The sequence below is a fragment of the Podarcis melisellensis genome, assembly GCF_964234715.1.
Source record: "Podarcis melisellensis genome assembly, chromosome: 13".
Classification (NCBI taxonomy): domain Eukaryota; kingdom Metazoa; phylum Chordata; class Lepidosauria; order Squamata; family Lacertidae; genus Podarcis; species Podarcis melisellensis.
In genome coordinates, this window is record NC_138545.1 from 48,944,753 (window position 1) to 49,088,931 (window position 144,179).

The window sequence follows — 144,179 nt, forward strand, 5'->3', positions numbered from 1 at the left end:
TTCAGCACTATATTTGAAGTATGAACAATTAAACGCAGGATTGGAAGTGACTTGCATTTTTTTGATCCAAAAAACTCGAGGTGGTCATTTGCAGATAGATGCCAAAAATCCATTTGCCCCACATAGACGAAAGTTGTTATGTCATGATTTGATAGTTCAGCAGGTTCACCAAATAATAATTCTACCACATGTCAGCACATCTAACACAGCACATCACTTTCACATAGTAGCTTCAGTGGCCTCACTGAGATGTTATGCAGCTACTTGTCATTTGCTGTGTGAAATGTTTCAACGGGGTAAATTAACAATGCTAGAGTGCCCATACATGAGTTTCGAGTCAAAATCTGAATTGTGTGACCTGATACAGTGAAGCGTCCTATTTTCCTATGGCTCACTCATGACTAGTGTAATTTATTATGTATATAGTATCATATACAGTGCTTTACAAAGTGCAGGTCTGGCAGGTCCCTGCCCCAGGGAGTGTACATTCTGAAATAAATAGTAGTGGAAACTTAAACAACTATTTTAAGACATTAATGCTGTCAAAACTTGTTGTTGTTGTTGCTGTTGTTTTGTCGTTTAGTCGTGTCCGACTCTTCGGGACCCCATGGACCAGAGCACACCAGGCACTCCTGTCTTCCACTGCCTCCTGCAGTTTGGTCAAACTCGTACTGGTAGCTTCGAGAACACTGTCCCACCATCTCGTCCTCTGTCGTCCCCTTCTCCTTGTGCCCTCAAACTTTCCCAACATCAGGGTCTTTTCCAGGGAGTCTTCTCTTCTCATGGGGTGCCCAAAGCATTGGAGTCTCAGCTTCAATATCTGTCCTTCCAGTGAGCCCTCAGGGCTGATTTGCTGTCAAAATTAGCACCCCTTAAATAAATATTATTCTCCCCACCCCAATCCCCTACATCTTCTTATCCCACCATCATGGGGAACAAAATTCCCTCACAGGTAGGACCCAACACAGCCATATTTGATTAGGTTAATGTTCTAAGAGAAATGGCATGAAAACAACATCCCCATATTTTAATGCAGAGGTTGGTATTTGCAGAGATTCATCTCTCTAGGAAAGAAAAGAGTAGCAAAATATCGTTCATACATGCATGTTAAAGATCTGGTGTGAAAGACATTACATGATTAACTTATTTTTGTGTGAATTGAGCCACTGTAGATCAACTTCCATGTATGTTCTTGACCCAGTAGAGGCAAAACACTTTCTTTCTTCTTCTTTAAAAATTATTTTATTATATACAATGCACACACAACATTACAAATACAATCATTCAAATACCGACAATACAAAAATACAAACATAAATGTTACACCTACGTGACTTCCCTCCACCAGTGTTCGTCATTTCTTATGTTTATTGTATTCTTATTTATATTGCAATTTGTAACTCTCATCTTTAATATTGTTATTTAACTCATATTTTGTTTTCTGAATCAACTTTACAGACTTCATCTAGACATATCAGCGTGTTGTCTTTAGAACAGTGTTTGCTCATATAGTCTTCAAACCATTGAGGCAAAACTCTTTCTGAGGCAGTTAGTTTCACACATTCATTCTCTTGTCATTAGATGTAGAGAAATCGACTGATACATCGGCATGTGCCGACCTGGTTATGTTCTCCTTTTCCTGTTCTTTTCAGACATCCATAAATGCAAAGGGAAACCTGGAATTTTTTTGCATCTGACTCATTGTTACCTCAGTCAGTGTGTGGTGTAGTGGTTATGAATAATCAGGCACCACACCAATGATAACAACAATAACAACAACAATAAATTTATTATTTATACCCGCACATCTGGCTGGGCTTCCCCAGCCACTCTGGGCAGCTTCCAACAAAATATTAAAATACAGTACATGATCAAACATCAAACATTAAAAGCTGCCTTCAGATGTCTTCTAAAAGGCTGGTAGTTTTTGTTCTCTTTGACATCTGGTGGGAGGGCATTCCACAGGGCGGGTGCCACTACTGAGAAGGCCCTCTGCCTGGTTCCCTGAACCTCACTTCTCGCAGGGAGGGAACTGCCAGAAGGCCCTCGGCGCTGGACCTAAGTGTCCGGGTAGAATGATGGGGGTGGAGACATTCCTTCAGATATACTGGACTGAGGCCAATAAAACCACTAAAATTATTTGTTGCATTAAATAGAATAGAATAGCAGAAGGTTCTCAGGTAAGATCTGCCAAAGTAAATATCCGAATCCCCTTTGCAGTTGACTGCTATTTTTTTCTAGTTCTTTCCTCCTGATCTTCTTAGCTGCCAATGCATAGAGTGCTACTTTATAAGTAACCAAGTCATCAGTCGCTCGGCAGCCATTTCACCCTTTCCACCCTATTCAAATGTGTTCCATTCGTAAACAGGAGTTTTATAAATCAGTCTCTTGGGTCTATATATAACAGGCACTGCAATAAATAGCGACACGGGTTCTCTACACAGGGTTGTCCACACAGGCAAAGTCTCTCTTCATAATGTACTTTGCCGTACTGTCCACCCAACACCACTGAGGGCATCGATTGGAATCCTAGTTCTGTAAAAGCGATTCTTAGTGGGAGCTTTGTCAGGTATCTGGCTTGGGCACGCTCCGTTTTGACAAGTGGGAACCATGGTGTGGCTTCCAACAAAGTATTAAAATACAGTGGTCTGTTAAACATTACAAGCTTCCCTAAAGCTTTCCTAAATCTTTTGTGCTTCCACTATTGGTGAATATGCCTCAGGTGCCACTCCCACCATTTCATGTTTTATCTTGGCATCCCAATGGATCAACTATCTCGACAGAAGTTGTTTCCGTATTTCTGAATCACTGCCTCTGCCTTAGGAGAAACAAGCATGGCCAGATAATGCTGAATGCACAGAGACCCAAAGGTCAGACCATACTCCTATTTATTATGTAAGGTGTGTCAAGCTCCTTCTGTATCATAATTAATCAAGTAATTTAATTAAGGTGTTTTAAAATATAATTATGTCGTGCATAGTTAAGGTCATACAGTTGTGTGGAAACACCAGCACAGCTATTTGAAATACAAATGACAAATTGTGTCTCTGTTAATAGCTCTACATTTAACAATGGCTTTATTAAATATAACAACGGAAAGTAAGTTGTATTTTAAAAGTTTTGTATACCTGTGAGAGATTCCCTGATGTACCAAAGGGCTATGAAAGTATTAACAGCAAATCCTGAAAGTTACTGAATCAAATTAGTTTTTTTTAATAAAAAAAGTAGGTGAAATCTCTACCTGGAACATAGGTAGAACTGCATAGAACATAGAACATAGAACTGCAAGCAGCAGCTCATGGGATGGAATGATCCTCATTAAATAATAATAAATATTTAAATAATAGAGATATTTCTCCCCACTCTGCTCTGTAATCGGTTCCCTCCAGAGAATGTTTTGGGGCTTCAGGAGGGAGAGAAATCCCTTGCTGCCTGTTTCTGCTACACTGAATCTCACCCATATTATCAACTTCTGCAGCCATCATACTGATGTTGTAGTCACCTTACCAAAATGAAATCCAGCTTAACTTTTGATGGATAACTAGAATGACTGCTATGAATCCTCCTGCTTCTCCCATATATGCCTAATGCAAAATCTGCACCAGATGTAAATTGCATTTCTGCAGCTGTAGAATATTCAAAATGGGCACAAAATTGTCATGCAACTACAGACATTGTGGTAATGCACGTTTGAATGCTGGCGACCAAAATATAGAACGAGAAGATGAGTCAAACATTAATTTTCAGCATCATATTCCTTGCAGTCTACTTTGGCCATTTGTTTTCATGAAAACATGCCTTTAAACAAAACAAAACAAAACAAAAAAGGTTTTCAGGGTGAAAGGCTGAAATACAGCCAGACCTATAGCAGATTTCAACCTGCTGCAAACAAAATATATTTGAAATATCTGCTCAGAAGTGCCCCCAGGATGCAGTGAATGGAAGCAAAATTCACAGTTGTTGAAAACAATGGGTTCATCCAATGCAGGGAAACTGCCACTGCCCTGCCATAGATAGAAAATTTAAAGAATTTAATTTTCTGGTAGGCTGAAGCAGAAAACAGAGGAGGAGTTTAAAAAGGCACCCTGAAATCCATCTTTTCTTTCATTTGAATCCATTACTATATACAGAGATGTGCTTCATGACACTGTTTCTTGTCCAACTTGAAGACTTCCTTCCCTGGGGTGTTCTGAATTTATAAGATTGGCACATGTTAGCCAGTCCTATCTCATTTCTTCACCACTAAAACCTCTGATGCATTTACCAACCCTGGTTATTTCAGATTAAATTTAATGTATTAGATCACTAAAGATCAGAATTTTTTCTTACTGACATTGACTTCCTGTGTGCTTAATTCCACCCACACAGTTCAGTTATGGCTTGCTCATTTTACAAAGCCAGTCTCTCGTTTGAACTATCTGTGTATGTGGCAATGACACATATTAAAAATGCATCTGGAGTCTTTAAAAGATAAAGCCACACTCTCTCAAAATGACAAAAAGCTGACTTATACCACCACCTCATCACCGAAGGCCATCGCTCAGGGACATATAGCAACAAGAACACCATAAAAGAGGAGTCCTGTCTTTCTGTACCAGTGGTTCATGGCAGAGAAAAAGATGCTAGAAATCATCTATTAACAGCAGAACAGGACTGCTGCCAGAAAAGTTCCTTTGCACAGAACAACTGTATAGTTTGTTTGTTCTGGTGTGGGCTGCCTCAACTACAATCCACATCATTGGCTACTACAGTGGTACCTCGGGTTAAGAACTTAATTCGTTCCGGAGGTTCGTTTTTAACCTGAAACTGTTCTGAGGTACCACTTTAGCTAATGGGGTCTCCCGCTGCCGCTGTGCCACTGCTGCACGATTTCTGTTCTCATCCTGAAGCAAAGTTCTTAACCCGAGGTACTATTTCTGGGTTAGTGGAGTGTGTAACCTGAAGCGTATGTAACCTGAAGCATCTGTAACCCAAGGTACCACTGTACTAGAAGAGGTAGGCAAATGCATGTCGTAAAGATATCCAGACAGAAGGTGAATTAGACTTTACAAATAGCAATGAAATGAGCAGCTATTTCCATCCCATTTTGGTCTCACTGGCACCCTGTCATTGGTCTCTCTCATCCTGTTCTGTCCCACGGCATCGTTCTGTGTGCATTTTGTGCCTACCACTTCTTAGGAAAAATAGGGACTTTTACGTAAAATGAACGCTTTTCAATGCATACGTTTCAATGAAATGTGCTTTTCAATGCAAATGTTTTCAATGTAAGTATTTTAGTTGGGAGGACAATGCATTATTAAAACTCAGAGTTTTGTGCATCATCAATCTGCTATGAAAAGCAGACCAAGTGAATGCTGTTTGGCTGCTATTTTTTTTCCTCCCAGGGGCAGCCTTAAGCGAATGAAGAACATACAGTGGTACCTTGGGTTAAGTACTTGATTCGTTCCGGAGGTCCGTTTTTAACCTGAAACTGCTCTTAACCTGAAGCACAACTTTAGCTAATGGGGCCTCCCGCTGCTGCTGTGCCACCGGAGCACGATTTCTGTTCTCATCCTAAAGCAAAGTTCTTAACCCGAGGTACTATTTCTGGGTTAGCGGAGTCTGCAACCTGAAGCGTCTGTAGCCCGAGGTACCACTGTACAAGCCTTGGAAGCACATCTCCATACTTTTCTTGGCAGTTATCCATAGAATCATACTGTAGAGTTGGAAGTGACCATAGGGACCATCGAGTTCAACCTTCTGCAGTGCAGGAATCTTTTGCCCACAATGGGCAACTCTGAGATTAAGAGTCTTGAGCTCTACCAACTGAGAACTATCATTATTCTACTAATGATCTCACGAGTTGCCCTTGAAGAGGATGCAGAATCACTGCTTGAACTAATACTTGGATAGAACTGGTAAGAGTGTGTGTGTGGGTGTGATTAAATTTTCTGTTTTACAATTTAAAATATTCATTTAAAGAACCTTAAAGTATCGATGACTTACCTTCTCTCTCCACAGTTCATTTTGCATGACATAAATCCCTGCATATTTTACATAAACTAAACCATTCAGTATTTCATTATTACATCCATCAAAACTTATTTACACTGTTGAATTTATCTTAATGCTGTCAACATTTTCAAGTGTACACAATTCCCCCTCATATATTCAATAAACATTTCCCAAATTTCTTTAAACATATTGTCAGGGGCTCAGGAGCAGAGGCACAGGAGAGGGAGGAAATGGAGAGCGAGGGGGAGGAATCCGAGGGGAGCGTAAGCGATGACAGTGGTCCAAGGAATTCCCTGAGTCTCTCCAGCGAATCGGAAGATTCACAGAAGGGGGCGCCCATGGCCAGAGCAAGGGGGTGCCTAGGGGCACACCCCAGGAAGAAGGGACCAGAGGGGACTCAGAGAGCAGCAGTTGGAAATCAGGACCAGCTTCCCCACCAGAGCGCAGTGGGGGGGAGGAGTCCCAGGTATCGGGATCAGGCTGCTCACCACCAGCGAGAGGAGATGAGTCAGGATTGACCACGCCTCCATCGGAGAGCACGGAAACGGTCGAGAGGAAGGTTGGAGGCTGGGCGCGCACGCCAAGTTCAAATGTACAGGCGAGCGGCACAGCAGGTAGCCCGGATAGGGAGCCAGGTCCTAAAGCCCGCCGGAAGGAGGGACAAGAGTCAGGGGGGTCAGCGTCAGAAGAGTCCAGAAAGGAGGAGACCCCGGGGGGGCAGAAGGACCCAGAGGAGGAAAGAACAACGGAAGAGGTGGAGTAAGGCTAGAGTCTTAAACTGGTGTACAGGGGGCGGAGACTCAGACGGAGCTTCGCCGGTCTAGGTTCTAGACGTAGAGCTGCACGCTGCGGCTTGGAAATGGAAACTGAACTTCAATAAAGACTTTTGTACATTACAACCGGCTAGCGTTGGTCCTCTGTGAGCTGGGACCTGGAGGCAGCTCTGACACATATGTTCTTCTTGTTCTCTTATTCTATATGTCAGGTCCACAAGCTGTGTATATTTCACCGGTTTAAGTTGCCATTCTTCTTTAGCTGGGACTTCACTCGATTTCCATTTTGGGGCTAAAAAAACCTGGGCTACAGTAGTGGCATACATAAAGAGCCTTTTTTGACACCTGGGAATTTCCATGTGAATTATCCTCAACAAAAAGGACTCTGTGGTGTTGGTTTTTTTTTTGGGGGGGGGGAGTACTTTTAACCCCCCCCCCAATTCATTATGAATTATTTCCCAGTACAGTGGTACCTCAGGTTAAGTACTTAATTCGTTCCGGAGGTCCGTTCTTAACCTGAAACTGTTCTTAACCTGAAGCACCACTTTAGCTAATGGGGCCTCCTGCTGCCGCCACGCCGCTGGAGCACAATTTCTGTTCTCATCCTGAAGCAAAGTTCTTAACCTGAAGCACTATTTCTGGGTTATTGGAGTCTGTAACCTGAAGCGTATGTAACCTGAAGCATATGTAACCTGAGGTACCTTTTACCCTCTTACAAGTCCACCACATACAATAGAATGTACCCCCAGCCTCATTGCATCAGAACTGGTATGAATTTTCTAAATGCAGAATTTTCAGATAATGCTGTTGGCACTGCCCTGCATTTATGAAAGATGCTTGTGGCTTTCAGAGTTTTCCATTCCCCTATCCCCACCAACCCCAACTTACAATCTGTGTCGTTAGAATCACCAGTGTTTATGAAAGCCAGACTGAAGACATAGGAAATTAATTCTTTGAAAGAAGCATACGGAATAAAAGCCAGGGAGTCGTGGGAAATAATGTCTGTACATCACTGAACTTGGGAAAAATCAAAAGAGACATCAGAAGTATTGAAAGTGCCTCATCATCTTCAAGCACTCCTCCCTTTTAAGTGGGGAGGAGGCATAGGCTCCTATGGGGGGGGGGGCGAACAAAGCAACAGTAATATTGAAAATCAAAACAAGTTTTGAAGCAGCACAATATGTATAAGCATTACAAAAGGGGTATTTTTATTTAAGGAAAAGGAAAAAAGGAAAATCAGGTCCTTTCCTGACTTTGGAAGCAGAATGCATTCAACTCAAATATAGCCAACGGTTTGATGGCTGAATTGCCCTGATTTCAGTTTGCAACAGTAGCTCTGTATTTATGCAATTTCTTAAAACAAAGCTGTTTCCGGAGCACATGCGTGCATTGTTATATACCTCATCCCCTTTCCAGACTTTTTGTGTGTGTGTACACATGAAAAAAGGTAAATATATATATTTCCAATAAATCTCCACATGATTACATTAATTATTACAATTTAAAAGACACCATATATTAAAACAGGGGTTGGCAAGGCTTACTGGGCATAGGCCAGATCACGCCCGTGGAGATCGTCTGTGGGCTGGACCAGCACAGCGCAACGCTGGAAATCGCACCTGCGCAGAAGCAATTTTCGGCATCTGGGCATGAGCAGAAGGCAGCTTGGGTCGGGGGCGGCTCAAGGGCCAGTTAAGCGACCCTCATGGACCGCTTCTGGTCCATGGGCCTTAGGTTGCTGACCTCTGTATTAAAACATCAAGATAAAATTTCATTTTCCCTGTTATAAATTTCTTGCATTGCTTTCTTTTGTTTACTCAATATTTCTTCTCCCCCTATAGGACTGGACAAATGATAAATCTGCCCAGGCTCATAATGCCTTGCCTAAATGTTTTTAGGAATCCACAGAACAATCTAAGTATCCAAGATGTGTCATTCTATAATAGTTTTGTTGATATATGTTTGTTTAGTTGTATGTGTCTTCAGACAAAGCAACGTCCCTAAGACAGGTGATTCTATGACTACATTAGTTCTGTTAATAAATGCGTGTTCAATTTATTGTATGATTTTTTTTTTATAGAAATGGGCTTGCCATTTATTGGAATTTGCTCATTATTCCATTATTCCTTTTCCGTTCTTGTCTGATCTACTATGCATCATTGTGCAACCATATCATGTTCTCCAACTATTACCTGATTAAATTAGCGATGTTTGTAATTATATTCATAGTACTAATTTGCATGCGAGTTTAGATCCTGGCATTGTTACAGACAACCCCACCCCCCACCAGAAGGATACAAAGACATAGTTTGATTGTACATAGTTTCTGACTGAAAAATCTCACTAAATTATATATTTCCCCACCACCACTTTGGAAAAGAGCACGTGGTCTGGCATTCTTTAAATATATTATGTTAGTGTATGTCTCTCTGTGTGTACGTGCGCGCACACAAACGTATATATGATTACAAAATTCATGGCCCAGTAACCTTTAACTGAAACACTATAGAAGTGGTCCCTCCTTCAGATTGGCTAGATGAGGATTGGATGTTATATGATTATATCATAAAGGTAAAGGGACCCCTGACCATTAGGTCCAGTCGTGACCGACTCTGGGGCTGCAGCGCTCATCTCGCTTTATTGGCCGAGGGAGCCGGCGTACAGCTTCCAGGTCATGTGGCCAGCATGACTAAGCCGCTTCTGGCGTACCAGAGCAGCGCACGGAAACACCGTTTACCTTCCTGCCGGAGCGGTACCTATTTATCTACTTGCACTTAGATGTGCTTTCGAACTGCTAGGTTGGCAGGAGCAGGGACCGAGCAACAGGAGCTCATCCCGTCGTGGGGATTCAAACCGCCAACCTTCTGACCGGCAAGTCCTAGGCTCTGTGGTTTAACCCACAGCGCCACCCGCGTCCATGATTATATCATACTACTTCTAAATAAGCTGTAGTTTCTGGCTGGTTCCTGGGCTCAGTGCAAAATACTGCTTTTCACTTTTAGAGTAAGGGTATACACTGACCACAAGATTCCGTTTCCATCCCTGCTTTGGAAAATAGGCACAATTTGGTCACAGATTTGCATCATAAAATTCAGAGAGGCTTTAACTGAAAGGAGCAGTTTTCTTTCGTTTTGCGTATTGTTTTGCGAAAGCGTGTTCTCCTTCATGGAGAGCACGTGTTGCGGTGGGGGCCGCCAGGACACTCCGAAGTTGGGGGCGGGCTAACTGATCGTTGGCCACTGATGCGATTGGGGCTTCCCTTGTTGCTGGGATGAAATTAATGTTGCCATTTATTGATTGACAGCCAGAAATGCTAAAACTCCTTGCACGAGGCTAGGGCTTCCTCTTTTCGCCCATGCAGCGGATTGCCCGCCCCTCCCTCCCTAGAATAGGGTTGTTTGCTTTGACCTTGCTATGCCTGTCATGGGGTCATCTGCTTTGGAGCGGGGGCCTGGTAAGAATTTTATCCATCTGGCTGATTGGCTGGGGCCATTTGGTTTTTGCCTACTGCGTAGCAAATCGTTACAACTTGTAAGGTTCGCGGTTAGGCATTGGTTTATGGTTTGGTTGGTTGAGGGGCATGGATTGGCTGTGCCTGCCCCTCTAATGCTGCTGCTGCAAGGGATTCCGTTAAAGGAATTGGGGGCTAACTATTGCTTGTCCACTCTGTCAAGGGGGCTCGGGCCATAGCAATGAGCTCCTGGTTGCTTTTGGGGTGAGGGCAGGTTCCCTGCTCCGCGTAACCCCCAAGTGTATTCCCCCATTCTGACTTTCACATCGTGCGCAATGTCAGTCTGTCCCCCATGGTGGGGGCAGATAGTCGCAACCAATGCCTAAGCAACCACTCACAAATTTGTATTTTAATAAAGTTGTGGCCAAAATTATGCCAAAAACCTTAAACAAAAATGCTGTGTGATGTGTGAGTTATTGGGGTGGCCCTGGGGACCTCGACACGCAAACGCAAATCAAGTTCATTCAGCAGGTTCACTGAAAGCAGTCTTGTCCATCCCAACGTCCAGCTAAGGGAAGAAATGCCATCTTGATACACATGTAAATCCTTCTGGGTCAGATCAATGGCCCATCTAATTCAGCATGCCTTTCTCACAATGGCCAAACAAACGTTTGTGGGAATATTGTGTAGGTGTCTTAGACAACAGTTAAAGGGATGCTAAGTAAATAAAACCGTGTCTCTTTTCACCTGTGAAATACAGGAGGGTGTGGAATAGTTAAGGATTTCAGAGGCTGCACTTTTTAAAAGATTTCCCCAAAACACCAAAAACTTTGTTGTTCTGAAATACGCGTAGCAAGCTGTGGCTGTGAACCCTTCCTGAAGTCAAGACATCTCTATCAGGTTACTTTGGTTTCCTTGTCCTTTAAATGAAAAACAACAGCAGTATTTCCTTTAATCTTTCCCCACACTTTTCAAGATTCCTCATGAGACCCTCTATCATCTTGTTTGCTTGAAATTGCTGCTTTATCAAAGCTTTATTTTTCTTCCTTTTTAAAAACTAAAATAAAAATAATAGCAGAGTGCTTTTATCTTCACCTACAAGATTTCAAAGACTAGTAATAGGAATGGGAAGAGAGAGGGGAACACTTCAGGACTGTGAAGCAGAATATAATTGCGAGTCATGTTTGGCACAGAGAATGACTGCATAAAAATAAATGGAGATGAAGAGGCACTATTGATTCCCCGGCTCCCTCTCATAGCTCACACAGTTGATCTAATGTCTAAGCTAAGCCCCAAAGGGAGATCCTAATTTCCCTCCTGCCTTCCTGAGAGAAATCATACAACAGGGTCAGATAAGGGCTGGCCCAAGACATGTTGTTGCTTGAAGCAAAGGACAAGATGGCACCCTCTCTGTTATATACTAAGCCTGGATCCTAGAACAATAGGCAAGTAGGATCCTAGAATGCAACAACGGATTGGCTTGCAGGCAAAGACCAATCAGGCTCCAGGAGGAAGTTAATCAGCCTATTAGGCTGGCAGGATTGTAGAATGCAACAATGATTGGCCTGCAGGAAAAGCCCAATCAGACTCCAGGAGGGAAGCAGAATCAGCCAATCAGACGGGACTCATTGTGCAAATAATGTATATAAAAGCCTGAGGTTTGGGGGCAACTGAATCACTGTTTTACAAGCTGCAATAAAGAATATGAAATCACTACAGGGCTCCAAGTAAATTTCACTCTCCAAATCTATGTACAGTGGCTGCCCTGGTTGGCAGTTGCATCTTAATTTAATTCTGGTTACAGGTAGGTGTGTAGGAAGCACATGTAGGGACCCACTATCGGCCTGCTCATCAAGTGAAAGTTCAGTTATCCAAACAAAGAATTATGCCCAAACCTCCCTATACAGATCAAGGGACGCGGGTGGCGCTGTGGTCTAAACCACTGAGCCTCTTGGGATTGCCGATGGGAAAGTTGGTGGTTCGAATCCCCATGATGGGGTGAGCTCCCATTGCTCTGTCCCAGCTCCTGCCAACCTAGCAGTTTGAAAGCACGCCAGTGCAAGCACATAAATAGGTACCACTGTGGCGAGAAGGTAAATGGCGTTTCCGTGCAATCTGGTTTCCGTCACAGTGTTCTGTTGCACCGGAAGCGGTTTATTCATGCTGGCCACATGACCCGGAAAACTGTCTGTGGACAAATGCTGGCTTCCTCAGCCTGGCAGCGAGATGAGCGCCGCAACCCCATAGTCACCTTTGACTGGACTTAACCATCCAGGTGTCCTACACCTTTTTAAAAAAAACTTTTAAACAGACCATAGATACAGATATTCAAACAGTCAAAGTTTGCCCATTTGAGGTTTCCAGTGTCAGCATCCCCTTGGTGACCTTAAGGCATCCAACTGCAGAGCTACAAAGTTCTGCTGATGGTCTAAACTATTGGGATAATTTGATGGGCCGTGTGAGTCTATCTCTGTTCTTTCTTTGCCTAGGAGACAAAATTAAAAGCCTTTTTTGGGCAGTCCCAGACATACATTTTTAAAGAATGCTTTCCTAAACATTCTCTAAACAAATGTTATTTTGCTGCTGCTATGCTTTCATTGTTCCCGCTGTTTTAATTTACACGTTTGACATACTGATTTTATTGTTTTAATTGTTTGTTATTGCTCCGTGAGCCACCCTGGGAGTAGAAATATGGAATGGTGGCATATCCACTCCTCGGATAAAATAAACAAGGCACCTGATATTCTCACTCTCTTGAAGCTAATGAGGCCATTTAGAGATCAAAATCCCAATTATCAAACACTGAGCTCAAAGGAGGAAAGGAGTTATACAAAGAAATATTTTGCTGTAAGATCTGCATAACCTCTGCAATATACTGAGAAATTTGAGAAGGGAAATGTCTGGTTCTTGTAATGGAATTCTACTCAATATTGATCCAGAGCAGATTCCAGCATATAGTTAGCAGAAGTGCTTTTTTCCTAAAAAATTTAAAAAAATGTTTAGGTGTACTCTCATTTTTACTCAAGAAAATCACCATTTTATAGTTTATATCGAGAAGAATAAATACAGTAAATGGAGAAAAGTACAAAGATTCAGAAAATGTTTAGGTGCATGCTTACCCCTGCTTACCCCCAGAAAAAAGCACTGGTTAGCAGAGTAAAAACTTAAAAACATTGCAGGATTCCCAAAAAAATAGACCAGAGGCAAATATATTTCATCCAGCAGAGCTTTACTGCTACTGAAGGCAAATGAGAATAATGGTCACAAATCCAATATGTTCAGAATTGGCACTGTCCATAAGAAATCTAGTTGCGGACAGTAGCCGCCAGGATACTGCTAGCGCAAAACTGGAAAACCCCTAACATCCCAACCGTCAGAGAATGGCAAATTAAATTATTCGAGTATATAGAATTAGCTAAGATGACACAGAAAATCAGACATCAAAAAAGTATAAAGTTTATTAATGACTGGAACAAATTTACAACATACATTGAAGCAAATCTAGGAAATATTAAAATCACAGTAGGAGAAATATAAAACCTGTGACGTATAGATTTAGCCAAATAAAACTGCAGAGAGATATTGGGTTTGTATAGCCCAAAACGAGATGGAGTCAATTAGTGTTTTAAAGTTGATTTGTTTGTTTAATTGCTATGTGTGTTGTCTTCGGTTTTTTCTTTTTCTTTTCGTTTGTATTTTGTTATGTTTTGTTTCTCAATGTTTTTATGTTTTCTGTAGTGAAGAGCTTAATAAAAAGATATTTTTTAAAAAAAGAAATCTAATTGCGGGAGACTTAACTTAAATTTACAATAACTTATAATAAGTCTAAACCTTAAGACTATACAGTGGTACCTTGGTTTACAACCATAATCCGTTCCGGAGGTCCGTTTGTAAACCAAAACAGGTTGTAAACCAAGGCGCGTTTTCGCCAATGGAGCCTCCCAAAAAAAATGATTCATAATCCCAAAAAAGTGTTGTAATCCAAAAAAAGGTTGCAAACTGGGACACGCACTTCCAGGTTTGACGTGTTTGTAATCCAAAACGTACACAAACCAAGTTGTATGCAAAGCAAGGTACCACTGTATACAGAACACCACACCAGAAGGAAAGAGAGATAGAAAGAGAAAGTGAAATCCAGGCTCCTTCTGACCTCTTATTATACTAGTCAGCATGACCTTGAAAAAGGAGATAACAGAACCAGTTTAAGCCAGCTGTATTCAGCTGCTCTGAAGGAATAACCCAAACATCATGAATGAACCTTCTGCTTGTTTCTTTCACACAGAGAAGCTTCTAGAACCCTCTTGACTTAAGTAGAATAGGGAAGATCTCTACACATCAGATCAATACTTTCTGCTCTAAGAAATGCAAACTGGTGACAACAGCAGCGAGAATGTTAATAGCCAATAATTGGAAGGGAAATTATGTTCCAGCCAAAGAAGAATGGCTGAATAAATTATGTGAATACTTAGAAGTAGCAAAGTTGACTGATTTGATAAGACAAAAACCAAAAAATATAATCCAGAAACAATGGAAATGTTTAAATGATTATTTATGTAGACAAAGATTAAATGTAAAGTATTGGTTGTGTTTAGAATAGATTTATGAAAGATCTAAAAAACTTATTGATTAGAATATTTGTGTGAGATTGTATGGGGAAAATACGGAATAACAGATACAATCTTGCTTAAAATGTATATAGGAAGTGCAGTGTAAGAGATGGAAGTCAATCAATGAAATTTTATTAATATTTTCATATTGAGATATTTGTAGAATAAATTTGGAAGAAATTCTTCCCACTTTTCTTCTTCTTTTCTCTCTCTATTTTTTCATTTTCTTTTTTCTTTTCTTCTTTTTTCTCTTTTGTTCTTTTTTATATATGTGTGCTTATCTGAAATATGTATGTATGTATTTGCAATATTCTGCTTATATTTTGTAATAATTGTGTTAAATAAATTCATTATAAAAAAAGAAATGCAAACTGACAGTTCTCCCTCATTGTGTAACAAAAGGTTCAAATGCTATCTGAAATGATGAACAATTTCAGTCTCTGAAATGCTGATTCTCCAGGTTAAAGTGTGCCCCAGCAGTGGCAGACTTGGGTACTATAGGGCCCTGTGTGGTCTCAAAATCACCCCCCCAACCGCTGCCTCCAGCTCCCCACTTCCTTCCCAAAGGTGGGTAAGGAGTCATTTGGTTTGGGAAGGAGGTAGAAGGATTCTGACAGGGTCCTAGAGCCTTCCCACCTTCTTCCCAAAGGTAGGAAATCACTATATTATATATTATATCTATATATCTCTATCTCTATCTCTATCTCTATCTCTATCTCTATCTCTATCTCTATCTCTCTCTATCTCTATCTCTATCTCTATCTCTATCTCTATCTCTATCTCTATCTATCTCTATCTCTATCTATCTATCTATACACACACACACACACACACACACACATATATTAAACATTATATTAACAGAATTTCAATTATAAACTAACACGGAAGACAGAAAATAAAGGCATTTGGAATTTCATTTAAAAAATGAAAACTGGGATTTTCCTTCCTCTGCTCACTTATCCGAATGTGGTGAGAAAGGCAAAGGGGAAACATCAACAATGCACTATCAAATTAATCAAAAGGGTCCATTGTAGCTCAGATTGGTCAATTCAATAATATTCAGTATCTAATTTTTGTTTGTCTTGAACAAAATTTGCCAGAAGCCATTCCTTAATTTGTTTAGCTGGTTGCCGGGTTCTGAGTCTTTTGTTTTGCTTGACATATATCAGATTTCTCCCTCAGCCTATGCACACTTCCCCCCCCCCCTTGTTCCAGAACGTGGCATGCCATCCGTATTGCTTGACAGCTAGCTTCTCCCCCTGGAGAATTCAGGGCTGAAATGTAAGAAAAGACCTGACACCTCAAATTCAGTCAAAACCAGATTAAGTTGCAAGGCTATTTGTGTCCGCAGTGTGCAGGGAGGAGAAGAGCGGCAATTAAACAAAGACAGTAAATGGCTTTGGAAAGAGCCACAGCTTTTAATGGTCCAAGGCAGCTTATGTGGAGCTTGGTGGTTGTACAGGAAGGATCCTGACTGCCCAATTGCAGGCGTGGAGGCAAGGTAGCTGACATCAGTCCGACCACCGTTTCTACATCAAATTCCTGTTGCGAGAAATCCTTGGGAATTCTTTCTTTCTTTCTTTCTTTCTTTCTTTCTTTCTTTCTTTCTTTCTTTCTTTCTTTCTTTCTTCCTTCCTTCCTTCCTTCCTTCCTTCCTTCCTTCCTTCCTTCCTTCCTTCCTTCCTTCCTTCCTTCCTTCCTTCTAATCCAACCCCTTGCAATGCAGGAATCTCAACTAAAGCATCCAGATTTAGCCTCTACTTAAAAACCTCCAAGGAAGGACAGTCCACAGCCTCCCAAGGGAGACTGCTCCACTGTTGAACAGCTCTTAATATCAGAAAGTCTTCCATAGGAACCTGACATAGTGAGCCTCTGATTTTCCCAGGAAAGGTACCAGCAAGGGTAGTATCAGTTCAGCCCTGGCCTGCTCATATTTTGCACAATGCAACAAAACATGCTTTATGGAATCAATGTCTTGAGCACACGAGAAAGTCTGTCCTGGTAGGGAACTCCTCTCAACCTGCCATCCAACACTGCAGGGGAAAGTCATTTAGTCTGGTTTTGGCAAAGTTTTTATCGGTGGTTGCAAGAACAAATGAGCCCTATATTCTAAACAAAATGCTTGTTTAACCTGGAGGTAGGCTGTATGAATTGTGTATTGATTTGTAATGATTTGTTGGGTCTCTGGACCGTAATAAAGATTGACTGATTAATTGATTGATTGATTGATTGATTGACTATCAGAAAGCTTTTCTGTATGTTTAGTCAGAATCTCCTTTCTTGTAACTTGAAGCCATTGGTTTGAGTCCTATCCTCCTGAGCAGGAGAAAACAAGCTTGCTTCCTCCTCCATGTGACAGCCCTTGAGATATTTGAAGATGGCTATCATATCTCCTCTCAGTCTCCTCTTTTCCAGGCTAAACATACCCAGCTCCTTCAACAGTTCCTCATAAGGCTTGGCTTCTGGACCTTTGATCATCTTAGTTGCCCTCCTCTGCACACATTCCAGCTTGTCAAGCTAGCTTCCTAACCCAGAATTGGACACAGTACTCTAGGTGTGAGGGACGCGGGTGGCGCTGTGGGTTAAACCACAGAGCCTATGGCTTGCCATTCAGAAGGTCGGTGGTTCGAATCCCCACAACGGGGTGAGCTCCCATTGCTCGGTCCCTGCTCCTGCCAACCTAGCAGTTTGAACGCACATCAAAGTGCAAGTAGATAAATAGGTACTGCTCTGGTGGGAAGGTAAACGGCATTTCTGTGCGCTGTTCTGGTTCGCCAGAAGCGGCTTAGTCATGCTGGCCACATGACCTGGAAGCTGTATGCTAGCTCCCTCGGCCAATAAAGCGAGATGAGCACCACAACCCCAGAGTCGGCCACGACTGGACCTAATGATCAGGAGTCCCTTTACCTTTACCTTTACTCTAGGTGTGATCTGACCAAGGCAGAATAGAGTGGTACTATTCCTTCCCTTGATCTTGACACTATACTTCTTTTTGCATTTATATCCCACCTTTTCCCCAAGGGTCCCAAGGCTCTCCTCCCCATTTTATCACCACAACAACCCTGTAAAGTAGGTTAGGCTGAGAGTGAGTGAACTGGCTCAAGATCACTCATCGAGGTTAATGGCTGTGTGGAGATTTGGACCCGAGTCTCCCTCTAACCCAGGCTTCCTCAACCTTGGCTCTCCAGATGTATTTGTCCTACAACTCCCATGATCCCTAGCTAGCAGGACCAGTGGTCAGGGATGATGGGAATAGTAGTCTCAAAACATCTGGAGGGCCGAGGTTGAGAAAGCCCAACCACTGTATCACACTGGCTCCTTCCATTAGAATTGCTAATAAAACGTCCTCATACTCAGATAGTTCCTGCGTTTTGTGACTTTTCCCTTCTGCAAGCAAACTCAGAAGGAAGTCCCGCTGTGATCAAGGGAACTCAGCACTAAGAGCATAAGGAGTCTTTTACCAGCTTACATGTTACATGTCAGGCTACTGATAAGCTCACAGGAGAGCGGCTGCTAAAGAAAATTCAGCAATCCTGCTGCCACCTTGTAGCCTAGAAAGATACCTTAGGTTGTAGATTCTAGGTGATAAGTAGGATTGCCACCTCTTCTCTTAATAGGTCTCCTGTGCTTTTAAGAGCTTCAGGTGAGACAGTGGAAATCCCACAAAGTTTGAGGGAAGCTTCGCCTATTAGATTTGTTTCTTGTGCAGCCCTTAGAGCTGTAAAAAGCTTGGGAGAAACCCAAGCAACTTCCCTATGTGCACGACAGAACGCTTCTTGGATCCCTAACAGCAGAGTGGTTATAATAGCATTTCATTAAGAAGCTGTAAATAGAGACATTTGCTAGCACCACTCAGGGAGCTGTGAAGAGAGTAGATTAGTATGAGTTTCCTTCTCTGCAAGGACCTGTGCCCAAAGTAGCTCACAACATCTCAAAAACACATGCCTTCAAACAGTAAAATAATGCATATCAGAAACACAGTGCCAATGCTCAATAAGCAATAATGAAATAGGTCCATAAAGCCTGAGGTTGAGATGTTTTGAAACTGTAAGACAGTCTTCAACAACCTGGTGCCCTTCAGTTGCTTCAAACTACAACTTCCAGCAGCTCCAGCCAGCATGATTAAACTGGTGGAGCTGGAGGGCACCAGGTTGGGAGAAGATGACCACTGTAAGGACTCACTCCCCTTCATGGATCACTGCCTTGCCGTGACGAAGGGGCTTGAATAACTCAGAGAAGCTATGAACTATGCCGTGCAGGGCACCCATGATGGACAGGTCATAGTGGAGAGTTTTGACCAAACGTGATCCACCTGGAGCAGGAACTGGCAATCCACTCCAGTATCCCTACCAAGAAAACTCCATGGACAAACCTAGACAGCATCTTAAAAAGCAGAGGTATCACCTTGCTAACAAAGGTCCGTATAGTAAAAGCTATGGTTTTCCCAGTAGTGATGTATGGAAGTGAGAGCTGGACCATAAAGAAGGCTGATCGCCGAAGAATTGATGCTTTTGAATCATGGTCTGGAGGAGACTCTTGAGAGTCCCATGGACTGCAAGAAGATCCAACCTCTCCATTCTGAAGGAAATCCGCCCTGAGGGCTCACTGGAAGGACAGATCCTGATTGGCTAGTGCCATTTGGTTTTTGCCTACCGTCTAGCAAATCATCACAACTTTGTAAGGTTGGCGGTTAGGCATTGGTTCATTCTTTGGTGGAGGGGATTATGGATTGGCTGTGCCTGCCCCTCATTTTTTGTTGCTGCTGCTAGGGAATTCCGTTAAAGGAATCCAGGGGCTCGATTTGCTCTGTCTGATCCCCTCTCAGGGGTAGGGCCATGCTAGAGTTCCTGGGAGCATCTGGGGTGAACTAAGAGGCTAATCTGGAGCATCTGGGGTGAACTAATGGTGTTGGAGGAGACTCTTGAGAGTTCCATGGACTGCAAGAAGGTCAGACCTCTCCATTCTTAAGGAAATCAGCTCTGAGTGCTCACTGGAAGGAGAGATCATGAAGCTGAGGCTCCAATACTTTGGCCACCTCATGAGAAGAGAAGACTCCCTGGAAAAGACCCTGATGTTGGGAAAGATGGAGGGCACAAGGAGAAGGGGACCACAGAGGACGAGATGGTGGGACAGTGTTCTCGAAGCTACCAGCATGAGTTTGACCAAACTGCGGGAGGCAGTGGAAGACAGGAGTGCCTGGCATGCTCTGGTCCAGGGGGTCATGAAGAGTTGGACACGACTAAACCACTAAACAACAACAAGGACTCACTCTCTGGAGACAAGCCAGGAATGAGCCAGTCAATCAAGTGAGGCAGGAAGGGAGATGCCATCTGAAAGTTCGTTATTGTTGTGAGATTGTGGGAGGTAGGCTGTATTTCCTGGCTCCCTTTTAATTCCTGGAATAGCCAGGCTAGCTTGTTGGTGAGGTAATGGCCCTATAAGTAGGGACCATAAAAGTAACAAAGGAAGTGGCTCTGTGCCAGATGACAAATGGTTGGGCTCTCCTCCTTTAACTTGCTGGCAGTTAGAAAGAAAAGAGCCAGTGTTGGGAATTGAGTTGTATTTGCTAGAAGCTAGATGCAGTCTGGGCAATGTGATTCACACATCACTTGGGAAGACAGGTGAACTAATATCAGTGTACTGGAAGAAGCAATGATTCTTCAACATCAACTTCGTTGGACTGGTCATGTTGTGCAGATGCCTGATTATTGTCTTCCAAAGCAACTACAGTGGTACCTCGTGTTAAGAACTTAATTCGTTCTGGAGGTCTGTTCTTAACCTGAGGTACTACTTTAGCTAATGGGGCCTCCCGCTGCTGCTGCGCTGCCGCAGCACGATTTCTGTTCTCATCCTGAAGCAAAGTTCTTAACCCGAGGTACTATTTCTGGGTTAGCGGAGTCTGTAACCTGAAGCATCTGTAACCCGAGGTACCACTGTACTCTATTCTGAACTTAAAAATGGAAAGTGTAATGCTGGTGGTCAACAAAAGAGGTTTAAAGACTGTCTCAAGGTAAATCTAAAAAAATGTAGTATAAACACTGAAAACTGGGAAACACTGGCCTGTGAGTGCTCCAGTTGGAGAACAGCCTTTACCAAAGGTGTAAGGAGCTTTGAAGACACTCGAACTCAGGACGCAAGGCTGAGTTCTAAGACGTGCTAAGAGGAAGGCAGGCCTGGCAAATCCACACTGTGATCAGCTCCCTCCTGGAAACCAATATCCCCACTGTGGAAGGATGTGTGGATCCAGAATTGGCCTCCACAGTCACTTATGGACTCATTGTTAAAACCGTGTTTATGGAAGACAATCTTACTCGGCTATGAGTGATCACAGAAGAAGAAGAAGAAGAAGAAGAAGAAGAAGAAGAAGAAGAAGAAGAAGAAGAAGAAGAAGAAGAAGAAGAAGAAGAAGAAGAAGAAGAAGAAGAAGAAGAAGAAGAAGAAAGCAGTCTGGGCAGCTGAGAGACAGAGCCATGCCTGATTTCTGCTGGAATCCAAGGCTACGGAAGAAACAAGACCCTGTGGGGATGTTACTGCTGTGAGTCCCTCCATGGTGGGCTCCTCATTCTGAGGAAACCGAACCCTGGGCAAACCGCCTGGAACCCCTGGAGGGAAAATAAGGTTGCTGCAAATTAAGCAAATGTCTAGCTTGGCCCCGAAACATTTTGGCTGCGCTGCTAATGTCCCTCGTTTGAGGCCTCTGACACTTTGCCGAGATCAACTATTCAAACTGCGTTTCCTGTTTGATGTTTCCCTGCTCTCTGACCCTTCATGGCTGCGTCTCACCTGTTGTGAACATACCTTGAAAATGCGAGGAATTTCAAGTACACAGAAGGAGCAAGGGAAGGTGGCAGTAAGACTAACTGCCTACGGCGTCCTTGGCAATAAATTCATTGTTGTGTCTGCGATGCTTGGATGAGGCCATCAGAAAGGATCGAGGAAAACATCTTTCTTCTGTTACAAGGAACGGGAGCAATATTGTATTTCAGCTCCGGCTTTAATTTTGAGCTCTTGCCTCCAGCAAGAATAAAACAAGCACACCTTTTACAAAGGCAACTGACATCCTGCAGATTTGATGTTATTCTCCATCTGTTGGCTCTTCTCGGTGGCATAAGCTACAGGAGCCCTCCCACACGGAGTGATTTCGTTGGGCCAAAACACGACACAATGTCCGCCGTTATTACATTTCAAGGTTGTGCTTGTTTCAGATCTGGCAGCGGGTCCTGAGGAGTTTTCATGTACTCGCACTGAAGAAATCCTATCGCCCAGCAAACTAGCCTTGCGAACAATTAGCTGAGTCAAATATGTACAAAGAGCTTATGCCACAATAATGGTAATAACTTTATTACGAGCAACTAAATAGGTTCTAAAAACAATATTGCCTTGCTGTGGCTTTTAGATTTGTTCCCCTAATGGGCCAACCTAATTATCTATGACTTTAATGGGCTTATGAAGGATTAATGGAATGAATAAATTGGCATCCGCATATATAAACCACAAATTATTATTTATTAAGTTTATGCAGCCTGTCCGCATAGGCATACGCCGGACTCCATCAGACTCAACATCGTGCAAATTTGATTGCATCAAAGCAATGCAAAATGACAATCAACATAAAGAACTTATGGTGGCAACTGCCATAAAAATAGATGGGCAGCTCCTCCATCTGTTGCTTGAAGATGATGATGTCTGATCCATGCAGAAGGGATGGGAAGCGGAAGGATGAGTTAGTTGTACATGGCTCTCCATTTAAAATGCTAGCCAGTCGGATGTCGCTCATGTTCATTCCTGTTCAAAGCCCCTGCTGGCTCTAGGGCTTGGAAATAAATGCACATTAAAAGCCCCCACTTGCTAGTGCTCATCATCTTTTTCTTTTTTTTAAAATAAATTTTTATTTCTTTTTCAAATACATAATAAAACAAACAAAGCACAAAACAAAAACATACAAACATTTAAACATGTATAATTTCATAATCTTATTTTCATGCACCTTCTTTCCCCTGACTTCCCCATACCTCCCTTTCACTGCATCCTTGTTTTACATTTCTTTAGCAACTCCTCCAGTCAATTAACTATTTAAATCCCTTTCATTAAATTTTCTTTAACTTATTAGTTACAGCTGTAATTCTCTATTTCTTACTCCTTGACATCTTAACACTCCTCAACTTTACAACAATTTTTAAGATATATTTTAAATTTCTTCCAATCCTCTTCCACTGTCTCTTTCCCCTGGTCACGGATTCTGCCGGTCATCTCTGCCAGTCCCATGAAGTCAATCACCTTTGTCTGCCATTCTTCCAGAGTAGGTAGTTCTTGCGTCTTCCAATACTTTGCCAAAAGAATTCTTGCTGCTGTGGTGGCGTACATAAAAAACGTCCTATCCTTCTTTAACACCAATTGGCCAACCATGCCCAGGAGAAAAGCCTCAGGTTTCTTAGGAAAGGTCCACTTAAGGACCTTCTTAATTTCATTATAGATCATCTCCCAAAAGGCTTTAATCTTCGGGCAGGTCCACCAAAGGTGGTAAAAGGTACCTTCAGTCTCATTACATTTCCAACATTTATTATTGGGCAAATGATAAATTTTTGCAAGCTTGACTGGGGTCATGTACCACCTATAGATCATTTTCATTATGTTTTCTTTTAAGGCATTACATGCCGTAAATTTAACACCAGTGGTCCATAACTGTTCCCAGTCTGCAAACATAATGTCATGACCGATATCTTGTGCCCATTTAATCATAGCTGATTTCAGCTGATTAGTGCTCATCATCTCCCCCATTCACTTCCCTGAGCAGTTTGTCTTGACACATGGGAGCAGGGTGCCTCTCAGAAAATGGGAAATACAGGTCATTTCAACTATTTTAACAAAAAAGGCTAAAAAGCCTCACCCTCCATTTTTTTTTAAAAAAAACAACAGTACATCATGGGGTACATTGACAGTGATGGTTAATGACCATATCCTTATAAAGTCTTTCTTCTCCACTCTATCAGGTTGCACTATTCATCCATTGAATAAAACCATACCAGACAATACCCCCCAAATCATTCCCATAGTCCTGTCATTTCAATGGCCAAACTTGCTTGGTTAGCTTATTTGCTACTGCATTATTCCAGACGCAATTATACTACTCTGATTATTGGAGGGGCCTGTGCATGCTCCAGGCCAAGGGTGCCTTCCGAATGGGCCAAGCTGGTGGGGCTGATGGAAGTGGCAGTCCACAACACCTGGAGGGGGCCAAATTGGCCACCACCCTTGCTCTAGGCCCTAACAAAATGATCCGATCATTGTCATTCTGCAGATAATTCCTAATGATTTCTGATCCCACGGAGTTCGTTATGAATGTGGATTGTAATTGCGTGTGTAGGTCCCCAGGCCACCCCTCAAATAACTTCACACATAACACGTAATTTTAGTTTTGTTTTTTGGGCACTATTTTGGCCACAACTTTATTAAAATACAAAATCAGTGAGTGGTTGTTTAGACATTGGTTATGACTATCTGCCTGGGACAGAACTGACATCCCGAGGTCCGATCGGTAGCCAGTAGAAGAGAAAGTCAAACTTGGGGGTCATTTGAACTAAGCGTCAGACCCACGCCGGTCACCCCAGCAGCTCCCCAAAAGCTTGCCTGCCCGGTCCTATGACAAGGATTCCCATAACAGGGATTGGGCGGCCCTGGTCCCATAACAGGGATTGGACGAAATCATGGCAAGCCCCAGGATTCCTTTAACGGAATTCCCTTCAGTGCAATAGGAGGGGCAGGCCCAGCCTGACCCCTCCACCACCAGCAAATTATAACCAATGCCTAACTGCAACCTTACAAGTTGTGACGAATTGCTGAGTAGTAGGCAAAAACCAAATGGCACAGCCAATCACCAAATGGCAAAATTCCTACTAGGCCCCTGCTCCAAAGCAGACGACCCCATGACAGGCAAAGCAAGGTCAACCGGAAAGAGGGCGGGCGGGCGGGTGATCCGATGCACTCTGCAAAGAGAAAGAGAAACCAGAGTGCACCAATATTTAAAGACTATGGTCCCACCCACCCAATTTGCAACATGTAATTTGCCCCAGCAACCCGGTTACCCAATCATGATGCCAGGCAACAACTATTAACCTGCCTGGCAACAAGAGGCCTGGCCTGGTGGCCCACTCCGCAACACGTGCTCTCATTTATTGGAGAACACGCTTTAACATACAAAAGAATAATATGTTCACCACAAAGCAGAACCAGCAGGTTGCATATTTCTCTAGAGAGGATTTGATCCTGCACCCAATGGAGCAACAGATTTTGGCCCAGTGGTACCAATATTCTCCTTTCTCTTCCACAGCACGGATTACTTTGGCCATTCTGGAAGAGTCTGGATTCACCTCCAACTATCAGTGAAAGACTTTGCCCTCTCAAATTCCAGTGGTGCCCTGTGCGACGTTTAAATTTGGTGCCCCCGCCTCTTGCACTCTGTTCTACAGCATTGTTGTGGTGCCCCGGCAGCATGACACCCTAAAAGCGCCTCTCCCACTACTGATAGTTCAGTTGATTAAAGTGTGGTGTTGATAATGCTGTAAAAAACAAAATCTGCCCTTATTCCCTTATGGGGGACACAAGAGCCCTTATAGAGTCGTTTGTAGGTTTTCCATCGGTCGGAGAAAATAACAGATGTCAACCAGAGAATACTGAGAAGCAAAGCAGCTAGTAAGCCTGATCTTTATTGAACTGTTGCAACAGGGTGCTCCCTTCACACGCAGGAGGACGGAGGAAGACCCCGAACAAAGGTGTGCCCGCCCTTATATAGACATTTTAAATTCCCTGCCCTGGAGCTCAAGACCACCCCTCCATACATCATACATACATCACAGAAGGTGTGTAACCCAAGACCACCCCACAGAAATATCATACTTACATCACAGAAAAGGTGGTCTACAACAGAAATTTGAATGTAGTTTTTCCTGTCTGCCAGGTTATCTGATAATGCCTTATCAGATTGCTTTTCCTGGTAGTCTGGCCATTCCTTTGAGATGGTGATTACCCAGTTCCTGACACAATGGGAAGGTTCCCTCACCGCCTCCCTCCTTCTAGATAAAACTTTTGGTCAGTTTGGGAGTCAAAATGGTTTCAGGGCGGTCTTCCTGTGCTGCTCCAGACATATGGTCCACATATCTATGTACGTGCTTGATTGGTATATTTATGAACATTATATATATATATATATATATATATATATATATATATATATATATATATATGACCTTAATTTTTTTATTTCAATGCCAAGGTTGCAGATTCGATCCCTGCATGAGACAGCTACAGATTCCTGCATTGCAGGGGCGTTGGAACAGATGATCCTCAGGCTGAAAGGAAAACCCAAGCACGTTGAGGAGAAGAAAAGGATTTATTGTCTTGATTGGCCAGTAAAGTTGACTCAGAGGAACCAGTTCCAAATTCTGAGGCAGAGTTTACAGAGCGGGCGCTCTCTGATATACAATTCTTTAGGCATGAATAGGGATAAGCTTCTGTCCAATTGTAGAATTACAGTACACATTCTACTAATGAGATCCTTATATGGGCAACTCTATTTGCATATGCATTAGAGGAAGAACAAAGACTCTTTCTAAGTATCACCTTGCAGCACATGAAGAAGAGTGGACCTCTTCTTATTATGCATACTGTTATGTGGTAAATCGTGTACTCTGAATCATGGAGAGCCACATGTTGCGGTGAGATCACCAAACTGCCTTCTAGTTGCTGGGGTGGGCCCGTTTAGATGACCCCCTTGCTCATTGGTAGTCCCTTTGTTGCTGGGGCAAATTTCTGTCGGTTGGGGTTTGATTGGCAACTGAGGGGCTATTTAAGGGGCTGCATGTGGCGAAATATTTTCTCTTTCGCATTGTACAGTGAATCTCCCTCCCTCCCTCCCTCCCTCCCTCCCTCCCTCCCTCCCTCCCTATAATTTTAGGTTGAGTTTTTGACCTTGCTATGCCTGTGTAGGGGTCGTCTGTTTTGGAGCAGGGGCCCAAAAACCATTTGGTTTTTGCCTTGTTGTTGTTTAGTCATTTAGTCGTGTCCAACTCTTCGTGACCCCATGGACCAGAGCACGCCAGGCACTCCTATCTTCCGCTGCCTCCCGCAGTTTGGTCAAACTCATACTGGTAGCTTTGAGAACACTATCCAACCATCTCATCCTCTGTTGTCCCCTTCTGCTTGTGCCCTCCATCTTTCCCAACATCAGGGTCTTTTCCAGGGAGTCTTGTCTTCTCTTGAGGTGGCCAAAGTACTGGAGCCTCAGCTTCAGGATCTGTCCTTCCAGTGAGCCCTCAGGGCTGATTTCCTTCAGAATGGATAGGTTTGATCTTCTTGCAGTCCATGGGACTCTCAAGAGTCTCCTCCAGCACCATAATTCAAAAGCATCAATTCTTCGGCGATCAGCCTTCTTTATGGTCCAGCTCTCACTTTGGTTTTTGCCTACCATCTAGCAAATCACCACAACTTTGTAAGGTTGGTGGTTAGGCATTGGTTCATTCCTTGGTGGAGGGGATTATGGATTGGCTGTACCTGCCCCTCATTTTTGTTGCTGCTGCTAGGGAATTCCGTTAAAGGAATCCAGGGGCTCGATTTGCTCTGTCCGATCCCCTCTCAGAGGTAGGGCCATGCCAGACTTCCTGGGAGTATCTGGGGTGAACTAAGAGGCGGAAATGCACCTCTGTGCTCCCCCAGTATGTTCCCCCTTACTGACCTCTGGAGGTTCCAGTTGTCAGTCCTGTTCCTGCCGGTCAGGTTCAGGTAGTCTGAACCAATGCCTAAGCAACCACTCACATGCTGTAATCAATAAAGCTGTGGCCAAATTACTGTATTTTTCGCTCTATAGGACGCACCTGACCATAAGATGCACCTGGTTTTAGAGGGGGAGAAGAAGAAAAAAAATTCTCTCCCTCTCTGCGCAGCGCCCCTTCAGCTAAGCGGCAGGAGAAGCGGAGCCCCTTCCATTTCTCCTCCTGCTTCGCTGAAGGGGCGCTGCGCAGAGAGGGAAAGCAACGCGAAACCTCCGGAGCACAGCGGGAACTCCCACTGCGCTCTGGAGGCTTCGGGCGGCTATCCCTGAAGCCAGGAGAGCCTTGCTCTCCTGGTTGCACGTTGCTTTCGCTGAAGCCATGGAGCCTGCATTCACTCCATAAGACGCACACACATTTTCCCTTAATTTTTGGAGGGGGGAAAGTGCGTCTTATAGAGCGAAAAATATGGTAATGCCAAAAATCCTAAACAAATATCCTGTTTCCTGTGTGATTTATTTTGAAGGGGGTTTGGGGGTATTCACATGCAAACAAGATAAGCAGTAAGGCTGTTCCTGCTACCTTAAGGACAGAGTGTTTCCTGATAAGATCGGGCAACTTTTTGGTGCAAAGGAGATTAGCTAGCGGTCTTTGCTTCAATAATTCTATGAACCTGCATCCTATATGCCTCCACAGCGTAGGCCGAAGCGTCAGCACGCCTGGATCTTGCAGCAGCTGCTACCACTTTCAAACTGAAAACAGTGTTAACACTTGTGTAGGAAGGCCACTACTTAAACTCAATTTGAACAGCTAGCATTAAAACAATTGCTTTTAGACAGTTAAGTAACCTGCAGCAAAGTTTGGCAGAATGCAATTAGCAAGTGTTTTCATTTAAGGGACTCGTTAGAAATTAAACCCACTCTAGCAGTGTCGCTGAAAGGTAAATGCCAGGGAATTTATTTGATAAAATCCAGTGTTTTTCTAGCATCCTCTCCAATATAATTTGCAAAGTATTGATAGAGCATTGGGGGTTGTGGGGTGGAGGTTGTGTGTGCTTTGTAGCATAGCGTTGCCCCAAACATACTTAAAGCTAACAAATCTGTTTTAATGACTGCTCTGTCACACAGTGAGGAGCACTGCTATTAAAAAGGGGTGGTTAGAGGCTGAAACATAGTTGCCATCTCAGAGGGGAGTTTATTTCTTTTAATGAGACTAAAGCAATTAAATAAATATGGGGGCCAAGCTAAGGAGAGCTATGGATATTCCACTTTGCACGGGGGTGGGAGAGAAGGGGCAAGGAATCGTCAGTATCTTCACAGGCAGTCATTGTGTGATGCTTTGCAAATGACGCTATGAAGCATTTCACATGGACGTTCTTATTGAACTCACAGAATAACAGAGAGAGATTATTGTAAACCACTTTGTCATTTTTATGATATTGTGGCATTGTGATTTATTTTTTTTAAAGGAAACCAGATATGTTTGCCAGCCATTGCAACCAGGGCTGGATTTAGGTTTGATGAGCCCCTAAGCGGGTGGTGCTGTAGGTTAAACCACAGAGCCTAGGACTTGCCAATCAGAAGGTCGGTGGTTCAAATCCCCGTGATGGGGTGAGCTCCCGTTGCTCGGTCCCTGCTCCTGCCAACCTAGCAGTTCGAAAGCACGTCAAAGTGCAAGTAGGTAAATAGGTACTGCTCCGGTGGGAAGGTAAACGGTGTTTCCGTGCGCTGCTCTGGTTTGCCAGAAGTGGCTTAGTCATGCTGGCCACATGACCCGGAAGCTGTACACTGGCTCCCTCGGCCAATAAAGTGAGATGAGCGCCGCAACCCCAGAATCGGCTACAACTGGACCTAATGGTCAGGGGTCCCTTTACCTTAAGCTACTCAAGCTAACGGGGCCCTTTATAGGTCCAGCTGTCCTTTGTCAACAACAAATTGTCACTGTTTTTTCACGTTGAATACATGCTATACGGTAATTTATGGACCTAATAGGTATCTAAAGCCATTTGCACATGCAGAATGTAAGCACCCTATATATAGAAATGAGCAAACCAGTGATATTTTAGGGAGCAGGCTAGCAGGCGGGGCCAATTACATCCTAGGAGCCTACACAACACAAAACACAAAACACTGTTGCTGTATGTAGGTTTTGTTTTATTTGTTTTTTATCTTATATTTTGGAAATCTACATCCATTTTTTTTCTTTAATTTTTTTGGTGGCCCCCAAGAGAGTGGGGCCTTTAGCTATAGCTTGTTTAGCTTATACATAAATCCGGCACTGATTGCAACCAAAGTAAAATCTCAGTCTGGTTACAAATTACGAGCATGCCACAAGGACTGTACCTAAAGCCATATTTCCAGACAGATTTGGAGACTTATTTCTCAGGCAGAACATTCAAGGAATTTCAAGAAAGTTTGCCTTTTTTTCGATGACTAACAAAAGATCTCAGCAGTCATCAGATTCCATGTAAAGTTATATTTGAAGCAACTGGTATGTTTCTCCTAGGTGATTTCCAAAATGAATCCAAAGAGTTTCTGAGAGGAGCAAAATCTTTCCTTCTCCTTCCTTCCTTCCTTCCTTCCTTCCTTCCTTCCTTCCTTCCTTCCTTCCACACATCTGCAAAATCATGAAGTCAGTGCAAACCCTCAAATGTGACCTTGTCTAATGGAAGGGCACCTATTTATTCCAAAAACTCAACATTTTTTGGTTAAAAAAAAAAGAAAAAACCATCCTTCATGGCTCTCAGAGTCCAAGATGAATGATGCTGCTTATGACTGCATTTGTTCCTTTGATGAATCCTTAAGGATGGCTTGTCAAGCACTTCTGTTTCTAACAAATTAATATAATTGCTGTGTTTTTGGTACAGACCAGAATTTGATGCTGGTGGTGACAGTTGTTTCTATTTGTTTCTTAGTATTCTATGCATTTCTTAAATTAAAACTGCACACGGAGTTGTTGTTTTTTAAAAAGAGGGAGGGACTTCATTTTCCCTCCTCTTAATTTTGCCTCCCTGGCCAAACCTACTTATGTTAATATAACCAAGAAATAATAAATTTGCATTGCCCTCTTTTCACTGTCTGCTACAAAGGCACTGGTTTTCTTTTTTCTTTCTTTTTTTTAAAAGATGGAACGCTTCACGAATTTGCGTGTCATCCTTGCGCAGGAGCCGTGCTAATCTTCTCTGTATCGTTCCAATTTTAGTATATGTGCTGCCGAAGCGAGCACAGGACCACTGATTTTCATATTGGCAGAGGCTCTGCATTTCACAGTGTCAAAGGAGCATTCAGAAAACTTTGCACGTGAAATAATTTGATCCTAGGACCTAGAAGGTTTAACAGTCCAACCTGCACATTATGTACTTTTAAATATTTGTGGCATTTTCAGGTTAGTGAGATAATGGTCCAATTTCTGGACAAAGGACTCATTCATGTTCATGTTTCATTCAACTGTTTTGACAGCAGGGGTGAGAGGGGGCAGGTCTTCAGGTAGCTATGCTCTGGAGCCTTCCATGCTTGCATAATATGGATTTTAAAGTCTCACCGCACTGTACAATATAAACAGATTATTTGTCAAAAAACCAACATATTCCAAAGAGAATTTTTTAAAAAAGAAAAAACCACACACAAATTGCTCATGGAACACTAATTTGTTATTGTTGATTAAAGTTTCAGCCAATTTCTTTTACTAATTTTCTGTTTTTATTGGAACTTGTGCTTTTTAATACCATATAAATATTGATGGGCAGGCACAGGGTGTGCGAGAGGTTTGCCTACATGCCTATAAATAAAACATTTCGAGGAGAAAGAGTAGTAGCTCCATTTAACACTCCCTCATCTTTTGCCTTGCTAATTTGGAATAATGTCGCTGTGTTTCCAAATGCCTAGGAGCTGTTCTAAACAGTGTGATGAGAAGTAATGCCTCGTAATTTTCATTTAATGGGAAATATTTTTAGACGGAATGTGAATTCCCAACAGTGCTGGCTTCAAACGCTATAATAATGCAGATAGTGTTTTGTCAAATAAACAGACACATAACTCTGGCCATGCACACATGAAAATCAGCTGCCAGATGAGGAATTGTCCCTGGTAACTGGTGGCGCATGCTCAGTTCCTCTCCGGGACCCAGGTACTGTGAAATGCAAGTCTTTTAAAAGTTCTAATCAAACCTGTTGTTTAGTCGTTTAGTCATGTCCGACTCTTCGTGACCCCATGGACCAGAGCACGCCAGGCACTCCTGTCTTCCATCACCTCCTGCAGTTTGGTCAAACTCATGTTGGTAGCTTTGAGAACACTGTCCAACCATCTCGTCCTCTGCTGTCTCCGGCTCCTTGTGCCCTCCATCTTTTCCAACATCAGGGTCTTTTCCAGGGAGTCTTCTCTTCTCATGAGGTGGCCAAAGTATTGGAGCCTCAGCTTCAGGATCTGTCCTTCCAGTGAGCACTCAGGGCTGATTTCCTTCAGAATGGAGAGGTTTGATCTTCTTGCAGTCCATGGGACTCTCAAGAGTCTCCTCCAGCACCATAATTCAAAAGCATCAATTCTTCAGCAACCAGCCTTCTTTATGGTCCAGCTCTCACTTTCATACATCACTACTGGGAAAACCAGTATTGCCTTTTCCCTGGAACAATTTAGGCTCTAGTCTAGGGACAGGGAACTTAATACATGTCAGATGTTATTGATCTCCAGTTCCCATTAGCCCCAGCTAGTATGGCTAATGGTCCAGGGCAGTGGGAACTGTAGTCCAACAACATCAGGTGGGCACCACATTGGCTAGTGCCAGCCCCAGCCCATGCAGTAAAATCATTTTCAGTCCAAGTCCATTACCAGCATTTTTAGCTGCATTTTGACAAAAATGGAGTTTTTTTGCACCAGACGTCTACGACACGACACACAAAAATGTTAGCAGAATCTCACTCTGCAGCAGCAATAGTTATGCCTGGGCTTTAGAGTAAGGTGAATTAATTCCATAAGTTTGTTGGGGGGTAGTTGATTGAAAATTTTGAATTAGTTGAGTTTTCCTATTAATTTCTGCAATAGATTTTGACCAGTATTGACAGATTTCAACTATGCATTCAAATAAGCTTTTACCCCTCTCAAAATTAAATTGGTTGATTGAGATTTGTGTGTGTGCGTGGTTCCACCAAAGTAAGCAGTTAATTTGACAAATGTTTACTATATAAAGCAGAGCGTGTTCTCCCTAACCAGAGAGCACGGGTTGCGATTGGGGAAACATGCCACCTTGCCTTGACTAGGCAGATTTGAGGAAAAACCCGAGCCTGCTAAAGGGTTAATATTGGGTTGCTGGGGAGTTCTGTATGTTGCCAAATTCAGAGGAGGGGTTAGAGTCTATAAATATGGGGAGCCAGGGGTTGGACTTCCTCTTGGCCGTTTGCTTTCGGATCACATGGAGCACTTGGACAATCTTCTCATTGTCTGGTTACACTCTTTATTTCTTTATTTCCCCTTTCTTTTTAATCCTCTCTAGTCCCTTAAATAATCTAATCCCCCCCCTTTTTCCTGTTCGATTTCCCACCCCACCCCTTACCCTGCCCTGTGGGAAGATTCTCCCTATATCCGTGGCTTGCCTTTCCCAATAGGGAAAGAGCCCCCGTTAGGAGCTTTCTTTTGCAAAAGGTTTCCCCCATTTCTCTCGTTGAAATTGTGGGGCTAGTCAGGGCTGTTCCAGCTTAGCTGGAATCACTTTCATTTATAGTATCCCCGAAGGTTGGCTTTAATTTGAGTGTGTGCGGCGCTGTTGGCCAAATTTTAAGCTAGCCTTGGGTGGGAGCACTAATTTGGCTTCCTTTAATATTGCTATGAGACTTAAGATTCTCAAGAGCAGAAACAGGGAGGCCTATTCGGCCTGCACATTAACTTCCAAGCCTAAGTCTGCTACAGGTAGCAGTTAATTGTTAAGTCTCTGACACGTGACTCATTCTCGCTATAGGAATGTATCTGCTTGCAGGCCCAGTTGCTCCTAATGTATATCTGAGGCAGACAGAGGGCCCCAGAGGCTCTCTGTGCCTCCAAGGATTAGAGCACTCTGTATATGCTCTTGAACTATGCCATTTCTGAACAAGTTTATTTTCTTTAAGTTTGTTTTGCCCTGATAGTGGCAAATGCCATTTTAGAGACGAGCCATTGTGGCTTAGTGGCAAAAGTGTAAGACTAGGACCTGGGAGACAGGGTTCATATCCCCCTCTTAGCCATTGTTATAACAAAACAAAACTAACTGCTCCTTTTAGGCTATTCTGTTGCTGGGTAGTTCTGCCCATTTGTGATAAAAGAACTTTGGGTTTTCTTGAAGGGGTGCTTCCTTCTAAAAGGGCAAGCAGGGGTACCTGGAATTGGTCCCTGTATGGGACGGCTGCATGATCCCCCATTGCTCTACATGGACACCTAGGTCCTTTTGGTGTTTACCTCACTGCGAGGGATGTAACGGGCGCCACGTTTGCAATATGCAAGTGGGAGAAAGCACCTTTACGTGCCCGCGTTGCAGTTTGCTCTGTGCGTTGCAGGGCACGGCGCTGCACGGGCTGCAATTGCATTGCATTGCGTGAGAGATTTGCAGTTGCATTGCACAGGGGTGTGTGCATTGCACAGAGAGTGTGTTTGCATTGCACGGAGTGTGTTGTTGCATCGTACGGAAGGTGCGGTTGCATTGCACAGTGTGTGTGTGTGTGCATTGCACGGAGTGTGTAGTTGCATTGCACGGAATCTGTGTGCATTGCATGGAGGGTGTAGTTGCATTGCTTGGAGTGTAGTTCCATTGAACGGAGTGCATAGTTGCATTGCACGGAGGGTTTGTGTGTGCATTGCACGGAGTGTGTAGTTGCATTGCACAGAGCGTGTTTTTTGCATTGCACGGAGTGTGTAGTTGCATTGAACGGAGTATGTAGTTGCATTGCACGGAGGGTTTGTGTGTGCATTGCACGGAGTGTGTAGTTGCATTGCACAGAGCGTGTTTTTTGCATTGCACGGAGTGTGTAGTTGCATTGAACGGAGTATGTAGTTGCATTGCACGGAGGGTTTGTGTGTGCATTGCACAGAGTGTGTAGTTGCATTGCACAGAGCGTGTTTTTTGCATTGCACGGAGTGTGTAGTTGCATTGCACAGAGTGTGTCGGAAAAGGAAGCTGGCTCGGCGGCAGCTTTGTGAGGACTTCTTTAGGGGTTCTGGCCAGCGTCAGCCCTGTAAATTTACATATCATGATGGCAGCACAAGATGCCCCCTGCCCAAGCGGGGGCTGGAAGCTGGCAAGCAATAGCTCAATATCTTTTGCCCTTATTCCCATTTTATTTAGGGATCCAGTGGATATCGTTGCTAAACATACCACTTGCCTATGGAGAAGCTGTCTGCCTTGAAGGAAGTTATTTTGTAATACTTCCTCTGTAGCAAGTGATGCTTCATCAGATCTGATCTTGCTGGGTCACTTAATTAATCTTCCCACTAGGCCAGGCTGCCTGCGGCCTGAGGTCCCCTTACCTTTGTGTATGCCTACCAAGTGTGGTGAAGGCAGATATCAGGCGATGGTAGCAATTCCTGAATGGTTGCAATAGTAGTTCGGCATGGCAGGATACCTTGAACCCGCACAAGGATTTTCAGGTTCATGCTGGTGCTGCTGGATCTTTGCCCTTTGGTTTTACTTCAAGGGCCGCTGGTGTGCAAAGCTATGGCCTCAAGCCCGGAGTGGTGAGGCAATCATGTGACATAACTTTTCTTGAGTTTTCCCCATTGTACTAGCAGTTCACATGTGGCCCGAGGAGTTCAGTGACCATCGGATCTGCTTTTGGTCTGATAACCAGGTAGTGGTGAGCATCTTGGCAAAACAGTCCACACGCTCCAGCAGATTCTCCGCCCCTCCGCTCACGCTTTCGAACTGCGCCGCTTAAGGTTCAATATTGTGCTTTCTACTCTCCAAATTACGGGATCCTCTAATGATGTTGCTATCACTATCCCATTTTCAGATGAAGCGCTTCAGATCCTGGGCTCCAGACTCAGCTGTTGCCAGACTTTTCCAGACCACCTGTGGCATTTTGACAACAATTAGTATTTACAGAGAGCAGCAGCTTCCATTTCCCCTTCTGCTTTTAGCTCTTATGGGATGGCCTGGATGGATTTCTTAGCCTTAAGCTGGCAGTCCTCGGCCATTCAGATGAATTAGCCCCCATCCTCTGAACAGATCCTGCAGTATTTGGTCCACCTGCTGCAGATTGGGCGTGCTGTTATAACTATCAGAATTCAGTCCACTGCAATGTCTGTTACTCTGAAGCTTAATTTTCAGAGACCCTTGTATAAAGTTTATAGTGCGCAGGGCCTTGGAAGGTTGGAATAGGCTCCAACCTCATAGGACAGCGGGCAGGAAGTTTGTCAATTTTACCTATGTAGTATCTGCAACAAGTTAAAACTTGTCTGCTGGTTAAAGATCAAGCCGAGATTCCTTTCAGTAGTCCATTGCATTTTCGCACTGAGGGTTAGGAAAATGGTTGTTGGTGCCAGCATGGGGCCGAGAGTCTGGAGGCTTATTGCTTCAGGACTTTTCTTTATCCTTTGGAGCTTGTCTTTAGAATTGGGAACTCAAAAACAGACTTAGTGGGCATGAGTGCCACAATCAGGGTTCCCGCCACAAGTGAGGAGGGCCCTTGCCCAGTTATGGATAACAGAATATTTGGCTTTTCATTCCCTGGGGGCTGGCCCGCTCCTAGTGCATGAAAATGGGTTCCCGTTAGCCAGGCATCAATGTGCTTACGTCGTGCACCAGTTATTACGGCCTGCGGCTTGCTTACCGCTGAACATGCCTCATTCCTTTCAAATAGGACTGCTGAAAAGGCTGCAGACTGGGGGCCTGTCAGTAGACAGGATTGTGAATACGGGTCATTGGAAGTCTTACGCTGACAAGGGTTATATCAAGAAGTGTCAAATGATATCTGTGCTGATGCTTGTCTGTTATTTCCTTTTTTTTCCCCCATAGTTATGGCAAGACACTTTAAATTTACAAAATGATTTTCAGGTGCATTCGGATGCTGCAGGTTCCCTGGGTTTCGGTCTTTACTGGAAGGGGCGGTGGTGCGCTGAGCGTTGGCCGTCTGAGTGGCAGGGAGGAGAGATTACACAGGACCTAACATTTCTCGAGTTTTTTCCCATTGCAGTGGCTGTGCATTTGTGGGTCGAGGAATTCAGGAACCGTCGTGTCTGCTTCTGGACCGATAATCAGGCGGTGGTGAACGTGCTGGCGAAGCTGTCATCACACTCTCCCAGGGTGTCTGCCTTAATGCGGGCCTTTGTGTTGCATTGTTTACGTCATAATATAGTGTTTTCTGCACGTTTTATTCCTGGGGTGTCTAACGAAATTGCTGATGCTCTGTCCCGTTTTCAGATGGAGCGGTTCAGACTTCTGGTTCCAGAGGCACGGATACGTCCGGAATATTTCCCGGATCATCTCTGGAACCTTGGCAGCAATTAGTTTTGCAGGGAGTAGCGGCTTCGGTTTCTCCATCTACCCTTAGATCTTACACAAAGGCTTGGACTGATTTTTTGACATTTATGCGCCAGTCATCCACTAATTTGGAGGGTGTTCCCCCCACCTCCTCGCAGGTGTTGAGTTTTTTGGCACATTTATTTCAGCTAGGGCGGGCAGCGAAAACTATTAAGATACAGGCGGCTGCCATATCCTTTTTCTGCAAAACATTTTATGATAAGGACCCTTGTGCGAGGTTTCTTGTGCGCAGGGCCCTCGAGGGTTGGGGCAGACTTCGTCCGCCCCAGCCGGCCTCACGGTGCCCCATTTCCTTTGATCTGCTGAGTAAGATGCGCAGGAGGCTGCGGGTGGTATGTTGGTCGAGGTACGAGGCTTGCCTTTTTTCGGCTGCCTTCTCTATCGCCTTTTTTGGAGCTCTTAGAGTGGGCGAGCTAGTGCTGGAAGAGGGCAGAGATGGTCGTTCCAGGGGCCTTTTGTTCAGGGACGTCCAGCTGACTCCCGCAGGATTGAAAATCACAGTCAGAAATTCTAAGACTGATCAGAGGGGTAGGGGTGCCGTCATTCATCTCCCTGCTACGGGTGAGGCAGGCCCTTGCCCGGTGAAGGATGTCAGTAAGTACTTAGCAGTACGCGTCTCGGGCGATGGGCCTCTGCTTAGACATGAAGATGGGTTGCCCCTAACGAGGCGCCAGTTTGCACAGGTGATGCGCAAAGTGATTGTTGCTTGCGATGGCACGTCTGAGGGTTTCGCCCCTCATTCCTTCAGGATTGGGGCCGCAACAACGGCTGCTCATTGGGGTTTATCAGCCGCTAGGATAAAGGATTTGGGGCGCTGGAAGTCGAATGCCTTTTGGAGTTATGTTCGTTAGTACTTGTGGAAGCTTATACTGTTGTTTTTGTTTATCTCAGGTCTGGCGGCTGTTCGCATCTGGTTGGTGGGGCACAGCATCATCCATTGGGCTGGTATCGCAGCGCGGCAGTCCAGGCTGGGTCCAGGTCTCGGCTTCCCTCCACATGTGCAGCTGTCATGGCTGTCTAGACGGGGAATGCGCTGGTCAGAGTTCCTGCCAAGGATTCGGAGGCAGTTGCTCTTGGAAGGGCCGCCCACGGCTATTGTGGTGCAGCTGGGTGAGAATGACCTGGTATCCGTGGACTGTCTTTCACTTCGTGCTACAATTTTGAGTGACTTGGAGATGCTGCGATCATTGGTGCCGTCAGCTGATATTTTGGTCTAAGCTATTGCAACGCCGCATTTGGTTGGGCAGTCATTGCCCGGCAGCCACAGAAAGGGCCAGAAAACGCATCAATTCTGCGGTGGCTAAAAAGGTTTTTGAGTTGGATGGTGATGTGATTTCCCATCCGGCGATACTGTTTCAAGCAACGCCCCTTTTTAGGGCTGATGGGGTGCACCTTTCGGCCTCTGGGAACGAGGTTTGGCTGGGTGCAGTGGTGGCTAAGCTAAGGGCTTGGCTGGGGTTGTGAGTGGTTTGGCGGTGAGCTTGAGGCTCCATGGCGGTTAGGCATTGGTTAAGGTGGTTCTTGGAGGGGTAAGTGCCTACCCCTCCAAATGATGCGAAGGGAATTCCGTTAAAGGAATCCAGGGGCTTGCCATTCTTTTCGTCCTTGTCCCTGGCATCGGACTTGGGCCGTGCAAGCCCCAAAGGAACATGAGGGTGAGTAGTGAGGGACTGATGCCCAGCTTCATTTGCTCACCCAATATTTGTTTCCCACTAAGGCTTCCGCTGGTGTCCGGAATGCCTCTGGCTTCCGCTGGTGTCCGGAATGCCAGCTCTGTCCCTGAGGGCATGGACAGATAGTCATAACCAATGCCTAAGCAACCACTCACAGATTTTGTATGTGAATAAAGTTGTGGCCAAAATTATGCCAAAAACCCAAACAAAAATTGATGTGTGAAGTGTGAATTATTGGGGGGTGGCAACTGTGGGACTCAACACGCAACTGTGTTCGTTGGTGCAAGTTGATCAACAGTTTTGTCGGCTGAGCTGTGAACTAGTACAATGCAGTTTATTTCGATGGCGTTTCAACCAATCAAATATGTATTACTCTTCATGACAAATGTCTTTAATTTTAAAACATTTGCCCCGGCTTAATAGAATACCATTATTTCTCTACTGTGCTCATTAATTCTTCCCAATTAAGTTGAACAAAATGGGCAAAATGTAACACGATCAGCTATGTTATCCTGCCTTTCTCAAATGTAATTGGATTTGCTATCTTTGATTGGACTCATTAGGAGTGAGAAGCTAAATAACCTCTGAAAAATATCCACCTCCCCACACTTTGCAATGTGAGTGGAGGTTCTAGTCTATGAACATGTGCAGCTTGTTCTACTCATTTGGACAATTTGGTAAAATTTTCAATGTCTTGATGCTTAATATAAGAGAATGAGTTTGCTGCATTATTAAATGCCCTTTGTATTGACTATGTGTTATTACATATAAAAGAATTGAAAGCTAAACAGAATCCTTGAATTCCAATTGACACTGACAGCAGTCAGAGGTGCCAACTTCTCCAGATGATCAAGGGGGCCCAATTTGACATCATGCGGCATCCTGATGTTGCATGTGTGATGTCGTGAGGAGCCAGGGGGTGGAGCCAAATGCCCTCTGAAAATTGAGGGTGCCCGTCCCCCTCAAAAAATACATTTTTTGGGGGGGCAGAAACTGTCTTGGCCCCTAGGAGTCAGTGCCTATGTCAGCAGGAATCAGGGATAGGGAAAAGAGATGGCTATCAAATCTCTCAGTCTCAGTCTCCTCTTATCCAGGCTAAGAAAACCCAGCTCCCTCAGTCATTCATCACAAGGCTTGGTTTCCAGACCCTTGATCATCTTCTGCACACATTCCAGGTTGTCAATATCCTTCTTAAATACACAGTATTCCAGATGTGATCTGACCAAGGCAAAACAGAGTGGGAATATTACTTCCCTTGATCTAGACACTAGATTTTATGCATTAGCTTTTTTTTGCTGCTGCTGCATCACACTGTTGACTCATGTTCAGCTTCAAGGTAAAGGTACAGACTGAACCTGACCATTAGGTCCATTCATGACTGACTCTGGGGTTGCGGCGCTCATCTCACTTTACTGACCGAGGGAGCCGGCGTACAGCTTCTGGGTCATGTGGCCAGCATGACTAAGTCGCTTCTGGCGAACCAGAGCAGCACACGGAAACGCCGTTTACCTTCCCACCGGAATGGTACCTATTTATCTACTTGCACTTTGACGTGCTTTCAAACTGCTAGGTTGGCAGGAGCAGGGACCGAGCAACGGGAGCTCACCCCGTCGCGGGGATTCGAACCACCAACCTTCTGATCAGCAAGTCTTAGATTCTGTGGTTTAACCCACAGTGCCATCCACGTACCCATGTTCAGCTTACGGTCTACTAAAATCCTAGATCAGGTTTCCTCAAACTCAGCTCTCCAGATGTTTTTGCCAACAACTCCCATGATCCCGAGCTAGCAGGACCAGTGGTCAGGGATGAAAGTTGGTGGTCTGAGCCCATCCAGAGATGGCTGTGGGCAGGATTCTTGCATTGTAGGGGGTTGGACCAGATGACCCTCGGGGTCCCTTCAAACTCTACAGTTCTATGATTTGTCCCTACTGAAATATATTTTGCTACTTTGGGCCCAGTTCTTCAATCTGTTAAGAGCCTCTTGAATCTCAGTTTTCTTTTCTGTGGCATTAGCTACCCATCCCAGTTTGGTGTCATCTGCAAATCTGATGAGCATCCCCTCGATTCCTTCAACCAAATCATTCATAAAGACATTGTTATTCAAAGACTTTATAAACAACCATCTCATTCCTCATATACCAAATCAGTCACTGCAGATGCCACCTCACAAGGCAATTTGTTCATATAATGTAGGAATTAGACTTTTACTGTGGTGGCAGTTAGTGCCATAGGAACTTATTCCCATTCCTCCCAGGCAATTTCTTTACTGGTTGTTTTTTTTTTTTTTTTATACCCACAGAATACATTTCTCTTCCTGTGATTCTTTTAAGTGGAGATTGCTATCCCAATTTTTACATGCATTGTTGTGGAAATTGTTTTTATAGATGTCTTATTGTTGATATATTTTATTACGAAATCACTGTGAGATGTACATTCGAAAATGTGTTTTAAAAATATGTTGATCCACATTGTGAAACGCTAACATGTTTAATCAAGCAGCATAAATTAAATTTCCTCTTCCCCCAGTTAGAAACGCATCTTATTCCACAGAGAAAGTAATGTCAAATCTCATAATGTCAACCCAGGCAAAGGGGTATATGCAGCTGAAACACTTGCAGCTTTATTTTCTCATTGGTATTGGTAAAATGGTGAATTGAATCACAATATCTCACAGTTTGTTTCAGTGCACAGAGCCAGTAGGTTTTCCTTCTGTCTTTCATAGCTTGAGATATTTCTTAATCAACTTTAGCTTGCTGAAGCTCCTTTCTTTCAGGTGATGTTCCTGAAGCTGGCAGGCAGGGGACCGAGAGATGGAGAAACATAGTAAAGCAGAGAGTAAGTGCTATGAAATACAATGAGAAAAGGGGAGAGTGTGGGGTTCAGAAATACCGTATTTTTCACTCTATAAGACACACTTTCCCCTCCTAAAAAGTAAGGGGAAATGTGTGTGTGTCTTATGGAGCGAATGCAGGCGGGAGGCTCTGCTCAGTCCTCCCTTTAAAGAGCCCCATGGAGCGTGTGTCCTTCTCCCTCCTCGGGGAAAAGCCCCCAAGAGCTACACACACGCTCCACGTGCTATTTAAAGGGAGTGCGGCTGTTGGGGGAGCCTTCATCCCACTGCCCGGGAGAGGCTGCGTGCAGCTATCCCGGAAGCCAGAACAGCAAGAGCCTATCCCAGAAGCCAGATCCCTCTTGCTGTTCTGGCTTCTGGGGTTCAGAATATTTTTTTTTCTTGTTTTCCTCCTCCTCTGGTGCGTCTTATAGAGCGAAAAATTAAGGGTTAGGAAGGAAAGATGGTGTAGCTGTGAGTTGGAGGCATGAGAAATGCAGGGAGAAGAGAGATGAGAAAGCAAATCAAAGGACAGATGGGCATGCAGAGAGACCTGTGGCCGTGGAAAGGGGTGGGCTCAAAAATAGAGCAAAAGGAGGAGGGAAGGATTCCAAGAACTGTGGTGGTGCACATGTCAGATAAACTGGTAACTGGTCCCAAGTTGTTAAGGGCTTTATATGCTAATAGTAACACCTTTAACCTGGCCCAGTAGCAAATTGGCAACCTGCACAGATCTCTAAGGACCTGCACAGATCTCTGAGGGTGTCATATGCTGACAAGACAGTCATCCTACAGCATTCTGCACTAACTGCAGCTTCCAGGTAAAGCATGAGGGAAGCCCCACATAGGTCTTGCTAAGATGTATAAAACCAAATCAGATAAGTGTTGGAGATGTAATAAGACTGAGGGTACATTCTATCATATGTGGTGGCCTGTAAAAGGGTAAGAGAGTACAGTGGTAGCTCAGGTTATATGTGCTTCAGGTTACATACGTTTCAGGTTACAGAATCTGCTAACCCAGAAATAGTGCTTCAGGTTAAGAACTTTGCTTCAGGATGAGAACAGAAATCATGCTCCAGTGGCACAGCAGCAGCGGAAGGCCTCATTAGCTAAAGTGGTGCTTCAGTTAAGAACAGTTTCAGGTTAAGTACGGACCTCTGGAATGAATTAAGTACTTAACCTGAGTTACCACTGTATTGGGAAATAATTCATAATGAACTGGGGGGGAAATGTTTAAAAGTACTTTCCCCCCAAAAAATCCAGATTTCTTTTTGTTTGGAATAATTCAGATGGAAATTCCCAGGTGTCCAAAAAAGGTTATTTATGTATGCCACTACGGCGGCCCGTGTTTTGTTAGCCCCCAAATGGAAAACGAGCAAAGTCCCAACTAAAGAAGAATGGCAACTTAAAGTGATGAAATATGCACAACTTGCGGACCTAACACACAGAATAAGAGAACAAGAAGAACATACATTTAAAGAAGACTGGAAAATGTTTATTGACTATACGAGGGGGAATTGTGTACACTTGAAAATGTTGGCAGCATTAAGACAAATTCAACAGTGTAAATAAGTTTTGATGGATGTAATAATGGGATACTAAATTGTTTAGTTTATATAAAATATGCAGGGATTTACTTTGTGCAAAATAAACCATGGAAAGAGAGGAAGGGAAGTCATTGATATTTTAAGGTTGTTTAAGTGAATATTCTAAAATGTAAAACAGAAATTTAATTTAAAAAAATAAACTCAGGGAAGCCCCACATAGAACACATAGCAGTAATCCAGTCTGGAAGTAACAAACACATGAACTACTGTGGCAAGGCTTTCCTGGTCCAGCAATGGCCATAGCTGTCAAACCAACAACAGCGGTGGTGGAAGCCTCTTGGGCACCTGGAGCAATGCACCCAGGGGCAGGGCGAACTGCCCATAGGGGCAGAGTGCACAGTGCCCATAGGGACAGCCCACCTCATGGGCGCTGGGCGCCCCATCCTGTCCGCTGTTCGCTCAATGCCCCCCCCCCAGCTGTAGGGCGGGTGAGGCCCTGCAGCGCACCCCGTCCCTATGGGCGCTGTGCATCCTGTCCTGTCCCTATCAACGTGGCGGCGATCTGTCCAGGGGGGATTTTAGTCAACCCCCCCCCCCCAGTAATGAGACCCAGGGCGGACCACATCCATCGCACCCCCATTTCTCTGCCACTGACCAACCATAGTTGGTAAAAGGCACATCTAGCTGCACATCTAGATAAGCAAATCTGCCTTTCTAGTCTAGAAGAAGAAGAAGAAGAAGAAGAAGAAGAAGAAGAAGAAGAAGAAGAAGAAGAAGAAGAAGTAGAAGTAGTGGAGGAGGAGTAGTTTGGATTTGATATCCCGCTTTATCACTACCCGAAAGAGTCTGAAAGCGGCTAACATTCTCCTTTCCCTTCCTCCCCCACAACAAACACTCTGTGAGGTGAGTGAGGCTGAGAGACTTCAGAGAAGTGTGACTAGCCCAAGGTCACACAGCAGCTGCATGTGGAGGAGCGGAGACGTGAACCCGGTTCACCAGATTACGAGTCTACCACTCTTAACCACTGCAACACACTGGCTCTCACCTCCAGTGAGAGAGCTGGATCCAGAAGCAGCCCCAGACTGGGACCTGGGATCAGACTCACAAAGCAGCACAGGGTTGGCAGGGGCGGCATGAGGAGCAAAATGTGCCCTCGAATAAACTGTGCCTGGAGTAATGGCCCCCCCCTCACCCTGCCCATGCTACGCCTCTGTGTTGAGATAGAAAATGTTCCTCAAAGTTTCAAACATCCTGGTGTACTTTGAATAAACATTCACAAACTTTTCTATTAATGGCAACCAGCTAAATAGTTTGAGGATATATACAAATGTGTAACATGCAGAAAATAGCATTCTTAGAGAAATCAAAGACTGGAACTGAGGGAAGCCGGGGGATGGGTGGGTTTTGTGTGAGAGGGTGGGACGAAAAATGGGGAAAAAATAAGGATGATATGTTTCTGGATAATATGATTTGTTTTAATTTTGAATATAAAAGTTAAAAAGAAAAAAGAAACATCCTGGTGTAGGAATAAATAATAGTTTGCTTCAAACCATTGCGTATTTCAAGAGCCTACGAACAATGAGATGAAGTGTGAGGGAGCCAGTGGTTATTCTCTTTGAAATAAATGTGAGGAGAGAGCGATGAAGCCAAAGCAAATCTTCTGCAAGTCCCCTTGAGGCCACGGTGGTCTCCAGAGGACCACATTTCAGAGTCTGAAGAGATCTTTGAACTTATGAAAGTTCCTGTTTATAGTACAAATGGGTAAGTGGTGCAATTTGGAGTGGGATAACAATTTCCTTTGACCCTAGAAGAAGTGATAGATAAGATGTTGTCTAAGTATGAAGGAAAAGGCATAGAAACTACTTCCTTACAAGTATTGGTCAGATATTATTACGGAAGAATAAAATTAGAACATGGAAAACCTTGGTGACATGGTTCATTTTAAGCTGGAATTTACCATTTATTCAGAATCAAATGCTGCATAGACCTATGCCTAAAAAAGATACTTGTGTTCTTGGGTCTTTGATGTTGCTAAATTTCAGTATGACATAATTTGTTTAAGACTCAGCTTAAGTTATTAGCTGTGTTTCAATATGTATTTTTAATCTTAATGTTTGAATGCAGTTTTCCATAATACGTATGCACATGTTTATAAAGCCATTTTCATTAATATAATGCACTTCTGTAAGTTATTTTAACTAATACTCACTTTCCCCTAATATAATCATTTTTGTAAACATTGCATGGCTGGAGAATTGCATCACAAAATTCAGATAAGTGTGAGTAATGGAAGATTGCTGTGTTTTAGAATTTGGCATTCAATGTCAACCAAATCAAATTTCTCCCCTCATTGCCACTCTACATGCATTTTTTTTTTTCTTTTAGCAAAGGCTTTAAAATGGAACAAACAAGTATAATAGAGACTATGATCTACATCCTAGGAATCTGAATGAACCCAATTATAACTTGGTTTAAAAATAAAGAGATGGGTTTGAAGTTATCTCCAAAATCATTATAAAAATTAATTAGTGAGCTGTGAAAAATAATGAACCATCTTCTTCATCCCATGTTATTTTTGGATTATTTGAAAAGAAAGTACAAGATGAAGAATCAGTTAATTATGTGCCAAGCTGTTTATGGCAACTTTAAGTAATCTAGTTTGCCTTTTCTCATTGCAGTTTCACTGCTCTCCTGCCTTGGATTAGTGATATTTCCAAGAAATGCAAGAATAAGATGTGTTGTTATACTCTGGTACCATAGTAAAGGTAAAGGTACCCCTGCCCGTACGGGCTAGTCGTGTCCGACTCTAGGGTTGTGCGTGTTGCTATCAAAGGGTTAAAAGAGTAGCAGAAACGCTCTAATCACTGAGCAGCTGGAGGTCATTAGGCTTCCAGGAACATGAGTCTGTATAAATAGTCCCCCTGTTTGTTTGTTCTCCCCCTTTCTCCCTTTTGGGTGTGTGTTTTGCTGAGATGTGTGATTCGTCGCCAGGATTGTTTTTTGGTGTTTTGTAAATAAACCTTATTTTTGATTTACAAACCGCATGCTCCAGGACTCCTTTTTGGGAAGATGCTGCCTCTCCTGCCCTTCTTAGCTGCTGCGCGAAATCCTCTGCCGTGGTGAGACTTTTAAAGAAGGAAGTGCACTGGGCATTTACATTAAACTAATTAAAGTTTAATGGGACAGGTTATGGTTGTTTGTACGTCAAGAAGGAGATAAGGAGAGCAGTTCAGAGTGATTTATGCAAGGACTGGAGTGAAGACAGAAGCGGTTGCTGACAACGAAAGCCTCCAAAGCAGCTTGAGTCCTGCAACGTGCCTAGAAAAGTTTTAAAGAGGCACTGCGCAGTTTGTACTCGCTGGAAGACGTCTGATTCCTCAAGGAGCCACCTCAGCAGCTGGGAGACGGTCTACAGGTGTGTGAGTATCGTTCCTAAGCCCCAGGGAGGATGGCAGAGTCCCAGGAAAGTTTTACTGTCCCGTTTACGCGACTCAATGGGAAAAATTGGCCAGATTGGAAGGCTAGAGTAAGGGTTTGGTTGCAAGCAAAAGAGTTGTGGAGCTGTACTGAAGCACCGCCTTTACAGGCAGCTGCAGACGCGTCTGCAGAAGCCAAAGCAGCAGCAGCAGCTTCACAGAAACGCGGCAGGAAAGCCCAAGGTCTACTAGTTTTGGCAGTGGGACCAGAGCAAATGCCTTATGTTTCTGAGTTAAAGAACACGCATGAGGTCTGGACGGTTCTGCAGCGGTTAAATTCCAGAAACACTGCGGGGGCCAAGATCCATGCTACAAGATGTTTGTTTGATTTACGTCTCCAACCGGGAGCGTGTGTGAAAGAACATATTGCCAAAATGGTGTCTGCCTTTAATCAACTAAGACAGCTGGGCATTCCTTTCTCTATGGAGCAGCAGTCATACATATTGTTGTCTTCTCTTGATAAAAGCTATGAGACTCTAGCTCTAACTTTGGAAGCTATGCCTTCAACTGAATTAACCCTTGAATACATTTCTTCTCGGCTTGCGGATGAACAGGATAAAAGGCAAAGAGAAACAGGTTTGTCTTTAAAGGGGAGTTATGCTGTGCCTAAGAGTGTTGATGCTGAGTTTGAGCACACAGTAAATGCTTTTGCAGCTAGACACTGTTTTCGCTGTGGTTCCCCTTCCCATCTAATCAGGAATTGCACATGTGAACCTGGTCAAGACAGCAACAAGGCCGTTACCCCTAGTTACCAGACAAGGAGTTCCAGGGGACGTCGAAGAAGAGGAGGAGGTCGTGGCTACTCCCACAGCACACAGCACATGGCTTCAGCAATGGCGTTGATGCAAGGGCGTGGCCAAGGCAGCAATCTACGCTGGTTGATCGACAGTGGTGCATCTCACCACCTGGTGGCGCCATCTAGTGTACGTTTGCAGAATTGCAGACATTTGCAAACCCCTAAAGTTGTGACAATGGCAGATTCAACTAAACGTTCCTTAGAGACTGTAGGCACAGTGTTCTTGAATTGTTTGCAAACAGAAATTGATGCCTACGTGCTAAAGGGACTGAAGGGGTGTATTTTGTCTGTGTCAGAACTTGATAGAAATGGGTTTAAAACTGTGTTTGAAAATGGGGTTTGCACTATTTCAAAGAATAACGTATCTCTTTTGCAGGTGGAATGCAGAAATGGGTTATATTATTTTGAGACAAGTCCAGATGAAGTTGAACAGGTTCATGCTGGTTGTGTGAACACGCCTACCCATAATTCTTGTGTTCATTTATGGCACCGCCGTTTAGGGCATATTAATTTTCAGTATGTTAAAAGGCAACCTGAATTATCAGAAGGGTGCAAATTGAACAAATGTACTAAGTATTTGGATTGTACTGCATGCAAAAGTGCGAAGGTTCATAGATGCAGCTATCCCAGTTCAGATAGGAAATCTGACAAAGTATTCCAACTTGTGCATATGGACCTATGTGGCCCAATGCCTGTTGCTAGCATGGGAGGTTCAAAGTATGCACTGTGTCTCTCGGATGACAAAACAAAGGTTACATGGTTTTTTCCTCTCAAAACAAAAGCAGATACTGCAGAAACAGTTAAAAATTGGGTTCATGCAGTAGAACTTGAATTCGGTACTAGAGTACTTGCTTTTCAGACAGACAGAGGGTCAGAATTTACCGGGTCTGTGTTGCAGAATTTCTTTAAGAAAAAGGGAATTAAGCATCGTCTGTCTACACCTTATTCCCCCCAAGAAGGAGGCGTGGCCGAACGTAAAAATAGGGTTCTGCAAGAGTTGGCAAACTCTATGTTGTTTGATGCTAAACTTCCTCAAAGTTACTGGGCGGAAGCCTGGCAGGCGGCTACTCATATTCTGAACCGAGTATATAATTCGGTAATTGATACTACGCCTTATTTTGCTTTATATGGGAAGAAGCCCAAAGTTAATTACTTTCGGGTGTTTGGATCTCAAGCCTATGTACTTATCCCAAAAGCGTTAAGGAAAAAGGGTAGTCCAAGGGCTAGGAAACTCATCTTTTGCGGGTACGAACCACATGCCAAATCTTGGAGGTTTGTGGACCCAGGTGGGGATACTACAAGAGTGGTCCTCAGTAGGAGCGCTGATTTTTGTGAGCAGTCCGGATGGACTCACTTACACGCTAACCCTGACATTTTGAGAGATGATTTAGGCATTCATGCTGAGAAAGAAAGTCCAGAGAGTGATGAGCCAGAAGGGGATGGTGCACATGGTTCAGATGCAGATTCTGATCAGGCACGAGGTTCTTCTCCTAAGGTAGAAAAGCCAGAATCTAGGAGTGCTCCAACTTCGCCAGTCAGTAGGCCTAGCAGACAGCAAAAGCAAAGCAGGTCACCTGCAACACCAAGCCCAAGGGAGGTATCTAAACGGAGGTCTTTATCCCTAGGGGCGCGTCCAGACATAAAGTCTGAGACAGATTCTGACAGCCAACGGTCAGAGGGGGCACAAGAGGAGCAATTGCGCAGGTCAAAACGCGCCACGAAGGGCAAGCCGCCAGAGCGGTTTAAGGTGACAAGTGTATACGTAAATATGGCACAGTGTGAGCCAGAAAGCTATATGGAAGTACAACAGCTTCCAAGCTCAGAAGCCGTAAAGTGGCAGGAAGCAATGGAAAAAGAGATGGCTTCAATGAAGTCTCTCGGTGTGTTTACAAGTACAGAGCTTCCGAAAGGGCAACAAGCTGTAGGTTGTCGATGGGTATATCGTTTAAAGCCCACAACTACTGAAGAGTTGCAATATAAAGCCCGGCTAGTTGCAAAAGGGTTTTCGCAGCGCAAAGGTGTTCACTATTCTCAAATCTATGCCCCTACTTCAAGATCGGAGTCATTAAGAATGCTTCTAGTCTCTTCAGCTAAGAAGGGAAATAAGCTGTTTCATTTTGATGTCAATGTGGCTTATTTAAATGCAGACTTACAGGAGGAAGTCTATATGACACCACCACCAGGTTTTGAAGGAGACAAGCCAAACCAGGTCTGGCGCCTACACAAATCCATTTATGGGTTGAAACAGTCCGCCCGTAATTGGAATTCCTGCTTAAACGATGCTCTAGAGAGCATGGGGTTCAGAAAGAGCGCAGCAGATGCGTGTCTTTATCTAAAAGGCTCGGGATGTGAACAAGAAGCAGTTTTGATATTTGTTGACGATTTATTATACAGTGGAAAGGATGATAAACTTGCACAACAATTTGCCACAAAGCTTGGAGAAAGGTTTCAGATAAAATCACTAGGCAATGTATCTGTTTATCTAGGAGTTAAAATTCAGCAAGATGAAAATGGTAACTATTGGCTTAGCCAAGAAGCTAAAATCCAGCAGTTGCTGGAAAGGTTTAAAATGAACAACTGTGCTGGTGTTAAAACCCCAATGGAGTTAAGTTACACAAAGGATGCTCAAACTGAGCAAAAGGCAGAGTTCTGTAATCCCGGGGTTTACCAGTCAGCGATAGGCAGTCTACTCCACATTGCACAGTGGACTCGGCCCGATATAACATATGCTGTCAACATGCTGTGTAGACAAGCTGAAAAACCATCAATGCATGCTTGGCAAGGAGTAAAAAGAGTTTTAAGGTATCTCCAAACTACCAAAAGCTTTCGCTTAAAACTATCAGCAGAGGGCAGCACACAACTTGAATGTTGGGCCGACAGCAGTTGGGCAGATGCTGGACCAGATAGAAAATCAGTGTCAGGAATGGCGATAAAATTTGGAAATGCACTAATTGGTTGGAGATCAAGAAAACAATCACTTATAGCTTTAAGTTCAACTGAATCTGAGTTCAATGCGTTATCAGATATATGTAGAGAACTGGAATTTTATAAGCAACTGGTACAAGAATTGTTTGGAGAATGTTCCCTACCTATCAGAGTGTGGGAAGACAATCAACCTTGTATTAAACTAGCTAAATCAGGTCAATTCAAGGCGCACACAAAACACTTGGATATCCGTTATCAAAATGTATGCCAAAGTGTAAAACAAGGTTTAATTGAACTAAAGTATTGTCCAAGCCAAGAAAATCTCGCAGACGGTTTTACAAAAGCTTTGAGTCCGCAATCTCATAAATGTTTCTGTTCAGGTTTAAATTTGTATTAAGGTTGGTACAGCTCAGTGTTACGAGCGAGAGGGGGTGTTGCTATCAAAGGGTTAAAAGAGTAGCAGAAACGCTCTAATCACTGAGCAGCTGGAGGTCATTAGGCTTCCAGGAACATGAGTCTGTATAAATAGTCCCCCTGTTTGTTTGTTCTCCCCCTTTCTCCCTTTTGGGTGTGTGTTTTGCTGAGATGTGTGATTCGTCGCCAGGATTGTTTTTTGGTGTTTTGTAAATAAACCTTATTTTTGATTTACAAACCGCATGCTCCAGGACTCCTTTTTGGGAAGATGCTGCCTCTCCTGCCCTTCTTAGCTGCTGCGCGAAATCCTCTGCCGTGGTGAGACTTTTAAAGAAGGAAGTGCACTGGGCATTTACATTAAACTAATTAAAGTTTAATGGGACAGTGCGCCCATCTCACTTAAGAGGCCGGGGGCCAGCGCTGTCCAGAGACACTTCCGGGTCACGTGGCCAGCGTGACGAAGCTGCTCTGGCGAGCCAGCACCAGCGCAGCACACAGAAACGCCATTTACCTTCCCGCTAGAAAGCGGTACCTATTTATCTACTTGCACTTGGGGATGCTTTCGAACTGCTAGGTGGGCAGGAGCTGGGACCGAAGACGGGAGCTCACCCCGCCGCGGGGATTCGAACCGCCGACCATGCGATTGGCAAGTCCTAGGCACTGAGGTTTTACCCACAGCGCCACCCGCGTCCCTTTACTCTGGTACCATAGACATGCCTTATATGCCAACCAGAAAGCTAAAATAAGTTATAATACTAAGACCAAGATTATTTCTCTCTCTCTCTCTCTCTCTCTCTCTCTCTCTCTCACTCACACACACACACACACACACACAAACACACATTGTGCTTTTTCCTTCACTTCTTAGAATGTGTTGTCCTTGGATTTTAAGGCACAGGGATCAGAAGTCCAAACAGACCTGAATTATTTCTTTCCCTTTTTTCCTGGGAATTGTCCTCCCCACCCAGTCAATTGGGGAGAGACCACAATTTAGAGAAAGAACACAGAGTTAGCATGTGCATGGCCCCCAGAATCGGACCTCTGGAAAATAGTGGCTAGAACTGATAGCAGGATGAGGAAAGGCCTTGGGGAGCTGCTGATAGTTAGATGAATAACTGTGTTTTTGTTTTTGTTTTTATTATTATATATGTGCTCACATATGGTATAAATATTCTTAGTGACATGGGTGGCGATGTGGTCTAAACCACTGAGCCTCTGGGGCTTGCCTATCAGAAGGTGGGCAGTCTGAGTCCGCGCGATGGGGTGAGCTCCCGTTGCTCTGTCCCAGCTCCTGCCAACCTAGCAGTTCGAAGGCATACCAGTGCAAGTAGATAACTAGATACCGCTGCGGCGGGAAGGTAAACAGCATTTCTGTGCACTCTGGTTTCTGTCATGATGTTCCATTGTGCCAGAAGCAGTTTAGTCATGCTGGCTACATGACTGAGAAAGGTGTCTGTGGACAAACGCCGGCTCCCTTGGCCTGAAAGCGAGATGAGTGCCACAACCCCATAGTCACCTTTGGCTGGACTTAACAATCCGGGGTCTTTTATATTCTTTTTTAATATTCTTAGGTGAATCTGCTGAACTACTAAATCATGACATAACAACTTCCATTTATGGGGGGCAAATGGACTTTTGCAGTGATTTTTTTTGCGTGTGAAGACCCCCATACCCAGTGGCATAGCGTGGGGGGGTGCAGGGGGGCCGGCCGCACCGGGCACAACATCTGGGGGTTAGGGTTAGGGGGTCAAATCCACGGGTTAGGGGGCACAAATTACTTGTCTTGCCCCGGGTGCTGACAACCCACGCTACGCCACTGCCCATACCCCCTCCAGAATAAATCACACAGGACACAGAATGTTTGTTTAAGATTTTTGGCATTAATTTGGCCACAACTTTATTGATTACAGCATGTGAGTGGTTGCTTAGGCATTGGTTCGGACTACCTGAACCTGCACCGGCAGGAACAGGACTGACAACTGGAACCTCCAGAGGTCAGTAAGGGGAAACATACTGGGGGAGCACAGAGGCAGATTTACGCCTCTTAGTCCACCCCAGATGCTCCCAGGAGCTCTGGCATGGCTCTATCCTTGAGAGGGGATCAGACAGAGCAAATGGAGCCCTTGGATTCCTTTAACGGAATTCCCTAGCAGCAGCAACAAAAATGAGGGCAGGCACAGGCAATCCATAATGCCCTCCACCAATGAATGAACCAATGCCTAACTGCCAACCTTGCAAAGTTGTGACGATTTGCTACACGGCAGGCAAAAAACAAATGGCACCAGCCAATCAGCCAAGTGGCAAAATTCCTACCAGGCCCCTGCTCCAAAAACAGACGACGCCTAGACAGGCATAGCAAGGTCAAAAACACAACCTTAAATTATAGGGAGGGAGGGCAGGAGATCCACTGCACGATGTGAAAGAGAAAGTACTTTGGCTTGTGCAGCCCGTTAGCTGCCAATCAAACCCCAACCAACAGAAATTTTCCCCAACAACAAAGGGGCAACCAGTGAGGAGCGCAGGACATCCAAATGGGCCCGCCCCTGCAACAAGAATGCATTTTAGCGATCTAACCGCAACACGTAGTTCTCCATGATTTGGAGGACATGATTTCTAGGCAAATAGGTGCTGGTACTCACCATGAAGTCATTACATTAAGTGCCACACTTTTTAACAACAGCAACAACAAAAGAGGTGCCGGTATTGCATAGCCTTGAGTACTCACTGAAAAAAAAACACCACTGGACTTTCAGTATCTATTGGCAAAAATTGCATTTTTATCCACCAAAATACAAGTCCCTGCGTCCCTGCACCCAGTTGAGCATGCTTCAAAGTCACTAACAAGTACATATAGTACAGTTATACCTCTTCTTGTGAAAGCTTCATTTTGCATTTTTTCAGGTTAAGAATGTGGCAAACCCAGAAGTCTTTACTTCCGGGTTTTTCCACACACGCAGAAGCATCCTGCATGGTTTGCACATGCTCAGAAGTGTTCTGTGCAGTTCACGCATGCACAGAAGTGCTCTATTGCGCTTCGCACATGCGCAGAAGCACCACTCTGGTTATGGACTTTTAGGGGTGCGAATGGCACCCCGGAACAGATCAGGTCCGCAGCCAGAAGTACCACTGTATATGAAAGTAGTACATAGCAAATGTTAAGTACCAGGTGGAACAGGAGACACCAAGAAGGTGGCAAGTCAACAAGTGACTAAAGGGGTTTCTTCACTTGCTTTGTGGGTTAATTTAATTTCTTCCTGAAAATTTTCAACATACAATACAATACGATTACAATAGAATTACCAGAGCTGACATTTGTTCATAAAATTTATTGCAGAGACATTAACGTCAAGCCAATGAATGCAGTTCCGTTTATGGAAGATGTAAGCATAATAATATGAAAACCACACCATAATCTTGGGTAAGAGAAAACATAAGGAACAGAGCATGCAAGAGAAACGTAAAACACAATGATTAAATGTAAAAACTAAATAGAATGCGAAAATGCAATCACAACCTTTAAACTTAACTGTACTAAAATAGAGAAAAAGACTGAAGCATCAAATAAAATGAGTATTATAAGCAATAATTATGGCATGTGAAACTAGCAATGATTTCAACTTCGCTGAATCTCCCACCAGCCCAAACTGGTTATTTTTTCCTTAATATTTAAGACAAGTTGCTATATAACTGCACTGCAGCAAAGCTTTAACTACAGCAGAAGTTTAAAGGAACAGTATTTAGAGGAACTTTGAGGCACATAATTGTAGTAGCAGTAGTAATAATAATAGAAAAAGCAAGAGTAAGTAACTAATACATTTAAATTGCATGCAATAGTTTAAAGGTTAATTAAAAGAATGTTAAATGATACAGTGTTTGAGTATAAAATAATTCAGCATGTGTTCATTATAGCAGGTGAAAAGTCAGCTTTCAGCTTTCACATTTTGGGCAAATATTTGGGCATGTATTTGGCCATTGGCCTTGGTAAAGCACAGCCAGGCAGTGAATATATTGCTGAAGGAAGAGGAGAAGTGATATTGGTCAGTGTCAACATTAATCAGATTTATTTATTTACTTACTTACTTAAAATAAAACAAATTCTGTAATGGAAATAACGTACTTCTGAGAAACAACAGATCTGAATCACAATGCCCTGTTGGGTTCACATACAGTCCTAGGTTGCCCAAATGTCAATTTCTGTTGGGTTGAAATAATGACAGACAGGTAGCGAGCGTCATCTGGGAGGCACCTCTCGAGCATGTCTCGGGAAGTCCCTTTTATTGAATATTACAGCATTGCCACGTATGTGCTTGTTGCTGATTGGTTAACACAAATACAATACAAGGGTTGCATATAAGCATTAATCACCAATAGATTAAAGGGTGGGAAAGGGAACACAGAATTGGACAGGCGTGAAAACCTCCTTATTAAACTTTTACTAGTGATTGATATAGCATTCATCCGTAGATGTGGTCAACTATGCATTAAGAACGGGCCAGGTACAATGTTTTCCTAAACTCAATGTGAACTGAACATTCTAAGGTGGTGAGTGAATGTCTTAGTATTAGAATGGTTTGTGCAGCATTATGTACAGAAGCGAAGCTTAGGAGCAAGACTTCCCACCAGGCCACAGTCATGTGTAGAATCATAGCATCCCATCAAATTTCAGAGTCTGTATTTAGGACCTAGATTCTTCACAGGGTGCAGAAATGTGAAGTGATGGCACTGAAATCATATCTTCTTGTCAGTATGAGGTGAGTTACTGGATTGCTCATCCCCTCCCCACACTGAGGAATTTTGTTGATTCTTTTAACCTCTTGAAATCACAATTTGAAATGGCCAAAACTATCCAAAGTTATTGCTTTCTGTACAATTCAGTCTAAAGTCAAATGATTTGGCGTGGGTTTTTTTTTTGCAAAGTATTTGAAAGCTAAGCAAGGCACAATTACCCTAATTTCTTCCATTTCAATCATTCTCTTGACTGCATACTGCACAATGGGTTTTGGTTTTTTTTTTTTTTTGCAAGTTAAATATAAATGCTGCATATACATCTCTTCTAATTAATCCAAACACAATAGATATGATCAGTTTGAAATTGCATTTCCAGAGACAGTATTCCTTTCCCTTTAGAAACAACTCCATTTGCTTTTCTCTCTCTCCTAAGATGCCCACACACAAAAAGAATATGCATCTCCACAAATTTGGCAGCTGGTAGTGGAACAGGTTGGACAGTGTCCTCGAAGCTACAAACATGAGTCTGACCAAACTGCGGGAGGCAGTGGAAGACAGGAGTGCCTGGCGTGCTCTGGTCCATGGGATCACGAAGAGTCGGACACGACTAAATGACTAAACAACAACAACAGTGGAACAGGATCAATCTACTCAACTTAAGAAACCACATACCCTGAAGACCACCTGTCATTCCTTTTTGCTAAACTGCACTATGAAAATGAGGAATATCTGTTCATAAAGAAGGATTCTGCTCAAAAATAATGATATCCCGAGCAAACCCTGGATGGCTACATTTGAATTGCCCACGGGCAAACAATTTCTCTTTAGCCCCACTTTGCATCAGGAAGTCATTCAAACTGGACAAAGAGGCACTCAAAAAACATTACTGATTCCAAGCAAATGGTTTTGTGAGGGATTAAACCTTGCCAAGTCGCAAAGGGAAATGAAGAATTTATGGATGAACTGCTTGGGCAGGCAGCAGCATTGTTTATTCGCATTATAATTATGTAATTGCTGGCTATGGGCACACCAAGGTTGTTTAGGTAATGATGCTTTGAAATATGTTGTTCTTAATAGAATTTCTACCTTGTGTGAGGTTGGCCCAATTATTGGACAAATGGGAATTTGTCTGGTTCAGTAGGCCACCAAGTTAGAATGAAACACTGAGAAAGCACACCTGGATAGCAGTGTTACCTGTTATGCTGTGAGGCCAATTCAGAGAGGTATAAATGATGGAAATGAACAAAGGAGCAGAGGAAACTGCCTTATTCCAAGTCAGACCATTTCGTGTGTTCAGACCTAGAGACCTCCCCACTAAATAAATTCACACTTGACTCAGATTTTAGTTTTAGTTTTTGGCAGAATTTAGGCCACAACTTTATTGATTACAGAAAATGATTGGTTGCATAGGCTCTGGTTTGACTAGCTCTCTGCCATGCAGGTAGTGCTGACCCAGGGTTCCAGCATAGGTCAGCCAAGGGTGAACACCTGGATGAGCGGAAAGCTGGGCATGGGATAACTCCGCCACCCAAATGTCCCCCTGGACTCAGGCACGGGCACAACCCCCTCTCAGGGGTTGACCAAACCATCGGTTCCCTGGATTCCTTTAACAGAATACCCTTCACATAGGGATGGCGATACCGTTCTCCCATCCCTATCACCTGAACCAGAGCCTATCCACAAACTTACAAGTTGTGACGATTTGCTACGTGGCAGGCGAAACCCAAATGGCAACAGCCAATCAGCCAAGTGGGTAAATTCCTGCCGTGCCCCTGTCCCAACAACAGACGACACACAACGGCATAGCGAGGTCAAGCGCAAAATGCCCGAAATATAGGGAGAGGTGGGCGAGTGTTCTGAATGCACGAGCTGAAAGAGGAAGCTCTGAGTCACGTTCATAGGTATATATACCTAAGTCCCTTGATCCGTTTAGCCTGCACCCCATTGGCCGAATTGAACCCAACATCGAGGGACCTACTAATCGGGTGTTGTGGCTGACCAGTCTTACCCATCCACAACACAGGTGGTCAGTCTCCAGGTCTCACCGCAACACGTGCCCTCTTTTAGGGAGGACACGATTTGCCCAATATTACCGGTATCTATCCTGACTGGTAGTGGTTTTCCAGGATTTCAGGCAGGAGTCCTCTCAATTTTACCTGGACTGAACTTGAAACCTTATGTTTGCAAGGCAGACACTCAACCACTGAATTATGACTTTTACCCTTAGAAGAAGCAGAAATGAACACTCTACTCCTCTTTAGAGTTTGTCAAAGGCTCTATGACAGCCTGGGCAATAGATATAGAACACAATAGAGATTTGAATCTCTGGGGAAAACTCTCTAAGAGTGATCTGAAGTTTACAGCACGTTATTCCTTGAAGGAGAGCTACTTGAAAATGATTTACAGATGGTACTTATCTCTGAGTACGCTTGCTAAGATGTATAAGACAGAATCGGATAAGTGCTGAAGATGCAATGAGGTCGAGGGTATGTTTTTTCATATGTGGTAGACTTGGAAAAGGGTAAAAGAATATTGGGAAATAATTTATAATGAATTGAAAGAAATGTTTAAAAGCACTTGTCCAGAAAAACCAGAGTCCTTTTTGTTGGGAATAATTCAAATGGAAGTTTCCGGGTGTCAAAAAAGTTTATTTATGTATGCCACTACTGTGGCCTGTGTTTTGTTAGCCCCAAAATGGAAAACGAGCGAGGTCCCAACTAAAGAAGAATGGCAACTTAAACTGATGGAATATGCACAGCTTGCAGATCTAACTTATAGAATAAGAGAACAAGAAGAACATACGTTTAAAGAAGATTGGAAAATGTTTATTTAATATATGGGGGTGGGAATGTATATACCTGAAAATTGTTGGCAGCATTATGATAAATTCAAAAGTGTAAATAAGTTTTGGTGGATGAAACAATGGAATACTGAATGGTTTAGTTTATATAAAATATGCAGGGATTTATGTTAGGCGAAATGAACCATGGAAAGAGAAGGAGGGAAGTTTTTAATATTTTAAGGTTGTTTAAATGAATGTTCTAAACTGTAAAACAGAAAATGTAATAAAAATATATATTTTAAAAAGGAAAAGAAATGAACATTCTAGGGAAGAAGCACAATTCACCACAGAGGGTACGATGCCATGGAGATGATTCTGCTGGGACTGGTGTCCACCAACATACATTAGTGGCCCCACCAGCAAGGTCTCTTCCACTTGCCTTAAGGCCCAGGCTGAACACTATTGGAGGCTTTGTGACTGACAGCTGTATTTTCTAATCAGGGAGTGACTTTTCCAGCATTCTTGGATCACATTGCTTTTGAGAGTGCACTGAAGTAACCTATCAGAACTTGTTCCAGTATTTTCAGTGCTGTTCTACAAGCCAACTCTCTTAGGAGCAACTGGAAGAGTTTTGGAATTCTTGATGTCTGCATATCACTTTTATGACTTTATAGTCTATTTTTCCACTTCAAACAAATCCTTTCCTAAAACTGAGTCTGTTGCATCCTAATTATTATTTATTCTTAGTGTTGGTTGTTGGTCTCTTGAATTGAGTGCTAGTATGCTTCCTTCACTGTTGCCCTATTCTGGCATGAGCTGCATTTAAAGTCAGTGTTAAATATTTGTAGATCTCTGTGTTTGCTGATCTTTGTTGTGTGTAACACATTGTGCTATAGTGTTATGCAAGTGCTACATTAGTGTACGTTTTCACATTTTAATAGCGTGACATCTGCTCAATCAAGCATGAAGCAGAAGAAACAGAGATGGCAAGATCCATTTGCCCTCCAAATCAATTCTGAAGGCATCTAGCACAAAACCTTCTGAACCTGTCTGAAATGAGACAGACATAATATTTTTTAGATGTTTTGATTCTTTGTCATTCTTTTATTACATTGTGATATTTATGACATTGTATGGCCCCTTTTGAGCTCCTTTCAGAGGAAGGGAGGGATAAAAACTGAATAAATGATAATATCACTCCTTCCTCTCCCTATTGCCTGCTTGGTATTTTCCTTTTTCCGGTGAGCTTTGGAAACATTCAGAAATGATCAGCATCAGCATCATCAGCACTTATTTATTAATTGCCTTCTAAACAATCGTCCCAAGCTGATTTACACATAAGTTAAGTTTTTTTAAAAGCAAACAAACCAGAAACATAAAACCAGAATTTGTATAAATTGGGTGAAAGCACCTTGCTTACGTGGGTGGCGCTGTGGTGTAAACCACTGAGCCTTGGGCTTGCCAATCGGAAGGTCGACAGTTCAAATCCCCACAATGGGGTGAGCTCCCATTGTTTGGTCCCTGCTCCTGCCAACCTAGCAGTTCTAAAGCATGTCAAAGTGCAAGTAGTTAAATAGGTACCGCTCCGGCAGGAAGGTAAACGGCGTTTCCGTGCGGTGCTCTGGTTCGCCAGAAGCGGCTTAGTCATGCTGGCCACATGACCCTGAAAAACTGTCTGTGGACAAACGCCAGCTCCCTCAGCCAGTAAAGCAAGATGAGCGCCGCAACCCCAGAGTCATCTGCAACTGGACTTAACTGTCAGGGGTCCTTTACCTGTACTTTTACCTTGTTGAAGCAGGTCTGAATTTCAGGCAGTAAGTGGACAAGGTCGGTCTCTGATGCATTCTGGCTTCTAAGCAGAGGTACAGGGAGCCTGGTGCTATGCCATGCCAACCTGCCACTCTTACTGAAGAGCCATAAGGATAAGAAAGACCCAACGGCCTTTCCAAGAAAGGGAAGGTCCTCAAAGATAATAAAGACCAAGAGGCCTTTCAAAGAAAAGGAAGGGCCACGTATGCTAGAGGCCTCTCAAAGAAAAGCGAGAGGCCATGTATGCATTGTAAAGATAAGGAAGACCCAAAGGAAGGCCTTGAGGCCATCTTTGCTATGGTAAGGGGGGGATTCATGCTCGAGTATAATAAGAATATGCCCATATAAGGAAACATAAACTTACTGGAAACAGAAGCTTACGATTTCCCAGAATTCAGGTGTTTTACAAGAAATATGGTGGTGGTGTTTGTTCAAGTGTATAAAAGGCTGGCGCACCCAGGACCGGGTGTGCAGACTGCGAGCTGATTGCGCTGCACCTTTGCCATGTATATGCATTTCAAATAAACCCTGTTGTACCCTGTATGGTGGTTTGCTTCTCTGTGTGACTCAGTGCTCTGGGAACCCAAAAGGTAGAAGGGAAAAGGCCCTTCATTTCCATTTCATGCATACACAGCACTGAGCTCCCTGCCCCTTGACCCCCCCACCCTCCTCTAAGCACTAGTGACAAACTGTGTTCAGAAGCTGGAGAAGAAGCAGCACCCCACTGACTGCTGCCAGTTTCAGAAACAGTCTGCTTTGCGTGACCAGGCGTGACAGACCCAGTCCCCAGGGAACGTGGGAAAGGACTCTGACAACATTATGGAATTAAAATTAGGCCACAACTTTATTAAACCTCCAAATGTAGGAAGACCTTGGCTTAGGCCTTGGGCGGGTATCCCTCCCAGCCCCCCAGCCGGGGGGAACTGGGGCTCATCAGGGTAACTGGGATATAGGGGTGCTCTGCAGGACATAAGAGTAGCAGGCAGCCCAGCCCATATCCCTGCACACAGGGTCGTTCACTGACAACCTTTCAGTGTATGACCAGTTACACCCATATATAGAACCCCTTTAAGAGGGGGGGCCTGGAATCGCCACCTCAGGGGCGTGAGTCACCACTTCACACACACCCATATAGGGAAGCAAAGACTAAAGGATTCCACCCAAGGCCATAATTGCCAAAGTTGTGCCAAATTGCTACGGGGAAGACAAAACCTGCCAATGCAGGAAAATTTCTTCCCGGTCCTTCAACAGCAACTAGTCAAAGACTGTAGCAGTACCCACTAAACAGGAAGAAAAAGTTAACCTACAAACAAGAAACATTAAACAAAGGGAGGGTTGGGAGGGTGAATCTCCAGAGCTGTCTGCCTAGCTAATACCGGCTCCTTCCCCTATTTATAATGGGTCTGGCCCCACTTCTCAGGAAACGAAACTTAAAGCTGAGGCTGGGTTTGAACCTCTGAATAATACACTGAGAAAGCAGATGAAACGGTTAAATCAGCTATGATTAAGTGGGCACAAGATATTGGTCATAATATTATGTTCGCTGACTGGGAACAGTTGTGGACCACAGGCATGAAATTTACGGCATGTAATGCCTTAAGAGAGAATATTATGAAAATGATTTATAGGTGGTACATGACCCCAGTTAAGCTTGCAAAAATCTACCATTTGCCCGATAATAAATGTTGGAAATGTAAAGAAAATGAAGGCACATTCTTTCACCTTTGGTGGACGTGCCCAAGGATTAAGGCTTTCTGGGAAATGATATATAATGAAATGAAAAAGGTATTTAACTATACCTTCCTGAAGAAACCAGAGGCCTTTCTCCTGGGCATGGTCGGCCAATTGGTGTCAAAGAAGGACAGAACATTCTTTATGTATGCTACAACAGCAGCAAGAATACTCATCGCAAAGTACTGGAAGACACAAGATCTACCCACTTTGGAAGAATGGCAGATGAAGGCGATAGACTACATGGGACTGGCAGAAATGACTGGCAGAATCCGAGACCAGGGAAGAGAGACGGCGGAAGAGGATTGGAAGAAATTTAAGGATTATCTTGGGAAATATTGTAAAATTAATGAATGTTAGAATGATGTTGGTTTAGAAATTAAGTGGTTTTCAGCTGTAATGATTAAGTAAAAAGAAAAGAAAGGTTGAAAACTAAATGAAAACTAAGGGTGAGGATTTGCTGAACTAATAATCAGAACTGGAATACAAAAAGGGGAGGTATGAGGAAGTCCGGGAAGTAAGTTATAAGAAAATAAGGGAATGAAATTTTACTTGTTTTTTAAATTGTTTTTAGGTTTGTATTTTCTTTATATTTGTTACTTTTTGTGTTTGTGTTTTGTTTTTATTATTGTTTTTTTTTTGTATAACCTTTGAAATTTTAATAAATATCTTTTTTTAAAAAAAAAAGAGAAAGCAGGCCAGCTCCCTTCTACTAGCAAATTCTCTGGGAACTGTAGCACTGCACACGATCCTGCAAAAGGCACCCACAATATAGTGGTGTATAGTATAGCCCTTTAAGAACATAAGAAGAGCCTGTTGTAGGCATCCAGTGGCCCAATTAGTTCAGCCTCCTATTCTCACAGTGGCCAACCAGATGCCTGTGGGAAACCAGCAAGCAGGATTAGAGCACAAGGAGAAAACTCTCTTCCTCCTGTGGTTTCCAGAAAATGGTGTTCACAAGCATTGCTGCCTCTAGTTGTGGAGGACAGAGCACAGCCATCATGTCCAGAACCCATTGGAGTTCTTCAGGCAGAACATGCTTTTGCGTGGCACAGCCCAGAGCCTTCCCCCATTTTTTGGATAATAGAACACACGGACACCAATATTTGGGTCAAAACAGGCCACAGCTGTATTGAATACAGTGGTACCTTGGGTTACATACATTTCAGGTTACATACGCTTCAGGTTACAGACTCCACTAACCCAGAAATATTACCTCAGGTTAAGAACGTTGCTTCAGGATGAGAACAGAAATCACATGTTGCTGGCGAGGTGGCAGTGGGAGGCCTCATTAGCTAAAGTGGTGCTTCAGCTTAAGAACAGTTTCAGGTTAAGAATGGACCTCCAGAACGAATTAAGTTCTTAACCCGAGGTACCACTGTACAGATGAAAGAGGTTTGGCTTGGGCATGGGGCAATCAAAATACTCCTGGTCCACCTGCTGGAAGTGACGCTTGGTCAATCCAGGTGGGGGTTCCTAAGACTTACATCCAATGGGGTGACCCCCGCAGTTTTGTTTTGTTTCATTTCGTTTGTACCTACGGGACCGCCTCTCCTGGTTTGCCCCGCGGAGGACCTTCAGGTCCATAAATAACAACACTTTGGAGGTCCCGAGCCTCAAGGAGGTTAGATTGGTTTCAACTAGGGCCAAGGCCTTTTCAACACTGACCTCGATGTGGTGGAACACTCTGTCACAAGAGACCAGAACCCTGTGGGATTTGACATCTTTCCGCAGGGCCTGCAAAACAGAGCTGTTCCACCTGGCCTTTGGCTTAGACTCACTCTGACTCCTTATATGGGTTTTGGTATATCAATTTTCCCTTGTCTTTTTTCCTGGCCCATGTAGGACCAGCATGGATAGCTGGCTCGGGTGAATATCTGATGTTTCCTCCCTTTTATGGTCTTGATTTATGGGCTACTACTAAAATGAGGCTGCATTTTAAGCTGTATTTGAAGCCATATTTTAACTAACTGTTTGTTTGTTTGTTTGTTTGTTTGTTGTTGTAAAAATTCAAGAAAAGTGAGATCCCGGGTGATGGCAGTGCCCTGCCAGTGGGAGGGCCAATGCTGTGTGCACCACCTGCCTTTAAAATAGACCCCGAAACCAAGGGAACCTGCTGCATCAGAGTGCACCTGGAAGTCATGCTGAGTGATCAGGAGATCCTGCTGCCAAAGAGATATGCCATTATATTCCTTGAGGAATTTGAGCCTCACCGCCAAATCGGCTTTAACTGTCGTACCCAGACAGAGGATATAAGGAGAGGGAGCTCCCCGGCCGTGCGGCAGTTTAAATAGGGTAAGCCATGTCTCCCAGTCAACCGGATTGGTTGGCCAGGGGGCGTGACTGTCAGGAGCTCATCCTACACTCAAGTAGGACCCTGGCAAAGACACATGCCCAACTGGCATGTTCTCTCCCTCCTGGTCAATCGTTCAGGAGCTTCCAAGGCTTTCTTCTGCCCGAACATCACAGCGACCAATGCCAACAGACATCGGCGCACTTAGGGATCAGCAGAGTTTGCGCAGTTCGTGTAACAGAACTTAGTAGCTCAGCATTTGGCTAGTCTTTGTTTATTTACATATAAACACACACGGAGCACTGCAGCATGGCTCCCTCTCTCTCTAGCATCAGACAGCAAAAAGAGAAAGAACAAAGGACAATAATCCCACTTCACAGAACACAGTAAAACAAACATCCTGTCTCCATCACTTCCCACACTGTGGAGTCAAAACATACACCATCATGCGATAGACAACAATCCTGTGACTGCAATGACGGAGCAGGAATTCTAACAGTGACACAGTCGAGACTCCCAGTGACGCAGGTGGCTTTGCCACACCCCTGCTGCTCATAGGGAGTGCACAAGGCCTGCCTGATACCCTGCTCCTCTGGGAAATGCAGCGGCTTTCTGAATACCTCAAAGTGCCTTGCTTTAGCTCAGTATGCAGTCTTCTTCTGAAGCCAAGCCATAACCCTAATGGCAACTGTCACTTCAGCCTGTATAACATCTGACTTGTTCTCCATGGGCAGTGATTTTACTGTGGAGTGGAGGTGGATACACAACGCAAATGTGGCTGTGTGCAGAACACAATGATCTGCAGCATCTTCTATGGAACCAGCAAAAATGTCCCCATCACGAGAATGAGCTTTTGCCCAGTGTCAAACATTGCTTCACTTTTGTCACATGTGGTAAAGGAAGACTAGACAGATTCACCAGTCATTGCCACCCAGGAGAAAAAGGCTCTTCGCAGTTTTCTATCCATTTGTACTTAGAAGAGTCGACAAGACTGTCCACCTGAAATAAAAATGTCCTGTCATGCTTTAGCACTTGCTTGTTCCATCAGGTATCTGTCTCTCAGCCATCTCAGAAGCTGCAGACAAATGGAGAAAATGGGAAAGAAAAAGCCCTTCCTAACTTCAGAAGGTGCCTAATGGAGCATCATATTAGAAAGTCATCTTCCAATACCCCTCATAAATTCAAGCCAATTCACTTAAAAAGCATGTCAGTCTCATTTTATTCCCACAACATATCATGCAGTCTATTCCAGGTTTTCCAGTCTTTTAACTGTCTAGAACTTTCTTTAAGCTGCAATCCCATGGTCCATGGGAGGGTGTCCAGTATATATGTGTGTGTGTGTGTGTGTGTGTGTGTGTGTGTGTGTGTGCCATAGGATGTTTGAGTCTTGCTATCCAAGATGTCCAGTCCCCATGTGGACTTGCTTTGCGGTGCATTTTGTCTTCTGCTTATTACAGTGCATTCTTTGATCATGGATTCAACATATGCAACTGTACAAGTCCCAAAGAGTAATGGAAGGAAATAATTTAATGAGCAGTGTAGTATACACCTTTGGAAGCTAAAGCTAAAGGTAAAGGTACCCCTGACTGTTAGGTCCAGTCACAGATGACTCTGGGGTTGCACGCTCATCTCGCTCTATAGGCTGAGAGAGCTGGCTTTTGTCCACAGACACTTTTTCCAGGTCATGTGGCCAGCATGACTCAGCCGCTTCTGGCAAACCAGAGCAGCACACGGGAACGCTGTTTACCTTCCTATTTATCTACTTGCACTTTGACGTGCTTTCAAATTGCTAGGTGGGCAGAAGCTGGGACCGAACAACAGGAGCTCACACCCTGTTGCAGGGATTTGAACCGCCGACCTACTGATCGGCAAGCCCTAGGCTCAGTGGTTATGACCACAGCGCCACCCGTGTCCTTCTTTGGAAGCTACCACCACTCAAATATTTTTGGGTGGCTTGAGTGTGGAGTTCGCACACAGTTTGGGTGTTACATTCATACTATATTCATACATATACACTGCAGTTGTTACTTCTTCGCTTCAGGATAGAAAATCATCAGCTTGACAAGTATCTATTTGCTGTCAAGGATCTTGACAAGCTTCCTGTACAATCAAATTGGATCCCAAATGTGCTCCAAGGACTTATTGCAAGACGTGAGTCTTCAATTATGTTCTCCCGCTGACCTCATTCTTTGTTTACAGACTGGAAATACGTTGGGGGGGGGGACATATTCCACAGCTCTGTACAGAAATATGCCAATCTGCTGTCATATCCCTACTAAATTAACTACCATGAGAACTATGAAAATGGGTAGATGTTCTGTGCTTGGAGGAAGCTATCCAAGAGGAACAACAGTGGGAAATGGGACTTCACTATCAAAGAGCTTAATTCTGTCCCCACCTCCCCAGAGTGGCTTTCAGACTTTATACCTTCAATGGACCTTTTCCACATCAATTTGTCTAGCATGGGATCCTTATGCATTATGCAAGATCATGGTGTAGGGTAGGTAAAGGTAAAGGCACCCCTGCCCGTACGGGCCAGTCTTGACAGACTCTGGGGTTGTGCGCCCATCTCACTTAAGAGGCCAGGGGCCAGCGCTGTCCGGAGACACTTCCGGGTCACGTGGCCGGAGCCAGAGCCGCACACGGAAACGGCGTTTACCTTCCCGCTGGTTAGCGGTCCCTATTTATCTACTTGCACCCGGAGGTGCTTTCGAACTGCTAGGTTGGCAGGCGCTGGGACCGAGCAGCGGGAGCACACCCCGCCGCAGGGATTCGAACCACCGACCTTTCGATCGGCAAGTCCTAGGCGCTGAGGCTTTAACCCACAGCGCCACCTGCGTCCCTATGGTGTAGGGTAGGAGCAGCTAAATTCCAGTTTATGACGGGGTCAGATCTATCCTTCAGGCTGGTCATAAATTTTGTTGCATGTTTGGCCCCACTTCACAATAGCAATTGTATAATATAATATAATACAGAATACAGAATTGTATTTCAAAAATGTTAAAATATTATTTTAAGAGTCCAGTCAGCTGTGGCCTTTGAAGGCCCCTGAGTGCTCACTGGAAGGACAGATCGTGAATCTGAGGCTCCAATACTTTGGCCACCTCATGAGAAGAGAAGACTCCCTGGAAAAAACCCTGATGATGGGAAAGATGGAGGGCACAAGGAGAAGGGGACAACAGAGGATGATATGGCTGGACAGTGTTCTCAAAGCAACCAATATGGATTTGACAAAACTCCTAGAGGCAGTGGAAGACAGGAGTGCCTGGCGTGCTCTGGTCCATGGGGGTCACAAAGAGTCAGACACGACTAAATGGCTAGACAATAATAAAGGAGTCTCAAAGTGGCCAACAATCTCCTTTCCTTTTCTCTCCCACAACAAACACTCTGTGTTGTGAGTGAGGCTGAGATAATTCAGAGAAGTGTGACTGGCCCAAGGTCACCCAGCAGCTGCATGTGGAGGAGTGGAGACGCAAACCCGGTTCGCCAGATTACGAGTCCTCCGCTCTTAACCACTACACCACACTGGCTCTGGAACATGTACCAACCAGGAGGGAAGAATCAGATACAGAAGAAACGTCAGACCTCGAGTAAGAGGAGGAAGAGGCTGGCCAGGCACGTGAAGGGCCAGGTGCTTCACCCTCCCCTCTCTCCTGCACCAATGTCTTCCAGTACTAGGAGGAGATTAAAGAGGGAGGAGCAGAGGCAGCAGAGGAGGCGTGGTCCCCAGTTGCTGCAAGTGCTCCACAGAGCACAGACCTGGGAATAGCAGCCTAGACCCTAGATTGGTGTGTGTATCCAGAACTATAGAAGTGACTGTGTTATCTTTGAAAATAAAGAGTTATCTCTCTGCCATGTGCATTCCTTTGGCTGGGAAGTGCTGTGGACATTGGCATTATGTTTTGTTCTGCTATTTGTAGCACACCATAACTTTTTTTAAAAAGATAATAAAATCCCACAATGCAACTGTGGCTTCAAAAAACCCCCCAAAACCCCAAATTGAATAAGTAGAATACAGAGTCTTCTCTTAAATGTAATTCTTAGCCCTTACCACCCACAGCAGCAGGCAGAAGTGTTCCTTCAAATCTCCTCCCTCCTTTCAAGTCAGTCCTCATTCACACACCCTATAATTAAATTAGAATTAAGAGAAAACATAAAGGAAGAATTTTGTCTGCAGTTGAAAATGACGGGAGAAGCACTTTAAAATATTGTAATTAATTGAATTTGTTGACATGGATGGTGCAGCCAATTAAGACCCAGTGCTTTGGCCCCAGGGCTTTCATCTGAAGCATCAATTAGATGAGAATCCATGCAATTACCCTTATCGGGGTGCTCTAAAAGAGATAGGAAAGGCAAATGCCAATTTTGTCGTTTCTCTCTGTGCATAAAGAAGGGAAACTTTTGAGTAAAGGTGCCTAATTAAATGTCTACTAAGAGAGCTCTGATGATCACAAATGAATGTTTTGATACACCCTGTTTTCATTAGTAAAGGACTTGGAGGGGAATCTACCAGGGTATTCTGCTGCATCAGGAAAATGGCTCAACACGGGTCTCTTCATATAGATCTAGATATTGATATAGATATTGATATAGATGATATAGATATAGATGATATAGATATAGATATATAGATGATATAGATAGATATAGATATATAGATATAGATAGATATAGATATATGGATATCCATCCCATAAATTGTCAGTTACCTCCCCTAGCTTTCCTCCCTGCAAATATGCGTCTTCAAACAGAACCTAATTGGGAAAAAACATATAGCAAATATTGGCTCAGTAGCTTATAAATTAGTTTATTTGATTAGTTTATTTTTTTAAAAAAACACACAGATGCAATAAACAGATTACCCTTCTAACCCTTTTCTTGGATGCTGAATGGAAATCACCTTGAGCTATAGAGTGAGGGAATGAATACTAATGCACACTGGTTTTATTATGCTGGGCTAAACAGGAGTGGTGCTGGAGGAGACTCTTGAGAGTCCCATGGACTGCAAGAAGATCAAACCTCTCCATACTGAAGGAAATCAACCCTGAGTGCTCACTGGAAGGACGGATTGTGAAGCTGAGGCTCCAATACTTTGGCCACCTCATGAGAGGAGAAGACTCCCTGGAGAAGACCCTGATGTTGGGAAAGATGGAGGGCACAAGGAGAAGGGGGCGACAGAGGACAACAACAACAACAACAAACAGGAGTTGGTTAGGTGTCCGACTTCATGAGGAATGATACTGCCATTTGTCCCCTTCCAGCAATAGGTTCCAACGCAACTCAAGAGATCATTCAGAAGACCAGGGTTTGCCACCACACACGATCCATATTTTTATAGGTTAATCCCAAATTGGAACGTTGGATTACAGTTCGATACTGAGGTGGGATATTGGACAATACAACAAAAGATAGATCCAACTGCAAGAGGCAGCAAGAAGCTTCTAATGTGTTCCTACTGTTCCTACCGTAGACCACCAAAGACTTTGTTCTGTCTTAAGAATACCATTTGCCTAACAAAGTACCCCAGCCCCCAGAATAGTGTGTTTGTGTGTGTTTTGAAGACACTCTGTGAACCATTGGTTTGGAATAAAATGACTGTGTGGAAGCTTCTAGAACAAGCATGTTTATGTCCTGATTCTCCTGCCACCAGAGGAAACCTTCAGAATACTCACAACTTCTGGACAGTGGTCAAGTTTTTCATGGTTCAAACCAATAACAAAATTCAGACAAATAAGACTTAGGAAAGATAAATATTTAGGTTAAAATATTTCCCGCCATTAATGAGCTTTAGGAATGGCCATGAATGTTCACATGACAGTTAAAGTTGTTTCATTTACCTTTGTATGTTGGTTTAGTGAAGTCAAAACCTATTTAACTAATATGAATGAATCTCCCCCCCCCTTTTTTCCCCTTTTTTGAAGAGAGAGCAAATTGAAGGAATTAAAGAAAATCTGATTGGATTAGTTTAATGAAGGCTGACATTTTCAGCAATGTGGAACAAGATAGTTGGCTTCCTTGGATGCTTCTGAGACATGAGCTAAACATCCAACCAGTCCTGGCTTACATAAATATTAAAGAATGCTGGCATAGAGGCACTCAGTTATCAAATGGAGTTGTACAGATAGGGAATTAGCAAATATCTTCTACTCAGCAACAAACTGACATTGGTTAACAAATAACAGTGCAATGCTGTGCATATCGACTCAGGAGTGAGCCCTATTGAGCTCAATGAGACTTACCCCCAAGTCAGTGTGTATAGAAATCTAAGTTGGAAGATGACATTGGTGCAACCTGCATATCCAACTGAAGAACTGGGTCAAAGAGTACCCCCACATTATATACAGTGATACCTCGAGTTACAGACGCTTCAGGTTACAGAGTCCACTAACCCAGAAATAGTACCTCGGGTTAAGAACTTTGCTTCAGGATGAAAACAGAAATTGTGCGGCGGCAGCGGGAGGCCCCATTAGCTAAAGTGGTACCTCGGGTTAAGAACAGTTTCAGGTTAAGAACGGACCTCCGTAACAAATTAAGTTCTTAACCTGAGGTACCACTGTACTTACTCTGTCAAGAAGAGTGCAACCTATCTAAATGCAATTATAGCATCAGCTTGTCCTCTGTTGTCTGACAAACACTGAGACTTTTCAGGGATACTGTGCCTTTAATGAAACACTTCCTGTTCCTAGTTTCTGCCAGCTTTATTTTTTCCCATTAAATGTTGCTGGGGAATTAGTTATGAATTATCCCTCAACCATCTAATAACTTGTTTCCCTATGTTGTTGTTGTTGCTGCTGCTGCTGCTACTGGTATCTTCTTCTTCTTCTTCTTCTTCTTCTTCTTCTTCTTCTTCTTCTTCTTCTTCTTCTTCCCTATACAGTCATACCTCGGGTTGAATGTGCTTCGGGATGAGCGCATTTGAGTTGTGCTCCGCGGCAACCCGGAAGTAACGGAGTGCGTTACTTCTGGGTTTCGCTGCTTGCGCATGCGCAGATGCTCAAAATGACATCACATGCATGCACAGAAGCACCAAAACGTGACCCGCGCACGCGCAGACGCGCAGACACGGGTTACGTTTGCTTCTAGATGCGAACGGGGCTCTGGAACGGATCCCGTTCGCATCTAGAGGTACCACTGTAGTGTAAAATAACACTACTGCATTAGTATAAAAAAAGAAAGAGCATGTAAGGCAACCAGTGAATTAAAGTGCCCACAGAAACTACTGCTCTGGTCTTTGGGTGGGGCTTGAACCTATCTGGACCTTGAATATCAGCATTTCAGCTCTTTGACAGGAAGTCAAAAGAAAGACCTGAAGCACAGTACTGCCTAGATCTGAGTCTTTTCTGTTCCTCAAACAAGCTCTGCACAAATCTGGTCTAACTGGCCAGCATCTTGTAGGGGAAAATAGATGAGCATTAGAGAAACCTGGGTACCCTGTTAGGTCAATGACAGTTCTCTGTTCTTTCTGGCATGCAGATTGGCTCTCTTTAACTGAATCTGACTTCTGGACTATTGATGTTTGTGTATCAGATTTGGCCAAACACCAGATCTTCAGGTTTGGCCTTTCAGATGACTCTGGCTTCCAGCTGGAAGTTTTGCCTTAGATCTCCTGGTGACAGTTTTCCTGACTCCGCTCAGTGTTCTCACTTGGTCGTTTGGCTTAGCTTTAGCTTCAGATCTCATGATAAGACCTTGGATCACTTCAACATGTCTGTTCTGCCTGAGAGACTGGATATTCTTCAATGATGCCGAGGGTCTATTGGGACTCTGACTAATTAATGGGTAATTAATCAGTAATTAACCAGCTGCTCTGAACCAGAATCAATAAAAGAGAAATAACTTGGATGAAGGAAAAAGAAACGTGGGCGGAAAAGGGCTGTAGCTTGATGTTCAGGAACTAACTGGTAAAGCTTTTAACAGTATGGAGGTAAACATTGTGAGTTTACAGTTCTCTTTTTAAAAAAATATTTTTTTAATTAATTTTAACATATAAATTATAATACATACCACAAAACTTCACATCTTATACAATCTATTTTTGGACTTTCATCAGCACCTCTGATGATCCACCATTCTTATCACTTCTGCATTTCTTTCATTCATATTGCCTTTAATTGTCATAACTAACCATGCACCCCTTTATCCATTTTTGCAATAATCCAAATAATCCACCTCACAAAACGTCTTGCAAACCTACAAACGTAATCTGATTATCACAATTACTTTTCAAATAGTTCGTAAATTTACTCCAGTCTTCTGTGAATCTCTGGTCCCGCAGATTTCGAATGCTTCTGGTTAATTTATCTAATTTTGCATAGTCCATCAATTTCATCCTCCATTCTTCTTTCGCCAGTAATTCTTCTTGCTTCCATTTTTGTGCCAATAGCATTCTTGGTAAGTTTACAGTTCTCACTCATATGGGTATGTGAAAGTCCACTGTGCAAGTTGGACTTAACTCTTTATTTGCAAGAACATGATCTGCACAGATTTGGCAGAGTGTCTGACCTAATGAGCACAGCAGGTCATCCCTGGTAGGTCTTGCCCTGTGGATCAGTTGCCAAGACCGGCAGTCCCTGCCTCCCAACAAGTGTTCCATCCTCTCCAAGGTATTTCCAAAGCAATTTGAGACTGTGCTTACACGAAGCCTCCACCCTTTTTATGCCTCTTCTGGTTCTGGGAGACCAGAGGAAAGGGGATCTTGTCGCAGCAGGAAGTGAAGTCACCCATGACTCTTTAGCGGCCTGACTCATCTCTGCCTCTTGACCTCCCTCCTCCCACTTCCCTGTTTCAGCGTCTGACTCTGAGTCTGGTCTTCTCTCTGCCACAGACTCTCCCAGATCATTAGGCCCTACTGAGGCATCTAATGATAAGCCTGCATTTTTATCAAAGCTTATATATTTTATTAAGGCTTGCTTGTATTTAAAAATGAGCTTTAAAAAAAAGGATTTTCAAATGTTCCATGCCAGGCAGAGAAAAAACCTTGGCTTTTCTCCTAAGACAAGAGGGCCCCATTGATTTATAGTAGAAAAAACAATTCTCAAAGTCATAAAAAGGGGAAATTACATATGCTGCCCTTACAGGCTGAAAAAACACAATTAGGAATGGGTAAATAAGTAAAATGATACCAATGGGCCTCATGTTAAACCTTGAGCTGAATTTTCTAAGGCCAGAAGCAAATGGGAAAAACATTTAGCTGACAGAAAAAAGAGAACATTTTTAGGAAATCTTCTAAAGCTGTTTCTTTCTTAAACTGAGAGAGTTAAAAAGGGCAATAAATGTTGGGGAAAGGCAACTGGCTTGGCTGGAGAAGAAGCTTCTTTCTACTTTATTTTTAGGCTGGAAAGGGGGGTGAAAGGAGGGGTGTAAACTAAAGAGGCTTCTTTTAAAAGCTGTGTTTTACTGAGTTCCTTCCTTTCTACTTTGAGAAGCTTTATTCTTTTAAGAGGCTACCTATGATAATGTATGAAATATAATAGCTTAAATATATTGGCTTAAATGTAATTATGCAAAGGATTTAAGGAATGCTAGATTCTTATTTCATATGGTTGTAAGAGTTGTATTTATCCTGAAATTAAGTCAGCCACCAGCCTAGCCCCCCTGCCAGACAGAAGACGCCATCCAAGCACTCTTGATATATAGTTGTCAGGCATTTGTTTAGAAACCTTAAATGAAGGAAATCTTTCAATGTTGATGTGAACTCAAGATCCTTGACATCTGTTGAACATAAAAATGTAAGATTAAACATTTGTTTTAGAAGGCAATAGGGCAAGGAGGGCAAGAGGTGAGCTGGTAATTAAGATTCCATGTAAGATATATTATTACTTATTTGTCATATATATAGCTCTTTGTCTCCCTTATAAGGGCAAGGAAATGGGTGTATCTTTTGTGGGTGTATCTTTTGTGATTGGTTCTACCAAACAGCCAATAGGAATTCCAACCAGGCTGATTGGACAGAGGCAGCCACAGGAGGAGCAAAGGGGGCTGGATTAAGGGAATATAAGTGCTGGCCAGGATGGCAGGAGGCCAGGCCAGAGCTTGGTAACCATATACCACTGTGCCTCTCATTTATTTGTCTGACAAATAAATTATTATTTTAATTTCTCTATTGCTGCGTTGAATATTTCATTCCAGCTAAGCGTTAACCACAAGCAGAGGTGCTACACTACCCCTTCTGCTTCCAACACCCACTCTCCCCAGTCTTTTCCCTCTGACAACTCATCATCATCCCACCACCACCACTTCCTAGGTTTTGAGCCTAGGTTCTCCAGCTGGTTCCCCCCCCCCCACTGTTTGTCTGCATCCAGCCAGTCCATGACAACAACCATATCTCCACCACTACCACCACCACCACCATCATCATCTTATCACACCTTATGGCTTCTTAGATGCTGTTGAGCTCCTTCAGTCATCCCTGATCATTGGCCATAAAGGCTGGGACTGATGGAAGTTGGGGTCCAATAATATTTAGAGAGCCACATCCCTGGTTTATAGCCTAGCCTTCCTCCTGACATACTAGTTTTCTGAGTGCATGTACAGGTTTGTTAAACTATACAAAAGAGTATTCAAACAGGAATTCAGCCTGCTGTCTGAAATTGTCCAGTGCAGAAAGAATAAGAATAACTTATTATTTATACCCCGCCCATCTGGCTGGGCTTCCCCAGCCATTCTGGGCAGCTTCCAACTGTGTCACATGGTTTTGCCAGTTATGAAGCTCAGAACCAGTTAGTGAAAACTTGCAGAGGGAAGGTTGATAGCCTTCGGGGCATTACAGGCACTGTGTGTGAACAACTTAATGAACTCAAAAGAGAAGATATCAGGATGCAAAACACACCATTTCCCAGAAGAAGCTGGTACAAAACTATTGAAGCCACATGATGTTATTATCACCTATACCTTGTATAGAACTACAATATAACTGTCAACTCTGAAGAGATACCATCAATCTGCATTCTTTTGAAACAAATATAGATGTTCTAAGCACCAGCACCTCTGCCAGCAATCCAGCTGCATTTCACTTACAGCTTAATTTATTTTGTACGTGTACTAATTGCAGGGGACGCAGGTGGTGCTGTGGGTAAAAGCCTCAGCGCCTAGGACTTGCCGATCGAAAGGTCAGTGGTTCGAATCCCTGCGGCGGGGTGCGCTCCCGCTGCTCGGTCCCAGCGCCTGCCAACCTAGCAGTTCGAAAGCACCCCCGGGTGCAAGTAGATAAATAGGGACTGCTTACCAGCGGGAAGGTAAACGGCGTTTCCGTGTGTGGCTCTGTCTCGCCAGAGCAGCGATGTCACGCTGGCCACATGACCCGGAAGTGTCTCCGGACAGCGCTGGCCCCTGGCCTCTTAAGTGAGATGGGCGCGCAACCCCAGAGTCTGTCAAGACTGGCCCGTACGGGCAGGGGTACCTTTACCTTTACCTTTTACTAATTGCAGTTGCTGCATTTATTGACCCACAAGCTGTACAAAAGGAGCAAGACTCGTTATTAACAAAAGAAATACATTAAGTCCTAAAAATATCAAGAAGTCTTGAATGTCCCTTTCACAACCTCCCTGGGCTTCTCATTAACAGCCCTCTATAGCTGGGTAAAAATGGTCAGTTGGAGTAGAAATGGTTTGCACGGTGTAACAACCCATACAAGTTATGAATGGATAGCGACACATGCTAATTGTAGAGTCACTTCATGAAGTCCGCAGGCCATTTATTGCAGAACAAGGGCCCAAGTGTTTCCCTTTGTAATGTATAATAGCTCTTGCTTTTAAGGGGAAGCTTCTTGTTCCATCAAACAGTACATGCTGCTCTGTAAATAATTCAAGCCCTCTTTTCTTGGGCAAGGGGAAGGCGAGAAACATTTGCTCACAGCACTGCCTCAGTGCAGTGACCCCAGAGCTGCGCTTCTTTGTTATGTCAGACTTTTAAAATGTGTTTTTGAGCCATGAGTCATTTTCATGCCCATGTATGCTCTTTGAGTTATCCTAAGGAAATCTCTAGGGCACCTTTTAGCATAAAGGCCAGAAACCCTTGACAAAAATGGCAAAAAAAAACCCACAGCAATTTAATCTCCAAGGGGAAAGTCAAGAAAAATAGAGCGAATGTTGCGTTACGTCTGCAGCATTCCTTTACGATGGTGCAGGAGGTGACCTCGCTGGAATTTTCAACCAATTCAGTAACAATATTGCAAAGCGTGCATCATATAAAATATAGTCAGTGCTATTTTTCTAGAAAAAGAGGTGCTGGATCTCACCACGAACCTCTTCCTTCTTCTCTTAGAACGGCAATAGAGCCCACCTGAGAGATGCTGGAGCTGAGCTCTGGAAAGCTGGGGAAAAAGCCCTGAGTATAGTTACAGGTATGAATGACATGTTTACTAATCCTAGTGTCAGTTCCAAGAACTGAAACTTACAGTCCTGTGTCAGGGGAAGAACCTCAGGGAGCTTTTTGAGGGGAGGGGGGAAGCAGCCTTCATTTCATGTTGATCATCTTCTTTCAAGCAAGCTTCCATAACTTTTGCTCACAGTGATAGAAGGGAAAATACAAAGGCAGCATCCTACCAGTTCTTTAATTTTATTTCAAGGAGTTGTGGAGCGCTTCACATTAAAAAGATTACAAAGTGACTTACAGGAAAACTCAGAATCAATAATACAACTATAAAATACAGGAAATATCAGAGCAATAATGCAAGGATAAAACGTCATAAAACAATGAGTTTGGAAATGCCCTGAGGAAAGAATTTTAAACATTTTAGGGTGCCTGTACTTACATTTTCGGCTGTTCTGATATGATTCTCTCCTTTTTAGAGCCCCTCGCTGCATAATTTCTGGTTAGGATCCCACACCCCACTGTGTTCTTTTATAGTTAGCTAATTCACATTTTCATATTTATTTAATGGTCTTTTTTTAAAAAAAAAGAGAGAGAGAGGAGAGTTGAGGCATGATTTCCATTAGTGCTCCAAAAAGTAATGAAATTAAAAATGCATCTTTAGGCCCTCCCATGGGTTTGCCTAGGTGCTGGGGGTTCAGCAAAATTGTCGTTGGTCTCGTACTGAGAAATAAGGCAGATACAGCTGTGAGGTGCTTTGAACACTTCAATTATACTAACTACCTATTGATTATCATTATTTAGAGATTTACCGTACATTTCCATTTACTATCTGCATTTTAATGGATTGACACCTGGCTTGAGAGCAGTACATGTGAAAAGGATCTAGGAGTCTTGGTTGACCACAAACTTGACATGAGCCAACAGTGTGATGCGGCAGCTAAAAAAGCCAATGCAATTCTGGGCTGCATCAATAAGAGTATAGCATCTAGATCAAGGGAAGTAATAGTGCCACTGTATTCTGCTCTGGTCAGACCTCAACTGGAGTACTGTGTCCAGTTCTGGGCACCACAGTTCAAGAAGGACACTGACAAACTGGAACGTGTCCAGAGGAGGGCAACCAAAATGGTCAAAGGCCAGAATTAATTGTGGTTAAGAAAGTGAAATACCTAGGGGTAAACATAACAGCAAAAAATCTGAGTTTATTTAAGGATAACTATGAAAAATGTTGGTCGGAAATTAAGAGAGACTTGGAGAGTTGGTCAAAGTTAAAACTTTCATTGCTAGGCCGTATAGCTGCCATTAAGATGAATGTATTGCCAAAAATGTTGTTTTTGTTTCAAACATTACAAATTGTAGACAAAACGGAGTGCTTCCGGAAGTGGCAGAAAGATATTTCTAAATCTGTCTGGCAGGGCAAAAAGCCCAGAATTAAGTTTAAGATATTACGGATGCGAAAGAAAGAGGGGGCTCTGCCCTGCCAGACTTAAAGCTATATTATGAAGCCGCAGCTTTCTGCTGGCTAAAAGACTGGCTACTTCTAGAAGACACGGACGTACTGGATTTGGAAGGTTTTAACAATGCATTTGGATGGCATGCATATCTATGGTACGATAAGGTTAAGATTAACAAGGCCTTCAAGAACCATATTGTCAGAAAAGCAGTATTTAATGTCTGGACAAAATACAAAGACTTACTGGAAAATAAAACTCCGAGGTGGCTGTCACCCCTGGAGGCCAAGGCCCGAAAAAGACCCAATATGGAGGCCAATTGGCCAAAGTATTGGGAAATATTAGAAAGAGACGGAGACAATTGGAAATTGCAGAGTTTAGAGAAAATGAAAGATAAAGTGCGAGACTGGTTACACTATGCTCAGATTAAAGAAGTGTTTAAGAATGACAAAAAGATAGGATTCCAGGTGGAGAAATCGAAGTTGGAAACAGAATTGTTAGAACCTAAAACCAAAGTACTTTCAAAAATGTATAATTTGCTGCTGAAATGGAACACACAAGACGAAATGGTTAAATCGGCTATGATAAAGTGGGCTCAGGATATTGGGCATAATATCATGTTTGAAGATTGGGAAAGGTTGTGGACCACTGGGCTGAACTTCACTGCATGTAATGCTTTGAAGGAAAATGTAATGAAAATGATATATAGATGGTACATGACCCCAGTTAAATTGGCCAAAATATACCATTCGTCTGATAATAAATGTTGGAAATGTAAGGAAAATGAAGGAACATTCTTTCACCTCTGGTGGACTTGCCCTAGAGTGAAGGTCTTCTGGGAAATGATTTATAATGAGCTGAAAAAGGTGTTTAAGTATACCTTTACCAAGAAATCAGAGGCCTTCCTTCTGGGCATTGTCGGCCAGAATGTGTTAAAGAAGGACAGAACATTTTTTATGTATGCAACAACGGCAGCAAGGATACTTATTGCTAAGAACTGGAAAACTCAAGATCTACCCACACTGGAAGAATGGCAGATGCAGCTGATGGACTATATGCAACTAGCTGAGATGACCGGCAGAATCCGAGACCTGGGAGAGGAGAGGGTTGAAGAAGACTGGAAGAAATTCAAGATTTATCTACAAAAGTATTGTAATTTGGCTGAATGTTAACAAGGATGTCAGAGTAGAAATAATTGTCTACCATTAAATTAGATTTGAGTTTAATTTAAATGAATGGATTTAAGATTGTAAACAAAATGATAATTTGCTTGGAAACAATTTTATAATGATGCAAGTGGAAGCGGGAGACGTGAGGGAGTCCATTGTAGTAATGAAAGGATGTTAAAAAATTAATGTTGTTTATCAAATATGCATTTGTATTAAAAAACCTTAATAAAAAATTATATATATATATATAAAACAAAATGGTCAAAGGCCTGGAAACGATGCCTTATGAGGAACGGCTAAGGGAGCTGGGCATGTTTAGCCTGGAGAAGAGGAGGTTAAGGGGTGATATGATAGCCATGTTCAAATATATAAAAGGATGTCACATAGAGGAGGGAGAAAGGTTGTTTTCTGCTGCTCCAGAGAAGCGGACACGGAGCAATGGATCCAAACTACAAGAAAGAAGATTCCACCTAAACATTAGGAAGAACTTCCTGACAGTAAGAGCTGTTCGACAGTGGAATTTGCTGCCAAGGAGTGTGGTGGAGTCTCCTTCTTTGGAGGTCTTTAAGCAGAGGCTTGACAACCATATGTCAGGAGTGCTCTGATGGTGTTTCCTGCTTGGCAGGGGGTTGGACTCGATGGCCCTTGTGGTCTCTTCCAACTCTATGATTCTATGATTCTATGACTTCATTTTGATACTGCATCTTAATGTAGCAAAAATAATACCTGCAAATGGTTTACAGTGGTACATCTGATTAAGAACTTAATTCATTCCGGTCATCCGTTCTTAACCTGAAACTGTTCTTAACCTGAGGTACCACTTTAGCTAATTGGGCCTCCCACTGCTGCCGCACCACCGGAGCATGATTTCTGTTCTCATCCTGAAGCAAAGTTCTTAACCCGAGGTACTATTTCTGGGTTAGCAGAGTCCGTAACCTGAAGCATCTGTAACCTGCAGTATTTGTATCCCAAGGAACCACTGTACTTCGGTCTGGTTCACACACTTGCATTTGGGGCGGGGGGAGGACCAGCGGCTATGTAATAATATTTCATGGATAAAAGAATTGCTCATTATGAGCCTTTGAATAAATGTAAGGAATTGTGTCCCACCCAGTCATTTCCAAAGGGAAAGGCATTTCATTTTCCAAATCCAGTTGATTAGACAACATTCACGCCTGTTTTGTGTTAAACTATTATTAACTACTGTGCCATGGAGTGCTAGTGCATGCTTATACCTATTAGGATGAATAAAGGGCAGTTTATGTTTGTTCATGTCAGCCTCACTACTCGTGAGGTGAAGGAATGTCCTGGTGTGCCATCAGACACACTTTGAGCTTGACCTCCTTTTTCCGTGGAGGAATTTCACACATCCGGCTTCTGCATTATTGGAGAGCACATGCAGGCCACACAGTTCACAAGCAATGTAACTGTTGTGTAAGGTAAAAAAAAGCTAAAGGACCTCTGGACAGTTAAGTGAAGGCGACTATGGGGTTGCAGCACTCATCTCGCGTTCAGAAGAAGAAGAGTTTGGATTTGATATTCCGCTTTATCACTACCCGAAGGAGTCTGAAAGCGACTAACATTCTCCTTTCCCTTCCTCCCCCACAACAAACACTCTGTGAGGTGAGTGGGGCTGAGAGACTTCAGAGAAGTGTGACTGGCCCAAGGTCACCCAGCAGCTGCATTTGGAGGAGCGGGGACGTGAACCCGGTTCCCCAGATTATGAATCTACCGCTCATAACCACTACACCACACTGGCCAGCGTTTGTCCACAGACAGTTTTCCAGGTCATGTGGCCAGCATGACTAAACCACTTCTGGTGCAATGGAAATTTTCATCACACCGTGATGGAAACCAGAGTGCATGGAAATGCCGTTTATCTTCCCGCCACAGAGGTACCAATTTATCTACTTGCACTGGCATGCTTTCGAACTGGCAGGAGCTGGGATAGAGCAACAGGAGCTCACTCCGCTGCGGGGATTCGAACTGCCGACCTTCTGATCGGCAAGCCCAAGAGGCTCAGTGGTTTAGACCACAGCGCCACCCACCTCCTAACTGTTGTGTTACCCAGGAGGTGTCTTTGTTCTCTCAACACTCAACTCTGGTGTGTGGGGATCCCTTGACCTGTAAGTCAGGGTTTGTATCCAACCATGGCCAGGCCTAATTGAGCTTCTCTTCCAGGTCTTTAGGAGACAAGTAAACAGATTTCTTTTTAAATTCACATTTGAGGTGTGAGGTAGGTAATTGCTTTTCTTCTCTGAATTAAGTTACCAACAGGTTTGATCTTATATGAAATTTTGAGGCAAAGGAAAAGGTGCAAGCAGTTTCAAGACAAGCCGAAAAAGCAATACTATTTCCCTTGGTGCTTTGCATGTCCTTTGATTCAAGTTATTTCGAAAACTTCCCACATATTTTTCAGGAAAATGGACCTCATTGCAATGAGAAACCTTTCAGACTTCATATTTTCTTGTCACTGACAGCATGTCAGGCTACATTTCATTTAGCTTCATTTAACGGGCCTCTATACATATTCATAAACAGACTTACAACATTATACTGGCATCTCAATTATCAAGCTTTCCTTCTTATCCACTTTAGAAACTATAATTTAATATAGTAGATTTCCATACTGATTTATGGAACTATGTACACAGAACGGTGTATACAATTCAGAATCTGTGCTGGGTGAATGAAAAAAAAATACAAAGCTTGAAGGAAACAGTATTTTTAGACTGCTTTTTAGGTCTCAGTTTGCACATATAATCAATGTAAAACATGGCAATCAAACCATTATAAAACAGAAGCATACAAAGATAATTAATGCACAAACCAGATTAAAACACATTTACCAAACAGCAGATTAAACCACAATAAAAGACAACCTTTTCTTTTAGACAAGAGCTCAGAGGTTTTTAAGCCAGTAGCATTCAAAGGCCTTATGGAATGAAATAAAGGCCTGTCAACCTGGCACAAAATCTGATGTGAATTTAGCGGCTCATCCTCAGGCAAAGTTTATGAAGAAAATAGTTTTAATAAGGATGGTGAAATGTTTCAAGGCTGTGTTATGTGTCTGTCTATTCCTAAGTTGCCAGCAGGTCTTACCGAAATGTGAAGACAGATAACACATCTAAAGAATTTTAAGGCACACCCAAAAGTTTCCATGAGATTGAAAAACCTTTTCCACACAGATGGCTCTCAACAGATTTCACCTGAAATGAATTTGCAAGTTTTTCCTCACATGACTTCAAGGGGACCCAAACATTTTGATGAATCTGTTTTGTCAGACTTCAAAATGGTTCATAGTGAAATTGATATTTTCTATGTTGTATAATACTGTATTTGGAAAATCAACCAGTAAGTTTTTTTTAAGGGATAGGTGTTTCATAGAACCTTCTATGGAAACCCTTGATTCAGTTGTACTTAATGTGTCTTTACTAAGGGGAATAGTGCAGAGAAGGGCATCATCGGTGCCTCATATCACCATTCTGGCCACCTCTGTGCCAGCTCATGGTGGATGAACTTGAGAAGGAACAATGTTGTAACTTGTTGCAATGTTTTAAGTCCCGCTTGGACTACTGCAATGTGCTCTACATGGGGCTACCTTTGAAGGTGACCTGGAAACTACAACTAATCCAGAATGCGACAGCTAGACTGGTGACTGGGAGCAGCCACCAAGACCATATAACACCGGTTCTGAAAGACCTACATTGGCTCCCAGTACGTTTCTGAGCACAATTCCAAGTGCTGGTGCTGACCTTTAAAGCCCTAAACGGCCTTGGCCCAGTATACCTGAAGGAGCATCTCCACATCCATCATTCTGTCCAGCTACTGAGGTCCAACTCCGAGGGCCTTCTGGAGGTTCCCTCACTGCGAGAAGCCAAGTTACAGGGAACCAGGCAGAGGGCCTTCTCGGTAGTCGCACCCGCCCTGTGGAACGCCCTCCCATCAGATGTCAAGGAAATAAACAACTATCTGACTTTTAGAAGACATCTGAAGGCAGCCAAGTTTAAGGAAGTTTTTAACATTTGATGTTTAATCGTGTTTTTAATATTCTGTTGGGAGCCACCCAGAGTGGCTGGGGAAACCCAGCCAGATGGGCGGGGAATAAATAATAAATTATTATTTGTATTATTATCCTTCTCTACTCACAGAGAATATTGTAGGATGACTGGAATGTCCACAGAGGGTGGGGCTAGCAGGCTTGTTTTTGCAGCCCCCTCATGTGTTAATGCAGGTTTCCTCAACCCTGGCCCTCCAGACATTTTGAGACTACCATTCCCATCATCCCTAACCACTGGTCCTGCTAGCTAGGGATCATGGGAGTTGTAGGCCAAAAACATCTGGAGGGCCCAGGCTGAGGAAGCCTGTGTTAATGCACATGAACTATGCCTGAATGGATTTGGGTTTTGCAGCAATTATTTGGACTTATTTATATAAATGGAATGATTAGTAGTTGGGCTCTGCCATTTTCTTTGCTGCTGTTCTACAAAAAGGGAGAGCAAAATGTTCACTTAGATATATATATATATTTCTGAAGCAAAAGTTGTTTCATAAGTTCTCTCTGTCACATTGTATTTCTCTTTCCTATGCTTGTCACATACTTGCTGTCACGCTTCTCCTGTGGAGCAGCTTGTGCAATTCCGTGTCAAATCACCATGACACTATGGCCAAACCAAGAAAAAGAAAGCGTATCTCTGCTTTACGTCTTGGGCTCCGGTTGATTTCAACTATCTGAGCTAAGTGTGAAAGTTCACGATTCAGACAACATAGCACAGAGTTCCCAGATTTCTTTCTTCCTCCCCACTTTTCAGTGGGGAGGTTTTGAGTGTGAGCAGAGGAAGTGGTTATTTTAGCCATTTCTTATCCAGTTATTTCCCCCCCTTCAAATCAGAATGACCTTCCCTAAACTGCTTTTTCATCTGTAAGAAGGAAAAACAAGAGAACCCCAGATCTTGTCCCGTGGCAGTTTATTCTGAGATGAAAAATTCAAAGATGAAAGAGCTAGACATCTCATAGCACCTCCCCTTTTGCCACCAATAGGAGGCTGCTTTGGGTTAATAATAATGTTAAAAGTGGATAGTATCAGAATGATTGTATTTATCATGTAAATCAGGGCTGAAAAACCTGTGGCCCCACAGTTGTTATTGAACTACTACTAGTAGTTAGTAAGTTAGTTAGTTAGTTAGTTAGTTAGTTAGTTTATATCCTGACTTTTTCTCTGACAAGTACTCAAGTTGGCCTACAGATAAAATAGGAACAGATAAATACCAGATATCTGGAAGGTCACTCGTGATATGGGCTGAGCCCAGTCCCTATCTTACCTGTTTGCTTTTACACAAGTGTCAAGAACGCATTCAACATTTCTCATGCACACTGCCATCAGGCTCAGATATAAGGGTGGGAGAAAGTGCACATAGGATTAAAGGGACCCCTGACCATTAGGTCCAGCCGGAAATGACTCTGGGGTTGAGGTGCTCATCTCACTTTACTGGCCGAGGGAGCCAGCGTAAGGCTTCCGGGTCATGTGGCCAGCATGACTAAGCTGCTTCTGGCGAACCAGAGCAGCTCACAGAAACGCCATTTACCTTCCTGTCGGAGCGGTACCTATTTATCTACTTGCACTTTGACGTGCTTTCGAACTGCTAGGTTGGCAGGAGCAGGGAACGAACAACAGGAGCTCACCCCATCACGGGGATTTGAACCACTGACCTTCTGATCCGCAAGCCCTAGGCTCTATGGTTTAACCCACAGTGCCATCTGCATCATACAACAGAAGGGGCCTTATACAGGGGTCAGCAAACTTTTTCAGCAGGGGACCAGCCCACTGTTCCTCAGACCTTGTGGGGGGGCAAACTATATTTTGAAAAAAAAAAGAATGAATTCCTATGCCCCACAAATAACCCACAGATGCATTTAAAATAAAAGGACACATTCTACTCATGTAAAAACACGCTGATTCCCAGACTGTCTGCAAGCCGGATTTAAAAGGCGATTGGGCCGGATCTGGCCCCTGGGCCTTAGTTTGCCTCCCCATGTTATAGACTGTGCAAGTCTTTTTTCCTACTCAATGCAAGAAATTTAGAGGAAGATAATCCGCAGCAGGTGGTGATCTGGCTATCAGGACAGCCCCACCTGTACTTAACGCAATACTGTTCCACTTTAAACAGTAATGCCCTTCCTCCAAAACATTCTGGGAACTGTAGTTTGATAAGGGTGCTGAGCATCATTAGGAGAGTCATATTCCCCTCACATAACTAACATGCCCAGATTTCCATTGGAAGAGGGATCGACTGCTTAACCACTCTGGGAATGGTAGTTCTGTGAGGGGACTAGAGGTCTAACAAGTACCCTTAACAAACCATAGTTCCCAGAATACTTTGGGGGGAAACCATGACTGTTAAAGTGGAATAATAGTGCTTTAAATGTGTAGTGCAGATGGGGCCCAAGTTCCAGGGTACAATTCATCTGGTCTGAAGGACTTAAAATCACTTATGGTAGCTAAGTGTTTCTGAACCAAGTCATTAACAGTCTTCAATGCAGCTCTGATCATTCACCATTCACACTGCTTTTTGTGAGATTGCACACAGTTTCTCTTTGGGGACAAGATGGAGTGCAGCAGTTCTCACCTTCTCTTTGTCCTCCATTAACATTTTATCATCCTTTCTGAGCGGCAGACTCTGCCACTTGCTTCCGTTTCCTCTAGCTTTGAATATAGATGAAAAAGCCCTCCTTGTTGCTCCTAGCACACCCTGCCAGCCTCAGCCTGTTCTCAGTTTTGGGTGTCTTGATATTGTCTCCACCATCAGAGTTTCTCATCTGTATTGCTCAGCAGTTAAGCACTGAACTCATACTTCCTTCCCAAAGAAGGAAATTTGGCTCACTTATACTTGGCGCTACTTTTCTGGAAAAAGAGGTGACAGAACTCATCATGAATGCCTCCCTTGTTCTTTGAGAATGGCAATGGTGCCCTCCTGAGAGGTGCCAAAACTGAGTTCTGGCGAGTTCTGGCTGGAAAAATAGCCCTGCTTAGACACATACTAAGAGCTTTTTGATATGGGTTCCAATCAGCATTTCCCACCAGGAGGCAGGAGACTGACGTGTGTACTTTTGTCTTTCAGTTTTATGCTTGCTCCAACCTTACGTGAACAATTGTGTCCTCATCATGGAGGACACGTGTTGCGGTGAGATCAGTCTTGTTTGTGTGGGTGGGATTGTTTGGATAGCCACAACAACCCGATTGTGTCCCTTGGTTGCTGGGGTAATTCTGGCCAATGGGGTTGAGAGAATTTGCAGCTGGGGGACCTATTTATGCTGCTGCACATTGCGTCAAGCTTCCTCTTAGCGCCTCATGCATCAGATCAGCCGTCCACTCTCCCTATATTAGGGTCCATTATGATCTTGCTGTCAGCATCGCCCTTGAGCCAGTACCACCAACTGGACTCATGCACTTCAGCCCCGACTGGGCTAGGCGAGCTGGGTAGCACTTCCAGAGACCACCTTCTGGACAGGAACAGGTCAAAGTGCTGTGGACTCACAGCTTAGAGTTGTGAGCACCGGATTCACTCCCACAAGAAGACAGTCGTCGCACAGCAGAGTATAGCAGAGCATAAATGACTCGGAGAGCAGCTCTGTAGAATATCTTCTTTATTCTATCTACAACTATAATACAACTATATACAGAGCTTAATGAGGTCTAAGCATAAATGAATGCTGCACTACACTGAGTGTCTGCAGCTGCTCTTAGCAGCAACCTTATCTATACACACGATCTCTAACACTCAGTCTCTCTCTCTCTGACACACTGATTGACTGACTGAGTCTTTGATGTGGTGCTGGGGCAGAATAAGTAGAGAGCAGAACACTGCTCCTCCTCTCTGGAGAGTCAGCAGAGATCACCAGGAGATTCTTGGATATGGGAGGGGTGAAATCTCCTCACTTGCTACTCCTGCCAACCTAGCAGTTCGAAAGCACACCAGTGCAAGTAGATAAATAGATACCGCTCCAGCAGGAAGGTAAATGGCGTTTCCATGCACTGCTCTGGTTTCGCCAGAAGCAGCTTGGTCATGCTGGCCACATGATCTGGAAAAACTGTTTGCTGACAAACATTGGCTCCCTCGGATAGTAAAGCGAGATGAGCGCCGCAACCCCAGAGTCATCTGCACTGGACTTAACTGTCGGCCACGACTGGACCTAATAGTCAGGGGTCCCTTTACCTTTACCTTGACTTATGACCTTGCTATGCTGTAGTGGGTCGTCTGCTGTTGGGACAGGGGCCCGGTAGGAATTTTCCTATTTGGCTGACTGGCTGGTGCCACTTGGGTTTCGCCTGCCGCGTAGCAAATCATCACAACTTTGCCCACAGAAAACATAGAGGGGACAATGTCACCAAATTTCTCCAAGGGAAAGGTGGAAGCAACCATCTGCTCACTATGAGTTTTACTCTTTTTTCAGTTGTTGAAAGCTTAGCCACCATATTTCATTCTCCAAGACCAAGCATCCATGTTGTTATTTGTAACAGATCTCTTTTTGCCAAACAGCAATAAATGTAAGCATTCTTGTTAAACCAATGGCAAATGTTTCACCTCTTTATTTCAGGAGTGGCCTCAGGGAGGAGCAATTATTGCTCTGAGGATATGAAGAGCAGGGGAACTCAAAATTAACTGACAGCTACTCAACCTGCAATGTCAGGAGTTAGTCGCAAAAGTTGGTTCATGTCAGATCAGTACAAGCAGCCAAAGTGTCAGCGCTGATTCGGGCAAGAAGTAATGAAGCGCAGAAAAGTGCAACTCCTAAGGCTATTGTGGCCTCTTGTTAGGAGAAGGCTAAAATCCCAGAGCAGCCAGGATTAGTGCTGCAGGCTGTCTGCACTGTTGAAAAGCATATGGCGGGGGGAGGCGTTATATTGGAAACTTGGGAGGTTTATCCCCAAGTCCTAACTTCTCTGAGGTAATAAACTTATATTTGGGCTGTGCCACTTCAGACTACAAGCCGAATTGTCCTCCATAGAAAAGCTGAGCTAAAAATCCACACACGTAGAAAACTAGTCTGTCAGAGAGAAGGTTAGATTTCTAGGTCAAGGGGTTTATTTTGGGAGGAGTACTTGAACAAGCGAGTCCCTGCCTGCAGTAGGAAGTGGCACAGATGCACTTTTGCCACCTTAGTGATAACTAGATTTGATTCAATTACTGTTCCTATATAATGGCAGTAATGGCAGTAGCATTACTGCAGGAGGGCAGTAATATGGTGCTAGTGGCAAGAAGCAGCTACAAGTTGTATGAGCATTACCACAGGGGTGGGAACCATTTTTGCACTTGAAGACTCCCAAGCCACTGCCAGGAGAATAAAGACAAAAGGACACAGACTTTAGGTTAATGTGAATGAGCAAAATTTAGGCCACAACTTTATTGGTTACAGAATGTGAGCAGTATTGGCTTAGGCATTGGCATCAACAGACTATATCTGACTCCTGCCCACCTTGCAGGAAGTCTGGAAGGGTAGGCCACCAGTAAGGGGAGCCCCGCCGATGCGGATCGACTCGAGCCCCCCTGGGTTCCTGCTGGGGTCATGGCATGGTCCTAGCCCCTTCCATGGGCTTTGGACAAGATCCACACCCCCTGACTCCTTTAATGGAATACCCTTATGCATGGAGGGCCAGGTGATGGCCGCACCTCCCCTCCCCCACACATCACTATTCCAATGCCTAGCCACTGCACGAGCCCAAAGCTCATGCCAGTACCCTCACACCTGCAACCAATCTCTTAAGCCTTTGATAACATCAGCCAACCAAACATCATTTCCTCCGTCGGAAAGATGAATGGCATCTGCATGATAAAGGGCCTCATTGTTCTCGCTGGCAAATCATCTGGCCCCTGAGTGCCAACACTTCGCGTGACACATCCTGGCTTTGTTAGTGGCAACTGGGCAATGGCTATCCCACCAAACGCATCTTTCCGGGAGTTGTGACCGCAAACGACAGGGGTGGGAACCATTTTTCTATGACGATCCAGTGACCAACATGAAAAGTGGATTGAGGGTCAGAGCTGATGGTGGACCCTATGTTGGAGCAACATATAATTTTATTTTGCTCTCTCTTTACCACCCCATTTATCTCCCCCACATACACATCAGCTCTCGCTCTCGGTCTCTCTCCGTTCCTGCCTGGCCTGCTTCCAGGATCTTCACCATCAAAGTGTTATGAGCCTTCAAGAGGTGAGGCCCATTGCTGCAGCAACCCATCAAAAGTGCCCGAGGTGTGTTCTCTGTTAAAGTTGCTGCAAAGAGTATTTACAAAACGTTTTCAAACACAATGCATACAAACAACACATTTTATGCATATTTTTCTTATACCTCCAGCATGCTCATTGTGAACTTGTTGCTGTTGTTTGTTAGTTGTGCAGTTGTTGCTGGTCAAGCAGAAGAATGTGGTTGTTGAGTCCAAAAAGCAACAGTTTAGGAACATCCCTCCTTCGCAGCTCCTGAGTCATGACCCTTCATCCTTGATTGAGGGCCGGTATGGATTTGCCCAACAGAAAAGTCTCTATCCCAACTTCCTGCCATCTGTCAAAGATAGATGGGACACAGAACCAGATAGGATCATGTCAGGGAACTGCCATCGGAGCCAGGAGTGGAGGGAAGGCTCTCCAGCGATGCCGGAGAAGGGCCCACTGAGGAAGGAATTCAGCGTGACACCAGGAAGAAAGGGGAGCAGGGGAGGGCTTCAGAGAGATGTCTCCAGGACTCTTCCACAGAAACTAGTGGGGAGAGCACAGGTCCTCCACTGCCCACGCCCACCCTGCGCAGAAGACTTATGTGCAGGGAGGCTAGGCAGAGACTTGGCGTCAAAGAACTTTTATGCTGGAAGAAGTTCAGGAAACGCCCACTGACGGATTCTGCCAGTGACTGACACAGCCGCGGAGTAAGGGCTGTGCAGCCAGGGAAAGGTTTAACCAGGCAACTTTGCCAAGAGTGGAGGCAACTTACGCACGAGCAACCCCAATTCCCATTACAGATCATAAGGGGAAAATATGTATGAACTCCCCACCCTCTCCATTCCTCTGTATAGTCTTGAAGCAGCCCATGATAATTCACAAATTTCCAACAGTAACAGGTTGGGGAGCTGATTTGATCATTATTCTCTTTGGGCTGACTTAATTATTTCCTTTCCAAAGCACAGAATATATTTTTGTTGGAAATTTCTGTCAGTTTCTAGGAACGTTTGTGTAAAAAGTTCAGGTGTGTGCCTGTTTCTGCAGGACTCAAAGGTTGAATAACGTATGAGTGAAACAGAGCAGTGATGTCGGTACCCATTAATATGCAGGAAAAGAAACAGCAAAGGAGTGGTCAGTGTACATTATGCATGGCTTCTGGTGTCTGTACAAATGCACAGAGTTTAGGAAATAAACAGGATCAATCTTCGTACAGGAAGTGAAATATTTAATAGGTATTGCTGAAACCTGATGAGATGATACCTGTGACTAGAATGCAGGGATTGGAGGGTGCAATTTATTCAAAAAGAACAGACAAAATAAGAAGGGAGGAAGAGTAGCATTATAGATAAATGATATATACATCTGCAAGGAAATATGTGAATGGAGTTTGGATGGTTGGTTGAGAGCACTGATGGCTGGTAGAGAGTTATAAAAGGGAAGGGAAATAATAGCAGTATCATTGTCTGCTACAGTTTGGAAATCTAATCTAGTCTTCTTGGATGATACTTTACTAGATTAAATTACCGAACTATCGAAAAGGGGAGATACAGTAGTCTTCAGCTACTTTGATTCCTGTTGGAAATTGAAGTCTGCTAAGAATGAAAAAATCTAATAAATTCCTGACTTGCCTTGCTGACAATTTAATCTCCAAGAGGGTGGGAAAAGAGACAAGGGAATTGGTTGTCCTAGACCAGATTCTCATCACAGAAGAATTGCTTGATGGGATGGGAATCTTGGATGAATGATACTGAAGAAATGGGAAAGTGGCCACAATCAGACATGCAACATGGACTTTCCATCAAGAACTGCACGAACGAGGTATGGTGGTTTGAAAAATTCAAGGAGGAAATTTGGGATGGTTTGTTATTTCTTAAAAGAGCAATCACAAAAAATTCCAGTGAAGAAGAAACTGAAAGGCATCTAAGGAAATCTGGATGGTTGCATGCATGATAATTTTTCAGATGAGCTCAGGTTGAAAAGATGCATGTATAGGAAACAGAAGGAGAGTCAGTGCAGGGGTGGAGAAGCTTTTTCAGGCCAGGGGCCACATTTCCTTCTTGTCAACTATCTGAGGGCCACATGCAAATGATGAGAAGAGGCAAGAGGCAAAGTGGGCAGAACAGCAAGTAGGCTAGTTTTACATTCATATACACACCAGCCCTCCATCCGGACAAACAAGAGGAATGACAAAAGTTTAAGGATGCTTTCTAGCCAGGAAAGAAACATGGATTGCGTGGAAAGGCAGAGTCCCCAGATCCAGCGCGGTCGCCCCGTCATGTGGAATAACGACTTGAGACAACGTGCTATGGGATTAAATTGGCTACAACTTTATTAAATTTCAAATGTGGGTAGACCTTGGCTCAGGCATTGGCCGTTCTCCCTCCCCAGTCCCCAGCCGGGGACCTAGGGAGCATCAGGGTTATCCAGTGTGTGTGGGGGGGGATGGGCCGGCTCTGGAGAACATATGTTCAAGCAGAGATAGCCGCCCCCGTAACGCCGCCGCCGCAGGGGAGAGCAATGACGACCTTTCGGCGTACGGTCAAAGCCTCCCTTTAGAAAACCCCTTTAACGGGGAACCCTGGTATCGCCGCCACAAAGAGGAAGATGGACTAAAGGATTCCGCCCAAGGCCTGATACCGCCAAAGTTGTGATGTTTTGCTACGGGAAAGGCGAAACCTGCCAATGCAGGGAAATTCCTTTCCGGCCCTTTAACAGCGACCTTAACATAGCAGCGCCCGCATACCTGTGAAGAAAAGTTAACCTGCAGAATAAGACATTGACTGAGGGTGGGTAGGGTGGGAGAAGCTCTGGAGCCAAGTGAGAATTCCCAGGTAAGATCCTCCCTCCTTTGTGTGGGCAGGTAATCCCTCCCCTACCTGGCCTGGTCTCCTTGGCAACGCTTCCCCCAGGTGGGATTGGACAACTGACTGAGGTAGGCGGAGACCTCCAGGTATCCCACCTGAGGGAAGGCAAAGCCAAGCCTATGCTATTGGAGCCACTCCAGATCTAGGGGCTGCACGCGTCCACGCAAAGGGCGCCCCCCGTTTTAAGCGGGGAGCGGTCATTATGAAGGATCATAGAGTTGGAAGGGACTCGTCCAGCCCCTTGTGATGCAGGAATATGCAACTGTCCCTTACAGGGATCAAACCTACAACCTTTGCATTCTTAGCTCCACACTGAGGGGTGTGGACTGAGGAGGGTTTCAAGGGCCAGATAGAGAGGCCTGAACAGCTACATTTGGCCCTCAGGCCTAAGGTTCTGCAGGCATTTGAAGCTTTGTTTCAGAGGCTGAGGAAAAACAAGGGATTAGTAGGTCCCATGAATATAGAAGAAAGGCCACAGAAGGTGCCTCCAGACTATTTGTGAGTGGGACTCAATGCATACCAGCAAATTCAGACTGTGCAGTTAAACAGGATTTGAGGCCTTTGACAATAAATTTCCCTTTTTGCAGTAAGGAAAGTGGTGAGAAAATGCATTGAAAAGTGCAGGACAGCAGTCGCTTGAAATTTTCTCATGTAACCTCCAAGCAAACAAATCAGAATGGACGCTCAACAAACAACCATCATCTCCCTGCTTTGTGTAAACCTTGTATAAACAAATTGGCATGGATGTTAAATAAGAAGGTCAACTGGAAGCAACCATGAAGGAGTAGAAATTACTCAGCTCCTACTTTGCTTCAGTCTTCTACCACAAAGGAATCTGCCCAACCTGAGAGAAATAAATCTAGTGATGAAGTGAAGGAGCTGCAGCTCAAGATAAATAAAGAGGTGGTGAAGGAGCAGTTACACACTCTAAATAAATTGAAATCTTCAAGACTGGGTGGATTGCTTCCTGAGATGCCAAATGAAAATGCTTATGTATTATTGGTTATCCTTTTTGAGAATTCTTGAAGAACAGGAAATGGGCAGATGTCACCATCTTCAAAAGGTGGGTTGGAGATGAGGATTCAGTAAACTGCTGTCTGGTCAGTTTCCCTTTGATACCTGGAGAACTCTTAGGAAAAGCCATTAAGCAGTTAAATTGTGAGCATTTGGGGATTAAAAACACTGTGACTCTTTATAAAAGTATTTTTACGGCACCTTTTAGAGTTTAGCTGTCTCAAGAACGGTTATATAATACAATATATGATGCTTTTGATTTACGGTGCTGGAGGAGACTCTTGAGAGTCCCATGGACTGCAAGAAGATCAAACCTCTCCATTCTGAAGGAAATCAGCCCTGAGTGCTCACTGGAAGGACAGATCCTGAAGTTGAGGCTCCAATACTTTGGCTACCTCCTGAGAAGAGAAGACTCCCTGGAAAAGACCCTAATGTTGGGAAAGATGGAGGGCACAAGGAGAAGGAGACGACAGAGGACAAGATGGTTGGACAGTGTTCTTGAAGCTACCAGCATGAGTTTGACCAAACTGCAGGAGGCCGTGGAAGACAGGACTGCCTGGCATGCTCTGGTCCACGGGGTCACGAAGAGCTGGACACAACTAAACGACTAAACAACAGCAACAACAATATAATCCAGAATTGGCCTCCAAGTCACTTACGGACTCACTGTTAAGACCGTGTTCATGGAAGACAATCTTACTTCACTACGAGTGATTGCCAAAAAAGAAGATAAAATACATTATAAAATACAGTGGTACCTTGGGTTACAGAATCTTTAGGTTACAGACACTTCAGGTTACAGACTCCACTAACCCAGAAATAGTAGCTCAGGTTAAGAACTTTGCTTCAGGATGAGTACAGAAATTGCGTAGTGGTGGCGCGGCGGCAGCAGGAGGCCCCATTAGCTAAAGTGGTGCTTTAGGTTAAGAACAGTTTCAGGTTAAGAACGGACCTCCGGAACAAATTAAGTTCTTAACCCGAGGTACCACTGTACATTAAAAACCACCGAAATATTTCTTAAAACAGTTACAGGCAAAAACAACCAGAAGCTGAAAACATAACCAGGAACATTTCAAAAAGTTAGTGTAAAACAAGTTGGTATAAAACAGGAAGTCAGTCATTTAAAAACAACAAAAAACACAGCAAATAAACCCTTTTAAGAAAAACCAAAGGGAAGCAAAGAGGCAGCGCAGGTTCCTGACAAACAAGTAATGCCAGACTAAGCCTGTCTCCCTTTTCTATAGCAGCATTTGCTCGGTAAATCAGAGCAATGTACGTAGATTGCCTCGATATCAGCATGGCTTCTTGTTGGCAAGCTGGTGAAATGTGAGCTAAATGATGCAACTGTTAGGCAGTTGACAAATTGTACCCGGAACAATGCTAATCAATGGTGTGTTGTCAACCTAGAGATAAATGGAAGGTAGGATGCCTCAAGGCTGTGTCCTAGATCCAACGTTAACATCTTTGTAAATGACTTAGACAAAGGATGGTCATCAAATCTACAGATGGCACCAAACTGGCTGTGGTCGCTAACACCATAGAAGACAGGAACAGGATTAAGATGCTACTGATAGGAGAGAGAACCTAACAAAATGAAAGGATGGATAAAATTAACAAAATGAATTCGAAGTCAGAAGATATCATTTAAATATTTCAAGTTGTTGTTGTTGTTGTTGTTGTTGTTATAATACCCTTCATCCAAGGATCACAGGGCAGTTTACAATACAAAAAATACATAAAGTAGTAACAATTAAAAAAGTATTGCCCATCCCACCAGTCTAAAAGTCCAGAAACAGTAGAAAAAAGAATAACTAAATATAGCTTTAAGAATATAAAATCAACACCAAAGGCACAGACCTTTCCACTCAGCTAGAGAAGCCAGTTGAAACAACAGAAATGTCTTCTGGAAAATACAGGTATTGGACACCTGCCATCTGTCAACAGGATCCATGGATGTTTGTTGGTAGCTTTGGGGACCGAGGTCAAAAAGGGGATAAAAATAAAGCCGCAAATGACAGCTTTGCATGGGCAAGATGTACTAAGGATGGGTAGGCTGCAAATGATTGACTTGGAAGTAATTTTTTTTTAACAACAACAAAATCAGGAGATGGTTCAGCCCATTTATGAACCAATATGAATCCAACCCCCCTCCACACACACATACATAGGCACATTGCATGTTTCTCTGTGTGGGTTTTCTGTGCTCACTTTGGTTCTACTTGGGAAACTTTGAGCATGGGTGCTCATATGGTTGAGCTACTCAAATGCTTGAGGCATACCTACCTGCTATTGCTAGATTATTGATTTTCTTCCCTTTTGTATTCCAGCCCCTGTCTGTTCATGCAATGCACATGGGCAAAATAAGAAAAAGGTGCCCCTTTTACTTGCTTTTTGCAAAACACCCTGGCAAAAGCTGTTTTAGGAAAACAATCCAGCATTGCTTTTCTGCAGCGTCTGTTTTTAAATCTCCATTTCATTTTGCCCATTATTAAGAGTCTTAACTCTTGAAAAGCAAAGGAATAAAATTAATGATAATGGCTTCAAATTATTATAGTTGCTAAAGCTCAGAGATAAAGTTTTTACATTTTAGTTTAAATGCTTCATCAGGAATTTTTATAATGCTATAATTAATCTTGTTAGCTAGATTGTTGTTGTTTTTTGCCCTTTTGCATTACACATTAGCATCTAAAACACATTCACAAAAATAGAACCATGCTCTTAAGATACCTGCCAGCTGCAGAGAAAACGAGGTAACTTTTTTCTTAACTAATAATAATAATAATAAACATTAATTGTGTGGCTAGCAGGCTTATCAGGGTGTATAGGGAAGGAGCCAGGATCCTGAGGGAACTCCCCCCGACCCAGCACTACACTCCCATTGGTTTAAGGATGGAAGCAGCTTTGGGATATGTCTGTGGTTTTCATCATGGCTGTGATGCAGAAGAGGAAAGAGAGCTGCCTTCTAGAGAGTCAGCACATTGGTTCATCAAGGCCAGTTGTCAGGTTTAGCACTTCTCTCACACAAGACACGGAACGCTGGCAGTTTTACTAAAGGTAAAGGGTAAAGGGACCCCTGACAGTGAAGTCCAGTCATGGAGGACTCAGGGCGTTGCGGCGCTCATCTCGCTTTACAGGCCGAGGGAGCCAGCATTTGTCTGCTCTGCAGACAGTATTTCCGGGTCATGTGGCCAGCATGACTAAGCCGCTTCTGGTGAAACCAGAGCAGCACACGGAAATGCTGTTTACCTTCCCGCTGGAGTGGTACCTATTTATCTACTTGCACTGAAGAAGAAGAAGAAGAAGAAGAAGAAGAAGAAGAAGAAGAAGAAGAGGAGGAGTAGTAGTAGTTTGGATTTGATATCCCACCTTTCACTCCCCTTCAGGAGTCTCAAAGCGGCTAACAATCTCCTTTCCCTTCCTGCCCCACAACAAACACTCTGTGAGGTGAGTGGGGCTGAGAGACTTCAAAGAAGTGTGACTAGCCCAAGGTCACCCAGCAGCTGCATGTGGAGGAGCGGAGACGCGAACCCGGTTCCCCAGATTACGTGACTACTGCTCTTAACCACTACACCACACTGGTGTGCTTTTGAACTGCCAGGTTGGCAGCAGCTGGGACCGAGCAACGGGAGCTCACCCCGTCGCAGGGATTCCAACCACCGACCTTCTGATCGGCAAGCCAAAGGCTCAGTGGTTTAGACGCCACCCGCGTCCCTAGCAGTTTTACTAGTTGAAGTTTATTTAGCAATAACAGGCTTTCAGCAATCCGAGCCTCCCACAACTCATTCCTCACTGTCGGAGTCAGTTGACGCAACTGGCTTCCTGCCCTTCCCAAGGCCAGATATACCCCAGGCCTGCCCCTGCTTCCTGCTGGTCTTCCTTTGCTCTAATTGCTTGCTCTGCCTCCTACTTCTTGGAGACTCAGGTGGAGCCAATTCCTCCTCCTCTGGAGTTGAATCCAACCCCCTACTACCACCTGCCTCCTGCATCTCTGTGCTGCTGCGGAAACTTACAGGCAGCATTCCAGAGCGAGAAGGGCTTACTTCACTTTCGTTGTGCGAAAGAATCAAGTTCCTGTTTTCTTCAGCCTCTTCCTTCCCTCTCTGCAGACTCCTTTCTGCCGGCCATGTCTCTGACACCAGTATTGTCTGAAGTTCTTCGGAGTTTCAGACAAGGCCCTTCCCTGATTTGCCTGGAGATGAAAGAGATTGAGCCTCAGACCTTCTACTTGCAAAGCAATCTGTTCTATCACTTTCTATTGCCTTTACTCGTATGCCCTGATTATACTCTCCCCCATCCACTTCTCAACTGTTATTTTTTTAAAAAAAGGGGGGGAAGACACATTAAAAACATTTGCACATTTAATTTTCTGGTGTAGGAAGGGAAGCTACTTCCTGAAAGCTAAGAAGGAGGGGAGATTGACTCTCAACTGTATCTAGAATAACACTTAGCCCAACTGAAATCAATGGGACTTTGGTGACTAATTTTCCACATTTCAATGGGTCCTAAGTGCAGCTGACTTAGTTTGGACCCTCATATTCAGGGAAACTGTCGGCTTCCACCCAGGGCAGTGAATGTGCCCTTTACCCAATGGAAATGCTTTTGTCTATAATGTTTTGTTGCTCCAGACACCTTCATCTTGGAGCTGTTTAGATGCCTAGCAAACGGTGAGTAGGCATCTTAACACTAGCTGTCTCATAAATCCACCTGCACATCCTACTGTCCCAACCCTCTGGAGGGAAGAGTCTGGGACCTGGACCATGACATCAGTTGCCAGGGACTGCTAAATACTTCCATGTGCCCTTAATGTGTTATACTTTATTTTGGTGGCACAGTGACCTTTCACTGAAGAGTGGAATGCTTATATGGTCATACCTCATTTTGTGTTAGGTTCATGTTGTGTCTTTTTGGCTTGTGAATGCAGCAAACCTGGAAGTGTATACTTCTGAGTTTTGGTGTGCATGTGCAGTAGTGTTCTGTGCACTTTGCACATGCGCAGAAGCGCTCTATCATGCCGCACGCATGTGCAGAAGCGGCGCTCTAGTTACGGACTGGTGCAAACAGCACCCCGGAACAGATCAAGTCTGTAACTAGAGGTACCACTTTAATAAACAAACAAAGCGTGTTCTCCCTAACAGAGAGCACATGTTGCGGTTGGGGAAACAGGCTACCCTGCAGTGACTAGGCAAATTTGGTAAGGAACCCAGGCCTGTAAGTGGTTAAATTGGGTTGCTGGGGAGTTTTGATTGTTGCCGATTTGGAGGAGGGGTCAGAGTCTTTATATACAGGGGTCAGTCGCTGGACGTCCTCTTGGCTGTTTTGCACCGGATCTCCCTCCCTCCCTCCCTCCCTCCCTTTTATTAGGGTGGTTTCATGCTCGCTTGACCTTGCTATGCCTGTCATGGGGTCGTTCACATTGGAGCGGGGGCCTGGTAGGAACTTTGCCATTTGGCTGATTGGCTGGTGCCATTTGGTTTTTGCCTACTGCGTAGCAAATCATCACAACTTGTAAGGTTGGCGGTTAGGCATTGGTTAAATTGGTGCTTGGAGGGGTAAGTGCCTATCCCTCCAAATGATGCGGAAAGGGAATTCCGTTAAAGGAATCCAGGGGCTTGCCATTCTTTTCGTCCTTGTCCCCGGAGTCGGACTTGGGCCGTGCAAGCCCCACAGGAACATGAGGGTGAGAAGTGAGGGACTGTTGCCCAGCTTCATTTCTCACCCAATACTTGTTTCCCACACTGGCTTCCGTTGGTGTCCAGAAGGCCAGCTCTGTCCCTGAGGGCAAGGACAGATAGTCATAACCAATGCCTAAGCAACCACTCACATTTTTTTGTATATTGAATAAAGTTGTGGCCAAAATTATGCCAAAACCCTTAAACAAAAATTGATGTGTGAAGTGTGAATTTTTTGGGGGGTGGCTTGTGGGACTCAACACGCAAATGACAAAATATATAGTCACACAAAATGCCATGTAATTATTACAAAGTTCTTCCCATCTGAATCTCTCCCTGTATTTGAGGGGACTGAATTCTGCACTCTTGTTTGCAGAGTGTCACTGATACATTAGTGGTTCACCATAATTCTGTTTCTGATGTCTAGCCATTGTTCCAAGCACTGGACATCTGTCACTTGCTAGGGTTTCCAGCCTGTGCTTATTTTTACTGATGTGCATGAGTGTAATGGCGCATTGATTAAAACATTAAACAAAAAGCAAATCTTAGTCAGATCACATAATCACTTCAGGATTCCTTTGAGTGCAGTGCATTTAATCGGCGCACACATATGCACACACTGATCTTCCCACCCAGAGGAGTATTATGAACTGTTCCCAGTGCAGTACTGCTGTCAACCAACCACAATTTATTGTTCAAACCGAGGTATGCATTCTGTGTCATGAAACCAATATGGAGGTCTGAGAAGCAGAACTGCAACCAGCATTTTGCGAGGGGTGTTTTCAACCCAGCAAAAGGAAGGTTGTATCAAGAAAGAACATTCTTGTAAAAAAAGAAAATAAATCCATTTTTCACTGCAGTTTTGCATTTCCCACTCCTCTCCTTTTGTAACAGCATTTGTGAAGAGAGAATTAGGAGAGGGTGAAGGATCACACTGCAGCCATCAGCAGGCAAACATTTCTCTCCCTATTTGTGTTTCCTCCCAAAATATAAGCACAGCTGAGGGCCATTTTCACAAGGCATTTGTTTTCTTTAGTTGCAAAGAAGGGTCCATCTCTTCTGAAAAGCCAACAAACTTCTGTGGATGCTCGTCTCTGCCCACCCCCTGCAGGAACTGCCAGGCTCCATCTATAACCCATGCTAGTTTTGTTCCCTGAGCTGCCAGATTCCAGCAGTAGGAAACTAGTCCTGTCCTGGCTTAGGGGCCCAGTACTGCTGAAATCAATAAATTGGGATGAATCCTTATGTGGGAGGCATGTCAGAAAGGAAAAGTACAATGCAAGCCCAAAGGGGGGCGGTGGATTGCAGCCAACAAATCTGACACTGGTATACACTTCAAGGTATAGTATATTCCTATTTCCAGCTGTCTGCAAAACACTCAGCACAGCAAGATGTAAATTCCAGCACAATGTCAACCAAAATGCAAAAAGCTTATCTGCATAACGTCTCCCTGATCAATCACAGCGCTGACAACCTGAAATACCGTTATTTCCTCCCTGAATGGGAAGAAAATGCCTTTTCGCCTGCCACTTAAGGTATCTCTCTACTGGCACAGGCAGGGTTTCATCCTGACATCACCCATGCTAGCATTTTAAGGCCGAGGTGCTAATTAGCAATCAGGCTGATTGCCTGTTTCACCTTCAGAAAAATCTGATTTCTCCTTCTGGAATATAAATCACAGAGGCTGGACTTTAATCTGGCTGCTGTCAGTAGCAGACCTGTATGTGCTTTGCATCCACAAGGACCAGCTGTCTGTCCCCAACATCACCCTTCAGAGGATCTCAGGTGGAAGGGCTGGAGGAGGGACCCTCAAAACCCGAAATTTGGGGAAGTGGGAAGTGTCTGCCATTCATGGGAAACTATCCTGGGGAACTGGGTCAGGCCAGACTTCATTTATAGTGCAGGGAACTGAGGAACCACATAGGTTCACACAGTAGTTGATGACAAGACACAGACACCTCTTACCAGCACAGGACAAGCAACTGTTGGGGCAAATGAAGACATGCCACATGCAGTATACATTTTTCTCTTGTTTTAAAACATTTTTTATTGGTTTTCATTTATTTGACAACGAATACAACAATAGCAGAGGAGGGAAGGAGCACACTGTTTCCAGCCATGTTACAAACTATAGTCTGTCATTTTTCTCCATCTCATGTTCTCTAACACACATAAAAAAGCAAAGGTAGCTTTGTCCAAAAGAAGAAGAAAAGTCCCTTCAAAGTCTACAGCTGGGCAATGCCTTGATTAAGACCAGCTGAAACCTTGCAAAATAGTAGCAAGTTCTTGAGTTCTGTACACCTCCTCATCAAGAAAATTGTTACGCAGAGCAGAAGTCTGGAGGAAGTGAAGAAAATTGAAAAGCAAAAACAAATTTCAAAAATAATGTTGGTGCCGTCCAACCATCTAAGGCACTCCACTCCAGATTTGTGTAATGTTTACTCCTTAGCCTTTACTTGTCCCAAAGATTTTCCCCAAGGCAACAGAGGGCTAGCTTCCTTTTTTAAAAAAAAAAAAAATATTTATTAAAGTTTCAAAGAAGTTACAAAAGTAGAAACAAGAAAAGAGAAGGGGGGGAAAAGAACAAAAAATACAAAATACAGAAAAATAATAACAAATAAAAACAAATCAGTCTTTCCATGTCTTGTCTTTCATTTGTTTGTTTCCCTGACCTCCTCACACCTCCCTTTTTTGTATTCTAGTTCAGTAGTTGTTTCAGCAAGTCCTTACCCTTTTTTACTTTTATCTTGATATTTTATCTTCATATATTGTAACTTTACATTTTCACCTGTTAACCATCCATTTTTACATACCCCTTTATAACGTTATTGCTAAAACCACATAACTTCATTCCAGCATCCCTCTAACATTCCTTAATTTTACAGTGTTTCTGTAAATAGACTTTAAATTTCTTCCAATCTTCTTCTACCGACTCTTCTCCCTGGTCTCGGATTCTGCCAGTCATTTCCGCCAGTTCCATGTAGTCCATCAACTTCATCTGCCATTCTTCCAGGGTGGGTAGATCTTGTGTCTTCCAATACTTTGCGATGAGTATTCTTGCTGCTGTTGTTGCATACATAAAGGAAGTTCTACAGAGGGCTAGCTTCCTAGATTGTCCCTCACTTCCTTCTACCAGAAGTGCAGAAACCACCTTCTTGACCATTTGACCCACTATTGGTCTCATCCACTCAATCTGCTAAGGCCCGCCTTCAAATGCAGGGGAAGTCTCTAACTGACCAAGGGTTTGAGACCTATCGGCTACTCTCATCTGGTTCAGCCTGCTAGTCAAAACTGTTTCCTGAAGGTGGGCTGCTACCACACACCGACAGCTTCTAAGTGTCACAGGTGACAGCTGACTGCAAAGGTGGACAAACTACACCAGAAGCAGCATGATGTGTCCCCCAACAGAGGTACTACCCTACCCCATATGCACATTGCTGGTCCTACTATTACTCAGGGTGGGTCAGGACTCAGGCGGTGGATTTTGGATGTCATGAGAGGACAGAAAATATTCTATTACCACACAGTTATTTATATCTTCTATTTTTTATCATATTTCTATGTAAATTGTCATTTACCTTTATATACTACAAGGCTCAGCCTAGGTCTGTATTTAACAGGTAACACACAATGAGAATGTTTGGAACCCTTTTTTAAAACCTCAACTACTTTTTCTTCTTTATTTCTTTTCTTTTTTCTTTTTTTCCTATAAATTGTAGTGTCATGTGTATTGTGAGGTGTACAAAGTATCTTTGCTTCAGTTGCCATCGTTTTCTTTTTTGTTACAAACGAAAACAGAGAGTGTTGTATAAATGTATATTTTAAAAAATAATAAAGATTGAATTAAAGAGAGAGAGAGAGGACAGAAAATATTATTGTATTTTTACTGTGTTATGTGTTTGTGCGGTGTTCCAAAAGGACATCTGGTGTTGGTTACTATGCTCCTTAAATACGGGGAGAGGTATTGGCTTCACTGCTTTAAGCAGCAAACTATGTTGGGTTGGACTTTACAAGAAGCCTACATGTGTGCATTGGGAGTTGACTTAGGATCATGCACTGATTACTTCTTGTTCTGAAGGTGCTTTGTTGGAGATGTAGTGTTGCGTGTCGAGGTCCCCAAGCCACCCCCCAAATAACTCACAACACACACTTAATTTTTGTTTAAGGTTTTTGGCATAATTTTGGCCACAACTTTATTTACATACAAAACCTTGAGTGGTTGTTTAGGCATTGGTTAAGACTATCTGTCTCCCCGCCTGGGGACAGAACTGACTTCCGGGCACCACCGAAAGACAGTGCGGGGGAAAACAAGTCGGGGAGAAATGGAGCTGAGTCACAGACCCTCAATTCTCATCTGCATGCTCCCCGAAGGCTTGCCGGCCCTAGTCCCATTCCAGGGATTGGATGAAAAGATGGCAAGCCCCAGGATTCCTTTAACAGAATTCCCTTTCCGCAGCAACCATGGAGGGGCAGGCCCAGCCTATCCTAACCCCTCCTCCACCAATTTATAACCAATGCCTAACCGCAACCTTACAAGTTGTGACGATTTGCTACGCAGTAGGCAAAAACCAAATGGCCCAGCCAATCAGCCAGACGGACAAAATTCCTATGAAGCCCCTGCCCCAACGGCAGACGACCCCATGACAGGCATAGCAAGGTCAATGCAACAACCCCTTACTCAAGGGCGGGTGGGTGGGTGATCCGTTGCACACAGCAAAGAGAAAGCTCCAGGCTACGTGCAGAGTATTTAAACATTTTACCCCTCCTACCAAAATTGCAACATAACTTTTACCCCAGCAACCCAGTGAACCAATCACTGCCCCAGGCCATCTTTAGAGACCCTGCCTGGTAACAGAGGGGTGGCTCAGCAGATCCCACCGCAACACGTGCTCTCCATGAAGGAGAACACACTTTGCAGTCACAACTTTCTGGATGGCATTCTAGATTTCATCAGAAAATGTGTTGCACTGTTTAGAATGCACACCAGTTTTTGAAATCATTAGGCTGATTATGCCATTCTAAATCCACATGGCCAGCCTTTCAAGTATTGTTTCATAAATTGAGGGTGATTTTTTATTATGTTCCACACTTCAGGGTGCATCCCTAATGGGAAATGTAAATGAGGAAGATAATAGCAGCTGGATGTTCGAAAACTGTATAGACAGTCTGATTGAGTTGCAGACTTCAGGTGATGGATAGTGTACTTGAATATTCACTCCCCCCCCCACCCCAACTCCTGCGAAGCTAGTACATTAAGGAGGTTTAGATAATGTCACACTTCTTCCTGAGATGTCTTCTGAAAAGTGCTAATAATGTATATGTGGAGATGTTCCACAATGGGGGCAAGTTCAGCCCAAGAATTCTGGTCTTGACTCTAGGCTTCCTTTAACTTGACATGCAAATGGCATAATTAAGATAGCAGTGGATCTCAGAGGGCTTAGTGGGATGAAGTGATCTCTACAGCATGTTGGGCCTAAAACATTTAGGGATTGTGTAATGAGCACCTTGAATTATGCTGTAAGAATGATGTCTCTCGTTGCACAAATATTATTTGGTGGAAAGGTTTGGTGTCTGAAGAATTAGATCATCCACAGTTACATTTAACAATATAGCTATTGAACTATTCACCAATTACCCTCCTTCAATTGTAAAACAATAAATCAACACCATAAGATGCCAACTATAAAAAAAATTCAGAAGTAAATTATGCCAGATAACCAGCAATGTCAACTACTATTGTACATCCACGATCAAAAACTGCTGAACTGCTGACTTCTGTTTCAGTGTATCTGAAGAAGTGTGCATGCACACGAAAGCTCATACCAAGAACTAACTTAGTTGGTCTTTAAGGTGCTACTGGAAGGAATTTTTTTATTTTGTGCTGAACAAATATTATTGCTTTTCAACTATCAAACATGTTCAAGCAGCATATATTGTAATTCAGTATTATCAGATGCCATATTTATTTGAATGGACATTCCCCCATGTTCAAAGAATATTTGACATAATCGCCATAGAAGAGAATTTGGGGGAGAACTTTGTTGTGGGCAAGTTCATTCCCACAGTCATGAAAGCAGTAACAATGGCAGTGGGGCAGATGATGTGAACTGTGAAATGGATATCTAGAAATAGGTAGAATAATTTTTGCAGGGAGGAGGTTCCTTCTGTTAGCCCTAACTGAAGATGTGAGAGTCCGGGAGAGCCCATGATATTTTAGAACCCATGTGGTACAATGGTCAGACTACTGGATTTGGAAGACCTGGGTTCAAATCCTTACTTGACATGCCACACTCTACCACATGAAGTTATTACAAGGGAAAACTGAATAACTCCAAATACCTTCTCATCTTGTACTCCTCTGAAGGAGGAGCAGGGTTTCAAATGTTAATTATAATTCAGATTAATTGTGAAAGGCAACCCAAACAAGCTCAGCATTGCTCAATTGTTTGAGACCAGAATAAAGTTTTGACTCTTGTTCAGTGTTTCCCAACCTTGTGCCTCCAGATGTTTTTGGCCTACAACTCCCATCATCCCTAGCTAGCAAGACCAGTGGTCAGGGATGATGGGAATTGTAGTTCAAAAACAGCTGGAGGCCCAAGGTTGGGAAACACTGCGTCTTGTTTATTCCTTATTCCAACTCACAGCAGAGATTAGCAGGAGAACAAAGGGTTTGGCAAGCTTCCCCCTTCTATCATTGCAGAAGAGGAGAACATGAACATATCCAATTACTGGCTCTGACAAGTGGATTCAACACCCAGCAGGAAGAAGTAGGGGCAGGAACTCTAGTCTGCCCAAGCAATCATCAGTCAGCAAATTGATTTCTGATGGCACAGAAAGGAGAGAAGAAGAGTGGAGATTAGGGAGAGATAGGCAGAAGTATGAACTTTAAATTCCAGATTTGGACCTGGCTAGAGGTTCTGCAACCAAACACTATCAACTTGATAAAGACAGATAAGTGGCTTCTTGTGTGGGGACAAAAGGAAAATTACAGAAAGCATTTTTCATGTGCAGTACTGGAGAGTCGGCAGACAGAAACTCATCAAAGGAATAGGAAATAAGCAGGGTTTTTCTTTCTTTCTTTCTTTCTTCCTTTCCTTCTTTCTTTCCTTTTCAAAGCAACCATCAGATTGACTACCAAGTGGTGGGGTGGGTGTATGGGATAGCTGTGCTGGCAGATGCTTATCTTCTATGCCAACATTCATTCTTGGTGGTTGCTTCCAGCATGACAGCCCTGTTCATGTTTTCTGGAATTGTGTCTGTGAAGGGGCTGTGGGACCATGCACTCTGTCCCCTCTCCCCGCAACTTCCCATGTGGAGCAGGAAGCTCTGAAAGGAATTGTAACAAGAGGTCCGACCTCTCAGAAGGGCTCTGCCCATTTTCAGCCAAACATACCCACAATCCCTCTTCAGGTCTTCCCACTCAACATCGGAGTGTTGAGTTCTCTACCCTGTGGTCCCTCCAGAAATGCCATTTCAGAACATCTACATTTTGTCTTTCCTTAACAGAAGTCATTTTGGTTGCTAGTTATGCAAGGAAGACTGTGATAAGGATGAGTTATGGAGTGATGATGTCTAATGGCACCTAAGGTTGTAGAAAGCAGTGGATCATCTTAAGTATTTTCTAGTGGAAAGTGGCATTTGGGATGGTCTGTCCCAGATTAAAGCTAAAAATTTGTGCATAGTTACTTAGGCATTATGCCAACTGATAGACCACTGTGTTTTAATATTTTGTTGGAAGCCGCCCAGAGTGGCTGGGGAAACCCAGCCAGATGGGCGGGGTATAAATAAATTGTTGTTGTTGTTGTTACTACTACTACTGTACCTAGTGTAGAAACCAGGGGTGTGGCTATCTATACCCTTGGAATAAAGACTCAAGGCTATGGGCTACAACTTCCTTAATTTCCATGACTAATCTGCAACATTCTTAAGTAGATAAAGCTAACCTCCGTTACATAGTCTGGGCAGCCATCAGCCATGTTTAAAAGTTTATAGAGGGAGAAGGGTTACTTTATCTGAAGCATCTGAACTTGACATCTATCAAGAGATACCAGGCTCCCGTGACATCTAGTCAAACCTGGGCTAGCTTATGACATGTTCCCACAAGTGACTGGTTAATAAAATTGCCTTCCTTTTCAATCAAAGCTGATACAGTTTAATTTAGATAACAATTCCTTTGCTGCCACAGGGGCTCATGTCAAGCTTAGAAGGCTGAGGCAGCAGGCAATATTAGCATAGATATTAAAACTGCTCATTACATGTGCAACATGATCAAAGGAGGCAAGAGAATGGCTCCGCGATGCTCAGTAAAGCTAGGAGGGACCCGAGTTGAGACAGTCACTCAGGAGTACTATGCCTGCATATATTGCCTTCAACAATATATGCCTTCAGAAGTGTTGGATGACTGTGTTATGGCAAGACACTGAAATCAACACCTCAAGGTTTCCCTGCATCTCACAAGAATGTGAAAGACACAATGCCACCTTAGAAATTCACTAGTATCAATTAACACAACTCTTTGGTTGTTTCGCTTTGAAGGGAAAGCTTGGAAATCATTTAACTTTGTTTGTAACAACATCTAGTAAACTAGGGATGTAGTGAAAACCCACCCCCACAAAATTTTGTTTTGAACCCTTTCCAACTCCTCATTTATGTTACCCAATGGGGATTTCCCTAATTTCACTTCAAAGTTCACTGCAGCCAAATTTGGGGACAACACCTTTGAGGATTTTGCTAGTTTTACAAGTCAGAAAATATCCACATCTTTTAAAACCCTGCCATCATCAGAGGTTGTGTGTGTATGTGTGTGTGTGTGTGTGTGTGTGTGTGAGAGAGAGAGAGAGAGAGAGAGAGAGAGAGAGAGAGAGAGAGAGAGAGAGAGAGAAATTAGTGGCCTAATTCATTTCTCAGGTGCCAAGGTACTGTTTTGTAAATACATTTCTATGTTAACATTTGAAGTCCATTCTGGCAATCAAGGGCAATTTTCATTTGAGAAGGTGTTAATAAACACCTGAATGTGCTTCCCTGAATGCCAGCCATGCAGGTGCAAAATGGGCAGATCTGCTCACAACATATCTTCTTGTTGTTTACAAATGGAGTAAGAATTTCAGGGCAAGGGAGTTCAGATTCAAAAGAATCAAATATTATAAGCTGGGGAAATTTGGATTTCAAGCATGTTATTTTTGAACTTTGCTGGCATTGCTAATGAAGCACAGAAGCCAAGCATACAAAACCGTTTCAAACCACAGTGTTAATGTATGAATCTGACAGCAAAATAACATGCAGCAAGAATATGGAATTAGATTAGAGATGGTGGCATACATTGAACTGGAGAAACATCTGGCTCATGTTGGACCAGATCTGAGAGTCAGGTATAAATTGGTACATCCTGGGTCCCCATAATGCCTTTGTGCTCAGCAATCACTTTGGGGTATCCCAAGTCCTAGAGGCATACATCCTTGATACAGCATTTGAGTAACAGATGAGACCCACCCTGCTACCCAGCCACTTCAAATGTGAGGATAAAGGAAGATGTCATGAAAGGAAGACCAAGACCCTCTCAGCCCTGGCACAAGGTAATGATGTCAACATTTTACGCAATGGCGTAGAAACCCAGTCTGGATCCAGTCCTGAGTGAAGATCAGTCTCCAGATCTCCAGAGAAAGTAAATACACCTAGAGAAAATCAGTCACACTTTAATCCCATAGGGATACGTTAGTCATGAGTAACATGAATACTTTTGGTCATAGCCAGTACTCTTTTTCCCTGGGTGTAATGTCTAGGATATTAATCCATTTATTGTAGAACATAGGTTTTTGCAGGCTGATCCAATGCTAGATGACAATTCTTGCATATACATCCTTTAATGAGGAACAGTCTATACAATATTGAGTAAATTATTGGATACCCTGTAACTAAAATGCATCCTGGGGATCCCTGTAGGAGGGCAGAGCGCCAGCTGCCAATTTTCTATAGGCAATCAAGTGGAAGGCATTTTTAAAATTATAAACCATCTGCTGAGGACAGAGATCTATAAGCACAAGGAAAACCAAAAGGATCATTAAAGCAGGGAACACACTAGATGTGAATTGCAGGGAGTTTTTTAGTCTGCGTTAAAGGGTTTTTCAAATTTACAGCTGTTAAATGGGAAAATAAAAGGCCATTTGCCCACTAAAATGGGTCTTTGAAGTCAGGGGATAATAATCACTGAATATTGAAATCAACTTGCAGCCCGCCTACTTTTTGCCGCCAGTCTCCTGGAGAATGCTGCTTTCTTGCATGTTTCCACTAACTGGACTTTCTTTCCTCCAATTTTGCCCTTGACTCCCATCCAATCTGCCTTCTGCCCCCACCCAAGTTCCACTGAATCTGCCCTCACCAATGTGATGGATCTCCTCCATGCCAAATCATTAGCACCAAAGCCCAGATTTTCTCTACCCAGCGCTGTATCGCTTAATTTTGAAAATACGTCTCACTCTACACTTTATGCTTAAATATTATGAACGGAAATAAAGTTGTGGGAAATTGTCACCCTGGTGACTTGACACATGTGTAAGGTAAAGGTAAAGGTACCCCTGCCCGTACGGGCCAGTCTTGACAGACTCTGGGGTTGTGCGCCCATCTCACTTAAGAGGCCAGGGGCCAGCGCTGTCCGAAGACACTTCCGGGTCACGTGGCCAGCGTGACAAAGCTGCATCTGGCGAGCCAGAGCTGCACACGGAAACGCCGTTTACCTTCCCGCTGGTAAGCGGTCCCTATCTATCTACTTGCACCCGGAGGTGCTTTCGAACTGCTAGGTTGGCAGGCGCTGGGACCGAGCAGCAGGAGCGCACCCCGCCGCAGGGATTCGAACCGCCGACCTTTCGATCGGCAAGTCCTAGGCGCTGAGGCTTTAACCCACAGCGCCACCTGTGTCCCTTGACACATGTGTACTCTCCTCCAAAGCCAATCTATCTATTACATTCCTGGAGGATTTACTATTTTGCTTCTCGGATTAAAATTTGTAAAGGCCCGTATGACACTTTCACGAAGATGGTTAAATATACACTATATAACTTTACATTACATTAAGTTATATATGGATGTTATAACCTCTAGTCAAGAGACAAACCAAATAAATTTGTTTCTTTGGCAACAGCAGACTATCTACCACTCATTTTTTGCAGTTTTTCCTTTCTGTGGATTACCCTTTAAGGAAGAAAAGGCCCCAAGACATAAAGGCCTGAATTGACTAGATAATAACTTGAATACTTTTGGTCATGTCCAATCTTCTTTCTTTTCCCTGGGCTTCACGAAGTTGGACCTTTGGAAGAAATGTCAGAAATAAACCTTTTGCTTGCAGCCAAAGCCGCAAGTGTGAAAATAAATGAGGTTTCGACTTGGCATCCTGCCACTTTTCTAGAGATAAGTCAGAACAAACTGCCTGTTTAAGGATTGTCCCTAAGAGTTCTTGCCATAATATTTGTCAGGAACAGAACGTGCAAAATGTGAAACAATTCTTCCTGGGGTAGTTTTAGAAAGCCCTCGATATTTCACAGTGCTGCGCCTTAAGCAAACATTGCAATTAAGTCCATTCCTTAGCATCAGCAGGGATTCAAAAACGAAAGTATTGAAGAAACATGAACACATCAGAACAGACACTCACCACCTATGCAATTAGGCCAGGGGCCAATTCAGGCATTATTGTTGCAGCTTGAAGGCATCAGGAGACTCAGGCAGGGAACACTGGCAGCAGGACCAAAACATTTTACTCTCTCTCCCACCCAAATGGTTTGCAAGAGGATTGGAGATGCTGGCATTCTCTCTGCAGCCATGGAGGCTCAATAGAGGCCGCCATCTTCTGGTGTGGCCAGGGGAGCAGATGGTCACGTGATGGTACCCTCCTCTGACCACAACAGCCTCTCAGGTATGGGCAGGCTGCACATGCAAGGCCAATCAGTGGCAGGAGCTTGGGGGATACTTAGGTTGTTGCTAAGGAGGTCCCCGGTGGGTCAGCTGAGGCTCAGTGATGAGATTTGGAGTTTCCTTCTCTGTCTGAAACTTTGTCTGGATCGATGCTGGACTTCAGGGTCACAACACTGACTTTGAGTGAGATGACCTTAAGGTCCAGAAGGGTTTTGCATGGCCTCATAATGCCTGATTCAGAACAGACTCCTCAGTTTCAACAGTTTCCTAATTGGGGAGCTCGGCCAAGATCTTATCCACTTAGCTAGTTTCTTAACATTATCAGCTCGTCTGCCCTACTACTTGTGTGTCGAGGTCCCCAAGCCACCCCAAATAAAACACAATTGGCCCAGAATTTTTGTTTAAGGTTTTTGGCATAATTTTGGCTACAACTTTATTAAAAAACAAAAAATGTGAGTGGTTGATTAGGCATTGGTTGCAACTATCTGACCCCGCATGGGGACAGACTGACATTTGCATGCCCATGATGTCAGAAAGGGAAAACATTTTGGGGAGAGAGATGGAGCTGGTTACCATGCCCTAGCCCCTTGATAGGGGTTCGGACAAAAGCATGGCGAACCCCTGGATTCCTTTAATGGAATACCCTTGCAGCAGCAGCATTGGAGGGGCAGGCACAGCCAATCCATACCCCTCCACCAATCAATTCATAAAACCAATGCCTAACCGCAACCTTACAAGTTGTGACAATTTGCTACGCAGTAGGCAAAAACCAAATGGCACCAGCCAATCTGCCAAATGGACAAAATTCCTACCGGGCCCTTGCCCCAAAAGCAGATGACCCCATGACAGGCATAGCAAGGTCAAGCGAACACCCCTAAATATAGGGAGGGTGTGTTGGTGGATGATCCGATGCATGCAGCGAAAAGAGGAAGCTCAATGCTGTCAATCACAAAATGACAACATATAAATCTTCCCAACAACAAGAAGAGCCCAATTGAAATGGTGGCCAACACTCCTTTACCTGCCCAGCAACAGTGGTGTGTTTTGTTAGCCCCCACCGCAACACATGCTCTCCATGAAGGAGAACACCCTTTACCACAGGAATGGGGTTGGAGATGAATGCAGGAGCATTAAAGGGTCTGGAGAATACGAGGGGACAGTGGCTTTATAAATAGGCAAAAGAGGGAAATGGTCTTAGTGGTTGCAGTGTGTTAGGAAGATGCAGGAGGTTTCACAGAAGGATGGGGGGAGGCACAGACATGGGGGTGAAGCTGAAAATGGATACAAAGTTGGGCTGCAGAAGAGAAGAGAGAATAGGCTTCATAATGGAGTTGAGAGCATGAAAAACAAGCTTAGTAACCACATGGTGTGGGAAGGGGAATCTCGAGGGGATGAATGTGGGGGAATTGCAGGGAAAGTTTGTGAGTGGGGTGATGCATCCCCTAATAATGGATATATTTTTGTTTGCTTTTTGCATTATTCAACTGCTGTTCATTTGTATTTTAGGGCTCCTTTTTATATTTTTGCATATTGACTTTATTGTTGACTGCATGTTTCATTACAGTAGCGGGTTTGTAAGCCACCCTCCCTATCCTTTCGTAGAAAGGGGAGAGCTATTTTATTTTTCAAAAAACCCAATTCCTAGGAAGGTGGGTGGATCAAATGGCAGGTGAGCGCCTCCACAAATACCAAACAAGAAAACACAAGTGGGAAGAACACAGTGATTGTGTCAACTAAAATACTATGTTTGTTGACCTCAGAATGCAGTTATTTGCAGCTTGCAAATGCACGGCTTCTGCACACAATCCAATCTACTGTTATTACCTCCCCCATATTAACTGCCATCTTTCTGTGCTAAATTCAATTCCTGAAGGGAAAATATAACACATAATGAAATGGCAAGTGGCATTTTTGGTGAGGCATGGAGCAGAGTGCATTATTGTTACTAGGCTTTTATGACTCCTTGTAAATTCTGCACTTACTAGATCTGTGCTGTAATTTGTTGATCTCCAGGGCAGGCACACTTTCTACCTCCCTGTCGAAGTTTTCATAAAATATGATGAGGCAAAAGCACAATCTTTGGGGATTTCCTGTCAGGGAACTGCCATCGGAGCTAGAGGTGGACGGAAGGCTCCAGAGGGATGCCGGAGAGGGTCCCAGTAGGGAGAGAGGCAGCCCATCTGCTGGGGAAGGAAATCAGCGTAACACCAGTGGAGAAGGGGGGCAGATGGGGGAATCGGAGAGGAGGCTCCAGGACTCTTCACCGGAGACCAGCGGGGAGAGCGCGGGTCCTCCGCTGCCCACACCCTCCCTGCGCAGAAGACTTCTGCGCAGGGAGAGTAGGAGGAGACTTGGCGTCAAAGAACTTCTTTGCTGGAAGAAGTTCAAGAAACGCCCACTGACGGATTCTGCCAGCGACTGAGACAGCCACAAAGTGAAGGGCTGTCCAGACAGAAAGGGTTCAACCAGGTAACCTAGCCAGGAGTGGCAGCAACTTACGCACGAGCAACCCCTATAACCATTACATTTCCTGACTCTTCCTGTTTGATTGTCTACCAAAGGCAGTGTAGGAAATTGACTACATTGGCCAGCTTACCCCTGCCACCTCGATACTTGCATTCACAAGGCTTTTAGCCAGAAATGTACTTCTTTATGATCAAACTCCACTGACAGCCTTGCATCCAAATCTCCACCCCAAAACCAGGAGATACTTCATACCTTGGAATCTAACTTCACCCCCTCCCTCTTAGCTCCCAGGGGTGGGACACTGGTTCTGGAACCAATTGCCACATCTGCCATCTGCCTGACATACTCTGTGGGGAAATTTCCCTAAATTTAAATGAGTCTTCCACAGCACAACTTCCTGGTAGATCGTATTTGTCAGGGAACTGACATCGGAGCCGAGTGGAGAGGTTAGGCTCCCTAATGATGCCGGAGAGGGAACCAGCAAGGGGAGAGAGAGAGCTTCCGCTGGGGAAGGAAACCAAGGTGACACCAGGAAGAAAGGAGAGGCTGAGAGCACTTCGGAGGGGAGGCTCCGAGACTCTTCCAGTGAGGTCAGTGAGGAGAGTGCAGGACCACCGTTTGGCACACCCACTCCGCACAGAAGGCTTCCGCGCAGAGAAGCGAGGAGGAGGTTGTCTGTTAAGGAATTCTTATGTTGGAGGAAGTTTAGGAAACGCCCACTGACGGATTCTGCCAGTGACTGAGACAGTCGCGTTTTAGGGCTGTCAAACCGGGGAAAGGTCCAGCTATACTACCATCTCGGAGCACTTTGGAATTTACGCACAAGCAACCCTAATTCCCATTACAGTATTCATTACATTACTTTCTGGTTTCCCATTTCCACAAGGGTTTCTAGTATAAAAACACAAAATGACATTGTAGCATTAGACACAGAATCACAGCACTGCAAGGCACTCATAAGCCAAAGATGCTGACTATTTTCTGTAATACCTTCTGTTGATGGATCTCAACCAAAACTCTCTGCTACCGGCTGCTTAGTCCATGTAGTCCAGGATGATGACTCAGGAACATAACGTGCTGAACAGTAACTTGATTTGTATTTGCTTTTATTATGTACATAGCACAGCTATAGCACAAGTTACTATATACACAGACTCGATTCAAACTCTACACACCAACCTCTGAACTCCAACACCAAACTACTGTGTCATGCTGCTTATAAGGGGAAAACGTTTAGCCAATCATCACCTGTTGCTTAACTTGGGCTTCTTGCCAACTCACTAATTGTCCACTTCAAAAGCTGCAGTTTCTCACAAACCTCAACACCTTCTTCTTCTTTAGCAATGGCTGATATAGGTGGGGATCAAAGGTAAAGGTAAAGGACCCCTGGAGGGTTAAATTCAGTCAAAGGTGACTATGGGATTGCGGCGCTCATCTCGCTTTCATGCCGAGAGATCCAGCGTTTGTCCACAGACACCTTTCTGGGTCATGTAGCCAGCATGACTAAACCGCTTCTGGCACAATGGAACACCATGACGGAAACCAGAGTGCATGGAACCGCCGTTTACCTTCCCGCTGCAGCAGTACCTATTTATCTACTTGCACTGGCATGCTTTCGGATTGCTAGGTTGGCAGAAGCTGAGACAGTGCAATGGGAGCTCACCCTGTTGCGGGGATTAGAACCGCTTTCCTTCCAATTGGCAAGTCCTAGACTCAGTGGTTTAACCCACAGCGCCACCCGTGTCCTCCACCATTGTGGGGTGATTGAGAGGGGAAGTGTATTATTGCTGAAAATCATCTGGAGTTGAGTCAGGGTGACTTGCCTAGCACATAGAGGTGTGTGGCTGATGATGGCTTCTTATGTCAGAGGGTACTGCTAGCTAGTGAGTGGCAACGGATTCGCAAGATGCTGACTGATCTCCATTGCCTCCACCCACCTTCATCATCCAGCAACACTGCAGAAAAATACCTGCTTATGAACCACTTCCTTGACCTTCTCCCCTCCTGCCCAGTATTATATCCACACAGTAATTTTTGTGGGTAAAGGGAATGTAGCTGAGTGTGTTATGTTATGAAGACTAAGGCTGTAGTTTTATTCTTGCTGGATTTCATGGGCTGTTACCACAACATAAAAGCATAAGCCACTAATCTATATTTCCAATTGTGCTAGGCTCCTGTATGCAGCACTAAAGGGACTGTACATTTTTCTTGAGATAAAAGTATTGACCAAACAATTATACTGTGGAAATGGTGGATCATTACGGGCAATTTTCTTCCAAAACTAGTAATTCAGCTGTTGAAATATGATTGCATTGCAACATCTTTCTTTTCTCCTTGCGTGGAGTTTTGAAGGAATTATCCACACAGGAATAGTTTTACTTTAAAAGAGAAAAGGCAATTCAAATAAAGATGTGGTGCGGTTTATTATTAACGAGGGTCTCTTTCCAGTGGATATTATGCAGTTATTTCCAGTTGCTTGTGTTCTTCTTATCATTAGTACTTACTGAAAGGAAGATGAAAACCCCATTACTTTCATTGTCAAAGCCCCCAATGCTTAACTGGCTAGTGATCACCTGAGGCAAAGTTGACCACTAGCAGTTAAATGCAGGTTTAAGTCTATTTATGAGAAGTTGGCATCTTCCTATTACACACTCATTTCTACTGCCGGGTTAAAATAACAGTGTATCTCACAAGCAAATATGCCCGCTCTGAGAAGATTTCTGACTCCACTCATTACAGCTTCAATTGGTGGTTGCCTTGGTGACATTTTTATCTGTGCCAGACTGCATGGTATTCTTGTTAGCTACATGAACACATCCAACGAGGGACCACACAGTTAATGTTGTGAATTTAGGCTCCCATGAACCTAAGCAGATTTGGGCAGGAAGCACTGGGTGTTTGGAAGTGATCCATGAGGAGGACACATTTGCATCCTTTGTGAACACACACACCTCCAAATCACTCAAAAGGAAAGGACTTGTAGCAGGGATAAAATATTCCTAAACAGTGACGCCCTCATTAGAGGGGAGGCATTGATTCAGCAGAGCTGCGGATGAAGATCAAGAGGGATATTGATGTTATATAACCAACCTCAAGGTAAATACACAGCTTGGGCAGCCATTCAACTTATTCATAAGTGTAATATTCAATATCTTTACCCCAATTTGTGTGTAGTGCTCTCCATTACTCTCACTTTACCTTCAGCTGTTGGATCGGATGTTGAAAAGGATAGGTTATCTGTACCCTTCTACATTGCAAGAATGCCTAGCAGGATTAGGACTGATTTCAGCTGAACATAAAACCATACCTATCAATGTTTCCCTTTTTTTAAGGGAAATTCCCTTATTCCGAATAGGATTCCTCGCAAGAAAAGGGAAAAGTTGACAGCTATGCATAAAGCTAAGAGAGGTTTATATTGTGTGACCAGGTGGCGACAGCCCCAGCCCCCAGGGATCATAAGGAAGGAATAAAGACTCTGACAACATTATATGGAATTAAAATTAGGCCACAACTTTATTAAACCTCCGAATGTAAGAAGACCTTGGCTTAAGCCTTGGGCATGTATCCCTCCCAGCCCCCCAGCTTGGGGGGGGGGGAGAATTGGGGCTCACCAGGGTAAATGGGATATGGGGGTGCTCTGCAATACATAAATGTAGCAGGCAGCCCAGCCCATATCCCCACACGCAGGGTAGTTCACTGACAACCTTACAGTGTATGGCCACTGACACCCATATATAACCCCTTTAAGAGGGGGGCCTGAAATCGCCAACGCAGGGGGTGGGATGAGTCACCATGTCACACACACATATGGGGAAGAAAAGACTAAACGATTCCACCCAAGGCCATAACTGCCAAAGTTGTGACGAATTGCTATGGGGAGACAAAAATGGGGCTGGCCCCACCTCCCAGCAAGAAATTTGATTACTGAGGCTGGGCGTGAACCTCGAAAAATTAACACTGAGAGGCAAGCCAGCCCCTCTTTGCCAGTAAGCTTCCTGGGAACTGTAGAACCATGTACAATCCCACATAGGGCACCCACAATGCAAAGTGTGAGTGCTCATTATAGTGATTTGACTTGGGACTTTGCTTCCAAGAAGGCTTAAAAGTGTTCATTTCATTTAATGGGGTACCAAAGAATTAGCTCTTAGATTATTGATCTCTATACTATTTATCAGTGACCTGGCTTTCACCAAGTCACTTCCTACCATGCTATCATCAATATGCTTTATTAGGGTTTGTTTATTTGCTTGTTTGACTACAGTGGTACCTCGCAAGACGAATGCCTCGTAAGACGAAAAACTCGCAAGACGAAAGAGTTTTTCGTTTTTTGAGTTGCTTCGCAAGACAAATTTCCCTATGGGCTTGCTTTGCAAGACGAAAACGTCTTGCAAGTTTGTTTCCTTTTTCTTTTTCAATGCATTCCTATGGGAATCCGTGCTCCGCAAGACGAAAAATTCGCAAGATGAAAAAACTTGCAGAACGAATTAATTTCGTCTTGCGAGGTACCACTGTATCTCTGTTTCCATATAAGCATCACATATGGAGGTAACAGCTTGTTCCTTTTTGTTGTTGTTTAAGACTTCGTTTCAAACTATACAGATTCCTGCACATATGTGAATTAATAATAAATTGATTTCAGTCTCAGGGTGGTTTCTTCATATAGATTTCACAACCTAGTTTTAAACCCCAGTGCCTGATGTCCATGCCATCCAAAGGGTCACACCAGACAGCCAATATCCTCCAACGTTGCCCTCTAGGGCACTCACTGGTAAGCATGCCTTAACAGGGGAATGAAACATTGACTTTGGGTGGGTTTCTGTCAATCACCTCTATAAGAGATTTCTTTAACATAGCTTGATTCAAAATGGCATCCAGTTGCATCAAAACATAGATGAGAAGCTGCTACTTGATCTCAGAAACCATCATGAAAAATTTGGTCAAGGTATCTCAAGAGGTGTCCAAATGCTTACTGAACAAACAACTCTCCAAAATATATTGTTGATAAAAATTGCATTGCAAACCCATCTCATTCTCATTCCCAGTGTCTGACTGAGGAGACGCAGTTCTCTCAAACCTATACCAATCCTCAGGAATCACATGCAAGTCTGTGGATATGAATGCATACAATTTCAATAAAATTAACTTTGTCTTAATATATGTCATAATTAAATTGCCAAATAGATACTGGATTCACTTCATCAGAATGCAAATATCAGTCAAAGCCTGTTCATGTTCATAAAAATGAAGGAGTTCAAACAATTATAGGAGAAAGGGAATGAGTTCACCTTTTAATTTTACTTAGATTAACTTTTTAGACCAGATTTGGGGAATGAAGGATTTCCCACCATAATTTTGTTTAAATAAAGATATTGTGTGGTCCCATTGTTTAAACATGGATGGGGAGGTGGCTGCAACTTACATTTTTACGTAGAATAATGAGGAAGAAATGTTTTTATATTAAGAGAACATGACTCATGATTTAAGCACACCTCAATTTGATTCTGTTCTAGAGCATCTAATCCACTAATTCCTGAGCATTTTGGCATCAGGAAGGAAATGCTTTGAATGCAATTTGTTGCAGGTGAAGTTGTGTTCTGAGCTAGATTGACTAGACTATTAGTGGAACATTGACTGCTGAGCTAAACCAGCATCCAGACATCCTTTTATTCTGTAAGTGGCCTTGGGGCAACAGCTTCTACAAACAAGCCATGGCTTTGTAAACTGGATTAAGTATGAAAAAAGTATGAAAATCATTATGTAAATTCAACAGTTCGTGGCAAGACCATTCCAGAGCTATGATTTAGTGAAAGAATCTAACAGAGTGCAACAGTCCAATCAGAATACCAGCGGGGAAGGGAATTAACTTCTCTGTTGCATCGGGTGTAATAATACAGCTGAGCCCAAATCTGAAGGCCAGGGAAGCAATCAAAGAAAAATCCATAAAATTCAGTTAACAATGGGAGAACTCTGTGAGGATGCACAGTATGGACTGCAATTATTGTAAACCTTCTGAACTTTTGTCCACATTCATGCATTCCTTGACAATCAACTGACACTCAAGTGTAGCACATTTTCACTTTTTTAAACAGATTGCAGCTCCATAGCCTGATCGCCTTGTATAACATTGACCAGATTGGGAATATCAGCAGGCGTACCACACAAACCAGAACTACCCTATCCGTCGAAATATCAGGCTATTTACTAATTTCAAGTCAATTCCATTTGAGTCTGGGCCAGCCTGCCTATGTGTAGGAAGCAAGAGTGGCCCACATGGACAACTTAAGTACCACCACTGATCCCTTCCCCCCGCTTAATGTACAATGTTAGTTGTATTCTAGGACACATTTCTGTTGATATAAGGTGATAATGAAGCTCAACAGCACTGACCAACAGCCAGATGAACTGAGTGTGTGCCCTAGAAGACATCCTTTGTAAGGTGGAGGAGGCCATGGTAAATATGAAGTGATTCACCAGCAGATGTTTCCCAGTAGTTAGACATTTCACTTTGTCTGGTTTAACTGTACAAACAAAAAGGCATGGGAATATTTCAAAACAGTAAGATGGAAACAAAATATAAAACATGTAGGGTTTGATCCACACACCTTTCTCCCATTCCGGGAGTTCCCTTCCTCCAACAGACAAAATAATTCAGTCAACTGAAGGAGTCCCTCCTTTGGCAAAAGACTCAGAAGAAGGGCAATTTTGAACCCAACCCATTAAATAGAAAATGCCCTCAGTCTATTCACATGAGATCTAATTGTTGTACCCACCTAAGTAAAATTGGTTACACACATAGGAGCCAACGTCTAGTGATCAAGGTCCCTTCAGGGGCCCCAATAAAATATTTGAGGGGCACCCCCAAGTTGATGGGCATTGCCATTCAAATGGTGTGCCTTCACTACACTGTGTGATCAATTATGCAGGGTGGGGCTTACCCCCCCCACACACATTTTATTCAAGTTGGCACCATTGGTGCCACAAATAGAAATATTTTCACTTTATTCTTGGAAAACAGTTACAATATTCTCTAAATGCTGAGCAAAGCACACTTCTGTGTTTTCTCCTCCATGCCGAATAACAGCTTCATGGTGGGGATTCACACTGGGGAATGGGTGGGTGGGAAAGGAGGTATTTTTTCCTTCCCCACCCCACTGCCCCATACCACAGCCCTTCTCCAAATGCCAATTCCCCATGGATGCTTTTAGGAAAACAAAACTATGTTGGGATGGTGGACTTCCCATTCTCTGTGTCACCTGGGCCCTTCATTCAGCCAAGACCAATGAACAGTCCTTCAATTCAAAATGATCTTCTCAATGACTTTGTTGTTGATTTCAAAAACCCCATGAGTCCTATCTTTCTTCTGTTTAAATTGGATTCCAGTAGAAGTTTCTTTCTGTGTCGAATATTCAAAATGCAAACTGCAAACAATGCAGTACAGACTCCCCCCGCCTAACTTTTATTCAGCACCAGCAATGTCAGCCTGTGCTTTATGATTTTATTTTACTTGCCAGAGCACCAAATTTGTTTGCTCTATTTCAGGTGCTGTGGCAGTTTGATCACATTTTGGGATAGATGGGTAGTTTGTACAGTCAGAAGTTGACGAGTGTTGGGAGATAACTCTTTCTGCAGTGAAGGGATTCCCCCTGTGTATCAGTTAATGGACAGAAACTATGACATGAAGTCAATGAGAATTAATTTTGATATGTAGTTTAAGGAGAAAATGCACAACTCCCGTGACCCTGAATTACTTGAATACCCACAGTAGCATCTCAAAAAATAAAAATAAAAATAAAAATCCCTCAAGCTCAGTTCCTTTTGCCTTCAGCTACACACAATTGCAGAAGGAGGATGCCAGAGGCAACGGGGTTATCTTTTACCTTTGTTTGTTGAACTGTGGAACAAAGTCCCTAAAAATAATAAGTAAGTAAGTAAGTAAAGGTACCCCTGCCCGTACAGGCCAGTCGTGTCCGACTCTAGGGTTGTGCGCCCACGTCATTTAAGAGGCCGGGGGCCAGCGCTGTCCAGAGACACTTCCAGGTCACGAGGCCAGCATGACGAAGCTGCTCTGGCGAGCCTGCACCAGCGCAGCACACGGAAACGCCGTTTACCTTCCCGCTATAAAGCAGTACCTATTTATCTACTTGCACTTTGACGTGCTTTCGAACTGCTAGGTGGGCAGGAGCTGGGACCGAACGACGGGAGCTCACCCCGCCGCGGGGATTCGAACCGCTGACCATACGATCAGCAAGTCCTAGGCGCTGAGGTTTTACCCACAGCGCCACCCGCGTCCCTCTAAAAATAATAGCCCCCCTCAAATACTTTATTTAGTTAGAGAAGTAGTATGGACAGCAACTTCCTTAAAAGACTCATAATTTTTTTTAATTTTTTTTTTTAAGGGGGGAGTTTCCAATGTTACCATCTGCTCACACACACCTTTTGGAATGTCTTTCCCCCACTCTTCTATGGGGACATAGTTTGTCGGGACCATTTATATTTCCTGGTCTGCGGCTGTTAGCAAGCAACAAACCTGTACCTTTATTGTGGAGAGCCAGTGTGGTGTAGTGGTTAAGAGCGGTGGACTCGTTATCTGGGGAACCAGGTTCGCGTCTCCACTCCTCCACATGCAGCTGCTGGGTGACCTTGGGCTAGTCACACTTCTCTGAAGTCTCTCAGCCCCACTCACCTCACAGAGTGTTAGTTGTGGGGAAGGAAGGGAAAGGAGAATGTTAGCCGCTTTGAGACTCCTGAAGGGGAGTGAAAGGCGGGATATCAAATCCAAACCCTTCCCCTTCCCCTTCTCCTCCTCCTTCTTCTTCTTCTTCTTCTTCTTCTTCTTCTTCTTCTTCTTCTTCTTCTTCTTCTTCTTCTTCTTCTTCTTCTTCTTCTATTGTCCTGCTGAGTTATGGTGCTAGTAGTGACAACTCACCTAGCAACAGTATAGTGCAGGGGTCTGCAAACTTTTTCAGCAGGGGGCCAGTCCACTGTCCCTCAGACCTTGTGGGGGGCCGGATGATATTTTGAAGGGGAAAAATGAACGAATTCCTATGCCCCACAAATAACCCAGAGATGCATTTTAAATAAAAGGACACATTCTACTCATGTAAAAAACGCCCTGATTCCCGGACCATCCGTGGGCCGGATTTAGAAGGCGATTGGGCCACATCCGTCCCCCAGGCCTTAGTTTGCCTACCCATGGTCTAGTGGTCTCTAAAGAGGTAACTGTCCTGATCCACTGGCTCAAGGGAGGGCTCAAGAGATTGGTTGGGTGCATGGATACAAATGAAGGATGTCTCAGACACCAGAGTGATCCTTTCTAGTGCTTTATATTAAAAACGTGGCTCAGAACAGTAACCCCTTACATTGCTACACCTAAGAAAACATCCAGTACTCCTGATGTTATCTCCATATGTTTCTTGATTGTTTTCACTTACAAATCAGTGAAAGAACTAATTGCCCATCAAGTAGCATCTGCCAGTCTGGGACATACTGGTAAATGGTGAGCAGATATGAAGGACACTGTTAGTCCTTCCCTCCACTCCCTTCAATTGGTATTATGAAATGATGCATGTTGAACTGAACAGAACTATTTTTTTCAGTATTTTGCAATGCTGAAACTAAACACGCTAACCTACCTCGCGGTTTGCTGTGTGACAGTCAGAAAGGGACTCCGGAAAGCTGACTCCAACTCCAGCTGAATTGTTCTCAGCAGTGATGTCCTGGCAAACTGTTTTGTTGTGTTTTTATGTAGGGTGCTGTGGTCTAAACCACTGAGCCTACTGGGCTTGCTGATCAGAAGGTCAGCAGTTTGAATCCCTGCGATGGGAAGAGCTCCCATTGCTCAGTCCCTGCTCCTGCCAACCTAGCAGTTCAAAAGCACGTCAAAGTGCAAGTAGATAAATAGGTACCACTCCAGCGGGAAGGTAAACAGCGTTTCCATGTGCTCTTCTGGCTTCCGTCACGGTGTCCCATTGCGCCAGAAGCGTTTTAGTTATGCTGGCCACATGACACAGAAAGCTGTCTGTGGGCAAATGCTGGCTCCCTCAGTCTGAAAGTGAGATTAGTGCTGCAACCCTATAGTCGTCTTTGACTGGACTTAACTGTCCAGAGGTCCTTTACCTTTACCTTTTTTTATGATTTTCTGAAATACCTTGTTTAATGTTTGGATTGCAATCCATGCACTTTGCTCTTCTGAAGACGTTCCTTCCCGCTTTCTGAGTGAATGACAAACTCACTAGTCCTCAAGCATCCAGCAGGCAGAGTACATAAACTCACTGAATCATAGAATTGCACAGTTGGAAGAGATCCCAAGGGTCATCCAGTCCCACTCCCTGCAATGCAGGAATCTCAGCAACAACCTTACAAGACAGCATGACATGCTTCATCTTTTTTAACAAGGTCACAAGTTGAGCTTCATGGTTGCATATGCATTTACAGTGGAACCTCTACTTACAACTATAATCCGTTCTGGATGTTCGGTTATACAGTGGTGCCCCGCAAGACGAATGCCTCGCAAAACGAAAAACGCGCAAGACGAAAGGGTTTTTCGGTTTTTGCGTCGCTTCGCTAGACGAATTTCCCTATGGGCTTGCTTCTCAAGACGAAACGTCTTGCGAGTTCTTGTGAGTTTGTTTCCTTTTTCTTACAGCCGCTAAGCTGTTAAGCCGTTAATAGCCGCTAAGCCGCTAATAGCCGTGCTTCGCAAGACGAAAAAACCGCAAGACGAAGAGACTCGCGGAACGGATTAATTTCGTCTTGTGAGGCACCACTGTAATTAGAAATGTACCTAAATAGAGGCACACTTTTCCATAGAAAGTAATGGAAAAGTGAATTGATCCGTTCTAGATGATGAAAAAGACCCCCCAAAACAGCAATTTAACACAGATTTTACTGTCTAACGAGACCATAGATCGGAGTCAGCAAACGTTTTCAGCAGGGGGTCTGTCCACTGTCCCTCAGACCTTGTGGGGGGCCGGACTATTTTTTTTTGGGGGGGGGGGGAAATGAACGAATTCTGATGCCCCACAAATAACCCAGAGATGCATATTAAATAAAAGCACACATTCTACTCATGTAAAAACACACTGATTCCTGGACTGTCCGTGGGCCGGATTTAGAAGGCGATTGGGCCAGATCCAGTCCCCAGGCCTTGGTTTGCCTACCCATGCTATAGATCCATAAAATGCAGGCAATAATCAATGTACTGTACTATAAAATAAATAAGACATTATTGTAGATGGGGGAAAAAAATAACATTTAATTTTTTTCTTACGTGCACTAAGGGTCGATAGGCTTACCTGGCTACAAGCTGGGCGTGGGGCAAGGGTCAGTAAAGAGCTGATTCACTTTGGCCAGGGCCACATTTTTTTCTTGCCAGGCCAGGTTCTTCTCTGGACTTTCTCAGGTTAGTTCCTCGGTGGGTTTTGGGGCTGCAGTGTGCCCTGCTGTGCCTCTTGTAGGTGACACCTCTTCCACAGCTTCAGGGATCCCACTGCCAAAGCCTCCTAAGATGCTAAAAGTCTGTATAAACATGAAAATGCTCTTTCAGCTTGTCACCACTAATATGTGGTTGCTTCAGCTGTCAAGTTCAGGAGGGCTGATTTACTAAAAGATGCCTCCATGCTTGGGCAGGCAAGCCTTGCAGCAAATTGAATTAAAATTACAAATTGTCAAAAACAGAGTGTTACCGTCTTCCTCCGGCCAACTGAAAGGCCCATGTCACTTTTACATGAAATACAATATATAGTGATGTGATAACCAGGTCTGTAGCCTCGCAAGTGTGGGAGGGAGGAGAGAAGAGCCAAACTGCTAATCCAGCTCCTCCTTCTTTTGCCCTCATCACTGCCATCAAATAGGTACATACCTTTTCACCTTGGCTGGTTCCACTAAGCAGTCTTTAAAGCAAACAAGCAAATCCGCTCCACTTCCTAGTGGCAAGGAGTTGCGGTGGACCACATGGCCACCCACTCTCCTCCAGGGGCGGGGGTGGAGTCCCGTGTCTCCCGGAGGTCCCCGGCCACGTCATTGTTCCAGCCAGCCAATCCGCTGGTTGGGGGGCGTGGCCGGGCCCCATTTAAACAGTGACGCGAATTCATGGTGAGTTCTTGCATGTCTTTCTCTAGAAAAATAGCACTGACTGTTTCACTATCCAAGACAATTATGTAGCACTAAGGGACGCAGGTGGCAGTGTGGGTTAAACCACAGAGCCTAGGGCTTACTGATCAGAAGGTTGGCGGTTCGAATCCCCATGATGGGGTGAGCTCCCGTTGCTCGGTCCCACCTCCTGCCAGCCTAGCAGTTCGAAAGCACGTCAAAGTGCAAGTAGATAAATAGGTACCGCTCCAGCAGGAAGGTAAACAGCGTTTCTGTGCGCTGCTCTGGTTCGCCAGAAGCGGCTTAGTCATGCTGGCCACATGACCCGGAAGCTGTACACCGGCTCCGCAACCCCAGAGTCGTCCACGACTAGACCTAATGGTCAGGGGTCCCTTTTTAAGGGGCTTTCCAGCCTTCTCAGAGTCCAGCTTTTCTTCCTGGAGTATGGCTCCACTGTAGTCCTCTGATTTCTTCTCTTTCAGCTCTTTCTTCTTTCTCTAGTGGTGTTTTAACCCCATCTCTAACTCTCTCTGTTTACCAGCTTTAGTCATATATCTTATTTCCTCTCTGCTGTCCAACTTCTAGGCCAGTCAGAAGGACAGAGTTCACATGAAGTTTCTGTTTCTCACTATTTGCTAGGTTTCTCTCCCCCACTTTTAAGTTTTTAGGTTTTGTTTTCCCATAAGCTTTCTGGGTTGAATTTTTTTAGCCTTCTGTCCCCCACCCCCAAAAGTGGATGGCGCTGTGGGTTAAACCACAGAGCCTAGGACTTGGCGATCAAAAGGTCGGTGGTTCAAATCCCCGCAACAGGGTGAGCTCCCGTTGCTCGGTCCCTGCTCCTGTAACATCAAAGTGCAAGTAGATAAATAGGTACCACTCCGGTGGGAAGGTAAACAGTGTTTCCGTGCACTGCTCTGGTTCGCCAGAAGTGGTTTAGTCATGCTGGCCACATGACCTGGAAGTTGTACGCCGGCTCCCTCGGCCAATAAAGCGAGATGAGCGCCGCAACCCCAGAGTGGGTCACGACTGGACCTAATGGTCAGGGGTCCCTTTACCTTACCCCCCGCCCAAACAGCACAGTAAAAAATCTCAAGTGCAAAACTGTCTCTCTTCCACCTCCACAGAGTCACCTGACACTTTAGCTTCTTTCCATCTCTAATTGGGATTACAAACATCTTTCATAAGTAATAAGAAGATGAAGAAATTAATTTGCACAAGAGAGCTATTCAATGATCTAAAAGGGCCTATGCCAAAATATTAAAATTGAATCTGTTAATACAGTTGAAACCCAAAATCTGCTTTGCGGCCACTTTTGCTAGGAGCTGTAGATGTCATGCAGGGCTGTACTCAATCAATCTTGGTGACCACATGGGAGTTGTTCTTTAGGGTATTTTAGCACTGAAATGTTCCTTGTCAATCCACATATCTCGCTGTTCCATTTACAGCTGAATCAATTTTATTTCCTAGTCTAGTATTAACATTCCATTCATTTGATTCATCATATAGGGGAATAATGCAAGAACTGACTGTATTAAACATGGGTAAACGCTGGGAGACTTTCTGGTTAGTGCATGGAAATAAAAACTACAGTATAGTAAAAAGCCATTTACTTAAAAAATAACTCCTTCGTCTCTGCCTTCATCCTTCTGATTTTTTTCCAGGTTATTTGCATAAGGACATCTCTGCAGAGTATGTCATTTTCATAGTGGTTTTTTAAAAAACCAGAAAACCACATAGAGGGAAGTGGATCTCTTTTAGTTCTTCTCCCAAAATCCATTTTAAATGCAGCTAGCACAAAACTCCCTGATCCTTTTAGTCTATAATGTTGCAGGCTTCTTATCAGAAAGTACAAAGTTGTTGTTGTTGTTTAGTCGTTTAGTCGTGTCCGACTCTTCGTGACCCCATGGACCAGAGCACGCCAGGCACTTCTGTCTTCCACTGCCTCCCGCAGTTTGGTCAGACTCATGTTTGTAGCTTCGAAGACACTATCCAACCATCTCGTCCTCTGTCGTCCCCTTCTCCTTGTGCCCTCCATCTTTCCCAACATCAGGGTCTTTTCCAGGGAATCTTCTCTTCTCATGAGGTGGCCAAAGTATCGGAGCCTCAGCTTCACGATCTGTCCTTCCAGTGAGCACTCAGAGCTGATTTCCTTCAGAATGGATAGATTTGATCTTCTTGCAGTCCATGGGACCCTCAAGAGTCTCCTCCAGCACCATAATTCAAAAGCATCAATTCTTCAGCGATCAGCCTTCTTTATGGTCCAGCTCTCACTTCCATACATCACTACTGGGAAAACCATAGCTTTTACTAGACGGACCTTTGTTCGCAAGGTGATGTCTCTACTTTTTAAGATGCTGTCTAGGTTTGTCATTGCTTTCCTCCCAAGAAGCAGGCGTCTCTTAATTTCGCGGCTGCTGTCACCATCTGCAGTGATCATGGAGCCCAAGAAAGTAAAATCTCTCACTGCCTCCATTTCTTCCCCTTCTATTTGCCAGGAGGTGATGGGACCAGTGGCCATGATCTTCGTTTTTTTGATGTTGAGCTTCAGACCATATTTTGTGCTCTCCTCTTTCACCCTCAATAAAAGGTTCTTTAATTCCTCCTCACTTTCTGCCATCAAGGTTGTGTCATCTGCGTATCTGAGGTTGTTGATATTTCTTCCAGCAATCTTAATTCCGGCTAGGGATTCATCCAGCCCAGCCAGTGTGGTGTAGTGGTTAAGAGCGGTAGTCACGTAATCTGGGGAAACCGGGTTCGCGTCTCCGCTCCTCCACATGCAGCTGCTGGGTGACCTTGGGCCAGTCACACTTCTTTGAAGTCTCTCAGCCCCACTCACCCCACAGAGTGTTTGTTGTGGGGGAGGAAGGGAAAGGAGATTGTTAGCCACTTTGAGACTCCTGAAGGGGAGTGAAAGGCGGGATATCAAATCCAAACTCTTCTTCTTCTTCTTCTTCTTCTTCTTCTTCTTCTTCTTCTTCTTCTTCTTCTTCTTCTTTCGCATGATGAATTCTGCATATAAGTTAAATAACCAGGGAGACAATATACAGCCTTGTCGTACTCCTTTCCCAATTTTGAACCAATCAGTTGTTCCATATCCAGTTCTAACTGTAGCTTCTTGTCCCACATTCTCCCCTCCCTACAAAAATCTGCTTCAGGGCTCAATTCAGCAATTCAGATTGGGCCCCCGTTTGGTCTGGACCTGACTGGACCCAGCCTGGACCATGGATCCAGAAATCCAGTTTATGGTGGGTACAAGACCTCTTCTACCTCCTTTGTTCTAATGCAATGTTTTTAAGTGATTGGAACAGGGGATAATGACGAAAAATGCTTCCATCGCCTTGCATGGGCTCCAACTCTGCTTTTTAAACGAGAAGGAAATTAATCCTTCACAAACATTTTTACTTGGTATTGTATTGATTTTAAAATCTTATAATGCACAATTAGACAGAGTTTTGAAACAGAAAATTGCTCTCGGCTGCAGTGAGAAGAGTTTGTTCCTCAGTTCATTCCCAGCACTGCCTGCCTGACTGCACAAAACTCATAAATAATTTTATCCTGTAATTAGTACACTGATTAATTAACAGCACTGGGTAAACAATTGCCAGTCATAACAGATTTCATTAATTCACTCCCCCCCTTTACTGTTCATGAACCATAAGCCATCTAATAAAATTAATAAAATTATGTTCATTTCTGCAGTAGATTATACATTCGTACATATATGTGTGTGGATAGATATAGATAGATAGGTAGATGATAGATGATAGATAGATAGATAGATAGATAGATGATAGATTGATAGATGATAGATAGAGATATAGAGATATAGATAGATGATAGATAGATAGATAGATAGATAGATAGATAGAGATAGATAGATAGATAGATAGATAGATAGATAGATAGATAGATAGATGATAGATAGATGATAGATAGATAGATGATAGATAGATAGATATAGATCAGGCATGCCCAAAATCCATTGGGGGGGGGGCTATTTCCTGGGGTAAAATCCTAAAATAACGTCAACAACTTCAATCCTAAAAAGGTCAGCCCTTTGGTTGGCCCTAATGGCCCTTCACTTCATCAAATCTGGCCTCTTTGAAAAAAGTTTGGACACCACTGAGTATAGATAGATAAGGATAGATAGAGATAGATATAGATAGATAGATTAGATAGATAGATAGATAGATAGATAGATAGATAGATGATAGATAGATGATAGATAGATAGATGATAGATAGATAGATAGATGATAGATAGATGATAGATAGATAGATGATAGATAGATAGATAGATAGATAGATAGATAGATAGATAGATAGATAGATGATAGATAGATAGAGATGCCATCTTTGGTGGTGGTCCTCTGGGCAAATCTACACATTTGTGAAGGTGCTGCCAAGTAATGAGGTGGGCTTCACTTGAAGGGAGAAACAAAAAAGGCCACTATTGATTGTTTAGTGTCCCATGGTGGGTACAAAATGGATCAACACATCCTGGGCAGCAGATCAAGGAATATTCACATTGACCAAAATGGCAGCCGTACAGGATTATGTTGGCAAAGGGCTCGCCCACAGTCTCAATTGCCCTGTACCTAGAAAGCAGGTATCAGGAGCCCAGCCTTGATAACACAGCGTGCAAGTCGTAATTAGCTTGAAGATTTATTTATTTCAAAACAAACAATCAGCCTCAGACGCGCTATTGGAGCTTCCGTATCTTACGGTTCAGTTGACCCTTCTGAGGAGTGCTTCCTGGTTCTGCAGAATATCCTGAACCTATGACCCTTACGTTTCTGGTTTTGTTTCCTGTCTAATACCTTTTCCATAGAGACGCAGGTGGTGCTGTGGTCTAAACCAATGAGCCTCTTGGGCTTGCCGTCCATGCTGGTCTGAAGGTCGGCGGTTCGAATCTCCGCAGTGGGGTGAGCCACAACTTTACTGAACTTCAGAATGTGGGAAACTTGGCTTAGGCCTTGTCATGTAACCCTCTCAGCCCGACTGGGACTGAGGATGTGCAGGGCAATGGGGGGGGGACTGTAAAGCACGAACTTACACAGCGTGCCCTCCCACCTTACCTCGGCTGGGAGTTTGTCCTACATGCCACCGCTCTAGGCCCAGGGACTCCCACAATCAACCCTTTAACAGCCCCTGCAAACGCCGCTAAATGGGGGGGTTGCATAAAATGCTTTCCCCCCAACTTGAAGATAGACTAAAGCATACCTTGCCAAGGCCTAAAAACCGCCAAAGTTGACAGGAAGAATGGGAGCTTTTTACAAATTATCTAAAAGGACAACAAGATGAACTGGACTCCTTGGCAGGTTTTGAATAAACATTCACAAATTTATTGGTTGATAACATGCACCTTGGAAGAATGGCAGATGAAAGTGATAGACTATATGGAATTGGCGGAAATGACTAGCAGAATCCGAGACCAGGGAGAAGAGTTGGTGGAAGAAGATTGGAAGAAATTTAAAAACTATCTACAGAAACATTGTAAAATTAATGAATGTTAAAATGATGTTGGATTGAAATGAAATGGCTTTAGCAACAAAGTTAAAAAGAATATGTAAAAATGGATTGATAATCAGATGAAGATACGAAGATACGAAGTTTTAATATGTTAAGATATAGAATTAAGATAAAAATAAAGAGGGAAAGGATTTGCTAAATTAACTATGTGAACTGGAATACAAAAAAGGGAGGTGTGAGGTCAGGAAACAAGTAATTGAAATATAAGACACGAAAAGATTGATCTGTTTTTAATTGTTTTTTATTTTTCTTATTTTTCATGTATTTTGTATTTTTGTATCTCTTTTCTTTTTCTTTTCTTATTCTGTAACTTTCTTTTGTTTGTAAAACTTCAATAAATATCTTTTTTTTAAAAAAAGGATTGTTGGCTATTTGCAGTTTAGTAGCGCTGCAGAGAGCTTGCTGGGGAGACCATGCATAACAAGGAACTCAAAAATAAATTTAACAAGGTTGTAATAACAAAACAAAAACTCCTTTTACACTAAAGATAACGACAACAAACATGACCCAACCACCAACCCCCAGGGTAATGAGAGAGCTAGGTGCTGCTCCTTATATACTATGCCCAAATGCTGGCACAGCTTAATTAACACAACCTAGCAGCACCTGCTATGTTTCACAGCTGTAAGACTGGGTCTCGTTATTTGCCCTGGCCCTTAAAGACATACACAACTTGTGAAACAATAATGAACCTTCACATTTTGCAGTGACCATTCAACAAGGATATATATAATTTTATAACATGCAGAGAATAATATGTGCAGAGAAATCAGAGAGAGGAGTTGAGGGAAGTCTCTGGTGGGGGGAAGGGAGGGAGGGATGGAAGGGGGTAAATAATGTATGTGATTATATGGTTTGATAATTTGTTATGTTGAAATTACTTAATAAAACTATTTAAAAACAAAAACGATATGCGATGTTGTGACGATATGCGACGAGGAAGGCAAAACTTGCCAATGCAGGGAAAATTCCTTCCCGGTTCTGAATACAGCAACCATCTTACGACCATAGCAGTGCCCGCTGACCTGGAACGCAAAACATTAGGCTGCAATAAAATATTATTAATTTGGGAGGGATGGGTGGGTGAACCTGGAAGAGGAGGAAACAAAGTGAGGTTTGGCCAAAGGGGTCGGCCTCTTTACCTTGGCCCTCGCCCCACCCCCAGCTGGCCATCCATTGTCCTCCCAGGCCAGGACGATCGTCACCCTAACCCAGGTGGGAGGCACCAGACCAGGTAAGCCTGCTAAGTGTCGCAAACCCCACCCACCTGTTGGGAAGGGAGGGTGGAAATTACCTTCATTCCCTGAACTCAAGCAACTGTGCTGAACATATTGTTTTGTTTCTATTTTTACTGAGCGCTGCGGGGAAAACTCCACTTTGTCATCAGGAAATTCACATTCATATTTTAGCCATAGGCCATTTAGGGTAATTATGAAGATAGCTTCAGTAGCAGGTGACAGTAGGTTGATCATTAAATTACTGCTTGGCATATCTGAATCACTGCTTTTATGGAAAATGACAAATGTTGGCAACTTCCATTCATCTGCCTGGGCATTAGCCTGCCAATTTTTGAAAGCAGCGTCTCCGAATGGTATTAGAAAATTGAACAAGCGAATTTACAAAAGTCTGCATATTTAATTATGCAAATCCATCATCAACTTCCTTTTCTCTTGGAACAGGTAGGAGGCAATCAAAAACAGTGGTGGCAAATGGGTTAAGATAAAGGAGCAAGAAGTCTATCATAAGGCACAAAAAGAGCTATTAATCAGTACTTCAAAGGAACTGGGGATCTCATCCTTAATGGGTTTTGCAGCTAAAAACCTAAATAGCTGTGGTTAGCCAGAAAGTGTGTGTGTGTTTCATTTCATTTCAAAGGCATTTGGACAAAATCCAACAAAATTGAGTTTCAACCAAATCTGATGGAATTGGACGGGACTGAAATTTGCACCCATAGCTTAGGTTGAGGGACTTGAAACCTCTTTATCAGACCAGGGATAACAATACAGTAAGATACATAGGCTACTGATATTCTAAAACACATCCTCAATAAAAAGAAAACAACATAAAATTCATATCAAGTGATATAAAATTTATATAAAAGGGGAAGGACTTCCAGTGAAAAGGCCTGTCAGGTTTTTCTGATGACTTGCAGTAGTTCCTATATTCTTCTAACAGCAGCCCACCTGGTAAGAAACGAGTGGAACAGTTTTGCCCAACCCAGTCAGCTGCTTCTGTGAAGATTGAAATTCAGCTGCTTGAAAAGTCTGGCTCAGTTCACATTTAGTCCTTCAGACTCTTTCAAGCTAAGTCGGACCTCAGTTTACTGCCATACCTCACCTCAATGACAGTCAGTCAGTCAACTGAATGGAACACTAAAAATGCACAGTTTATTAACAGGATTAGCCAGAGAGAACTCTCAGATACTCCATGAGAAGTTCACCTACTTCACAGGGTTGAGGTGAGGACAAAAGAGGAGATGGAGAATCCCATAAAAAACCTTGAGCTTCTTGGTGGAATGCAAGAAGATACCTGTAATAAATAGATAGTAAAGGTAAAGGGACCCCTGACCGTTAGGTCCAGTCGCAGATGACTCTGGGGTTGCGGTGCTCATCTCGCTTTATTGGCTGAGGGAGCCGGCGTACAGCTTCCAGGTCATGTGGCCAGCATGACTAAGCCACTTTTGGCAAACCAGAGCAGCACACGGAAATGCCGTTTACCTTCCCACTGGAGTGGTACCTATTTATCTACTTGCACTTTGCCATGCCTTCGAACTGCTAGGTTGGCAGGAGCAGGGACCGAGCAACGGGAGCTCACCCTGTCATGGGGATTCGAACCGCTGACCTTCTGATCAGCAAGCCCTAGGCTCTGTGGTTTAACCCACAGCTTCACCCGCGTCCCTTGTAATAAATAGATACCGGCAACCTTTTAACTTGAGCTCCTTTATTATTATTTTTTAATGAATGTTTATTAGCATTTTCTATAATAAAACAAAAACAAAAGTAAACAAAGAAATAACAAACATACAAAAATACAAAACTTAAAAACAATTAAAAACACATAAAATTTCAATTGCTTATTTTCTTTTAACTTATTCCTCAGACCTCATCGCACCTTCCCTTCTTGTATTCCAATTCAAATTATTAGCTCAACAAATCCTTATTACTTATTTCTCATCTTTAACTTAATAATTTATTTTAACATATTATTATTTTGCTTTTTCTCTTTCATCCATTTCCTCAATTTATTTTTACTAACTTTATTTTCATTTAGTTTAGTTCATTTAAAAAAACCAATTTTGCCTTATCCAAACTTAAACATCAATACTTATACATCAATACTCATTCTTAAAACATTTTTTCTAAAGTCGACCAAAATTCCCTTCCACGAATTTCCCAATTTTCACACAAATAACAAAACAAAATAAAAACAGAACAAATTATAATTATATACCCTTTGGATTCCCAAACTCCACCCCCCCTTTCCTGGTTTCAGTCCCCAACAAATGTCCATCAATCTTAATCTACTATCAGCCTTGATATGTCACATCCGAGGCTTTTAATTCTCTCTCAATTCCTCTCTGCCAGTTTTTTTGATAGTCCTTAATATTGAACACCGAATCTCGGAGAAGCTCCGGCCCAACGGAATCCATGTTTCTTCCAGCCAGACCTCCATACTTAAAAATGGAGCTAACTTCAGCTCCTTTATATGACCTACTTGCCTTTTCGGGGTGGTGGTTGAGATGATTCTGCCTCATGGAGGGCATAGCATATGAATTCCTTTCCAAGTACAGTGGTACCTTGGTTTGCAACCGCTTTGGATTACAACCGTTTTGGATTACAACCACCTCAAACCCTGACGTACGTGTCCCTTTTTTGGGATTAGAACCCTTTTTTATTATTACAACCCATTTTTTTTGGGGGGGGGAGACCCCATTGGCAAAAGCACACCTTGGGTTGCAACTTGTTTTGGTTTACAACCAGACCTCCAGAATGGATTATGGTTGTAAACCAAGGTACCACTGTATAGAAATGCCAATTTACAACCCTACCTGATAGCTGCAATGCCTGACATCATCAGCCAGATCACATACTCAACGCCAGAGCAGGAGGAACCCAAAGATCAACATTACATATTTATTTCCCCCTCCTTCCTCTCCCTTTCCTTCTTCTTTTTTTACTGTCAGATAAAAAGCCTTCATGTATCCAAAGAGCATTGTTCTCATTGCATTAAGAGCAATGCGGTTGTGAAAAACAGACTTCCACAGAAGCCGCAATGAATTGTGTAGGGTTGATTTAAATTTGATAAGGTCAGCCCTGGTACTCCAAAGAAAGTCAAAAGTAAAGCAATAAGAATGAATGAAATGCCATGTTCTTAGATCATCTGATATGCTGCCCAAGTAGTTACAGGAAATCTGGACCAGTTCCAACTTAAGGGCTCTGGCAGTACTGGGATGTGTAGAAAGTTTGAATAAAAGGGTTATCCATCAGATCAGCCACATTTCAGCCATATTCACCATAAAGAAGAAAGACCACCTAACTAATGATTGGTGGAATCTATCCCAGTCCACCATATTATGCTTTGGTCTGTGGATGTCCCAGAGTACATACCTCCCCTTTTCTTTGTGGATGTTTTTTAGGACAACAACAATAATTAATCCGTTCCGCGAGTCTCTTCGTCTTGCGGTTTTTTTGTCTTGCGAAGCACGGCTATTAGCGGCTTAGCGGCTTAGTGGCTATTAGCGGCTTAGCGGCTATTAACGGCTTAGCGGCTTAGCGGCTTTAAGAAAAAGGAAACAAACTCGCAAGAACTCGCAAGACGTTTCATCTTGCGAAGCAAGCCCATAGGGAAATTCGTCTTGCGGAACGACTCAAAAAATGGAAAACTCTTTCGTCTTGCGCGTTTTTCGTCTTGCAAGGCATTTGTCTTGTGAGGTACCACTGTATATATAAATTTACTTGGTTTTAACTGTGTAAAGCTATTCCAAAGCACAGCACCTCTGTTGTACTAGATAAAAGCCATTTATTTTTCAAAATGGTACAGGAAGCAGGCAGTCACTTCCTGTGCAATTCTGTGCATTTAATGTACAGTCATTTTATGTACAGTAATACTTCTGCAAACGGCCGTCTTGTCTAGCATCCATTCCAGTGGATGCCTGCAACAAACCTGGAAGTACCTGAATGGGTTACTTCTGGGTTTGCTGCTCATGCATGCGCAGAAGTGTTAAATCGCTTTGTCCTGAGTCCTTTTTGGCTAGTGGTCAGGGCTCCGGAACGGATTCCGGCAGCAAAACCAGGTAGAACTGTACAATGAAATGGCTGTCCCCTATGTTGTACTGCTGGGAGGAGAGTGGAGAGAAAACCAGCACAACTCGGCTTGTCCTCTGTGATGCCTTTGGCTCTGCCAAGACCTGTCCCATCAGGTTTGGCCCTTATCATCGGCTACTGGCAACTGCAACATCACAGAGCTTAGAATGCTTGAGCTGTGCAGAAGTTTGCGGTGCTGTGGCACTTGCCTGTGCTCGCAGGGACAGGACGGGGCAGCGGGTGGCACCATGGTGTGCATACCTTGCATGCCCAACCACAGCCTCCCACTCATAAATCTGTTCCTTCCCCCACCAGGCTGCTTCTCAAGACACCCCATTTTCAATCCAGTTGTATGCACCCATCCTCCTGGTGTCTATGCTGGACCAACTGATGTGCCATTGGGAGCCATGCTGTGTCTTAGTCCATCCAACATTGAGTGCATCCTAGCTTTCCATCTGGATGGAGATCAAGGCACTGTGCCAAGTGCTGGCTGCCTGCCTGCAAGGCCCCACAAGTATGGTGATCAACTTGGCATTTGGGATAGTCAAGTGGCAGTTCTCTGCCTCCATGATAGGGTGCATGTGTGACCCATTCTCCCATGAAAATGGTGAACGTTCCGGTCAACTGTGTGGTGCTGAACAATGTCACACCGCAGCTGCAGCTATCCATGGCCACACCTGCAGCAGAGCAGGATCATCTGGGGCCAGGTAAGAGAGACCATCTTTCTGTGGTGTTCCTCACCCAGTTTTCATCCAGAACCTCCTGATACCCTGTTCCAATTTCTTGTTGTAATGCCAGCTCTTGAAGATGCACTGGTGCCTGTTATTCCCACCCCATTGAGCTGCCCAAGGCTCTGCATGCTTACCCTGTCTATGTGTCCCACCACGGTCCCTTCCTGCACCATGCTCATGCTCAGAGCTTCTCTGGTACCCTCTGCTATGCACAGCCCTCATGATTTGAGCACCCTTGGTGTTGCGCTCCCACCTGTTTGCCTTCTGGCTCCCCTCTCTTGAGTTCCGCTATGTCCTTACTGCAAAATGGGAGTGCAATCCACACCTGTTTGCACATGGGAACAACAACAGTATTTGCGTGCTGAGGTCCCCAAGCCACCCCAAAATGAATCACAATTCACACAGAATTTTTGTTTAAGGTTTTTGGAAAAAATTTGGCCACAACTTTATTAAAATACATAAATATGAGTGGTTGCTTAGGCGTTGGTTACGACTATCTGTCCTTGCCCAGGGACAGAACTGACTTCCAGATTCCAGCGAAAGCCAGTAAGGGAAAACAATATTGGGAAGAAAATGGAGCTGAGCCCCAGGCCCTCACCTCTCCCCACATGCTCCCAGGGGCTTGCGCGGCCCAAGCCCCTTGCCAGGGATTCGGACAAAAGCATGGCAAACCCCTGGATTCCTTCAATGCACTTCCCTTGCAGCAGCAGCATTGGAGGGGCAGGCGCTGCCAACCACATCCCCTCCACCAACCAAAAATTAACTAATGCCTAATCGCAACCTTACAGGTTGTGACGATTTGCTACGCAGTAGGCAAAAACCAAATGGCACCAGCCAATCAGCCAGATGGACAAAATTCCTACCAGGCCCCTGCCCCCAAAGCAGATTACCCCATGACAGGCATAGCAAGGTCAAGCGCAAAATCCCCAATTCATGATCCGATGCACGCAGCAAAAGAGGACGCTGAAAGTTGCATGCTCAGTATATATAACCTTGGGCAGTGGCGTAGCGTGGGGGTGCAGGGGGGGCCAGCCGCACTGGGCGCAACATCTGGGGGTTAGGATTAGGGGGCGCAAATCCACGGGTTAGGGGGGTGCAAATTACTTGCCTTGCCCCGGGTGCTGACAACCCACGCTATGCCACTGACCTTGGGCCCATCCCACAAATTGGCAACATCAAAATCTCCCAAGAAACCCAAACAGACCAATCAGTGCGTGTGGCCATCCAAACGGTTCCGCCCAGCAACAGAGGGGTGGCCTGTTAGACCCCACCGCAACACATGCTCTCTATGAAGGAGAACACACTTTGTAGTAGAGAACTAAGGCGAAAAGCTTCCACAGCATGAATCTATGAGTCAAATGAGTGGGCAAAAGGAAATCTGCTTAAGCGGTCCGTTTTCTGCAGATTCCTCTGACATTCCTCGCTATAATGACTATAGCATAATGTTCTTAGGAAAGACCCTGTTTTATCTGTTTCTTGATCCAGTGCATAAAGCTGTCATTTTACGATGACAACATTTTCAATCCTAATTAAAAATCACAGAAGTGGTGGGGAGTTTTTGTGTAGGTTTTTTAAATAACACATTTCTTTACTTTTGAAATCCCATGATGGACAAAGAACTTGGAGCTTTGCAACTGAAGAAAGGGGAAAGTAAGAATTATCATGCAGCAGGAGGGAGGACATCGGAAACAGAGCCATGGCATATAGGCATGTTTATAATGATGAAAGAACAGAGAGCCCCAGGAAACATCAACCAGCTGTAGTTCTACCTACTGCATTAATTAAAAGGGAATCAACACATAAAGACCTCTAAGTGAAATTGCAGTGCAGCCAGCTGTTAATTTATACTGAATAAAATCCACTTTCATCTTTCCCCCCTTAATGTCTTCTGACATTATTTTGGGGGGAGGGGGAAGGGAGAGGGATGTCTTCAAGTTTTGCATTTTTGCCTTGTCTTCCTTCTTAACTTCCAAGACTAATAAATTATGGGAATATAAATGTGGGTGAGAGAAATAAAACAAAACAAAAATAGGGAAATTCAGCCATAAGGAGATACACCTTTGAGTATAACCCCATTTGCTCCAGTGAATCAACAGAATTATCGTCTGTGAGCTGATATTTATTAAGCCTTTCTACTGATTTTGTTTCAAATCAAGGCTCAGAACAGCCAGCTTTCAAAGATGTTCTGTTCTGATTTTAGAATTACTTAATGAAGCAAAGGATCATTCCATAGACCATGAACAAAAAAGGTAGGAATAAAAAAATCCAAAAGCTTCATTCCACATTTAAGTCAGTTTTTCTTTAGATAACTAGACACTGGAATGGATAAAGGTGGCTATTAGCGGCTATCTTGTAATTCATAATTTGTTCACCGAGTTACAAATCTCAACGGTATAAATTCAGTCAAACGTTCTCCATTAATATGAAAATTTGAAGGCTCTTCAAATTCAGACTTAAAAGTAATGTGAAGTAGGTTTTTAAACTAATTTCTTCTTTTTTATTTTTTCAGATGCACGACATACATTTATTTTTATAAATATATTTTTATTAAGTTTTGCATAACAAATTTAATTACAGACACATCATTCACCTCTGCAATTAAAATTCTCTGAATCCCTTGACTTCCCTCCACCCTTCCATGGTTACCATTTTCAATCTTTCTATTTTCTTCTGCTTATCTTATTTTCTCTAATTTGTTAAAAAAAAGGTAGTAATTCATTTTCCCCTTGTTTTTTGTACATTACAATCATACTGGTTCACCAAAAGCAACTTAGTCATGCTGGCCACATGACCCGGAAGCTGTACGCTGGCTCCCTCAACCAATAAAGCAAGATGAGCGCCGCAACCCCAGAGTCGGCAGCGACTGGACCTAATGGTCAGGGGGCCCTTTACCTTTACTACATTCACTGCAGTAACAGGAGTGGTATTTGGGTGGGTGAGTGGGTGTGTTCAAAAGACATTTGAGATGTACAGCAACCATGTTTCAGAGGATAAATTCATATTGAACTGTTAATATGAACAATCAGAGTAATCTATATTACTCAGAATAACTACAGCAATATTAACAGCACAGGTCAAACAGCCACCACCCGAGAAGAGAAGAGAAGAGAAGAGAAGAGAAGAGAAGAGAAGAGAAGAGAAGAGAAGAGAAGAGAAGAGAAGAAGGAGGATTTCTGCCTTTGACATGAATCTTATTTATTTATACCCAATCTTTTTCCCTGAGGGGGACTCAAGGCATTGGGTGTACATGCTGATGACATGATTCTATGTTATATATTCAAATGCATGCTCAAATTACACAACTCATTCCACGTCATGTTTTCATTGTGAGGTGGGGAGGAAAGTTTTCGTTTTGAACCCACTGCAATGTAACATCTTCCTAGAAATCAGAAATATCACACTGGTGCTTTATGTGTACATTCACAGGAAAACAACTTTTGAAGTCTGAAAACCCTCCACCTCGACTTTGTTTTCTGAGGAAAGATGAAACCTTCATACATGTGAAATACTTATCTGAAGTGGGGCTTCTCAAACCTAATCCTTGATAACTAGAGCGCTTGAAGTGTCAGGCCTCAGCTTCTTCTGCCTCTGTAGTGTCAACACTACACTTCAGGAACATGAAAACAGTTCCTGACAGCTCCCTCAGCGCCAGAGCTGGAGCTGGGGGCAACTGTGGCAACATAAACATGAAGCCTACACCTCTTGAACAACACAAATGGTTGAACTTCCGTCACTCATAATCCTTCTTCTGCCTTGCACAGCCTTATTCTCTGAAACATCTGAAGAATATTTTATCATTCTCTCCCCCCCGCACCGATGTCAACAGATGCCAGAATCCACATATCTCTGCGAGAGCCAAGGGGAAGCCAAACAGACATGCCAAACAATGGCATCTTAATGCACTGGCTACAGAGCTGCGATCCGTCTATGACCTCTGTCAGAACAGCTTCTCCAGCTCATGCAATATTGTGTAAGTAAACTGATTGCATGGCTAATAAAAGCTGGTTCTTTGGAATATCCCTGACGTGGGAAAGACAAAGAGGCACACTGTTTTTTTGCAAAGCTGTGTGAAAGGAACTGGGCACACCGCTCCTCTGTTGTCAACTCAAATTATTCAGAAACAGAATTGCTCCGAATTGTCACAGGTGGTAACAATTCAGAGCAAAAGTGGGAGGTGGGCAGGTGGGGTCTGATGATGTAACATCAACAGGAACATGCAGTTGAAAGTAGTTGAACCCTCTCCCATTTCCTGCCTTGTTGTCGAACGTTTGGCCACCCAAACTCTTCTCCCTAGCCTGAAGTGCTTGACACAGGTAGCCTAGGGAGGTAAGGGGTCAGTTCCCCTCCACCTCACATCCCTAGTGATCTTATAATCAGATCCCACATCAAAATGCAACTAGGCAGAGATGTGATTAACCAAATGTGGTTGTCACCATCATGTCTAGATTGACACTTAGCAGCTAGTTTTTTTTCTGGTACTGTATATACTGGATTTAACTAGAGTTGCAATGCATAATTGATTAATCAGTTTGATTGGAAACCTGTGAGTAAAAAGGTACTTCTGATTAATTGGACATTTCAGTAAAAATAGATGTATTAAGTATTTATATAAACATCAGTTGCCAAGGGCAACTCCCTCTTTTCTCACACAAATACTTGTCCTAAATATTGTCTGTGACCCTTGCATAGGTTACACAGATTGTTGAGTGGGCGGAGGGCAGGAGGCGCAGCAGCAACTGGCAATCCCAGCAGGCTATTTGTGAATCTTCACTTCAGGTGTTTTCAGGCCACCATGACCTCCTGCTTGTGGAGGCTCAGAAGACTTGATGCCCATCTTGTTTTACGGCCAGAAATGTGCCCCAGACTTTTGAGTCCAGATGCCGGCGGTGGGTGGGTGGGTGGGAAATATCAAAAGGGAAGTTTGTTGCTTGGCACTGACAATTACTGGGTAATTGTGGTTCCCTCAGAATTCTGTGACTATTTCACTCAAGCAGGAACCTCCACATTTAGGAGAAATGCACAGGCAGCTCTGTTATACCTCTTCATTTTTATATATTTTTCTGTTAAGCAGTCAATAGCACCCAGCTGAGAATCCTCCCTTCTCATCAACTGAAGCTTCAGTGAGATGCTCATTGTTACTAAAGTACAGTACAGCACTGAGAACTCAAAAGGCATGAATGTTTCAGGAAGGGAGTTCAATTCATATTCTTCAAATTGCTCTGGGCAAGAACTGAAATAAGCAGTTTTTTTGCTGTTGAATTGCACCTTTGAGCTTCTTCCATGGAGACAACCCATTGCCCAAACAAAGCATGTTATCCAATGCATGCAAAGCGATAATTGTGCCACTGTAGTTAGCAAGTTCAGCAGCCCCTTAGCGGAGGACAATGACAGATGCAAACATCATCTTATTTATGCCTCCCTTTTCTGTGCAATTAGAGTTTATTTTCATATCATTTGCTGTATGTGCTAATTGGACCGTCTTTTCAGTTTGCTTGATAGCAGACATTTGCAGCAAATAAGCAAAATGTTTTCCCCCATTATCACATTTTACAACGTCACAAAAGGTGTACAGTTTGTTTGCTTATAGTTATACACTGCTCTATCCCAAATCCTCATGGTAGCTGTGGAAAAAGGATTTGCAAACATGGACAATAAATATGTAACACCTTTGTAGCTGGAGGCACCACAAGAGGCAATGCTCAGTATGTGATGGGCGCATTTTACAAGCTGCTAAGATGCTGATTTTCCATGTGTAGTTGGGGTTAACATTCAAGGGACCCAATCATGTGGGTGAAGGCTGATTGCATAGGTCTTTCCCATGGAATCTATATCAGCCTCTTGTTGGGGTGTCAGTTCTGTGGGAATGTTCAGGGAGGCAGGAGAGAATATATTGTTTATTAATATCCTTCCTAACTTGCACTAGCAAGTTCTTTTACTTAGCAGAGTTTTGCATTCCCTTTTAAACGCACAGCAGATAGCTGCTTGCAGGCTTGTGTAAGCCTCTCACTATTAAGTTCCTGGTAAGCGGGTGGCGCTGTGGTCTAAATCACTGAGCCTAGGGCTTGCCAATCGGAAGGTCGGCGGTTCGAATCCCTGCAACTGGGTGAACTCCCATTGCTCGGTCCCTGCTCCTGCCAACCTAGCAGTTTGAAAGCACGTCAAAGTGTGAGTAGATATATAGGTACTGCCCTGGCAGGAAGGTAAACGGTGTTTCTGTGCACTGCTCTGGTTCGCCAGAAGCGGCTTAGTCATGCTGGCCACATGACCCAGAAGCTATCTGCAGACAAACACTGGCTCACTCGGCCTATAGAGCAAGATGAGCATGCAACCCCAGAGTTGCAACCTTTTAATTTCCTTTATATCCCTCTTAAAAGAATAAACACACCACAAACTTGTTTAAAGTATATAAAAGAAGTTTACTCACATCAGTTCACAGATGGATCCCTGAAGGCAGACTTAATTACAAATATATACATGTGGGTCTTTCCCCTATGGGGATAATCCCAGTGTCCTCTGTTGGCTGAAAGCCAACAGAGCATTTCTAGCTAAAAAGCTGGTCCAACGATGGAGAAGTCAAAAGAGAGTGTGTGCTGCATGCCTTGTCCTTTTGTTACCTGAACAGGTAATGTCACGCCCACATTCAGTCACATGCAAAGGAAGGATTTTCCAGCCTAGGAGGAAACAGGAAGTTTTCGACTGGCTGGACCAAACATTCCCCTGCATGTCCACTCTAGGAAAACAAGGAATGTTGTACTCGACTGCTGCTTATGTATCACATCCCACAAGTCCAGGGTGCACAGCTAGCACCCACCCAGCTAGCTGGATCATTTAGCCCAGGCTCACGGGAAACGCTAATGAAAAGGCTCTCTGGAACTCAAGTGCAAAATGCTCTGGAATTTCTTTGCTTCCACTGCTTCCTCCCTCCCAAGAACTCACTCATACAGACCAGTTGATGTTTGTGGCTGCTGTGATGGGCAGGTGGAGCAAGGAAGGATCAATCTACCTGACTCAGGAGGTTTGTGGTAGCAGCTTCACTTGCCTCCCTGCTTCACAATGTAGTTTTTTGTTCTAATCAGCTTTTGTGGAATCAATTCTCACTCCTGGCAGTGGGATCGGAGCCCCCCTACCAGAGGAAAGGGCTAGCCATGCAGAAAGACAGAAAGCTTTCCCATATATCCCAGTTCTTAGGCTTCCTTCTCTAATCTTAGAATGTCATATCAGAAATATCTAAGAGGGTGCCAAGCAAAGCTCATCTTCTTTTAAGCTTCTAGTCCTCAGGGTAGCTTCTTACTTCCTTGAGTGTAGACATGAGGGAAATTAGATGGATCTTTGAAGCTGGTCAAGTCAGCCTAATCTTTTCTAAAGCTCAGCTCATTCCTTCTGCT